This window comes from Coenobita brevimanus, chromosome 92, assembly GCF_032717465.1.
Source record: "Coenobita brevimanus isolate Jiangsu-jjx chromosome 92, ASM3271746v2, whole genome shotgun sequence".
Lineage (NCBI taxonomy): Eukaryota > Metazoa > Arthropoda > Malacostraca > Decapoda > Coenobitidae > Coenobita > Coenobita brevimanus.
In genome coordinates, this window is record NC_137045.1 from 846,144 (window position 1) to 975,338 (window position 129,195).

General features: G+C 39.6%; 3 protein-coding genes and 1 pseudogene across 11 annotated transcripts; 3 read left to right on the top strand and 1 right to left on the bottom strand.

Annotated features, from left to right (window-relative positions):
- Window positions 1-994: 994 nt before the first annotated feature.
- On the top strand, window positions 995-19,004 carry LOC145412274 (innexin inx1-like). Its single transcript, XM_080282230.1, has 7 exons — window positions 995-1,326; window positions 7,942-8,068; window positions 10,071-10,226; window positions 12,388-12,510; window positions 14,246-14,407; window positions 15,998-16,179; window positions 18,363-19,004. The coding sequence occupies exons 1-7, from the start codon at window positions 1,079-1,081 to the stop codon at window positions 18,502-18,504; spliced, it is 1,140 nt and encodes a 379-aa protein (XP_080138356.1). The 5' UTR covers window positions 995-1,078; the 3' UTR covers window positions 18,505-19,004.
- Window positions 19,005-27,105: 8,101 nt separating this feature from the next.
- Window positions 27,106-87,986, top strand: sw (cytoplasmic dynein 1 intermediate chain short wing). Of its 7 annotated transcripts, XM_080282033.1 has the most exons (19): window positions 27,106-27,283; window positions 37,080-37,173; window positions 40,416-40,521; window positions 41,768-41,880; window positions 50,879-50,911; window positions 54,959-54,979; window positions 62,527-62,574; window positions 69,074-69,253; window positions 69,996-70,152; window positions 70,401-70,523; window positions 73,423-73,554; window positions 74,014-74,131; window positions 74,980-75,093; window positions 75,471-75,588; window positions 76,574-76,734; window positions 79,802-79,816; window positions 85,889-86,029; window positions 86,560-86,685; window positions 87,419-87,986. In XM_080282033.1, exons 1-19 carry the CDS (start codon window positions 27,185-27,187, stop codon window positions 87,569-87,571), a joined length of 2,052 nt encoding a protein of 683 aa, XP_080138159.1. In that variant the 5' UTR covers window positions 27,106-27,184; the 3' UTR covers window positions 87,572-87,986. The 7 variants fall into 7 exon arrangements, with proteins under 7 accessions (XP_080138159.1, XP_080138161.1, XP_080138163.1 ...); XM_080282035.1 differs by lacking the exon at window positions 79,802-79,816; XM_080282037.1 differs by lacking the exon at window positions 62,527-62,574 and having other exon boundaries at window positions 69,050-69,253.
- A 5,892-nt stretch (window positions 87,987-93,878) lies between these two features.
- LOC145412249 (uncharacterized) lies at window positions 93,879-119,662 on the top strand. Of its 3 annotated transcripts, none has more exons than XM_080282191.1 (15): window positions 93,879-93,987; window positions 95,880-96,152; window positions 97,249-97,347; window positions 99,380-99,621; window positions 102,478-102,841; window positions 103,182-103,354; window positions 103,567-103,639; window positions 104,626-104,727; window positions 107,123-107,267; window positions 107,555-107,836; window positions 108,356-108,513; window positions 111,006-111,222; window positions 111,755-111,930; window positions 112,623-112,759; window positions 118,508-119,662. In XM_080282191.1, exons 2-14 carry the CDS (start codon window positions 95,883-95,885, stop codon window positions 112,704-112,706), a joined length of 2,385 nt encoding a protein of 794 aa, XP_080138317.1. In that variant the 5' UTR covers window positions 93,879-93,987; window positions 95,880-95,882; the 3' UTR covers window positions 112,707-112,759; window positions 118,508-119,662. The 3 variants fall into 3 exon arrangements, with proteins under 3 accessions (XP_080138317.1, XP_080138318.1, XP_080138319.1); XM_080282192.1 differs by having other exon boundaries at window positions 111,027-111,222; XM_080282193.1 differs by lacking the exon at window positions 112,623-112,759.
- On the bottom strand, window positions 118,251-118,369 carry LOC145412334 (5S ribosomal RNA; annotated as a pseudogene).
- Window positions 119,663-129,195: the final 9,533 nt, after the last annotated feature.

Consider the following 129,195-nt stretch of genomic DNA (forward strand, 5'->3'; position numbering starts at 1 on the left):
GCTGTCTGGAAATTGCAACTCTTTACCCTGCCCTAGGATGGGAAAGGAGGTCTGGATGGTGATGATACACACACACACACACACACACACACACACACACACACACACACACACACACACATTCTCTCTCTCTCTCTCTCTCTCTCTCTCTGTATATATATATATATATATATATATATATATATATATATATATATATATATACAGTATATAATTTCCATGTTTGATTCAAGATCATTAATTTTTGCACTAACTTCCAGTTAGTGCATGCTGATACAATTTTTGGAGAGCTAGCTACCCACAGTGGCACAGACACTCATATTTCTCATGAGAAGGATGATGAAATTCACTTAGTTGAGCCTTCTATCGCCCTCCTTCAATCCATCCCTCATCCAGTCACCCCTCTTTCCTCCTCCCTCCTTCCCTCCTTGGGTCAGTCGCCTCCCAAGCTAGGACCGATACCTGAAAACTGTGGACCTAACTTTGAAGGACTCTTAGACAACATAGATTTCACTGGCCTTCTCAGACTCACTGTATGTTTTTGTATGGCATTGTAAATTGGCTACCGTAGATCAGGTTAGATAAAATTTGAGATATATAGTACACAAAACAGCACATACGTGAGACCCCGAGCGAGAGTAGGATCCTTAATTGACAAAATTCGCAGGGCTACCACGACCAGTGTAAACATGTAAGTTATATTTACGAATCACAAGTTACCTTCATTATCTACACGTCAGGTTATGTGTATGTAAATTTGCCTGAATTGTACATTTGAATGTAATTCTTTTTATATCGAATAATTATTTGCATTCGCGTGAAGATTTCAACGCACCATATGTTGGCAACTCCGGTTGTGGATGATTGGCTCCTCCCACTCCTGAGTCTCGAAGTTCAACCCGGTAGTACGGCGTTGGCCGGGGACGGTTTGTAATTCGGATTGCCTATGTGGAGTGTCCGAAGGACTGAGGGTTGAGGACGCTCTAACGCTTCAGTGTTGACGACCAAGGAGAAGAGGGAATTATACGGTGGGATTCTGAGGATTTCAGTGGCAGTGAAGTCGGAGTAAGCTGCAATCATGTCAGCGATTAAGTATCTTGGAGGACTTAAAGCCTATTTAGCCCGAGGTGAATGTGTAAATGAGAGTTCGGTGTTCAGGCTGCATTACCAGTTCACTGTAGTGGTTTTGATCGGTGCATCAGTGCTACTCACGGCCGCGGAATTCTTCGGAGATCCCATCAACTGCATTACGGGGTTGCAAAACAACGTTGTTAACACGTATTGTTGGATACATTCAACGTTCACTATACAGGACTACTATTTACGGTAAGTTTTAATATTAAGCTGTTGCATGTTGAAAGTAGTGCGTGTATCAGAGCGCTCTTGCCATGGTTTTTAAATTGATGGGCACTTTTTTTTTTTTTTCTTTTTCTTTTACTATCTGGAGAGTAAACGCAATGAGTATTGGTAACAAAGATAGCGAACCGTAATCGTGTAACAGCTATCCAGTGGACTAGTTTCACAATGTTAGCAATTTATCAGTTATAATGGCGGAACATTTTGGACTTTTAGATAACAGAACTTACGGTATATCAGTGTCAGCCACCCAGGCAAGCAGATGTTTAGCACTAAATTTAAATTCTTTAGAAATTTAACCTAGAGCAGCCTGTGGGCTGGGTAATTCAGTAGTGCCACAGGCTGTATGGTTATTTGCTATAAAAATAATAATCGGTAGCCACTTCATATCAGGTTATTTTTTTGTCAAATAGCCTAACGTAGGTAAAAGACGTAAGGCTGGTTTTTGTTTAGAACTTTTCAAAAATCTCAGTGAAGTCCGTGGACCAAGGAAAATATACTGTACAGTAATGTGACTATAATTAGTTGTACTCATCGCACTACAGTGCTTTGGTATTGTGCGGAAATAAAAATGTGGTTAACTAGCTTGGGACATCGTTTATGTTGGTATACCGGACGCTAACAACTACCGACACGTCTTCCTCAGGACATCACTCCCATCCCCCTTCACCAGGGGCGTCGATTGCTGCCAAGGTGTGTAGGGGGACGGGTGGTTGGAAGGATGGTGTCCATATGCTATTATTTGGGGGCGGTGTAAGCTCCCACCGGGATTATAGTTGCTTTTGACCTGTGTTCGAAATGTTGGAGGAGGGGGGGACCTCGGATACAAAGAAAGCCTATGGAAATTACCTCAGGAAGTCCCACCGTGGGTCATATAGACACTTTCAAGTGTGTTCATTATTGTTCCGAGGAATAATATTTCATCAGGCCTGTAGCCAATTGGGGGCTCAAGTTGCTAAGTTTGTAATATCCCCAAACTTTTCACACGATCCATTTTTAGCCGCCCTAACTTATGTTATGGTACAAGCTGTAGTAACACTTCAAATATGCCGACCTTTTAAATGAGTGTTTCATTTAATTTGCAAGATAATTTAGAAATACCCCGGTACCTGGTACTTCCTTAGAGCTCACGATTAATGTAAGACTGAAGATTTTGGGAATATTGTATTAAGAACCTTTGAATAGTGCACTTGTAGGCTATCTGTTAACCACAGCATATGGCCACATATTTGCCTGATTTCAAAAATATTTACCGGTACCTGAGAAAAAGGCTCGCACCGTTCCCCCTCCCAGTTGGATTGTCTCCACTGTTGGTGGTCATACTCCCCAAATAGGCTACCCTTTTCGAACAGTGTTTTTCATTTTTCAATCCCCTTCACCCCGCAACAAAGTTAGGCTAGCATATACCGGCACCTTGTATTAAAAACCATTGCCAGCTACAGCAGATTATTTGCATACCAATATGGCTTCATGGACTTGACCTGAATTTTCAGATAGACCTTCTGAAGGGCTTTCCAGGCACAAATTCAAAGCTAAAAAATAAATCAGTTGATGCAAGGGCTGAAAGGAAATAATTGCTAAGGAACATCAATGCCCAACTAAGGTTATTTGGTAGTACTGCATTGCCACCAAGCAGATGGCTAGTGAAACAGGTTAAATGGGATAGTTTATTTCTTTAAAAAATAATAATAGTAAATGTGGAAGTCTCATACCGTACGGTATTTTTCTGCAGTTTCTGTTGTGGTACACAGTTGCCTTACTGGGTCCACCGTACTGTTATATACGGTACATTATCGTAGCTAGAAAATAGGCAGGTGCCAGTGCTGTTCTGTCCATAGCCTTGGTACCCTTCAAATAATCTTTAAATCCTTCACTACGTGGACGTATTTGCAGTAATATATTCTTGCTCATTTCACGTGATTTTTATTCAGTGTAGGAGAGGCTTTTCGAATTAGAAGGGATAGATAGCACCATCATTAGTCTGCTGATTACAAAAGGTATGTCGTTGCAAGTCGCCATTAGCCAATAAATGAATACAGTAAGTAACCGCTACCGGTAAGCGTGTCATTGAAGTGAAGAAATAATACGGTACCTGGTATAATTTTTTAGTTTTAACGAAAATTTCCAGGATATTTTCTCTGGAAAATCCAATGCCATGTTAACTGAAACTCGATAACATAATTTTTTTATTTCCAGGAATTATTATTCAGTTTAGGATAGTGTATGTACTGGAGGGTTTAAATAAAGACCTCATTAAACCCTTTACTACTAGGTGACTTCATATCTGAATGTACCGTGCGCAAATCTAGTAGCAGCAAAATACTTCATGTATTTGAAGGTACTAATATCCGCCAGATATATTTTTTTTTAACTTAATATAGTCGCCCGTACAATTTGCACACTTGCACTAATCCCCCAGTTAAATGAATAAGAACAGCTAGTAGTGGTTGCAGACATGCTGTGACAAGCAGAAGAGTAGCGACAGGAATCGGTACAAACCTTAGCTACATAGTTGATGTAGGCTGATCTGCGATAAAAATATACTGTAAGCGCAGCAGTTTAGTTAGGTACTGTACAGGCTTATCCTAAATTGTACCGGGAATAATGATTGTAGTCCGTTGCTGTATACTCACAAATTATGACAAAGGGGAAGAATATAAATGTTAGATATTGGGTAAATCATTGATTCAGGTCGTGAAGTCTCTCTCTCTCTCTCTCTCTCTCTCTCTCTCTCTCTCTCTCTCTCTCTCCACACACTGTTAGGGTCGGGATAATGATGATGATGATTTGTGCAAAAGTATGTAGGCAACTGGCAGCATTCGTTTCGTTTCGTTTTTGAAGGCCCCAGTATGCTTGCATGCGTCGGCCTTGGTCACCTAATGGCGGTTCTCCATGATGCTAGTCTCTGGCAGCTTCCCTATTCGGTCCCTTATCCCTGAGGTCACACTGTGACCTCGTCCCAGGTGTTTTCGATCTGATTGTCGCAACCCTACCCCCAGGATTAACACTTCTCACTTTCTGCACCCAGTTATCATCCCCCATCCTTTCATCACAACACTGATACACTCCAGTCCCATCCTACCCCTCAACTCTTCCAACGTAAACCTAGCCCCCCCTCCCCCCCCAGGCCTCACACTCAGGGACATACTGCACATTCACCCAATGAATGTAATTTCTGTACGTTTGAGCCTGCGATTATCCTCTTCCCAGGTCTCACTACCATATAGCATTACACTCCTACCTCACGCCTCATACAAAGATCACAGCACGGAGGGAGAGCATTGATCTTTAAAAATCTTTTAAGAACAGCATTCATTGGGCAGGCTACGCACTGCAGCTACTAATAGGACTTCCCATCTCCGGAAAGCGTCTGAAAAATTGTTGTCGATAGACATGATCTCGCTGAAACTGAGTTAGGCTATAGGCCTACCTGGTAACACTGTAATGGTGTTATACAGTATGGTAGCTGTTGGGATGAATGCACTATTTGGGTGTTCAACTTGACTGCAGTAACTAAATAGCGGTAGGCTATGTAGCTTGGGATGCTGTTGAGAGAACAGACCACAGTGGGGCACAAGTACAAAGTTTGTAGTGTTAGAACGACCATTTAGCCATCATACAGTTTAACATAGACTCGATGGAGTAGTTAGTTATCTTTAGAGAAAAAAATATTACTTTCTGTACCGTAGTTAACATGACTGAAAGAGATTGGGACCGTTAGCTATAAATCGCTTAGTAAGACCCAAATGAAGCCTATACAGTACTTTCTTGAATGTAGCAAGCGCGAATTTCTCTCTATATATGTAAATCTGTTTATCCGGAGACGAAAGGGGGTGTAAGGAACAGCATAGTGGAATGAAGAGGTGAAACAGGCTGTGGCGCAAAAGAAGAAAGCATAGCCTATACCGGTACCAGTATATACAGTAGCTATAGTGAATGGATGAGAAGCGGGCGTGGAGAAGTTAAGAGACCGAAGAAAGAGGTGAAAAGATTAGTAAGAAGGGAGTGGATGAGGAATTTGGAAGGAATTTGAGTGTAAAGTGGAGGGAATATAAGAAAATATCCTGGAAAGAGGTAGCCTGTAGAGAGTCAGACAGGGTTATAAGTAAGTCGGGGAGTGGAAGATAATAATGGTAGATTGCTAGTGGAGCAGGGAGAAAAAGTGAGCAAATGGAGAGAGCACTTGAAAGAATTGTTGAACATAGAGAATGAAAGTAATGCAAGGATAGGCTAAGTGGCTGGAGAATGGCTGGGAGAAGGATGGAGGTGAGAAGAAGAAATCAGTAGGATGGAAGTACCTTAGTGGGAGTAATGAAGAAAATCAAAATGGGGAAAGCCCCAGGAATTGATGGAGTGTGTGGTGAAAATGCTGAAGCATGGGGGAGAGGTAGTACGGTAATAGAGTGGATATGAAAGAACTGCAGATTGGCCTGGGAGGAAGGTAGAGTTGCAAAGGATTGGAAGTCAGGTATAACTGTTCCCCTGTACAAGAGAAAGGGGGAAAAGAAGTGTGTGGTAATCACAGGGGCACTTGTCCTCTTAGTGTAATAGGAAAAGCATATGACAGAATACTTATTAACAAGGTTAGGGAAATAACAGAGGAACTAGTTGGAGAAGAATGAGGAGGGTTTAGGAAGTGAAAAGGTTGCGTTGATCAGATATTCATTCTTAGGTCTTTTATTGGAAAAGTTTCTAGAGAAGGGAAAGAAGTTGTATGTGGCCTTCACGGATTTGGAGAAAGCATATGACAGGGTGGACAGACAAGGAATGTGGAAAGTATCAAGAATATGTGGAGTTAATGGGAAGTTGTTGAATACCATGACGAGTATGTATGAGGGGGCTAAGACTGCAGTGCGTATGGATAGTGAACTGGGTAAATTTTTCTTTGAATGCTGGATTGAAACAGGGATGTTTGTCCCCATGGTTGTTCAGTCTGTACCCCATATGGATGGGGCTTTAAAAGAGGTATACGGTACAAGGTAGGGCAGTGGATGTTGGGGCGACCGTAATGAGAGGGGGCAGTGTTTGGAAGCTCCCTGTAGCTACTGTTGTTTGCAAATGATACTGTATTGTCAAGTGAAGACAAAGGAGAACTGCAAGACTTGGTGAATGAGTTTGGGAGAGTGTGTAAGAAACGGAATCTAAAGGTGAATGTAGGGAAGAGTAAAGTTATGGTCTTTGAGATAAATGAAGTCACTGAGTGTACAGTGAGGCAGGATGAGGAGGAAGTGGAAAATGTAAGTGTGTTTAAGTATACTGGTAATTGGGTAGTGTGATGAGTAAGGATGAAAGTTTAGAGGGTTAAGTGCTTGAAAGGGTAGAACAGGGAAGAAAGGTTGCTGGTTCTTGATAAGGAATAGGGAAGTGAGCTTGGAAATAAAAAAGGCGCTGCATGACAGTATTGTGATAAGGTATGGTATCAACCCAAACGTATGGAAGTGAAGCTTGGACCATGTTAGAAGGACACAAGTCAAAACTGAGATCAGTGGAAATGAGTTCTTTGAGAGGAGCACGTTTAGTTACTTGGAGAGACAGACTGACTAATGACGAAGTGCAGGAGCATTGTGGTGTGGATGTGGATGTGATAGGATAGAGGAAACACACTGAGGTGGCTTGGCCATGTGGAGAGGTTGGAAAGCGAGAGACTGACAGGTTGAGTGTAAATGAGTGAGGTGGAAGGGGGGAGAGGGAAGGGGAGGCTGAGGATGAGATGGAGGAATGGAATGGAATGGAAAGGTATATGAGAGGGGAATGTGAGCTGGGAGCAGGGCAGTGAAATGGCATGGGACAGGGCAACATGGAGTAGATTTGTTTGTGGCCACCCCTTATGGGATTAAGGCATCTGGCAATAAATAGATAGTCAACCGTTCACTGGGGGGGAAGGGAAGGGAGCTGAGGGACATTTGTACAGCCCGCATGGTTAGCCTATGTGCTGCTGCAAGAAAGTAGGCCTATCCCTCTTCAGTACCACTGTACCTTTAAAAATGTTTACAATCAGTAAGAATAAGAAAGTGCACTCACCAAAAGTATTGTAACGCTGTACTGTGCACCATGCATTTTGAATTATATGACTAAACAATCGAAAAACAGCTTTTCTTATGGGTGTCTTTGTCAGTAATGATACCGTACAGTGCCATAGGCTATGCCTGTGCATAATACACCAGTGTAATGACTTTAGAGTGTGTCACTACTCACCCTATAATCAGGCATATCAACCATTCCAAGACGCCAAACTATGTTTAGCTCCTTTTCACATCCATCATATCCAGGTGATTGGGTATTTTTTGGTGAGGGTGTACAATACTAGGGTTCATTGGGGGCTGTCCATAGCTGAATAATGTTGTTTGCCATTAGCCAAAACAAAAGCTGCAGATGTTTCCGTCGTGTTCTTTGGATTGCTGATACATGTTATTGGTACAGTACTGGGACATGTAATCACCGTAATTTTCTCTGTGACTAATAGTAATATCATGTACAGTTGTAACGGTTACTGATAGGGTTCAACATTTTTATGGTGCTGTATCATTTTCTTTACAGTTCTGTATAACTGCCAGTGTTGTGTATTTGTATTGTTGTTTTCCACAGAGAGAGAGGATTGCAAGCCCCCGAACCTGGGGTTGGACCTCCTGATGGTTATGATGAAGATACGATAGAAGCTAAGTGGCGCTTCCACAACTACTATCAGTGGGTTGTGTTCTTCCTTTTCTTCCAGGTACGTTCTCATCAAGTTTACAGTGTATGATCAAGGACCATTTCTTGTAGTAGGGTGCTGAAATTGAAGTACAGTTGGTGTGTAGAGTTAAGTGAAGGGAACTAATGATATAGTACAAGATAATTGTTCATGTAGCTGTTGTTGGACAGCTTAATGCTGTGTTCTGACTGAGCAGACCTCCAGCCTGAACATACAGTATGAAATCAAATGCTACTTAAGCAGACCATACGTCCACCACAATGGATGTATTGAATGTATTTGTTTTTTTAGTTTGCATATGACAATGTAGCTATTATTTTTTTCTTCCAGTCTCCAGACAGCTTTGTTCATTTTAGTGTAGACTTATTGACCGGAAGGGCATAATAAGCTCCCATTATTCCTGTAAATTCTTTCTAGAATAAAATTGTGAAAATAGTAAGAACAGAACAGAAAAAGTTGTTCTTGGATTGAAGGAGTTAAATGGTATGTGACTGGTCAACAAACCTGTTGGCATTACACAATCAGAATACAGGATCTTTGATGCCTCGTAAAAGTTCAAACCATTGCTTATAGCACGTGACTTTAACCCTGACTGGGAAGTTTATTCAGTATGGTAGATTGAGAAGGAAGGGTAATAGGATCCACCATGGTGAGACTAGGACAATAATATTGTACTGAGATTAAAATGATTGTGGAAAAATACCTGCATGAGTTTTCATGCCAGCTGTAAATGAATGAGATGTTGACAGTATTTGTAGAAAATACATAACCTCTTAAGAGTTTCCCATTAAAATAGAGGGGAAAATGAGTGAAGATGCAGATAAAATAAAAGGAAGGAAATAATCATAGTAGTTCCAGAGGAATGTTCAGTACTGGGGTAGTTTGGCTACATGGAGAATGAAAGATTAACGTATTTATGAAATTGGTGACATAATGAGAAGAGGAAAACCAATTAAAAAAAGGTTTAACACTATTGTGGAAGAGTACATTAGGGAAAGGGACTAAATTGGCATGAGGAGTTTAAGCTGTGTGATGATTGAGAAACTTGGGGGCATTTACTTTCTGGCTGCCCTGAATGAATTCTGGGGTTAGAAGTCTGTCATTAGATAATTGATATCAAGAACATTTATTTAGTAGAGAATGTGTTTATCAGTACTGATATTTTCTGTACTGTCAATACACATCCATCATCTAATCCTGTATTGCCTCATGAAGAGCATAGGAGCCCAGGGCTAGGCAAGTTGGTCCTGACATTTAAGATCAGAGTGACTCGCCTCATACATCCTTGAATGGCATTACGTTAGCAATAAATGCCAACCACCTTTTGGATATAAACCTACACAGGCTCAGTCCGGTTGGAGCACCTTAATTACCCATTAAACTGCCAGTTGTCATAGTTTAGTTATATGGTTACCACCCAGCATAGTAACTGGTTTCCTGGTGTACGGGAAACCATTTGGCTTGTCACTCAGTGTAGATTCACCTATAGATGGAAGGAAGAGGAAAGAAAGAAGGAAAGAAAGAGAAGAGGAAGGAAGAGAGGAAAGGGCAGTTACCCGAGTGCAGTAGTACATCGAGTGAGTGGATGGCAAGCACCCCCTTCTACTGTTAATAACTGTTTCATTAAAATCCTATGATAACAGCAAAGTCTGCGGTCTCAACAGCTTTGTACTTTACCAGTACAAAGAGTTATCTTAAGGATTTGGTTAGTTGAATAATTCATATTGAACTACAGGTAACACACACACACACACACACACACACACACACGAGTATATCACAACTAGGTAAATACACGGACATGTGGAATCTGATGTGTGGCTCTGCATGTATGCTTATTGTCAGACATATGGCCTTTCACTAAAATACAGTAGATCCAGAGAATATATGCAATTTAGCTAGACATGGACTTCATGCCAATTGTGTCCTCACTCAGCTTACCACTTGTAATAGAGCTACTATCCTTTAAGTATGATGATAATCTGTATAGTTTACTGAAATACTGTATTCTTTCCTCTTTTAGGCAGCCTTGTGTTATATCCCGAAGTTTATATGGAGTTCCTGCGAGGGTGGTTTAATGAAAACCATCGCTGATGGCCTCAGTCCTGGTCTTCACAAGGAAGACGAAGTCAGCTCTCGGAAGAAAGTTATCATTGACTACATTGTCAAGCATATACGGGTCAGTTATATTACTTGGCAGAATGCATATGGTAGCTGCATTGTGTGGTCTCAGCATGCAGAATAAGTATTAACCCTTTTAGCCTGTCTTGTTTCCTGACAGTTTTCTTCAGTTTAAGCAAGATATTTTGAATTAAAAAGAACTGATTATAGCTTTTCTTAACATTTTCATCATTAGAGATCCTTCATAACTAGAATATTATAATCTGGTGGTAGGCTACGTCTCATGAACAATACAGGACGTACTCCCCCCATGCCACATCTCCCAAATCAGTGCTGGTAAATGGCTGACAGTTCAGATGACCAGTTTCAGTAAAGGGCACCAGTATTAACAGTAAAATAGAAGTTTGAGATTTGTAAGAAACTTAAAATAATTTTGAATGTAATTTTAAATGCCATTTGTTTCAAAGAATACTAATCCAGCACCAAATGAGGAAAAGTGTGTATACAGTGAGACCTTGTTGTAATGGATTAAATGGGGGGAAAAGGCGACTCTTATATCCTATAATTCGTTTATAAAACGACCAGACCCAGGGTCGGTATACCATATATGAACAAGAAGAGACTGTCTTCATAGACCTGCGACAAAAGTATTGCAGCCAATTTTTAAAAGTTCTTCTCTTTGAAACTCAAAGAATATGTGAAATTATTTTATTAAAATGCCTCCTTATGGCCAAAATTAAAACTTGCTAAATAATCAGCTTATGCAACAGCTGACATGTTAAATAAACTGAAAATTTGAAGCTGAGCAACTTTGTATTTTATTAAGTTGCAGAAATGCCTCCTTATAGTCAATATTGAAAATTGCATATTAGTCAGCTGATGCTTCAGCTGGCACAGTAGGTGACATGTTAAACCAACTAAAAATTTCAAGCTGAGAAACTTGGTATGTCATAAGAAAATTGCACAGAGCTCTCCGAGAACAGGTATTTGAACTTTCCTTGAAGGAGAAAACAAAACAGATCCCTCAGATGTACCATTCATAGACCTGTTGGTTTTGCCACAGGTGAAAATGGTTTGGTAGGTATCCACACCTCACGTAGGACAAGTTATAAGATGTCAATAAATCAATATTGTATGGGTTTGGCCGGTGTTACTTGATATGCTAGATCAGTAAGCAGTGCAGGTCTAATGTTAGGCTTTATTTCAATAGGTAATTTTGAAAAGAGGAGGAAATACCTTGCCGCGGTTCAGTATTTAACAAATTTGTCTGGTAGGTTGCCAGATTTGCTCATCATACCAGACCTTGGTTCGGTAGATGACAAAAAGTCTGGTAGGGTCAAGGGGCCCATTATATCTGAAGCTCAGTATACATGGGTCTGTTAAATCAAGATCTTACTGTACAATATGTCATAGTGATTTCAGAAGTGGATATACAGTAATACTGTACTACCTTGTGTTGGGAGTGGGTTTCACATTGTTTACTTTTTCTGTCATGACATTGCATTACTTTACCACAATGCTGTCACTGTAACTGTAGCTCCATGATGGAATGTATGATGGACTACTTTGTCATTCAAAGTGTATAATGCATGTTTTGCAGCCTTTGCAGTTTTCCAGAACAGTAGTAAAGTAGGCACAATGAGTCATTTGAAGGAAACCAAGACTTGGCAACTTGATGCTCAGATGATGTTAAGATGAACTGTAAGTTAAGATATCATTAAGCATTTATGATTTAGACTTTATAGCATATTTCCATTGTATATTTCCCTCTAGCGGTCTGATTGGTGAACCACTTCCTTTTCTGTAACATATTTTTTTGTTTATATGCATAGAATTTCATTCTGCCTATGAGAGGCTTTTTAGACTGGAGGGGTTATACAGCTTTGATTGACCACTTCACTAGAAGACTGAAGCTAAGAACCATCTGGTGGCAACCTAATTAAATTGGAAAAAGACTGCCATTTGTTGATGTTAAGCCAAGTGATTATGACCCATGAGGGTTTAAAAGGGGGTGGGGCGCTGATTAGGGTTTTTAGCTCACATAATGCACCTCGGGGGTTATCAACTGTTCATTCTTGCCCTGAAGGTGTGGAATGCATAGTCAATCCCCTGGCAGTGCAGTAAAGAATTGGGTTTGTCTATCACGTGTTTATACAGTGAATAATTTTGTAATTTTAAAAGTATTTATGATGTGCTGTATTGTTTGTGTTTTGTTCCAGATGCACAATGGCTATGTTTTCAAGTACTGGTTCTGTGAGCTGCTTTGCTTTGTTAACATCGTGGGACAGCTGTTCCTTATCGACAGATTCCTTGGAGGAGAGTTTCTCACCTACGGTCCCAGAGTAAGATCCCCCCCCCCCCTCCCAATTTTACTTTTTCCTTTATGTAATTAGTGTGATTAGATGTATACCAGTATTGTTTCAAGCATTACATTGATATTTCTGTTTGGATACAGAGAAGGTCAGTGAGGTAAAGATAGAAGTACTGTGTTTGTTACATTTTTGTTGTACATAATTTCTGTATTCTGCTTTATTTTTAGAATATCTGTATTGGATTGAATGATGAATAGCTGGATTTGTAGAACTCAGTAACACAAAAGCCCACAGCTAAATATTCTTGTTAAATTAACTGTTTGGGATATACCTCAGGTGAGTACTTTAATACATTTACTGTCATTATTATCAGTGGAACATGTGGAGTTATATGGAGGGACAGACTGACAAATGAGGAAGTGAAGGAGCATTGTGGTGTGGGTGTAGATATGATGGAAAGTGTTAGGAGAAATACACTGAAGTGGTTTGGCCATGTGGAGAGGATGGAGAACGAGAGACTAATGAGGAGTGTATGTGAGTGAGGTGGAGGGGGGAAGAGGGAGGGGGAGGCTGAGGATGAGATGGAGAGATGGAGTGGAGAGGTATATGAAAGATGGGAGGGGTGAGCTGGGGAGAGGGCAGTGAAATGACAGGGTACAGGGCAACGTGGAGGCGATTTGTTTTTGGCCACCCCATACGGGATTGACACATCTGGCAGTAGATAGATAGATAGATTATCATTATCCCAACTTTAATTCCAGCATAAAAGACAGGGTGAGGTAGAATTAACTGTGGAGTTGTGAAAAAAAAATGGGTAAAAGCAGGAAAACTAGCAAACATGACCAGTGCAGTGTGCCACAATCATTTACTATATATATTATAAATATGATTATATATGAGTGTGTTGTCCCAGATGATTGGCTGAAGAGTGTAATTGTAAATGTGTACAAAGGGAAGGTTAATGCCCTGGAAAGAGGAAATTATAAATGTATAAGGCTTTTGGATTGGATAGTGAAGTTAATGGAGAGAGTTCTAGAAGGTATATCTATCTATCTATCTATCTATCTATCTATCTATATATTATATATATATATATATATATATATATATATATATATATATATATATCAGCCAAGTATAAGATACATTATGTGGGAGGCCATCTGATTAATATGTAAAGTGGGATAAGCCCGGCTGGCCCATATTGGGCAACTCCTGTCTAGGGTGTGCCAGGTACAAAAGTAAGGTATGGTCAACAAACAAGTTATGCGCGAACTTCTGAATTTCCAAAGGCTTAAGGACTGTATCTCCCACGAATGTTGAGGAGTTGGTGTATTACTTTGTGATTGAGCTGGCTGGGACTTCTGAAGCAGTAGCTGTTGATCATCAAAAATTGGATGTAGAAGATGTATGACTGGTGGAGCTAGGACTTTTGAAGCATGAGTGTGGTTTGTATCAGTGGGCAGTGTTGTTGTATCTACTTTTATGCTTTTCTTCCCTGTTCATGTATCCCATTCCCCCAACTGATCAGTATGAAATTTGGTTAGAATAATCCTAATATTAAGGTGTTAATGTTGGAGCATTGTGCTTGGTCATTTCGAGCTAAAACTGGCTGTAACACTCAACAGCAATAATGAAGCATATCATTTGTAGAATCATTGAGTTTTAATTATCCATAAGCTAAATGGATGGGTTTATTGAATGAGTTAGAACTATAAATGTATTATTTAGGCTTTCTTAACTCTAATTCTTTATTGCACCTTAGGTAGCAGAATACACGGAGATGGACCAGTCAGAGCGTGTGGATCCAATGATCTACGTCTTCCCCCGAATGACAAAGTGCACCTTCCACAAGTTTGGTCCTTCTGGAACCTTGGAGCGCCATGATGCATTCTGCCTTTTGCCCCTTAACATCCTTAATGAAAAGGTAGAGGAACACAAAACTTTTAGGGTGTATGGCAAAGCCTCGTTATATATTCATTTATTCATTCATCATCTAATCTTGTGTTGCCCCATGACGAGTGTTGGAGCCCGGGGCTAGGCAAGTTGGCCCTGACGTTTAAGATGAGAGTGACCAGCCTCACTCATTCCTGACTGACGTTACGTGAGCAATAAACCCCAACCACCCCTTGGATATAAATCTGCCCCGGCTCGACCCGATTGGGATTCTTTAATTACCCACTAAACCACCAGGTGCCATAATTTGGTTATATGGTTACTCTCCAGCATAGTAAATGGTTTCCTGGTGTACAGGAAACTGTGTGTGCGTGTGTGTGTATATATATATATATATATATATATATATATATATATATACATACAAAATCATCATCATCATCATCATCCGGACCTCTTCTCCCACCCTAGGGCAGGGCGAGGAGTAACACATGTCCAGACAGCCCACATTTGCCCAGTCCATTGGGCCACGCTTCCATTCACTCATCATTCAAGTCCCCGGAATCCTGGCTCTATCGGATGTGACAAAAACATCCACGTTTTGTAGCTTCACATAAACGTATCCGATAGTCAGTCTATAGATGGATAGATTGATAGATCCATGGGGTGGTTGTGGTTTATTGCTAACATAAGCATTTTTATGTTTTTCTCAAGAGTATATGAATTGCCTGTTTTCTTAGCACTTTCACTGCAAGGAGAAGCTCTTGCTGGGTTCTTACACACCATAACTGAATTAGTTTGGAATCACGTGGTTAGAGTTCTGGGATGGAATGAGGAGCGAGAAAAAATGCTTCTAGACACACTGACAGTCAACACAATAGCGAGGCTGAGGCAGGCAGGTATAGGATGCAAGTCATGTGGGAGGGTTTGGGTCACAGAACTCGAGCAGTAACTGATAAAAACACAATGCTCAGGGTATAAACAGACACAACCATCTGGAAAGAGGATGCTTAAAGGCACCCACTTTGTTTCTGTCAGGTTATTGAGTTATATTATCAATATTAAATGATAAAGGGAGAGATTAAATGCTCATGTTATTGTAATCTTCACTCTGTCATAACTTGCATCTTTACTGCACAGCATATAGTGATAACATAGCCCTCTTGGTATGGGACAAGAGTAGTGGTGGTGTGGTTGGGGATAAATGAGAGTATAACACGCCTGATTGTTGAAATGTTAGTTTCTTCTGGTGTACCAAGTACTATATGAGCAGAGGAGTTTGTGCAGCAATGTATATGCTACTTTCAGTTACTAGGTAGAGCCTAAAGAGAGAGAGAGAGAGAGGATGCCCAAGCCTGAATTTAAAAATTTATAATTTTAGCCCATTCAACTGAGCTTGTCTTTTTCATTGTGTTCTTGCCATTTCCTGACACATTTTACAAAGCATGGGACAGATTTTTTGAACTGGAAGGATTAGATATAGCATTTATAAATGAAAGGCCTTTTCAGGGTATAGTAAAATCATCTGGTAGCAGTGAATATAAACTAAAATGGATATCACGTGGATTCAAGGGGTTGAAACATATCACAAAGTTTAGTTTTACCCATCTCTGTTGCACAGGTATTCATCACAATCTGGTTCTGGTTTGTGATCCTGGCTACTCTCCTGGGTATTCTGCTGCTGTACCGTATAGCCCTGTTGGCACTCCCCGGCCTCCGACCCCGTGCTATGCATAAGCACAACAAGGCTGTGCCAATTGAGACTGTTGAGGCAATTACCAACAAGACTTCTATTGGAGACTGGTGAGTAAAGCTACAACATTTCTTATTTAGGATGTGGATTTAGCATTCTCTCTCTCTCTCTCTCTCTCTCTCCATTTATTTATTTATTTATTTTTTTAGTCCATTCTTATCATGCCAGCAGTGGGAAAAAGAGGCAGAATAATGGTGATGTTTCAGGAATGAATGCATAATACACCATCCTTGTCCCAGGATCTAAATTTTCACAAGACAAAGCCTAGCTACACTGAATTTTTTACTTAGATCAGAAATACTGATCCACAGGTATACATGGCTAGTGTTGAGAAGAATGGGTGGTAAACTGAATGAAAGGAAGGCAATGATTGATTATGTGTGTGTGGATGAAAGGATGCAAAGATGTGTAATGGATGCTAGAGCATACAGGGGTTGGGGGAGTGGATTTTCTGACCACCACTTGGTGGTGGTCAGAGTCAAGGTCCAAGTAAAATGGAGAAATAGAAGAAGGGAAGGACGAGAGGAAGGAGTAGATGTAAGGTGAGTGGAAAGGTTATAAGCGGATGAGAAAAAGGCAGAATATAAGAGAGAAGTGGAGGAACGATTGGGTAAATATGAACTGGAGCAGATGGGGGACGTGGAAGGTGTGTGTAAGATATTCACAGAGAAAATATGTTCAGCATGTGAAGTGGTGTGTGGATTGAAGAGAAGACGAAAAGGAGTGCAAGGAACAGCATGGTGGAATGAAGAGGTGAGACAGGCTGTGGCACGAAAGAAGAAAACATATGATGAATGGATGAGAAATGGGGGCGTGGAAAAAGTTGAGAGACGGAAGAGAGAGTTATATGTAGAAAGGAAGAGAGAGGTGAAAAGATTAGTAAGAGAGAGTAAGAAGAGAGTGGATGAGGAATTTGGAAGGAATTTGAGTGTAAAGTAGAGGGACTGTAAGAAAATGTTCTAGAAAGAGGTAAAGAGAGTCAGACAGGGTGGCAATGAAGTTAGTAGGGGAGTGAAAGATAAAAATGGTAGATTACTAGTTGAGAGGGGAGAAAAAGTGAGCAGATAGAGAGAACATTTTAATGAATTGTTGAACATAGAGAATGAAAGTAATGCGAGTATAAGTGGCTGGGGTATGGCTGGGAGAAGGAGGGAGGTGAGAAGACAGGAAGGAATCAGTAGGATGGAAGTTGTGGAAGCACTGAAGAAAGTCAAAATGGGGAAAGCCTCAAGAATTGATGGAGTGTGTGGTGAAATGCTGAAGCATGGGGGAGAGGTAGTAGTATAATGGATGTGGAAGATATGCAGATTGACCTGGGAGGAAGGTAAAGTCCCAGATGATTGGAAGTTCGGTATAATTATTCCCATGTACAAAGGGAAAGGGGAAAAAGAGTGTGGTAATCATAGGGGCATTTTCTTCTTAGTGTAATAGGAGAAGTATACGGTAGGATACTTAATGACAGAGTTAGGGAAATAACCGAGGAATTAGTTGGAGAAGAACAGGGAGGCTTTAGGAAGGGAATTGATTGTGTGGATCAGATATTCATTCTTAGATCTTTAGTGGAAAAGTGTCTAGAGAAGGGAAAGAAGTTGTATGTGGCCTTCATGGATTTGGAGAAAGCATATGACAGGGTGGATAGACACGGATTGTGGAGAGTATTAAGTATATATTGAGTAGATGGGAAGCTGTTGAATGCTGTGAAGAGTATGTATGAGGGTGCTAAGGCTGCAGTGCGTGTGGATAGTGAACTGAGTGAGTTTTTCTATTTGAAGGTTGGGTTGGAAATGAGTTTTTTGAGAGGAGCATGTGGAATCACATGGAGAGACAGACTGACAAATGAGGCTGTGAAGGAGCATTGTGGTGTGGATGTGATTCGAAGCATTAAGAGAAACACACTGAGATGGTTTGGCCATGTGGAGAGGATGGAGAGAGAGAGACTGATGAGGAGAGTGTATGTGAGTGAGGTGGAGGGGAAGAGAGGGAGGAGAAGGCCAAGGATGAGATGGTGGGATGGAGTGGAGAGGTATATGAGAGAGGGGGGTGTGAATTGGGAGCAGGGCAGTGAAATGGCATGGGACAGGGTGACGTGGAGGCAATTTGTTTGTGGCCACCCCGTATAAGGGATTAAGGCGTCTGGCAATAGATAGATTGATAGAAAAACTGCCATTGCATACCCTATTTTTGTTACTGTATGTGCCTCATTAAATGACTTTCTATTCTATGCTCTCAACAGGTGGATTTTGTATGTCCTGTCCACAAACATTGACCCTCTCATCTACCGAGATATCATGACAAAGCTCTCCAAGGAGATTGAAACCGCTAATAGCAACAACCCCTACAGCAGCGCGGGACTGTACTCTTCTTCGTCTGTATGAATGTTAGAGGACATGGACTGAGGACTGTCACCCCCCAGCTGAAGGGCCACAAACCAGGCAGTAACTTGGAAGAGCTTAGGATGATACTTTACCATCCCTGTTTATTGACATTTGGGTTGTGATACATGAATAACTGCCAGATGTCAAGATCAAAGTACTGTACTTTATTTTCATTTCTAACAGCAGGGACGAATTTGTGATTGTACAGTTGATCCTGTTTGGTATGATTACTAATGGTTTGTTATGCTCATATTCAGTATTCATTACATGGTTGAGAATGGACCAATATCAGTCAGCATTTTATAGCATTACAAATCCATTTTGAACAGAGTGGTTATTAAAGTGTTGTTGTTCTGGATATTTCTCACCTAAGTCACTGAATACAGTGCAGATGGAGTCCATATTAAGGAATTTTTATTTTTGCTCCTCATTTGCTTAATTGTTTATTATGGTAGGTTAACAAATACATGAAGTTGATTCAGAAATATCCGTTTCCTGTATGTTAGATTTTTTTTTTTTTTTTTTTTTTTTTTTTTTTTTGAGTGGGCCTTCATGTAGAGCTGTTGATCCAACATAATCATGCTTCTGATGTAAGTTTTAAGAAAGTATTCATAACTACTTATTCTCTGTATGATAATTGATTATTGAAACTACTGATGCTAATGATGACCGATCTCCCTTTTTCCTTCTTCCTTTTTTTTTTTTTTTGTATGTGACTGTAATGCACTGATATGTATTAGTGCCATTCTTTGATTGTTGTGACTGAGAACAGCTTGAATGTGTACAGGAAGTAAATATGTTTTCTATCTACTGGTATGGTACCAGCTTGAATGGTAGCTATTGCACAAGTCAGTATGGGGTAGTTTTCGTTGATCAGATTAAGTAGAAAGCAGTGTGGTCTTATATCTCTTACAATCTGTGGAAACTTAAGCTTCAGTATGAGTAAGTCATAGATGTACGATTTTGTGTCAGCTGTTTAATTTCTTAAGCTTTTGGGGTATATGAGTAAACCATGAACAGATGAAGGCAGTGGACTCAAATGATTGTGCGTTATTTCTACTTAATATACTGTATCAATAGAATTTTAATTACTGTGAAACTATATATATATATATTTTTTTAAGTGCTTTGATCACACTGTTAGTAATACTGTATTAGCAATGTGGAACACACCCCTTCAGCTGATTCAGGCCAACCAGTCTCCCTATTTGGGTTGGCTGTGTGATTCCATTCTCATTATTGTACTGCTTGAGGGTGACAGCCAGCAGTCCTTGTCGTAGATGCTTCATTTCAGTGCAAGGGCAGTGTTCATAGTTGTTTTTTCTTGTAGTGGATATATAAGTCAGCAATGTTTCTTCTTGTGTTCCTTTGTATGTAGCTTTGTTTGCTTCCTGTTGTAGTGTATTTATTCATGATGTGGTGAACTTGTGTTGACAGGATTTGTCCATGACTTATATCATGGTCCTCGGGTCACAAAGGCAGTTGCTGCCAGTCTGAGAGGATCTCTACTGATAAAGCTGTTGCCCCCCAGGCTCAGACATTTACCAGCTGGCTCATTGCTAACACTAACACTATGATTCACAAATTTGTATTCATTTCATTGGCTATTTAGTTATACAGTATTTGCATTTTCAAGTCAGTATATAAATGCCCTTAACATGTAGTTATTTCTGTAATAGATGTGCAACAGATAGGGGTAGATCATCTTGTAGACTTTTCCTGGAGCCATTCTTCCACATTGGAGTTCCGTGAGGTAGTATTATGGCTCAAATAATGTTCAGTTAACCACCACTGTAAAGATCATTGTATTTGCCAGATGCTGTATTGCAGATATTAAGTTTAATTTGGATTACTGATTGTGTTTGTTGCAATTAAGAGTTCATTGTGCAGGTATGCAGTGTTTGCTAATGAGAGTGGTGTACACAAACTCTGCAGTACTGATATTGTTATGAACTGTTAAGAATTGCTCCTTTGATCAGTGAAGTAGAAAGTTCTTTCTGAAGTGGCACACATACATCACAGTGAAAACTTATACTGTAGTGAAGGGATGGAGTGAAAAGGTCTCTTGTTCATGCCCTTTCATTATTCAGTGTATGATGTTTTGAGGGATAGGAGTGTTAGTTGTAGTAGTAGTTGTAGCAGTAGTAGTAATTGATGTAGTCCCAGGTTCATTTAAAATGTGAACCCAGTGAAATTCAGGCTGAAGTTGCCCTTCTCTGGCAGTCCACCAGCCCCATTTCAGGAAATAGGGAGGAGTTGACAGACGTTTATTTATAACTGGGCAGCAGGTGAGGAACATTTGTACAACTGGGCAACAGAGCTGCCTGGCTATATTGGTGCCATTGCATGAAGGCATCCTTCTCCAGCACCAGTGGATGTGTTAAGAGTTAAAAATATTTTGACATGGCTGTCTCGAGTAATGCGAGATTGTATTTAATTTTCCACAGACTACTTTAAAATGTGCCAATGAATGTCAGCATGTTTACATCTTTTTATACAGATTATTGTATAAAGGTAAATGTAGCTGAATATTTTGGTGCAGCATTTCAGTGCCGGAGGTAACTGTAAGATTATTAGTTCTGTAATTTGTATCTACATTAAACGGACATTTTATAAGAAACATTCTTTTTGTGTGTGTGTGTGTGTGTTCTTACCTTACCTGATTGCATCTTTAAAGGAATGAGTCAAGTTCTTCTTGTCCCTTTTTTTGAACCATTTTTATTGTACGTATCGTTGAATTTACGATTAGTTTTGGCACACACTATTTCATTTGGTAGTGCATTCCACTGACCAATTGCTCTGCTTGGAAAGCTGAATTTACCTACGTCTTTATCACCTCCCTTTTTGTACAGATTTTATGGTGTCCTCTTGAATTTGCCTCCCCATAGGTTTATCATCATCATCATCATCATGCGGACCTCCCTTCCCATCCAAGGGCAGAGTGAGGGGTAACAACATCCAGACAGCCAAACTTTACCCAGTTCAATGGGCCATGGTTCCATTCACCTGTCATTCAAGCCCTCGAAATCCTGGCTCTATTAGATAGGCCAAAAAAATTTCACCACATTCTGTAACTTCACATATACCTATCCGATAGAGCCAGTCCGAATGCTGCCACGTTAAAAGGGGTTCCAAATCCCTTTTTATATGCTTATCATCATCAAATTCATCATCATCATCATCATCCGGACCTCCTTTCCCACCCTAGGGCAGGGTGAGGAGTAGCAACATCCAGACAGGCCAAATTTACCCAGTCCAATGGGTCATGCTTCCATTCACTCACCCTTCAGCCCCCCAGAATCCTGGTTCTATCTGATATGCCGAAAACATTCACCATGTTCTGTAGCTTCACGTAAATGTATCCGATAGTCAATCCAGATGCCGTCATGTTAAAAAGGGTGCCAAATCCTTGATCATGTGCTTCTCCTCATGACATTCATCCAGCCACCTCAATCTCTTGTCAGTCCCCTGGCCTCACTGACTTCCAAACCTCTCTTCCTCACACTCATCCACCATATCCCTCCACCTTCTCCTTGGCCTACCTCGCCTCCTCCCTTCAAATTCACTCAGATATACCATTTTCACCACTCTATTGTTATCCATTCTCTCCACATGACCATACCATCTTGGTATACTTTCTTCAATTCTGGTGTCCACAGACTTCCTCACTCCTCATCTTTCCCGAATCACATTACTCCGTATCCAATCCACTCTCTTTACTCCACATACATTCCTTAGCAGTCTCGTCTCCACTGCCAATCTTGACTTTTCATTTTCACGCCACACCATAGTCTCACATCCATGTGTTAAAGGTGGCACTAATACTCCTTCATGTAAGCCTCATGCAGGGGCAGCACTCAAGCCTGTGTTTCTTATCAAGGCCTTCATTGCACCAGCTACTTTCCTTCTTTGTGTCACTCTACTTTCCACTTCTTTTGCACATTTTCCCCTCTTTTCTATCACTGTACTCAGGTATTTGAACTCTCACCAATTCCAGTCTCTATTCACTGTAACAGCACACTGGGAGTCACCTTCTCTCCCATTAACCATCATTTTACTTTTTTCTGCATTTATCCTCAAGGCACAACGCTCACAGACATCAGCAAAACTCTGCATTAGTCTACCAAGTTCTTGTCTGGTATGTGCAAGTAGTACTGCATCATCAGCGTACAACAAATTTGAGATATTCCATCCATCACCATTCATTACCAATTGCATCTCCCTCTCCATTACTCGTGTTTTTTACTTCTCTCATCACCCCATCCATATATATTAACAACCATGGGGACATCACACAACCTTGTTGCACGCCCACACCGATCGTGAACTATTCACTTAGATTCCCATTTACCCTTACACATGCATCACTATCATCATAAAAACTCTTGACGGCACTTAGCAGCATACTATCTACACCGTACATGCACAAAACCTTCCACAATCTTTCTCTGTCTACCTTGTCATATGCTTTTTCCAGGTCCATGAATTCTAAACACCTTATAGTCCTTCTCACAAGCCTTCTCCACTATCTCTTACTGCAAATATTTGATCTACACATCCTTTTCCACTCCTAAAGCCACCCTGTTCATCACTCACTAGGACTTCTGATATCTCTCTTACTTTATTATAATTCTTCCATATACCTTCCGTACCACACTCAATAAACTTATGCCACGATAATTCTTGCACTCATTTCGCTCACTTTTATTCTGGTACAGGGGTACAGTCACAGTCTTTTTCCACTCTGCTGGTACAGTTTCATTCATCCATGCCTTCTTACATATCTCCAAGAAGCACTTCATTCCGCTATCTCCACTAAATCATCTCTGCATACACCCCATCAACCCCAGCTGCTTTCCCATTTTCCTGGCACTGCATTCCTTCTGCACACCCCCCAAACCGATCATGTTTACAGTGGCTCTGCTCTCTCTATTCCCATTAATCAGGCTTTCAAAATATTCTTACCAATTGGTCCATACTTCATCCTTATGGGTTAATAATCGACCACCAACATCCTTCACACCTTCACATTTCTTTCGACTGTCACCTCCACATCTCTTTCCAGAATAACTTTCTATTTTCAGAGTAGGTCTCATTCATTTTTCTTCCTAGATCATCATTTACCACCTCCTTTTTCTTCTTCACCATGCTTCTTGCTCTCAGTATATTCATTTCTTATTTCAACTGAACCCCTGTCCTGTAACCACTCTAGCCACTGCTTCCTCTTTTCCTCCACTGCTCTCTTCTTCATCCCACCATGCTGTACCTTCTTTGTTGTTACTCATGCCACATCACACTCCGCTTTAGCATTCCTAACGAAGCAATCCCTGTATGTATTCCACAGGCTGTCCAGATCCATTTCATTCCAATTCACTGATTCTAACTCCTACCCCACTGTGGTCCTGTATTCATCTATTTCTTTGATCCTCAGCTTCTCAACTTTCAGGCTTTCTCCCTGACTGCTTCTCTCTCTCCCTGACTGCTTCTCTCTCCTAGTCCACCTTAATCCTCTCAGCTTGATTTTCCATACCACAATCATATGATCTGACAGACATCCATATCGTCCTCTCGCTGCCCTCGTATCAGCAACCATTCCCAGCATCGACCTCTCTACGAGCACGTAATCAATCAGGCTCCTTTCAACTTGATCCCCGTTCCGTCTATACCATGTATATTTATGTGCATCTTTGTGTTTGAAATACGTGTTACAAATGCACAACCTCATTTCGTGACGCGTATCCTTCATTTGCATCCCATTATCATTTTCTGGTACCCCATTACAACCCATTATTTTATCCTCATGACCAGTGCTTACGCTTTCATATCGCCCGTTACGATCACTTTATAGCTCCTATAGTAGGACTCGCGCACGTTTGCGGCTGTGGTGTGGTCCGCACCTGTGTACAGTGTTGCCACGTTTTCTATACCGTTATCTCTCTCTCTCCCTCTCTCTGTCTCTCTCTCTCTCTCCTGGCGGAAAATGTGAGCCACCCTGAGTACTTTTGATTCTTTTATAAGTTATTTATAATTGTGCTTTCATCTGTTAATTTGGTTTTGTTATATTTAGTAGTAGATGGAGTGTCAAAGTTACTGTCTGCTGAGAGGTTTGTTACGTTACTGATTCATACACCCCGACGTAGTGGGGTGTGGGTGTAGGTGTGGGTGGGAGTGTGGATGTGGGTTTGTTGGGGTGGTGGTCCAGGGGGGAGGGGAAGTGTGAAGGGGGATTTGACCTGAGACACCCAGGAGGGATTAAGAAGGGAGGGAAGGGGAAGGGGGGGCTGGATTCACCTACCACATGGCGGGAAATGTGAGCCACCCTGAGTACTTTTGATTCTTTTATAAGTTATTTATAATTGTGCTTTCATTTGTTAATTTGGTTTTGTTATATTTAGTGATGCCGACAATGCATTCAATGCATGCCCCTCTCCTGCCTCTCTCTCTCTCTCTCTCTCTCTCTCTCTCTCTGTAGGGAAGCTATCTGTCAGTGCTGCCACTCACAAGAATTATATGAATTATTTCTTTTACTTTGGATATTGGCATATTTCTTCTTTTTTCAGGCTCATTCTATTATATCCATAACTGTAATATTATTAACCACCCTAAAACTACGCTAAAAAACATTAAAAGTGACTGCTATTTCTTTTAGCAACACTGTACAATATGTATGCCATGTTTCTGTGTTACTGTATAAATATTTTATGCATAATTAGATTACTGTTGATTCATCCATCAAAATACACAAGTGTAAGTTTTATTCATCTGAATTTATCGAATTTGTGATGCCTTGTACATAAATAGCTTCCGTTTCACATCGCAAGTTGAGGAAACGTGGCACCATTGTAAACAGGTGCGAGCCACACCACAGGCGCTTACGAGCGCAAGGCCGACTATAGGCATTTTTCCCACTGCTTCATCCAGCCCATCCCAAATTCTCTCTCTCTCTCTCTCTCTCTCTCATCACATGGTGCATACGCTATGATCACAGCCACTTTCACCTTGTCAAACTTGAATTTGACATACATATGGAGCTGACACATTTGTAATCCTTCAGTCCACTCTGCCACACCTCATTCATCAACAAAGCAACTCCTTCCTTGCATCTTCCTCGCCCATTCATGTTCGATCTTACACATTTCACACCCTCCCACTCCACACCCTTTCATCTTTGTTTCACACCATGCCATCATGGCATGTCTCGCACTCTTGAACACATTCACCACATCCACTCTTGTTTTCCTCATTCACACCTCTCGCACTCCACATGGCCATGCGAATCTGCCCATTTGGTTGGGGCCTCGTTGGGCCCTCCGAGGCTCGCTGAAACATTTGCCATGCTTAACTTAGTGATCTTAGTTAGGGGAGTTTGGGGACACAACCCGGTCAAAATTCTCGATTATGTGGTTACCACCCAGCGTAGTTAAAAGTTTCCTGGGTACAGGACACCATTTGGCTTGTCAGCGTAGAGACCATAAGGCATCTTGTTGAGTGAATGGATGATGGGCGTCCCCACCTGCGACAAAATAGGATTATATATGCCTGAAAAATCCTGGAGAACTTGGTACCAAACTCCACACATGGCCAGAAAAGAGAAAGCCCAAATGTAGGAAGGAGGTCTGCAAGAAAAGCACTATACTCAAACAGGCACCTGAGAGAATCAGGACCCTACCAGCTGCCAGCACCATCCACAGTGTTCACTTGTTTTTCAACTGCATACACCTTATCGATAAGGAATTCCCTTCCTTAGCTGAATAACATTGTCTGATAGCAACAATAATTATCCAAGACAAAGAATGAAAGCTAAAGGTTGTGACTGTCTAATCCATAAATGACACTGAAGACTGCACTGCAGGTGCATGTTGACGGAGAGCATGATGATTATGCTATCTTTTCAAGCTCAACCATTGCCCTTGTGTTCAAACTGTCATACTTCCTCTTAAGGAATGCTAATGGAGAGGTTGCAGTTTTTTTTTTTTTTTTATGTAATGGAAGCAAAGCCAAGAGCCAAAACCAGCTAATTATTTTCAATATCTGTATGTAGCCTTAAACTGGTCAGTTTTGAGGTCTGAAATGGGTGACCTATTGTTAGTGAACTTTGTGCATTTTTCGCACTCATGTTTTGACTTTTGAATGACATGTCACATCGTAGAACTCTGTCTTCAAAATTATGGTGTTTTAAAAGGGTAAGAAATTCATATAACAGTGCTAGATATACATGTATAAATATATAGGTTTCGGTCGCAACTGCGTTGTTACATAATACATCTATGACCTTATTATTTTCAGAGTAACTAAGGGAAGTTTCTTCAAGTATTGGAACTATTGACTTCTCTAGAGGTGGCTGGTGTGCAGAGTTGCCAAGTTAGATTTTTTTCGCTAGATCCAAGTATATTCGCCTCGATTCATTGACAATTTTTTAAGTCTCTCGGAAAGGAGGTCAACACTGTTATAGATTTTACGCAGTTTTAGCGATGTTCTTGAGACTTCAGAGTTTATTAGCCTTTTACTAGTTATTTCCTGCAGATATTTTGCTTTTTGCTTCATTCTAGCGAGTTCTGAACTTGGCGATGTTGTCCGGCTGGGGGATGGGCTGGTCGATGAGTCAGTAGACGAAGACTTAGGAGGACTCATAGAATTCTATGTCGTGTATCTAAATAGTGAAATCCTGCCTAATATCACCATGGCAGACAGGAAGGCGGAGTTGGAGCGGAAGAAGGCCAAGTTAATGGCCCTGCGGGAGGAGAAGGAGCGGAGAAAACGACAAAAGGAAGAGAAGGAGGTAGGTTGACATACGAGTCCATGTTATTATGGCAGGGTTAACATAGCGTTAAAAGTGAAGTTTGGCTAGTAGAAAATAAGCATTTTTGTATGTAGGACGTGTCTTTTATGCCTCTCTTCCTCTCCAGTACGAAGATTGTTTAGTAATTAAGTAAATACCACGAGATAGAACCGATGCCATCCTGCAGCATCTCAGCTGTTATGTGGTTTTGTTAGATCAAGCTCCTAAGTTAGTAGCAAAACATTTTCATAATTTTTTGTTGAAAATACATTCCGAGTACTCTACTGAGCATCGTCTAGTTTTAATGACTGTAGATGCCAAAGTACTCCACTCAGAGTTGGCATTTTTTTTTTTTTCCCGAAAGCCTCAAAATACAGTATATTATTTTTTGTTGAAGGTGCATTCAGAGTACTGTGCTTCACATAGTTTTGATAACTGTAGGTGCTGAAGTACCCATCTCAGAGCTGATCCTGTAGTTAAAAAAATGCTAATTTTTTCTTCTAAAATCACAAAAAAAGACAGGATTTTTCAAAAATACTCCCCCAGTACCCCTGCTTGTCGTATGAGGCGACCAAAAGGGTTGGCAGGATATTCACAGAAGAAATATGTGATGTGGTGTGTGGGGTGACGAGAAGACGGAGGGGAGTGCAAGGAACAGCGTGGTGAACTGAAGAGGTGAGACAGGCTGTGGCATGAAAGAAGAAAGCTTACAATGAATGGATGAGAAATAGGGGCTTGGAAGAAGTTGAGAGGCAGAAGAGAGAGTTATATGTAGAAAGGAAGAGAGAGGTGAAAAGATTAGTAAGAGAGAGTAAGAAGAGAGTAGATGAGGAATTTGGAAGGAATTTGAGTGTAAAGTGGAGGGACTAAGAAAATGTTCTGGAAGGAGGTGAAGAGAGTAAGACAGGGTGGCAGTAAAGTTAGCAGGGGAATGAAAGATAAAAATGGTAGATTACTAGTGGAGAAGGGAGAAGTGAGCAGATGGAGAGAACACTTTAAGGAATTGTTGAACATAGAGGATGGAAGTAATGCAAGTATAAGTGGCTGGGAGAAGGAGGGAGGTGAGAAGACAGGAAGAAATCAGTAGGATAGAAGTTGTGGAAACACTGAAGAAAGTCAAATTGGGGAAAGCCCCAGGAATTGATGGAGTGTGTGGTGAAATGCTGAAGCGTGGGGGAGAGATAGTAGTAGAATGGATGTGGAAGATGTGCAGATTGGCCTGGGAGGGAGGTAGAGTCCTGGAGGATTGGAAGTCAGGTATACTTATTCGCTAGTAGAAAGGGAAAAAGGAAAAAGAAGTGTGTGGTAATTATTGGGGCATTTGTCTTCATAGTGTAATAGGAAAAGTGCATGGTAGGATACTTATTGACAGAGTTAGGGAAATAACAGAGGAATTAGGGAGAAGAACAGGGAGGCTTTAGGAAGGGAAGAGAATGTGTAGATCAGATATTCATTCTTAGATCTTTAGTGGAAAAGTGTCTAGAGAAGGGAAAGAAGTTGTATGTGGCTTTCATGGATTTGGAGAAAGCATATGACAGGGTGGATAGACAAGGATTGTGGAAAGTATTAAGAATATATTGAGTAGATGGGAAGTTGTTGAATGCCGTGAAGAGTATGTATGATGGTGCTAAGGCTGCAGTGCGTGTGGATGGTGAACTAAGTGAATTTTTCTCTTTGAAGGTTGGGTTGAAACAGGCATGTGTCATGTCTCCATGGTTGTTCAATCTGTACATGGATGGGGTAATAAAAGAGGTACCGTACAAGGTAGGGCAGTGGATGTTGGAGTGGCCCTGGTGAGAGAGGGTAGTGTTTGGAAACTCCCTGTACTGTTGTTTGCAGATGATACTGTGTTGTTGAGTGAAGACAACAAGGGGAGCTGCAAGGCTTGGTGGATGAGTTTGGGAGTGTGTGTAGGGAACGGAATCTAAAGGTGATTGTAGGGAAGAGTAAAGTGATGGTCTTTGAGAGAGGTGAAGTCAGTGAATGTACAGTGAGGTTGGATGGTGAGGAAATGGAAAATGTGAGTACAGTACATTTAAATACTTGAGGAGTGTGATGAGTAAGGATGGAAGTTTGGAGGGTGAAGTGCTTGAAAGGGTGCTGGTTCCATGAAAGCAGTGATAAGAAACAGGGAAGTGATACCAACTCTGACGTATGGAAGTGAAACTTAGATGTTGTTGGAAGGACACAAGTCAAGAGTGAGAGCAGTGGAAATGAGTTATTTAAGAGGAGCCTGTGGAGTCACATGGAGAGACAGGCTGACAAATGAGGATATAAAGGAGTGTTGTGGTGTGGATATGGATGTGATAGGAAGCGTTAGGAGGAACACACTGTGGTGGTTTGGCCATGTGGAGAGGATGGAGGATGAGAGACTGACGAGGAGAGTGTATGTGAGTGAGGTGGAGGGTGAGAGAGGGAGGGGGAGGCCGAGGATGAGGTGCAGGGATGGAGTGGACGGGGGTGTGAGTTGGGAGCAGGGCAGTGAAATGGCAGGGGACAGGGTGACATGGAGGCAATTTGTTTGTGGCCACCCTGTACGGGATTGAGGCGTCTGGCAATAGATAGATGGATAGATTTTGAAATGTGGTGTTAATTCTTGCACAAAATGTAAAAAACTGCAAAATGTTCACATAATTAACAGATGTACTTATACTCGTTGTTGTCGTTCTTGCCTGTCCGGGCTGCACCTCTACTGCTGTTTGGTGGCGAGTGTCCCGATTGGATGAACGTGTCCCTTCTTTCTAACACTTTCTTCACTGTTTTAACGTGTTCCAAGATCGTTTTTTGGTAGTTCTTTACAGTTTCTTCAGGTTTTATTGTCATTGTTAAATCCATGTAAGCTACTGGTATGCGTTTAAGTAAATGAACAGTATTTTCTCCCTCCTTTCCACACTTTTCACAAATCAAGTTATTATTTTGTTTGTATAATTATGTTTAACGTCAGTCATTCTATACAGTACTTAATCTTACCGGTAAATACTTCTTTTGCCTCCTCGGATTTCAGAGTTTGTATGTATTCAGTGTTATCATTTACTGTATCCACTCTCTTGTTTTGTCTTTATAGTGCCATTTCACATTTATATTTACTTATTTTTTTTTACCTGTAACCTTCAGTATGGATGGTGGGTGTTTGTGCTGTAGTGGTGACATGGGGAGGTGTATGGTATGTAGGAGGGCTACTTGGTCCTTGGAACTGGCTTAGCCTATGCCCAAAGTTGGACATAAAAAAAAAGAAAAAAAAAAGTATAGTGGATGTATTCCATTCCAGTTGTTTGGCCATGGAAAGCAAAGCTGTATTTGCTCCCTAATTTCATATCGCAAAATTTCTTTTATCCTTTACCTGCAATGTGCATACCATACTGTACCAGGTAGTTTGCTTTTAATTTTATCTAATGTAGATTTTACAGTGGTCATGAAAAAAACAAGGGAAGAAGTCTACTGTACCAGGTAGTTTGCTTTTAATTTTATCTAATGTAGATTTTACAATGGTCATGAAAAAAACAAGGGAAGAAGTCTATATATAATGACCTTTATGATTAAAGCTCTGGCTGAGACAAGATAATATACAGTATTGTATTCCATCTTTCAATGAATCATATTACAGTATTTGGTAGACAAACTCACTGCAGGCAAATCTTATAGGTTCAGTAGCACAGGTTGCATTCCAGCACCATCATACATTTTTCTAGATTTGTGAATCTCTTCATCTCAGAGAATTGCAGTTTCTTGAGGGGATTTTCTCTTCATTAATTCTTGCATTGGTCTGTCTATCTATATTTTGCCAGATGCCTTAATCCTGTAAGGGGTTGCTACAAACAAATCTCCTCCATGTTGCCCTGTCCCCCACCATCTCACTGCCCCTCTACCAGCTCACACCCCCCTCCATCATACACCTCTCCATTCCATCCCTCCATCTCATCCTTGGCCCCCTCCTCCACCTCCCTCACATACACTCTCCTTATTAGTCACTCACTCTTCATCCTCTCCACATGGCCATACCACCTCAGTGTATTTCTCCTAACTTTCTATTACATCCACATCCACACCACAACATTCCCTCACTTCCTCATTTGTCAGTCTTTCTCTCCATGTAGCTCCACGTGCTCCTCTCAGATAACTCATTTCCACTGCTCTCACTCTTGACTTGTGACCTTCCAACAAGGTCCAAGCTTCACTTCCATACTTTAGAGTCGGTATCGCAATATTGTCATGGAGCGACTTCTCAACTTCCATGCTCACTTCCCTGTTTCTTATCACTGCATTCAAAGAACCAACAACCTTTCTTCCTTTTTGCACCCACTCAAGCACTTCACCCTCCAAACTTCTTGCATTGGTGTATTTTGATATACCGGGTAAATTTGCTAAAGATCCGATGTGTACAGTTGAAGCACCGTCCTTTAATGTGCAGTAAATTTGATCCCAGTTTAGCTGCCATTCATGGATAAATTTAACTAATTCAGAAGCTGACTGTGAGGCCCTTTCATTGATATACTCCACCCAATCACCAGAGACTACAATATGGTGATGAAAAGTGGGTACATTACATATGTGGAGAGGATGGAGAGCGAGAGACTAACGAGGAGAGTGTACCGTATGTAAGTGAAGGTGGAGGAGGGGGATGGAGGGGGTGGCCAAGGATGGGATGGAGGGATGGAGTGGAGAGGTACTGTACATGTATATGAGAGAGGGGTATATGAGCTGGGGGAGGGTAGCAAAATGGTAAAACGGCAGGGGACAGGATGATATGGAGGTGATCTGCTTGTGGCCACCTCATATGGGATTGAGGCGTCTGACAAGTGATGTGTACAGTATATATATTTTAAGATAAAAAATGAACTTGTGTGTAAGCAAGATGAAGTAAGTATACTAGTTGGAAAAGCAGAGGTAATGAAAAGTAGAAACAGATAATTGAATTATGTATGGAAATGCACCTGCCAAGAATTACACCCATTTCTTGTCAATACAGTTTGTGTAACGGTCTGTCTTGCAGGCATTATGAAGAACATTATTGTGGAACATTTGACTTTTAAAGCAGAGCTTTTCTTTGATAAGGAATTGAACGCATGATGATGAGAATGAACTTGTAGCCCATTCAATGGATACGGTATTTGAATTATTGTTCTCCTTTGCTGTTGGAATAGGTTAAAGGTAAGACATTCCCATGCACCTGTTTGTTTAGATTGTACAGTGAAAGTAGACTAGATACAGTCAACCAGTCAGTCTGCCATTGTAACAGAGTTTTTTTTTTTTTAATGCGAGGAAGAAGGAACCAAAGGCCACATGCCCGCAGTTATTGTTCCTTCCTAGAGAAAAACAAAATACAAGAGAGAGCCAAATTCAAGATCCGATCATTTCGAGATGCCTGGACACACTGCGTTTGGATGACTGGAGATCATAGGAAGCAGGAAATACAGACAGAGGGAGACAGTTCCAGAGTAGACCTGTTGCATAAATGAAGGACTGGGAGTAACGGCTAACTCTGGCATTAGAGAGTTGGACAGAAAAGGGATGAGAGTTTGCTGCTAGACGGGTGCTATGCGCCCGTCGTAGAGGTGGAGAAATTCATCCAGTCAGTTCAGAGGAGCAGTGACCATTGAAGTAGCGATAGAAAAGAGATAAAGATGCAACAGTGTGGTGAAGAGACAGATGTTGAAGGGAGTCAGTAAGAGGAGGAGAGTTAATGAGACGAAAAGCCTTTGACTCCACCCTATTGAGAAGAGCTGTATGTGGGGAGCCTCTCCACACATGAGAGTTGTACTCTACACAGGGGCGGATAAAACCCCTGCATAGAGTCAACTACTGTGCAGGGGTAAAGAAGGAACGGAGTCGGCTTAGCACACCTGATCCCTTGGAAGCAGATTTTACAAGAGATGTAATGTGATCTTTCCAAGATAAGTTTGCTGGTGTTAGTTTCAGTGTTGATGATCATTGATTGGAGGAACTTGCCAAATGTGACTCCAGCATAAGGGCTTTGGAGCATGACTTGAATTTTAAATACAGTAATCCATCAAGCTGTGGTGGCTGATTTGGTAATGTACTTATCTGACTGTGCACATACCTTGTGTCCAGAATTCAGACCTTAGCTGTGGTAGACTCTTGAAGTTGGGTGGTAGTAGTACAGTCTGCCCTTTTACCCTACCGACACCTCTCTCATAATAGCAGTATGTACTGTGGCAGCATGGGGAAGGGTTAATTGCTGCACCGGTGTGGTAGTGAGACCCGGGCAGTAAAGGAAGAGGATATTTGCAGGCTCAGACATACAGAAATGACAGTGATTAGATGGATGTGCAGTGTGTCCTTGCATGTGAGACCTGGGGGGGCTAGGTTTATGATGGAAGAACAAAGTGGAAGGGTGGGACTAGAGTGTATTGATGTTGTGATGAGGAGAGGTAGATTGAGATGGTTTGGGCATGTGGAGAGGATGGTGGATGTCAACTGAGTGCAGAAAATGAGAATTGTGAACATTGGGTTTAGGGTTGCAAGAGGTAGACTGAAAAAGACATGGTACGAGGTCACAGTGTGTGACTTCAGGGATAAGGGACTGAACAGGGAACCTGCCAAAGATCGAGCAGGATAGAGAGCTACCATTAGGTGACCAAGGAATGCAAGCATGCTGGAGTCCTTATAAACCAAATGAACGCTCACTCTCCCTCTGAGGAAACGATCACTCTACCTCTGAGGAAAAGAACGAGTTCTGCAGAGGACCTATGATGGACTGATACAGGTAGGCTACAGACGGAGAATGGAGAGTGGCTTTCAGTAATCAAAAGAGGGGTTAATCCCAGCGCTAGACCTCATCAGATCATATAGCCCTGCTAGGGTTACAGGGGAGCGCTACCCCTCCCAGCACAGCAGCCACCGGGCGGGGCGCGATCTCGCAACCTCGCGATAACGATCCCGACACCCTACCACCGAGCGACCGCGCTCCCGTCAGTAATCTAAAGCAGGTAATGATTCCTTCACAGCAGTGCAAGAACTGGCTCTGAATGTCTAAATTTAAAGGTAAATGTGGGGGAAGATGCCAGGAAGTGCTTATTTCGGTAATTTAGGCCTTTGAGTCTGTGGTGCGTTACTCATGCACTGTCCTGGGATGTTACCACCAACTCACAAGGGATAGATGGATAGTGGATACCAGAGTCGTACCCAGGATTTAAACCTTGACATTTGGGAAGGCAGCATCCCTACCAGCAAACTGTTCATCCACGGCGACCAAATAGGCGATCAAAATACTGCTTATCAAAGGGTAGGAAGGAAGGGAGGGCGTCAGATTTGGTTTTTTGTTTTTCCTGCGTGGTGAGGGGGGAAAAAAATGGACTCGTTTATCTTTGAAGTCATACACCAATCTTAAATAGGGACCAACCTTTGTATTCAAAGGTGATGTCATTGTTTGTTAATATGATTGCCACGCAGTAATGTAACACTATTTGTATGTTTTATGAAGTAGCTTGTTGAACTCCGGAAGCAATTCGCAAATTATGGAGTTAAATTTGAATGTGTGATGCTGCGGATTTTCGTTAAGTTGTGCGGTGATTGTGGCGTCACAGGTGGCCGGTCACGGTGATTGCTTCCTTCCCACCTTCTCCACAATAGTTCTCTCCCAAAATATGATCATTGATACATTGGTTTCGCTGGAAGCAATTTTTTTTTCGCAGGTTCTCTTCCATGAATGTAAGGATATAATTAAAGCGTCGTCGCCCTTTTTTTTTTTTTTTTTTTTTTTTTTTTTTTTGTTATAATATTTGTCCGCTAGCTGATTTTGTATTTTTTCCTTTACAATACAAATAATGCAAGTCATTGTGCCACTGACAACGGCAGGGCCGCGGATTGTCAAAGTTACCAGCAGTTTTTTTCATTGTTTTTACTAAGACCCTGATACTCTGGCATGGGCCATAAGGCTGTATTGTTTAGACACTGAATATGTTTTACAGTACCTTTGTCATCAGAATGTAGTAGCATATATTATTGTTCGGAAAAAACAAAATGACTAACTGGCCACCTCTAGTATATTTTCCCTTGCTCTCAATGCACTGGCTCTGGTAGAGTGACAGTCGTGACTGTGCTGGAGAGGAAATACTTGCAAAGTATTGTCGTGGAAAATGAATAGAACCATGACATAATGTTAAATATTTAGGAGTGTCACGACGCAGTGAATATTTGTGGTGATCTCATTACGTATGAAGTGACATATTGTGCATTTCTGTGACGCGCATACAATAATTTGCCTAGTTACTTGAACAAATGGTAGTGTTTGCGATTTCGACGCAGATACTAGTAATCATTAGAACGAGTCTGGTGGTCAAGGTTGGCTATCGATTATTATCACGTGCCCAGTCATGCACTCTTGCACGCAGCCCTCCCACCGACATGAGTCACGAATCGACATGTGCAACTGTACAAGGTGGCTTGTTCCGCCTATTATTGTACATGACTTTGTTTAAGACTGTACAATTGATAAAAAAAAAAAAGATGTAAATTTTATATACAGCATGTATATATACCGCATATATGTGAGAGATGTAACAGTCTCTGCAAAGGTCTCTCCTTGCCCAGAAGGGCTGTTTGGTCCATTGGCCCATGCCCGTGGGATTCATCACGTTGGCAAACCTCTATGCTGTACATGAAGTAATCAGGGACATTAAAATACGGGCAGTGTTAATTGTTGGTACGGTAAGACTACTCTTATAATGCATGATTAGCACCATGCCCCTTTTCGTGCCTTAAAGGACAACAGGATACCCTAGTTACCTTGAGAGAAGCATATTAGTACTTAACAGACTAACCGTTGTTACTGATTGGTACGCTTTCAAAAATGTCTATAGCAAGATGCCCTAATCCTGAAGGGGATGGCCACAGACAAATTGCCTCTGTCACTGGGTCCTGTGCCATCTGGCTGCCAGCCCTCAAGCTTCCCACATCACCCTAATTCATGTCTGTCAGATGTGATTGTGTAAGTCATCATCCATCCATCATGTCCAAGTATATCTGTCTGTCTAACAGAGCCAGATGCCTTAATCATAGAAAGAGGTGGTAAAGAACTACCATAATTACATGTACTTATAACCACCTGTCCTTTGCTATCAGACTGCCCTCCCTCTAGATTACACACCTATACAGTATTTACTTACCATTGACACTACACATTCATTTTGGAAATTTAATATTTGAAGGATGAGAAAATGCATTTCTTGAAAGAATAAATTAGTGTCATCAGGCTTTGATAAGATAAGCTGGTGATATACAACAATGAATACCCTGAACAATGAAGTAGATGCTTTGGACAGACTTCGTGGTGTGTCATTGAACAGGAAAAGCGCGTGGAAAGAGGAGAAAGAGCGAAAGTTAATTAAGTTGAAGCAGCTGCGTGCGGAGAAGGAGAAACGTCGAAATAACCAACTGGCAAGAGAGGTGCATGTTATCCCTGCTCTTCATTATAAAAAGGCATTTGGGGTGGTGGTAACAAGAGTAGACTAGGCATCAAATTACTAAAGTTGTTAATAAAGTTATGTGTGGTATAATTTGTACTTATTTCACCATGCTTTTGTTTATTGTGGTATAATTCTGATAACTCTTTTGCTCTAACCTGATGAAGATCCTTAGCCCCTCTCAGCTTAGTTGATGGCCAGGTGTAGTGAGACCAGAGGATCAGTTTTACTGGTAACAAACAAGACTCACTCTTATCTTGTATCTCATGCAATCACGACATATTGTAGTACTGTACTGTATATGAGTTGCAGGAGTGGCCCATTTCCATCAGGTGAAAGCAAACTGACTATATTCTTACATTGTGTTTCCTCAGGCCCAGGATGCAGCACTGCGAGCCAGCAATGCCCCTCGAAATGAGCAGGATTTGGACTCTGCACTCATCTCCCTTGGTGTGGCTCCAGTTTCAGGTATGTTGATGATGCTCAGCTTACCCTGTCTTCAGTATCTGTCTATTTATCTGTATTATCAAAATATAGCCAAATGCCTTAATTCCAGAGAGGGTGGCCCTGAGCAGTTTTTTGTGCTGTATACAGTATCTCCCTTCCCCCACCTCCCACCATTCTCATACTTACTCTACCTGTCCACCCTGTCCCTCCATCGCATCTTGGATTTCCCTTTCCCTCCCTCTCCTTCCACTTTACTCACATATACTGTAATCCACTTGTCAGTCTGTCACTGCATTAATTTAAGGTACAGTATGTTGTTGTTCATGCTTTATCCATTGTCAGGCTGAATGTTCTATGCTAATTGTCAGTGTAGTAATATTTCAGACTGTTACATATGTGCAGATGTCTTTTCAGTCTTCTGTATTGTGCTGTATCCAGTAATTACCAGACGTAGTTCATTAGTGTTTAGTTGGAATGTACCTAAACCCTAATTTGTGTTTCACTTTCATCTGCTGAACTGAGATTAGCGGGGAGGGTGTGTAGTGAAAGCCTGTCAGGAACAAAAGCCTTATTCCCAGGCCTGTGTATTGTGATGTTTTTGATGTACAGAAGCTATAATAATGCATTGTGGTTTTCAGTGTGTGTGTGTGTGTTCTCTCTCTCAGAATCTACCATTTGAGTATCTGTCTTTCAGGTGCATATTTTGCTTAGTGTAGCGCAAAATTGTGGCTTAGAATTTGTACACGTTAATGTAGTCCAAGTGTAGTGAATTGTATGCACAGTATGTCTTTTGTAACAATATACAGTATTTTTAATATTCTGTGCAGTTTAATGTAGTCAGAGTACCATATAGTGAACTGTGTATGTGCCTCATTTGTAGTACAGTAGTAAATAAGCTGTACCTTCTTATATAGAGAGGACTTTTACAGACAATCATAGAAGTAGCTCATTTTTAGTAATCAGGTTTATCATCACTTGGGGAATTTGAGTGCAGTACCTTTATGTATTTCATTGCTGCCAAACCCGTTGAATCTATATTTTTATGCTGTAATGAATTGCATGTTTATTGAAATTAGGAAAGCAGTCTGGTGTTTAATTGGTGTTTCCATAATTTTAGCAAAGCTTTTTTTTGGAGCTGATATTTTGCATTGGATTTCCTATTACAGTAACAGGTGAAATAAAAGACAAAACTCTTGATCTTCATGAATGTGCTAAGAGTATTTGTGCAGCACAAATTGATGTAGAACAAAGGACAGCCAGAAATGATCATGACAATGGTACAGTGACAGAGTGTGGTGTGTCTTTACTTGGGGAGTGTGCTTTTTGTGCACAGTACTGTACTGTATTTTGTTAACATTTGCCCTGCTTGGTGTGGATTTATACCTCTCCTTTTGTATGTATAATTCTACTGTGTATATTGTGTCATGTACACTAGTAATAAGAAATTCATAAAGTATTGGTATTGTTTTGATTCTACATTTCTGTGAGTAAGATGTATGAGAGAGTGGCACACAGGAGGACTACTGGACCTCGGGGAATAGGCCTATCAAGTCAGTGCCCTGAGTTGTACACACAGAAAAAATATAATTGTGTCAAAGTAAGGGTTGCAGGTCTCAAACCTGCATAGGTGAGATGAAGTAATATTCCCTAACCTCCTCATTATGGTGACACTTTAAATTTTCTCACGACCAGATGAAGTAGTCCAGCTTAGATACACCTTCGTGTAGCACGGGGAACTACAGTATAGAGTTGGTTTTTAGCCCTGTCACTCAACTTATTTGTTTATTTATCTCTAGCTAAATGCCTTAATTCAAGAGTGGGTGGCCACAAAAAATTACCTCGATGTCTCTGCCATCAGACTGTCCTCTCTCCAGCTCACACCACCCTTATGCATATACCTCTCCATCCCTTTCTTGGTCTCCTCCCCCTCCACCTAATCCTGATACAGTAGTTATCTGGTGTTCAAAATTAGAGCCAGTATTGTAATAAAGGTGTTAGCATGTTGAATGGACTGGCAGTGGATACTAACACACCGTCACTGTACAGTATAAATATTTATCTCTGAGTTGGCCATTGAGAACCGAAAAGCAATTACATCATAACACTGGTCCATTTCCTAGGTGGTATAGGAGGCTTTACTTCTTCCAAAACAGTTTATTGTGCAGATACACCTAAAACTTTTTTGTAAGTTGTATGTATTGCTTTAATATCAGCATAGTTTGCATCAGTAGCATACAAGGGGATTTTGAAGTGTAGTATGCAGAATATGTTGCCATGGAAATGGTGTCACAAAATCCCCCAAACAGTTCTAAATTTGACCCACTGGCTTATGCTCTTGATTGTCTTTATCCTAGCGGCATGTCTACTTACAGATATCTGTGTATGGTTTGCATTGTTTTTTGAAATATTGACCATTCATATAAAGCCCAATATAGTCCTCAACACAAGTAACTAATAAATTTTTTAAAAATTATTATTACCGTCCCTTTTTTTTTTTCAAACTATTGTATACAGTATAAGGTGTCCCAGAAAACTTTGGAGAAACTTCAAGATGGTAGTTTCCAGTAAATACTGTAATGCAATATAATCATGAGTCCAGTGCTCAGCCATTAAGGAACCACAATTTTTAAAAACATGAGGAAAAATGGTCTCCCTCACCATTAATTAACTCATAAGTTTTATCAGTAATTGTAGCTCTGTAATGGTTGAGAATTGGACTGGTGTTGTCAAACCACATGCTCAAAATCAGTCCTTCAGTAACCTCCTGAAGGGTCTCAAAATTTTCATGGGACACCTGGTAGAAATGAAGTGCATTTGCATAAATGTATTTAATAGTGTTTTGGAAAGCCATTTGCACTGTATACATATCATATAATTGGTACATTTTAATGACCAATTTTACATTAATGCAGTTTGGTAAAAAAAAAAAAATAATTTTTTAAATCGTATAATACTCTTAATACAGAAATCATAAGTAGGTTCTTAGAGACATACCCTAAGTGGCTGTAGAGATTTCATAGCACCTCTTCCTTCTTGATGTACTCTGCACATTACACCTCAGAATCCACTTTGTCATTAATGCAGATAATTTTGATATTAAAATGATATAAGAAGCATACAAAGAAGGTCAGGGTTTAATAAGCACAGTGTCAATAAGGAAGTGGTGCTATACAGCTTCTTGTGCCACCAGAATTGCAGACCTGAAACCTACAGGAAATAACAGTTCAAGATACAGTACAGAGTATTTGATATTTTCCTTTCAGTGGTGCTGGATACCATGTCTAGCATGTCATCTGATCCTGGAGATGCATCTGCTTCCCCAGACAAGAGCTTGGAAGGAAATGCTACAGCTTCCCCAAGGACTCCAAGGTGTGTTACCAGGGAAGTGTGTGTAAGGTACTGTACATTGTCACTCATTATAAATAGCTTTCAGCTTGTTTAGTTTCTTCATCCATCCATCATCCAATCCATTATTCCCTGATTTGGAACATAAGGGCTCAGGACTAGGTCACTCAGCCCAGGCATTTAAGGAGAGTGGGCCAGTTGCTTTTAACTTGTGTTTTTCAGGTTTAGGTACGGCAGCAACTTATCGTACATAGCTAAAGTGGGTTTAAGTATGGGGTGATTTTCTAATATTTTTAGTGAGTAGACGTGAGATATTATTATGCAAAAAGTGGAAACTGAGTACCAGTGTTTTAGTCAAGACCAGGACCAAGACCAGACCCTCCGAGACCAAGACCAAGATCAAGACTAGGACCAATACCAGACCCTCCGAAACCAAGACCAAGATCAAGACCAAGACCACATCAAAGTGGTCTCAAGACCAAGACCAGTCTCGAGATCTACAGCATTAGTATCTATAGACAGTACAACGCTGGATGGTGCACTGTGAATCGAATCAGCCATGATTTTTCTCTGTGTATGATCATAACTTCTGACCTTCCCCACACCATGATGCACTTTGTAATGCTGGTCTCGACCTGGTCTCGAGTAAAAACTCCGAGACCAGAAGCTTTGAGACCAAGATTGAGACCAAGACCAAGACCACATCAAACTGGTCTCGAGATAAGACCAGTCTCGAGACCTACAACACTGCTAAGTACAGGATGGAAGCCTGCAGAAGGTTGTTTTTTTAACATTTATAATTATGAGGGAACATTTATTTTTCCAGTGATACTGTTGGATATCAAGATGTATATTTATGAGTGTCATGTATGTGCAGGTTTTTTCAAATTACTATAGGTTGAGATTGTCATGCTGTATTCCTCATCCCATTTCTGAAGTGGGAAATGGGATTGGAATGATGATATAATGTCATAAGACTTACCTTATCACTGAAGCCAGGATTTGAACCAGTATCTTTGCAGCCCACAGTCCTCTTCTTTGTCAGATAAGCTGTTGAATGCAAATTAGATTATCAAGTACATATTTCACTTGCACATTCACCTCAGTTTCATTTTAAAAAAAAAAAAAAAAAAAAAAAAAAAAAAAAAAAGTGTACTAAAGGTAAAATTCAGTACCATAATTGAATTTTTAAAATCATGAATTGAGGGTATTGTTTGTTACTGAGTGAATATTAATGCCCACAGCTGTACATATTCACCTCATATTCCAGTAAAAAACAGCCGCAGTTGTCAGTAGTAAGTGTGCAGGCAACCAACATCCCCCCACGCGAGACGGTGACGTATGCCAAGGGAGTGCAGACATCGGGTTCCGGTGATGGCCACGGTTAGTGCATCGCCCTTGCTAATAGCTAGTACTAGGGAAGTGTAGTCAGCATTCCTTAAATAGCTAGTACTGGGCAATTGTAGTCAGCTTTCAATTTAAGTAGGTCTGAAAGTTTAGCATAGTAAACCCGTATGTCCAGTGAGCCCTCAGGTTAAGGAAGTGTTGAATTTAGGATAGGTTATACCCAAGTTGAACTGTTCATTGATGAGGGTGTGCAGGATATACAGTATTAGTATGTATTCTTTAATTAGCTTTTACCAGTGAACAGTTTATTAACCCTTAGCCGGCAGTGGAATTATATATAGACCGTGCAAAATCTACTGAAAAATTGCTGATAGACTATATATAGATTCTTCCCCCCAAATTGTCCCTTGTAAATCCTAGCAGAGACTATATAGTTGGCAGTGCACAAGGGCCCTAGATCCTCAGATATTCCTAAGTGGCAACATACTTTTGCAGGTGGCTTACCTAACACTGCTGATGCAGTGACCCAGTCAGTCTGTTCCCAGCTCTTAGAGGGGACACAAGCACTCCTTTGTTTCTCCTGTAGACCTTAATTTCTAATTTTCGTTTAATATTTGGATATTGTAGACATAATCATGTCCCACACATGGAGGAACATTGTTAATGATGAGATACAACTTATTCTAGATCAGGATTTTGATGATGATTTCATAGATGATAGTAGTGATTCTGCATCAGATAGTGATGATGATGACACTCATAGTGGTGATGAATCACAACCTGAGACTGCAGAGGAGTCATATGATAATCTGTCAAGTGCAGAAGTTGATGACAATTTTGACAGTGCTTCAGTTGGGTGGTTGGGCCTTTCTTCAGTTAGTAGAGAATGTTTGCCATTTACTGGAGAGACAGGGGTCAAAGTAGTTTTGCAAAATCCTCAGAACCCACTGGAGATTTTTTTGTCTTGTAGACAGGGATATAATTGAACTTATAGTGAGAGAAACAAACAAATATGCTGCCAAGGTCTGTGAAGAAAAGAAAAGGAAGGGGAAGATGATGAGAAAGAGTAGAGATCTGATGTGGAACTAAACTGATGTTGGGGCGATGTATACGGTACATTTTTAGGTTCAGTCATTTTACAAGGCATAGTAAAGATGCCCATAATCTCCTCATACCACTCCACCAACCAGATGCTTGCAACACCGTTTTTGCTATATTAATGAAATACAACAACTGTTCCACATTGCGGTAGAGTCTATATGGGGATTATATTCAACCCTTACATGCGGTAGATTATATTTATAGATCATGTTAAAACGTTACATAATGCAGTGTAACTATATTTATGTTCCAGTCTTGTGGTTGGGGGCATCTTTTTAAAGATTTATTTATTAGGTGTTTGTCAGGAACTGCTGCTGCCGGCAAAGGGTTAAGTATCATTATGAAATAACCTTAGGTCATGGTATAAAATTTTGAAAATTATCATAAAGGCCTGTGAATTATACCCTGGTTTCTGACTACAGTACAATTCCAATTATTGCCTGATAAATTGATACATAATAGAGCTGCTTGGAAGGCCATACAATTTGTTTATATATTGTACAACCAGATATTTAGTTGACCCTATATTAAATTGATTTTTCATTATAAACTGCATCTGTTTTAAACTTTTCATTGGTAAAAAATGTAATTACAGTTGGATGAACCTATTAAAGTTTATAGGCTTCTGTGAAAGAATACTGAAATAAGTATATACAGTATCATAAACATAGATAGTGCCTTAAATGAATTCAGGGTAATTACCATAAATGTAGGAAATAATGATGGAAAGTAGCAGCTTGAATATTTAGCCATTGTTTGCATATATTGTAGGTAAATACTGTAGTGATGGAGAATAGTATTGTATTAGTCAATGAATGGTTTTAGACTAGGTCAGTGTAAGGAAAGTACATTTACTGCTAGGTACAGAATTTGGTGCTGAATGACGTAGACTGATTCATGATTGTTGGTGCATGAGAGGGGAGTGAGTAGGGGATGTGGTGGCCTGGTGCATGAACACTGGTGCAGTTGTGAGCCATAGGAGCAAATTCTGAGTTGCATTGGAGGCTTCGTAGTATCTCTTCCTTAGCTTTTTTTTTTTTTTTTTTTTTTTTCCAGTTCTGTATGCAATTTATGTAGCTTTAATATAGGCAGTTTGCATCAGTATCACGTAAGAGAATATTGAGGTATCGTGCACAATAGGCCGCTAAGGAAGAGGTGTTGCAAAATCCTCAAAACCACTTAGAATATGACCCATACTTTCTGCCAATCCTCTGCCCCAAAGGAAACTGTAGCCAGCTTTTCACCCCAGGCAAAGACCTATGATTGGTAGTGCAGAGCTTTTTTGAATGACATAATAATCAGTGTCATTATGAACTGCTTGTTCAGTCTAGTAGTAGTAGTGGTAGTAGTAGTGGTGGTGGTGGTAGTAATAGTAGTAGCAGTAGTAGCCCAGGTTTGGCTGAAATATGAACTAAGTGGATTACAAATTGAAGTTGTGCTTCCCCTGCCGCCCACTATCTTCCTTTTGGAGGATAAGGAGGGGATTGAGGGACATCTGTATAACCAGGTTGCTCCACCATCTGGGTGCATCAGGGCAATAACAAGAAGGCTTCCCTCACCAGCATTGTTGATTCTAGTAAAGCAGATGGTAGATATTTGCCTGGGTGTGAGGTCCTGGCTATAACAAACCCTCAGCCTCAGTAGGATTGAAGGTGATCAGAAACTATGGCTCACTACTTTACCATATATCATATAGGAAACACTTGCATTGTAAAGTATCAACTTCAGCATTATTCTGATGTGAATGGCTGTTTGAGGAATTACAGTGTACTTTAACTAACAATGGTATTTTCAAGAGGCATGAATTCTTGGTGTATATAAACACTAATGTAGCATGGTACTGCCTCAAAAACTCTCATGCTGTTTATATATTTATATGCAGTATATATTTTTATACTGTACACAGATACATATATGAAAGTGTACCTCTCTTTGTTTTAATATAGGCTATGCAGGAATGAAGCAATGGTTCAATCTCCGCCCAACCTAATTGTTACCAAGTATAGTCCGTGCTACAGCCCAGGAAGCTACAATAAGCTTTATTTTATTTGCACTGTAGCAGTGATATTTTGAAGTACTGTATTGTTTTTTTGTGTGGATGGTCAAGATTGATGAGTGTAGTTAAGATGGAAGATAAAAAGGTAATAGCACATTGGTATTGTGACTCCAGGCTTATCTAAATGTGAACCTGGTGGACTGCAGGACTTAGTTTCCCATTACCTGCGGTCCACCATCCTTCTTGCAGTGGATAGGGAAGGAGTTAAGCTTATGTTGTTCCCAGATGTGTCACTGAATTTCACACTTTCACGTTTCTCAGACATAGGTTGCTACAGTTCACATAAATTGAGGATTCATGATAGAAATTCAGTTTAAATGTATCTGCTAATATGATCTTTATGACTGCTTGTATGTTAAGACAGGTGATATAGTACAGGGCACAGAGGTCATTAGAAATTTTTCACCATCTTGCATTTCCCCTTATGGGATTAAGGCATCTAGCAAGGGATAGATAGATTCCCCCACAAATAAGTTGTTATTCCAAGTGACATATGAGGCTTTGTAGCACCCCTTCCAGTTGTCTTATTTTGCTGTTCTTGAGTATTCTTTTGTATGTTAGTGATCATATATTATGGGCATAGTTTGAATTGGTAGCATACAAAAGGATATTGAGATGCAATGTGTAGAATAATTCAGTAAGGAAGAGGTGTTGCAAAATCCTCAAAGCCACTAGAATACAACATATTGTCAGGGTTAGAACTTAACCTTTTGAGGCTTGGAATTTTTTACTTAAAATATTTATTTCATTTATTTTATTTTATTCTTGCCATATGCTGGTGATATTATTCAGCTTAGGATAGGCTTTTTGAACTGGAGGGGTTAGATATAGTCTTATAAACTCCTTCAGTACAAGAGACCTTTCCAGAATGGAATAAAATCGTATCATATCTGTAAGAATAAATTAAAATGGATGTCACCAAAATGTAGGGGTTCCACAAGAGTTTCTGTTTATATATCTTATCCTCCCTTCCCCCCAATGTATGCTGATATACCCCAGAACATTTACACCTTTCCCATCAACAAAGAGCAGGATATGTGGCTGTCAGTATACAGTATTGGCTGGTGTTAAATTTGTGGATGTTATTTGTTCTCGTTAGATCTAGTCTGTCATTTTTTTTTTCCTTTTAGGTTCTGTTTTATCTTTTGCATGATAATTGTTCACTGGCGCATGTAGCTGTTCTTGCTTTATTTTTAATTTGGTAAATGCAGCATGGCTGATTGCTACTACTCTTTCTTTCAATAAATGACTGTCAGGCTTAACCCACTGAGCCAGGGATGCCTTTTTCAGTGCAGTGCATTCTTGCCATCTCCTGACATTTTTATTCAGCTTAGAATAGACTTTCAACATTGGAGGGGTTATATTGGTCATCATGAACTCCTTCATTGTGAGAGCCCTTTCCTAAGTCGAAAAAACAGCAAGAAGAAACTGAAAAGGACATCACTGGGATTCAGGGGGTTAATGGGTGAAGAGGAAGTGTTGCTAGTACTGTTATCAAGTATCTTTGATGTGGGTCTTAAAGTAGTTTGGCTGAATAATCAGCTTTGATTGTTAGGATAACATATATACTGGTATATATATATATATATATATATATATATATATATATATATATATATATATATATATATATATATATATATATATATATATATATATTACTGTGTTGTAGGTGGTTTAGGAGCCTTTGTAGCACCTCTCCCATACTGATTCTTTTGCATGCTACATCTTGATATTCTCTTGTATGCCATTTATTATCTTTTATATCAATATAGTTTGCGTCAGTAATGTGTTGGTGGATATTAAGGTGTAATGTGCAGAAGAAGTTGCTAAGGAAGAGGTGTTACAGTCTCCAGAGGCACTATAAATGCAACCCTTAGTTGCAAACTAAATGAAATGTTCCATACTGTGAGTAGTGCATTAATGCCTCAGGTAGCCTAGTTAGTTAGATTTTTTTTTTTTCTTTTTTTTTTTCTGATTCATTGGTTTATCCATAAGAGGGTAATGCCAATTCACTGATTTTTTTATTTCTAAAATGTTCTTCTGATTTCTTTACTTATTTATTTAGTGAAGCGTGGCGGTGGTTTTGTAAATTAGCTGAGTCTATCCCATGAGCATCACATAATTGCTGTCTTGCCTTTGATTAATGCCAGCAGCTGTATTTATCATAGAATGCCTTTCAGACAATAACCTTGTGCATTATATGTGAGTGGCAGCCTCAGTTTACAATTGCCTTCAGCTAAACACCTACTGTTCTACAAAATTATCTTGGTTAATAGGTTAATTAGTCACTTCATTCATTCGTTGTGGCCCCAGGTTCATTTGTATGTTAACTCAGCAGACTTATGGACGAAGCTGTCCTTCTCCTACAGTCCACCATCCTCCTCGTGGGGTGTGGGGAGGGAGTTTACAGGTGTTTGTATGTCTAGGCAGCAGAGTTGTCCAATTATTGGTCCCACCTTGGGAAGGTGTCCCTCTCTAGTACCATAGTCCCTTCAGTCATTGAGATAAAGAGATAACTAGTTGGAGATATATAATATAGGTTTGATTACTGACAAGTCATGATGAAAACAGAAATAGCAACCAAGAAATTTTCCTCGTTCATATTAGATGGGGAATACCAGAGAAAAACTCATGATTTCATGGGGGACACAAAATTAGTGAGGGAAGTTAGGCCACAGGTACAGTTTCCCTCACCTCGTCAATTCCTGTACTGTAGGAGGTATGACATTCCTTGCAGTACTGGTGCTTAGTGGTCCGGGCACCACATTAGTATATCAGTTAATAATAATTATGTAATGATGAGGAAGTGTGTTCAACTGGGACTTTGCTCCATATTATATTTATCATGGGAGGCCTCATGGCATCTCTTCCATATTGATACATATTGTATCTTAGCTATCTCATGTTTGCTTTACATAATGTTTTGATATGGACAAAGTTCGCATCAATAGCCAACAAGAAGATATTGAAGTGAGTCATCAAGGAAGAGGTGCTGTGAAGCTTCCAGTGCCACCTAGAATGTGGCCCTTTGTTACCATTAGCAGATGGTGTGCATGTGTGAATGCAGGCCTTCCTCTAATCCACTTCTTTAGTCACTAGTGAAATGCATGGTACAGTACTGCCCACTGCTTCACTGTCTCACTCACCACTACCAACCCAACACCTTTAGCATTCAGTATTAGCCTCTTGAATCCTGCGATGTACTTTTTTATTTTATATTTTGCCATCTCCAGGTGATTTTATTCAGCTTAGGAGAGACTTTTCAAACAGGAGGAACTACAGAGAGTATTCATGAATCTCTTCACCACAAAAAGTCTCCCCGAAGTTAAATATAATTGATTGGATGTAGCAAGATTGAACTAGAAAAAAAGTCATTGGATTGAAAGAGTAAGAAGGTGCTCACTAATTTTCAAGCAAAATTCTGTATAGAAGTTGATTACAATGTTGAACTCTGATGTTACTGTCTGGGTACTATGTTATTGTTTGCGTAGTTGTACTCTGTTTTGTTCAGTTGAAACTATTTTCCAGGTAAGTGTTTGATATGAGGGTTCCAGATTCATAAATACTGTTCTGGAAATATCTAGGAGTGTGTGTTTTCACATCTCCTAATTGTTCATAGTGTCATGTAATTTTTAAAACTGAAGAATAGCTTTCTGGTAAGACCTGGTCTTACATGATGCTGAGAATGTTAATGGTTCAGTGTAAGGCTTGAGAAGCACAGTATCTTCCCCAAAAAACGTTCATTCGTCTACTTATATGGTCTTTTTCAATGCATATGTCTACGACCAAACATCTTAATCTCAGAGGGAGTGGCCACAAATAGATCCATATACCTTTTTGCCTTAAATATTACTGTGCCCAGGACTGACCAACTGATCAACTTCTTTATATGTGTTATGCTGAAGATTAGAGAAGAAAATAGAGAGTGTGACAAATGTAGTTATGTAACTATCTCTGATAAAGGAGAGTTGCATGGTACCATATTGTCATCCATTTGGGGTTACATTTAAAGATGCTTTTCGGTGTCATGTGGGCATGTATATATATAGAGCATGTTTTGGGGGTCTAGTTGTGGGATTATATTTTTAACCTTGTGGGGGACTTAGGGTTGTATTCTAGGTGGCATAGGAGGTTTTGTAGTACCTCATTCTTAGTGATGAATTTAGCATATTACATCTCATCACTCTCTGGTATAGTGTGGACCATTGGTATACAAGAAGGTATTCAGATGTAATGTGCAGAAAAAATACTAAGGAAGAGATGTTATGAAATCCCCAGAGCCACCTAGAAATGACCCTTTGGGTTAAAATTTTTTTGTTCCGACTGGGTCACGTCTTAATGTGCTTAGGTGTAAAGTGAATGTAGAATATAGTCTCCTATTATATATTATCCTTCTGTGTATTTTGTTGAGGAAGATGGCATAATGCTAGTCTGTCTTTACCCCATTAGTCCAGTGATGTATTTTTATATCTTATTCTTGCTATCTCTGGATGATTTTATTCACTTCAGGATAGACTTTGCCGACATAAGGGGATCAGATAGATTTCATCATCCCCCTTAGATGTAAGAGTTCTCGCCAAAGCTGAATAAAATTATCTGGTGGTACAGTCAGTCCTCAGTGTGTTGGATGTGTTTAGGCAAAATACTGCATTACCTGAAAGAACTTTAGCCTTTAATCTGAGGCTTTGTGAATATTGTATGTGCCCCTGATGTGCAAAAACTAGAAATTATTAAAGTTTCTGAAATTGACTTTTTAGTCATGCCAGCTTAGAGAATGGGATGTGGAATGTGTGTGTAAGTTTTAGGTTGATATGTGCCTGGTCAGCCACTGCAGTTTCCTGAAGTGAAGTATTTTTTTGAATGCCGAAAAAAAAAGTTATTTATTAAAAAATTAGTTTGGAGGGTTTTGAAAAGGAAGAGGGCATGTTGGAATATGGTATTGTGAATTTGTAGGTCAGTGTGTACTACAGTTTAGCCATAATCAGCGCCAAAACAAACTGCAAGAACTTAACTTTTCAGCCTAATCACATGGTAAATGCCTTAGCTCTCAGAACAGCTGATAATGTGTCTTAGTTATTGGGTTTAATGAGACATGGTTTTTAACTGGGGAGTAAAAAGCATATAAAACACTCATTTCTCACCTGAAAACAGTTTTATAGCGAATCATGAGTAACTGAACAATAAAACAGCATTCGTTGAGGTAACAGTAAATGAGGACTGACAGTATTATGTTAAAATAAAAAAATAAGTTATTGGAGTGAAGGGGTTAAATTAATCCCAAGTTGGTGAAGATAGCCAAGGCCACTCCTCATGCTGTAGGACCCGCATGACTACGATTATTATCCTGATGGACAGATGGCTCTTTTGTTCATCCTTCCCTTCCATCCCCTCCCATGTACCTCCCTAAGCTCATTTTGCTATCCAAAATTTTCATTTATTTAGAAGTTCATCATCATGTAATAAAACAGAAAATTAGGATAAAGTACTTAGTTTGAACTTCATCTTCAGGTGTAATGTAGGAAAAATTTGGGATAATATACTTTGCACAAAGTAATTCAACGAATTAACTGTTGAATTATTGTGTAGTTGTAAGAGAAAAATGTTTCATCCCTTCACACCCACTGCTTGGTCCAGCTAGAGAGGTTCCCTTTATTATCTAGTGTGTTACCGGAATCAGTTACTCCTCTGCCAACATGACATCACCACTTGCCCTACCCCCCCCCTCCCTTCTTTGGTGTTCTTTATGATCTACTAACTATTATCAGTTACTTATTTTCCCCTATTGTAATCCTTCACAGTACAGTATACTGTATAATAATTTCCATGTGAAGGATATGAGCCACTAACTTGTTCCTCCCCTCCTCCCCACAAAAGGTTACTATGAGGACTGGTGGAGGCCGCGCAAAGGTTGGTTGAGCCCTCGCCTACCTCATTCTATACAGACACAAAGGCCCGTGTTCTCACTGGATTAAGAAGCTTTATAGCTCCTCTTCCTTAGCAGTTTGTTTTTCATATTTCACTTAAAATCCTCTCTGCTGCCTTTTCTATATTTTAACAAAGTTGGAATATATAACATACAGAATTGTATTAAGGCACCAAATACAGAAATGAATTGGTAAGGAAGAGGTGGTAAAGTGCCTCTTTAGCCATAGAGAATTCGACCCAAGGAGTTGGACACCTCGCCCATTTTTGCTTCTTGATGAAACTGAGAAGCTGGGTTATATGCCACTTCTTTTAATATCTATAAGGTAGACTGGGTTGTAGAGGAGCCAGTAACTAGTGATTGTTGAATGAATATCAATCCTATGTACAGTATGACTTGGATTATCAGGATATTCATTGTCTTAATATTATGCAGACAACCTGTCAGAATACCTGTAATATCCCACAAATCACGTGGTAATAGGCTTCATTTGTTAACATGTAAACCAACATTGAACTTGTTATTCAGTTTTTTTGCTCTTATGCAATGTGTACTCCATTTTGTGGTATCATTGATGTCACTAATGATTTATATGTGATTCATATATCTATCTATCTATTGCCAGATGCCTTAATCCCAGTAGATAGTTATGTGAATCACCTATAAATCATCAGTGACATCAATGATGCCACAAAATGGTGTACCGTATACATTGCATAAGAGCACAAAGCTGAATAACAAGTTCAACGTTGGTTTACTAGTTAACAAATGAAGACTTATACCTACAGTATATACAGTATATATATTGTAACCGCCCCCCCTCCAGTTACTGGTGACAATTGAGGTTTCTGTATAGAGAACATGGCATAAGCTTTCCCAGGATTGTGGTGACTTTAGATTCAGAATGATGAGAGTGGTCCAACTTTTTGTTGCCTAGTCTGAGCAGCAGTCTCTCTTGGTTCTCAGCTGTGCACTGTTGTCACTCTGACTTGCACATGCTTTCTTCTTTCACCCAGTTTCGCCTAAAGTAATGGCACATTTAGACACTGCAAGTCCAAATTCTGTCAGTTGTTACCCCAGAATACAGATCCTGTGAACTGATTTTGATACACTGAAGGTCATATTTTTGTCAGCTTTAGGAAGCTTTTTTCACCTCATCCTTGCCAATATATTTTTTTATGTGGAATGTTAATATATTCCTGGATATTTTGCAATATGTCTCAGTATGAAAGAGATAGGAATAACACACAGGGGAAAAACAAGCTGTAATATGCAAAATATATCACTATGGAAAAGGTACTAGAAACCTCCAAAGCTTTTGAGAGTACAGGCGTAAGGGTTTTATTCTCATTCACTTCAGGAGGCTTTCTAGCACATTTTCCTAAGCAGGTGATTTTGCATACTATGCCAGGTGTTCTTTTATTGTACATGGAATTTCATTATTGACATGTAGTGCATAAAAAATATCCAGGAGATTATTTCTGTTCCATATCCAGAAATAAACTGGTAAGGAAAAATGGTGCTTGAAAGCCTCTTAAGCTCAAGAGTACATTGACCTGAACCTGTGTAATGTACTTGCACCGCACCAATGGAGGAGCCTGACAGGGCTGTATGACCCAGAAAAATTCAGTGTTAGTTTTTGTCAGTTGGAAAATTTTCACTTGCCTCGTATTTTAACTGGCATCATAAACATTGTCCCCATACTTTAGTTTGAATTTGCGCCATACCCTGTATGTGTCCTTTGATTATGGTGTTGCTATATACTGTTTGAATACTGTAATCTAATATGTGTTCCTTTGTAGTACAGCTGAATTTAAGTCTCATATTATTCATCATATGCAAAATCCTCATTGCATAGTGCTTAGAGTTATCATCATGCATACCCTTAATGCAGTGGGCCTTATTTAAGGTGGCATAGGAGACTTTGTAGTGCCTCTTCTTTAATTATTTTATTTTAAACATTGTACCTTAACATTCTCGTTACAGAGTTTTGATACCAACATACTTTGTATCAATAACCTACAAGAGGATATTAAGGTGAAATGTACGGTCATAATTGTTAAGGAAGATGTTTTACAAAATCACCAAAGCCACTTAGAAAATGAGCCATTAGGCAGTTTACAGTCACATTTACTGGGTCATATTTCTCAAGAGTTAATTGCTCCTTCCTTGTTGTTCAATTTCTGTTATAATTCCTTCCATTTCTGTACAGTAAGTTTCCAAGTGGCATAATATATCTTTGGCTTCTTTTTCTTTCATCCAGAAACATTATTATTTATTTATTTTTTTTCAATTTTTTAATGAATTACTTTCAAGCTATCACACAAGAACAGGTATAAGTAAAGAAATGCTCCATTTATATTCAGTACAGTATATGGATATAAGTTAATGTATCCTGTATTCTAGTTAATCGTAAAGTTAAAAGAAGCCAATAAATATCACTGCTTTCAACAAGCAAGATGTTATTTGTACTTAATATTTGACCCTAATGATAAAGAATGATACGCTATACTATACTATACTTTACAGTACTATACCATAATGAGTTGCTCAGATATATCAGTGTTAATATTTAATTTGTTCACATGTATAATAAATGAAAGCTGTTTAATGAATACAGTAGATAAAAAAAGATGGAGACACTTAAAGCAGTGGGCAAGAAATGCATTTCATGGTTGTAGTTGTTCTCACTAACAAATACTAACCAGTTATTAATGAAAGAGTAGAGACATAACCTCAGGAGAGTCATGCATGGTGATGGGTTAATAGTTAATAGAGTACACTGTTGGCTATTTCTCATAGGGTATGGGAGCTCTGTACCTCTTCCTTACTAAGTGAATTCTGCATAGGACACATTAATATTGTACTGCCTTATTTAAATTTTGTATTTAAGTATTAACTAGTCAGCATTTATAGCATCTGGCTGTCTGTCCAGAGCCAGACACCTTGATCCTGGCAGGAGAATCAGTAGATGTATGTGCAAGCTAGTCAGTATTAAGTATGAAATATAAAGTACATATATTAACATGGATATACAGAAAAATACACATTAGAAGAGGTGCTGAATGGTCTCCTAGGCTTATGAGAATATGGCTGTTAGTGGGGTTAATTTTCTGCCTGGAGACCTTATAAAGATCAGAGATAGAACAGGGAATGCCATTTTGATGTGCCTGTCGCCCAGTGAATCTTTGGACATATTTAATTCTGACCCTGATTTTTTTTTTTTTTTTTTTTTTTTTTTTTTTTAAATAGATAAACTTGATGAACTGGATGGATTGCCTTGATGAACCCCTGCAGTACAAGATGGATTTCTTAACTTGAGTAGGATAGTTGGGTAACAGTGAGAATAAGCTAGAAATGACGTCATTCAGATCTTGAAGATTGGTTTCTGTGATTAGTGGAATTTTTTATCCCAAACATTACCAGGACAGCCATGTGTCTGAATGAGGTCCTTTGTAGAGTATTCCTGATGCTGCCAAATTATTTTATTCAGTGTAGGAAAATAACATTGAAAAGGTTTATTAGTTCTGTGTATAGTATGTTTAATCCTTCTAGCTCAAAAAAGAGTATCCTGAGACAATTAAAGACAGAGTTGTATTTTCCAACTTCGGAAAACCTCTTGTATTGAAGGGTTTATTAATGCTATATCTAATCTCTCAATTTGAAAAGCAAAATTATATCATCAGAAAATAGCAAGAATAAAATTATAAAGATAGACCAGCCACATAGGTCATGAGGTTTGAGTGTTTGGAATGGATCAGCTTTGCAGTTGGTTAGTGGGTGAGACATCAGAATGGCAGTTTTTCTTTGTCAATTGTAAGGTTTCTTATTTTCCACAAATAGGATAAAAAAAAAAAAATAGTTGAAGTAAGGCTTTGTATATATTATTACAGTACTGTGTTCTCCAGGTATTATAGAAATAGTAGCTTAAAGAGAACAGTTAAGATAAATTATTTTAGTAGTATACTGAAGGTCAGGTGATGTGCCAGAAACATTACTCATTTTTACCCCCATCTTCTCCCTCATCCCAGCCCATGCCTTCGACTATTACGGTAAGTGTTAGTTTTCTACGTGGTGCTTTCCCCCAGACAGTGCAGAACATGATAAATGATAAGAGAAACCTTCCTCATTACCACACAACTTCTCTTCCTTAACCTCAACTGTAGCTTGTTATCTTGTTTGTTTGTTTTTCTAGTTTGGGATGTTAATCAGAATTGTTTTTAGCTTTGACCAGTTTAATTTTTGCTGCATTCTGCATTCCTTTTTTTTTTTTTTTTTTTTCTTTGTATTTTTGCTTTTTAAATTACCACTTGGGCTTGGTGGCACATTAAGAGTTCCACTGTTAGTAAATGTAGCTTTTGGAATGCTGAGTTTGTTCCGAGTATAGTACCAGAGTTGAGTGTTCACCCCGGCAATCTGGTGATGTGTTTTGTTAACCTACTCATGCTACCTCCAGACAGTGTTGTTCACCCGAAAAGATATTTATGTAGTGACAAGGTGAGTGAAGGCAATATCTAACCTCTCCAGTTCATGGGGTTTCTCTAAAGCTGAATGTTATAGTCTGGAGTTTGCAAGTCTAGAATGAAAACACATCCTTAGTTTGAAGGGATTACTCTCGCTCCCACGCTTCTGCTTGGTCATGAAACGTCCCTTCCTGAGTAAGTGTCGTTTATATTTAGATGAAAGTCTTGTGTAGTGAAAGTAATGATCATTCTTGTATTTGTTGATGTTTTATGTGCTTGCTTTCACTTACCAGTTCTTTTTGCTACATGAAGGTCATATTGTAGGTAGCATAGGAGGCTTTGTAGCATGTCTTCCTTAGCAACTTATTTTTGCATTATTACACCTAAGCATTCCGTGTTATGTTATTTCTACTGTATCATTTTATAATCAGCAGTTTGCATCAGAAACATACAAGAGGATATTGTATTGAGGTGTGATATGCTGAATAAAATAACTAAGGAAGAAGTGTTGGGAAATTTTCTAAGCTACTTATAATATGGCCCTTAGTTCCAAGCAGATTATGTACATGAGGGACCCTGTGACCTCATTTGACTACCCATGGGCTTAAACTTTAAATTACAATTCATGGTGAATCTTGAGTCTCAAGCTCCGAACCCAGCGATCCCAGGGATACATTTTTCCATTCATTCTTATCGTGTCCTATTATTTTATTCTGCGTAGGATATATTTTTGGAACTGGAGGAGTTTAGGGATAGCATTAATAATGCCTTTCAGTACAAGAGGCCTTTCCTTAATGAAGTAAAAGCACTAGCAGCAAGAATAAACTCAAAAGGACATTGCCTCAAAGGTTTATGAACATTATCCTCTGTCTCACTAGTACAGTGTGAACTGTATGATGTCATACCTACAGTGTGGCCGTCCTTCTTTCCATGTCACTTGTAAATTAGTAAAAACAATAATCATGATGTGAGAAATTTTAGCATTAGGTGCTGTATATAAACACATTGAAAATAATAAGGAAGAATTTTAGCACTTTTGTTCAGGTGATATTTCTAGTTTATACTTGCTACCATCGGCAGACTTTATTTATCTCAGGGAAGTCCTGTTGTATTGAAGAGGATTCTTTAAGCTTTATCTAACCCCTCTGGTTGAAGGTGTCTTCTAAGTTGAATAAAATAGTCTGGAGGGAGAAGGAATGAAGTGAAAATTATATCACCCAGGTTCATAGGGTTCATAATTATAATGTTACAGTGACTTACGAACAAATGACAGCTGACTTTTACCTCCAGTGGTGAATGCCTTGATTTACAGATAGTGGACCAGTCTTTAACTCTTCAGTCAGTTGACTGATTTTTCTTATTTTCATTCATGTTACTGTCAGATTATATTGACCTTTGACTTTTAGTGCTGGAGATAGGCCTATATCCGTCATAAACTCCACCTGTATTAAGGGACTTGCCTAAATGCGACCTCAGACTTTTCATACCACAAAGCAAGATATAACCTCCATTACCACCTCTTCTTCTAAGAGGGCTCTCTTAAACTGAGCAAATTGTTTGGAGGTAGCAAAAGTGAACTTAAAAAGATGTCGTTGGATTGAAGGCATTAACCAGTCAAGCTCAAGGATTCTCTCTCTCTCTCTCTCTCTCTCTCTCTCTCTCTCTCTCTCTCGCTCTCTCTCTCTCGCTCTCTCTCCCTTGACAGTTTTATTCAGTTTATGATGCACTTTGAACTGGATAGGTTAGATGTAGCCTAAATAGACCCCTTCAGTATGAGGAACCTTTCCCAAATTGATGATGATGATTTAGTACGGTAGCAGCCGGGAAACGAAAAGAAAATTGGATTGAAGGTAACTTCCTCAAGTCTGATGACATGAAGGGTGGTCCGTATATAATGTTCAGTTTATTCATTTCCTAGTAATGTCACAGCCACATCCACACTAGCTGACTGAGCCGTCCCCACTGCACAAAAGATACTGGCCCAAGAGCTTTCTAGTGGAGCACTCTTTATGGCCCACCCTGTACAGTTTTAGATTTTATTTCTGCTGCTGGCAGATGATTTTATTTACTTAGGACAAACCTATAGTAGTGAAGGAATCAATGTAATCTGTACCAAACCCCTTTAATTGAGTCTCACCAAGAGGAATAAATTGGTCTGGAGATAGGAAGAATAAATTAAGAAAAGACAATTGAATTCAAGGGGTCAAACTCTCTCCACCTGTATTAGTAGGTAGGGCCTTAGGAGTATATAAAGTTGGCAGTGAAGCCATAATGGTCCCTGTCCTACGAAGGATCAAGTAGAGGCCAGTTCAGAATGATACACAAACTGTCTTAGGAGCACATTCTTCTCTCAGTGAACATATGTACAATAAACAAGTATATTCCCAAGCTTTTAATGAAATCGAATCAAATGATGTGAGGCTTCCTCTCAAGGAAGGCCATTGTACATCTGATGTTTTATATGACCTGCAAGCTAAGCCTAGGGCTGAAACCAGGTAATTATATCTCAGATGTTTATGGAAACTGTTGGAAAAAAATATTTCTTGGCTGTGTAACAAAGAGTTGTAACACTGTGGGTCTTAGCTTGGACCTACACTGTTATTAACTTGTGCCAGATTCTTCTGTCTAAGAGTGATGATTCTGTGGTGAGTTACCAAGTCTCTTGCCATAAAGTACAGCAGTTCAATTCCAGGTCTTCCTAAGGCAAGACAGAGAGAGAGAGTGAGCCAGTTCATTATGTGATTGGGTATGTTTGATTTTCCATGACAAAAATTTTAAACTAATGAGGACTGCTATCAGGTGAAAGGACATACATTTACTAACATGGGCAATCAGTGATCCCTAAGCATAAATATATAACAGATACAAATTAGTGGTCTTGAAACGTGTATATCCAGCACAAGTTAGTGATCTCGAAACAGATGTACCCTGTATAACAAATTAGTGGTCTTGAAACATAAATGTGTAACTCACAAATTTATTGAGGTAGACTCACTGTTTTGCCACAAGTAATTAAGCGAGGCATGGACCTTGCTAGAGGGGAACAAGTCAAGAGTGAGAACAGTGGAAATGAGAGGAGCATGTGGAGTGACATGGAGGGACAGGTTGATGAACAAGGAAGTGAAGGAACGTTGTGGGGTGGATGTGGATGTGGTTGAGAAGATTAGGAGAAATACACTGGGGTGGTTTGGACATGTGGAGAGAATGGAGAATGAAAGACTGACTAATAGGGTGTACGTAGATGAGGTGGAGGGAGGAAGAGGGAGGGGAAGACTGAGGATGAGGTGGAGGGATGGAGTTGAGAGGTATATGAGGGATTGAGGAGTGAGCTGGGGGGAGAGTAGTCAAATGGTGGATGACAGAGCTACTTTGAGTTGCTTTGTCTGCGGTTACCCTTTGCGGGATTAGGGTGTTGGGCCATAGATGAATAGAATTAACATGACAAAATTGATTATGCATCTCAGAGAGCTTTTCTCCCAATAAGTTTGCAGCAACTGCATGGAAATAATTACCTGGTGTTGCCACTTGGTTTACCTCCCAGTCCATAGAAAATGTCAGCTATGTCATGTTAAACCTCACTACAGGGATTCCTTAGGAAGCAGCATTTGATTAGTTTGAAATTGGGAAGATAGTTTTGCCACACTGTACAGTACATTGGAAAGGAATTGGTCTTCTGTAGAGTGCATTTGCTTCTCAGCTTCTCCTTCCAGCATTCAAAATTACAGATAAGAAAGGAAAGTTCCATCAAAGGCCAAGCCTAAGATGTTCAAATTACTTTTTTCGTACTTCTGTTTTAGCAAAAGAGCAACTATTATAATTAGTTATTATTTTTATTACCGGTATTATGATTACAATTATCATTATGAAGATGAAGATGGAAGGAGAGGCCAGATCAACATGTTTCCTACCCTTGACCAGTTTTGTTACCAAAAGAAAAATGAATTAGAGTGAGGGTCTGTTAATCCCTTCAATCCAGTGACACTTTATATTTTATTCTTTTTATTTCTACATGATTTTCTTTGACTAGGGAGAGATTTTTTAACTGGGGATTAGGTATAACCTAACACCTTCATGACTAGTGATCTTTCCCATGCTGTATAAAATGGTCCACTGATAGCCTGAACCAGGATACACAAATTAACTTTATTATTTCTGTGTCAGTATTCAGGTTTTAAGTTGTAGGAAGGACAGGGAGGCTGTTAAATCTTCCTCTGATTCCTATTCCAACTTCAAAAATAAATAATTTAGTTGTAAGATAAAAATTCCTGCAGGTTGTAACAGTTTTCTGCAGGAAGATTAGCGAGAGAACTGCAAAATTTTCCCATGTTTAAAAACAAGAAATCAGTTATAAATATGTTTCGCAACTCTCATCCCTTATTAACTACTTGAATCTCAGTGGTGTCCATGTCAGTTTGTTTTTGGTATTGCCAGACAGTTTTATTCAGCTTAATAAAGGTCTGTCACATGAAGGGGTTTATTAAGGCTATGTCAAACACCTTTAGTTCAAAAAGCATTTCCTAAGCTGGGAAAAATTATCAGATGACAAGAATAAAAAAAGTGGGGGGGCTTCCTGGAGGTCAGTGGGTTTCAGTGAAAAGGACATTGCTGTACTGAAGGGGTTTAGGTCATATTCTAGGTGGCAAAAGAGACTTCAGCATTCTTCATTCTTATTAGTTTGCATGTTACAGCTTAACGTTCTCTTCTGTGTAATTCATATAGCTTTTAAAGGATGTTTATATTAGTTACACACAAGAGAATATACAGTATAGGTATGACGTGCAGAGGTAGTCATTCAGATAGATGTGTTAAGAAATCTCCAAGACCACTTAGAATATGACCTTAGGGCCTGTGTTTTCATCAGTTTAAGAGATTTCCTAGCATTCTTCCATCATAGGTTTTTCTGCATATGACATGTTAATATCTTCTCTGTGTTATTTGTGCAGTCTGTCTTGATATTACAAAAATAAAATTACATACAAGACAGTAATGGGATGTAATATGCTTTATAAATTGCTTAGGAGGAGGTGCTGAGAAATCTCCAAAACCACTTAGAATACAAACCTGAGACCGACTGCGTATCCTAGGCCAACCCTACATCTCCATAGCCATGTCAGTGTAAACTCATTATGTAGCATTGGATTGCCTGCATACCCTTCAATATTTTGGTTGTTTTATTTGAATCATATTATTTTGCATAATTTTGCTTGAATGTCTTTCCTTTAATTCATATCACAAGTGCAATATTGATGGTTACAGTAAAAGCAACAACAAACTATGAGAGCATTTCCTGCCAAAGGTGAATTTGTTTGCCATCATTTACTTTTTTATATAATTAGGTCCTTTTTATTTTTATTATTTTTTTTTTTTTCAAAATTGGATATCATGCGATTTTGCTCGTATGTTTGCCTCTTGCTTGTCTCTTGCCCTCCCTCCTTATTCCCACTATACTGAGTGTTGCCTCATCGCCATATCAGAGAGCTTACATGTTCCCTTGATCCTTTGCATGTTCTTACATGATGTAGACAGTGTCTGAGAAACCCTAATGAAATCAAAGCCACATGAAGAATTACTAAAAAAGAAAAAAAAAATGGAGTTTGCATGGAAAACACTAGAGTGAGAAAGATAGGAACCCATGGCAAATGTACATACAGTATTCTAGAATCACAGAGTACAGTAGCTGAAAAGTCCTTTGTGTTCTTTTTCAGGACCCAAATTCTGGACACTTATGACAGCAATACACCAGTATGCTAAATGGCCATGAAGTACTCAGAAATGAGGTAGCTACCTCTAACTGTGTAAGATGCTTTTTTTTTTTTTTTCATAATTTGGGCCTATTCCCATACATGTCAGAAAATGCAGTAAAAAGAAAGGAGATTTTTCATCTTACAAGACAACCCACATGAGTTGCATCAAGTTAGATGCTCATAATTTTTCATAATTTGGGCCTGTTCCCTCGTGTGTCAAAAACATGGAAAACCCATAAGATTTTCAGCTAGCAAGAGAGCCTATCTGGAAATCATTATAGTGGATACAGAACCTTTGCTTCTTTCCTGGGTACACCCGCCTCAGGGCCAAGCCTCATAATATGCAGGGTTAGTGGCATGTTGTATCGGATGAAGAGTTGGAGTTAGTAGTCAGGATTTTTTATTTAGGGTTTCAGTCTAAATTTTTCTTTTTTCTTTCCCCCCGTTTCTAGGAGATGGAATCTTAGCTCAAATTCGATCTAAATACCACAATATGCGTAAGTAAGAGTTACTGTTTGTCAGCTACTACTGTTAATAATTCTTCAGTGTATTGCTTAGTTGCTTGGTAACCTATGTTGAGGTAGAAAGGCATTACTACCATGGACATGATGTAGCTTTGGCTGTCAAGGAATGAACACAAATGCTATTCCAAAGTGAAGGTATAAAGAAATTACTTTGTCACACCTGTAGTTTTGTTTATTCTTCATTTGATTATATTCAGTTACACATAATCTTCTGCATTATGATATGGATGTTACAACAGACATTGGTTTTACATTGCTTGTTGCTAAATAACACCTCAGTTTAGTGAGCTGTAGATATTAATTTACCCGTATATTAAGAGGAATTGGAACTTGCTTGTTAAATATCTGCAAATGATACACACTAATCCACAAGGTTCTGTATCCTCATGTCGCTTGAATACTTCCATCATGACTATTGTGCTGTCTCATTACATAAGTGCATGATGATGATGATGATGATGATGATGATGATGATGAGGCATGCAAGGAGATATAACATTATGGCAAGTGTTCACCTGTTTCCATAAGCTTTTTCACAGATCTAAAGGTACTCTCACCTTGCACATTACTCTCATATGCAGATTTGGCCGCGGTCTGTCAGATACATAAATGCCATGTATGTTGATATCGCATTATGAAGGATTTGTAGACTAAAAATTAACATACTTTTTAAGATGCTGTTGTCTTGCTAAATTTTCCATTTTGTAAAGTAATGAATTAACAACATGTTCTTTATCAGTCTGTTTAACATTGTGAAGAATTGTGTTGAACTGATGTGGCTGTGAGGATGTTATGTTGACAGCTCACACCCTGGAGTTAGAGACTGACATGGTCTTTTTTTTCTTTCCCCCCTCTCCTCTGTCCCCAGACGAATATAATCTAAATCCAGCGCTAGAATGGGATGATGAATTCACAGGTAGGTCCCATGCTCTTGGCTGCTTAATGCTGCTCATGTCATTAATTTGTTATTGTTTGTCTTTACTGCTTATGTCATTCATTTATTTATTGTTTACTAATGTTTACCTCGGTCGTCCTGTCCTGTGCTGCTTTAACATTTCTTGCTTATAGTATGTGTTGCACTTTCATTATATAGTTAATTATTTTATTTATTTATTTATTTATTATTTGTTTACTTGATCTTGTAAATTTTGTTTTTAGTCAGTACTTAGAAATGTGGAAAGGTAGTAAATGTTATTCAGTTGTTTGGTGCCCTTAATTGTTAAATGTTTAAATGAAGGACTACTTGAGATTATAATTTTGTTCAAGTCACTGCCTACATATGTGTTTCACTGAGTGGCCAGTCCTTGAGTTAGAGGAAATATTTCATCTCATTTTGCCTGTGATATGTGACTGAGGGCCTTGTTGTAGGTGGCATTGGAAATGTTGTTCCACCTTTTTCCTGCCTTGAGTTCTGCATATTACACCTTTATGCTCTCCTTTTATGCTTTTCGAATACTTCATGTATGAACATAATTTGCCAGAGTAACAAGGGGATAAAGAGATGTAATATGCAAAATAAATCACAGAGAAAGGTGTTACAAAGCCTCCCGCACCACCTAGAATGTGGCTGTTAAAAGTACGATATTATTAGTTGCCTTGTTATTTGACTGCTTTTTTACCTACTTGACCTGACTGACACAGTAAACTGTGGAAGCTAGATTATATATAGTAGCTCGGTGATCATAACCACAGTAAACTGTGGAAGCTAGACTATATATAGTAGCTCGGTGATCATAACCACTGTGCTAGGATTTCTTTGAGGTATGTATTCTCGGTGGCATAGCAGGCTTCTATAGCATCTCTTCTTTGCTGTTTAATTTGCACATTAGACTGTATTTTTATTTTTTTTTCTCTAGTCTGTGTGAGCAACATACAAGAAGATAATGAGGTATAACATGCAGAGTAAATTGCTAAGGAAGAGGTGTTGAGAAATCTCCGGTCACTTGGAATACTGACCTGAACCATAGAGGTGTGCTTGAGATCTAAAATAGCAACATTGGCCCATATGCTGTAGTCTTAAATTCCTGATGTGGAATGCAAACCCCTTATTTTTTATGGTTGTTTATGAAGTGCCTGTTATTAAGTATGGTCATCCTGCATGCAGCATTCCACATTATTGAGTGTAGTCAGCAGCAGTATAGAAAAGCAAAACTATTCAGTCTTTATCATGGGCATGTGGAACATGCATTCCATGTTGCAGTTGAAGATAACTCTTCAGTGATTAAATATATATATAATTTTTGTTTTCAAATCTCTAGATGATTTTATTACTTGATTTTTTTTTTTCCTGGAATAATTAGATGTAGTGTCCATTAATCCTTTCAGTACTAAGGTGCACTGCTGAGTAAAATCATGTGGTGGTTGCAAGAATGAAATACAATATGTCATTGTTGTGAATAAGTTAACATGTAAATCCAGTGACAAATTTTATTCTTGCTAGCCTCAGATGACTTTGCATAGTTCAGGAATGCCACCTTGCATTGCAGAGGATAATGAAGGCTGTATTTAATTTCTTCAGTTCAGAAAGTCTCTCCTGAAGTGGATAAAATCGTGTGGAGATGGTAAGAATAAAATATGAAAGTTTATCACTATGGAATAGACCCACAGATCATAGATCATACTATGGTTGGGAATTCAAAGCTTTGGCAGGAAGGTTGGACTGTGACAACCAGATGTTAAGTTTTGGAAGCTAGATACTAATTCCTTTAATCTGGTGATTTTTTTTTTTTTTTTTCTCACCTTTAGTCAGTTATCTAGCTTCAGATTGATGTGTAACTATGAAGGGGTTATTGAAGGCTATATCTAACCACTACAGTTTGGAGATTCTCCTTGAAATGAGTATAATAGCCTGGCAAGAGCAAGAATAAAATGAAAACTTTGTCCCGGATTGAAAGCATTAACGTGTGCATACTTTTTATAACTTGCTTCTAGTTCGTAATAAATGCCACACTGTTCTGATGGTGAAGAAAGGATAACCATATAGATTGTCCCAGGGAACTATAGATGTACCGATAGCAAAATTTTGACCGATACCGATACCGCAAAATTGGACCGATACCAATACTACTACTGATACCGATATTGATACGTATCAATAAGAAAAAATGATAAAAGCTGTGGAACTGTAACTCACATAGGCAGAAGACTGTGTGTGGATAGTGAGGTAGGATGGTGCTTGCCATCTGAGGGCTGTTGCAGGGCCCTGAACCTTTGATGCGAGGCTACCAACCTGTCTCATACATGTGGCAGATGTGGCTCATTACCAAAGAATGTGCTGTATTACTATGCACCACTTACTCAAAATAATATGATACTAAATAATTTGATATTACCAATAATTTATTTTTCATCCTTGTAAAACATTCAGATTCTGTTTAACAGAATAACTTCCAGTTAGTAATATGTTACTCACTAAATTCCTTTTAAGTATTGGTGGTTTTGGCAGAAAATTGGTCAATACCGATTCCGATGCTGATACTCAAAATGGGCCGATACCAGCGATACCAATACATCGGTACATCTCTACAGGGAACTTTAACTCCATAAATCCAGATGATGTCCTTTTTAGCTTATTATTGCTGGAACCAAATTAGACAGAGCCTTGTGTATTGAAGAGGTTTAATGAGATTGTATCAGACCCAACTAGTTCAGAAAATCTGTCCTGAGTGATAATATACAGTTGTCAGGAGATAGCAAGAACAATATGAAAAAGACTCCTGATCCATTGACAGATTATTTTTTAAAGTTTGCTATCTCCAGACAACTTAGGGGAGACCCGATGAATTGGGGAAGTCAGAGTTAGCCTCCATTAACCGTTTACTACAGAACATCTCCCCAAATTAAATGTGTGGTAGTAACAAAAATACAGTAGAAAAAACATCGTCAGATTGAAGGAGTTAATAATACTAAACTAACAATATGAACCTGTTAGCATGCACCTAATGTGTCAGTGGAGATATTTCGTACCTCAAAGCTAACTCTGGAAGGAACGTACTTCATGGTATCATTGCTTGCCCTTGTGAGTCTGAGGGCTGTATTCTAAGTGGCATAGTGGGCTGCATAGCACCTCTTCCTTAGTGATTTGGTTTGCATAATACGCCTTCAAATTCTCATGCATGTTGTTTATATCATTTTGATATCAGTGTCATTTACATCAATAACACAAGAAGATATTGAGGTGTAATGTGCAGAACAACTTGTTAGGAAAGAGATGTTACAAAATCTTTCAAAACCATTTAAAATGTGATCCTAAGTAACCTAAAATTGCTTAACTGTGTACAGCATGGATGTGTGTATAAATGCTTTTTGTTTACGAGATCATTTTCAGCAGTTATGAGATCCTCCAGCACTGCCCTGTCTACTTCACAGCACCTTTGCCTTATCATAATTCACTTACAGGGTTCAACACACAGCAGATGCAGCACTAATCATTCTTTGCTTTGCTGTACATAAAGTCATTGAAGTATCTTGCCAGGTCATTTCACCTAGACACAGAGCCAATATTGCATCGGGAATGTTATAGTATGTTGTATTTCTGTAACCATTTCACAATTACAAATGCACTTGCATATTTTTTTTCAGGCTAACACTAGACAATATTGTTCAGATGGTGGGAAGTCCGACAATCAATAGGTTAAAATGTTTCCATAAAACTTTTGACTAATACATTCCTCAACTGAGTGTGGGTAGTCTGGTTTAAGCCTCAGGAAAATAACCAAGTGTGTCTGTCAGTGTGAAAGGGTTAACCTTGTAAGAATTTGTGAGAAGCTTCTTTGGTTCATATCAACCTAATTCATGTATGCAGCAAATCATATCCCAACAGTTGCAAGGCCTCTCCCTCCCCCCACCACCACCACCATTTTTCCCCTAGTGAAATGAGAAAACTAATGCTCAAAAAAAAAATAAATAAATAAAAATAATAATAATAATAATAAACTGTGGTAAACAGAAGGGCTACTTAGTAAGTGGCATAGGAGGCTGTATAACATGCCTTCCGCAATGATTTGTTTTGCCTATTAAACCGTGACATTCTTTTGTATATTATTTTAATATGGCAATAGTTTGCCTCGGTAGAATACAAGGGTACTGAGGTGTGATGTGCCAAATAAATTACTAAGGATGAGTGTACGGTTCTACTTAAGATTTATGAATAAAATTCTTTTTCATAGTATTTTTCTGCCTGACATGCCTTCATAGTTCATATTTTTGTGGAACAAATTGCTAAGGATGAGGTGCTTCAGAATCTCTAAAACCCTCTGAGAATACATTTCAGAGTAAGATTTGTAAATAAAATTCTTTTTCATAGTACTTTTTTGCCTGATATATTCCTTCTTGGCTCATGTTTACATTTCTTAATCAAAATATAGTGGCAGTGTGGTACCTAATGTCATGAAAAATTTTCAGAATCTTTATCTTGTGCAGTTATTATATGAGGAGCATCAAGAGGTATGGTATGCAATGTGTGTCTTTTTGCAGTATTGGTATTCATCTACAAATCACAAAATATTTTAGATGCATTGACATGACATACAAAAGTTGTAGAGCATCAGACTGTCGCTAGTTTTGTGTAATTCACCGGGTCGGTCAGGATCACTTGATGGTCGTGATCGTCAGCTTTTTACCCTCCCGGAAGGGAGCTGAGAGCTCATATAGTCCGATCTAAGGGCAAGGCTGTGACCTTCACACACGCACACACCCGTCCCCTTGCTCAAGGGGGACAGTAACCACCCACTTCGTCAGTGAAACTTTTCGCAACCTGAGCGAGGCGCGAACTCCTGGCACTGCAAGAGTTCTCTCAAACTGATTGAAATCTTTTGATGGTAGGAAGGCTTAATTATGGGTGGCATTTTTGGCTTCATAGCATCTCCTCCTGTGCTATTGCAAAGGAAAAGGTGTTACAAAATTGGTAAAGCCACTTAGAATATGGCTCTTTGATGTACGTTTTTGAGCCATAGTTAATGCTTACCATCAGCCCTTACTTCTGGCATGAGGGACATTGTAGCCAGGGTTTTATACTGAACAGACACCTGTTTGTTGTATGCTAAGATGGTAGTTTGAAGTTTGGTGTGATGACACAAAGAATAGTTCATGATAACACTGTTACTTGTGTACTCTAAAAGAACTTTACATTTCCAACAACAGGTCAGCTTTCGGTGTGAAACCCTCCCTGGCTGTGACATAACTTCCTCCCAGGGGTAGGGATGGTGTGAACAGAAAACTGTGGCTCCCAAGTGGTACTACCTGATAAAAATATTCTTCTAGCATTCAGTTTTTATACAAAGTTATTTTAAAAACCAGATTGACATGTTTATAGCTTTTTGCTTATACTTTGAGCATTACATTAATTTGTTAGAACCAATTAAGTTCTGTAATAATGGTGTACTATGCTGATCTGGACTACTGTTTCACAGGCAGATATTTGTTATTTGATCAGTTTCAAGAAGCTTCTCACAAGGTTGATGTTTAAATCACTTCATTTTGTGGCAGGAGCTAGCTTTGTGGGTGTTATCAAGACATTTTTAAGTTTAGCATACCTGGTACATTTACTCAGGAGGTAAGTTTCATTATTAGGTGTGTAGATTTCTTCAGTTATCTTAAAGTTATCACAATTATCTTGATGTTTCTCTTATGGTGTAGTAGGCTTGGTATGCCATCTCCAGCAATTAGTAGTTTCTTCCTGTAACCTTGAGTACTTTAATGTATTTGCACCTTCGTATCATTTAACATAAAGTATTTCTGCATAATTCTTTCCATAACTGTTGTACTTTACTACCATTTAAGATGACAGGAGAATCAGATTAATGCTGTTATCTCACACATGTACAAAGCATGTATAATTTTTGTTGATTTTACCATTTAAGTAATTAAATTAATGGTAACAAGAAGTACAGTTGGGTATGTGCTGTACAGTAATTACATTAATTACAGTACATTCCTTTTGTCATAGGTGTGCAAGTCTTGTACTGTACATAATAGACAAAAGGAAATACAGTTGGTCTTCTGCTTATAAACATAATTGGTTCCAAGAGTTGGTGTTTATAACTTGAAAGTTTACAATTCATAGTTCATTAATACCTGAGGTTAAATTTTTACAAATAATTTGGGAAAACAGATAGAACCTGATATACTGTACTGTTGTTTTTTTAATTACCGTAAGTAAATCTTGTCATTATCATCAATACTGCTGCCATTAAGTCTAAGTAATTACTGTATACAATACTTATGTGATGTCATTGACAGTAACTTGATAAATTTTCTAATAAAATGTTTTGTACCTTTGAAAGTTTGCAAGTAGGGGAGGCATGGTAATATTGAGCTGGTCACTGGATAAGAAAAGTAAATGATATATTAATAGAGATGTGAGTGTGGAGGCAGACTTATTTACCATGTAGTCTTGACTTATGATGACCCGCAAGCGGAGGAGGAGGACAATTCCCTGACGATGCTGGACACCCCGTCAATGTTTGGTGGGAGTCACAACCGCCACTTGCCCCCTGGCATACTCCCCACTGGCATGCCCACCGTGCAAGATGTCAAGCCAGCCCTCGCAACCGAAGCAGAGGCCAGGCCGCAGGAGGAAGAGAAGCCACAACCACGTAAGTATTGGTACAGACAGTCAGTGTTTTATATATTTAGTTATTTTTAGCAGTGTGTAAGAAAGTGTCTGGGCTTAGAAGAAGAGTTAAAGGGGTGAAAGGAACAGCATAGTTGAATGAGGAGGTTAAACATACTTTGGCAGAGGAAGAATTGGGTATAGTACCTGGATAGGAAGTAGACGGAGTGAGGATATGGAGAAACAAAAGAGAGAGCTGTATGTTGAGAGAGAGAGAGAGAGAGAGAGAGAGAGAGAGTTGATGAGGAATTTGGAAGAAGTAAAGTGGAGGGACTGTAAGAAACTGTCTTAGAAGGAAGTCAAGAAAAGAGTGGTAAGGGAGTTTACAGAAAGGTGAAAGATAAAACTGCTAGAATGCCAGTGATGAGGAGAAAGTGATTAAGTGGAGAGAGAGCATTTTTGGGGGGCTGTTGAATATAGAGAACAAAGCAGTGCGAGTGTCAGTGGTTGGGGATATATCTAGGAAAAGAAGGAAGAGATATTAGAATGAAGTGTATGAGGTACTGTAGAAAGTCAGTATAGGTAAAACATTGGCTTGTTTGTGAAGTAAGTGCTAAAGATTGGAAAATTCTCACAGTTTTGCTGTGAAGAGGGCAATATTGTACGGGTTTGGCTGTTTTCAATCACTTTTTTAAATGTTTGTGTGTGTGTGTATATACTGTATATATATATATATATATATATATATATATATATATATATATCTATACACACTTATATTTCAGCTCGTGAGTTGTCAGATGAGGAGAAGCAGATGATGATGATGACTGAAGAATTCCACAGCTTCTTTGACCGTTCCTCTCGTGTAATGGAGAGGGCCCTGGCGGAAGACACCAACATATTTGTAGATTATTCACATGACTATGAAGAGGATGGAGAGGCGTAAGTCATATAAAGTTTGATGTCGGACGTCTAGGTAATTCAGGGATGTTGTAGAATGTTACAGTTTTCTCCATACAACTGGTGTTATAAATTATGGGAAAGCAGCAGAGCAACTTGATAGATAGCATGGAGGTTTGATATATAGTTTTTACTAATTTATAATATGAATTTAGTATGTAAAGAGACAAAGTGGTGACATGGTGACAGCAAATAACTTTTTTTTTTTTTTTTTTTTTTTTTTTTTCAAGGAATGAGACTGGAGGAGTGAAGTTGTCCCTCAACCGGTGGTTTTATGATGAGCGTTGGTCACGCAATCGTTGCATCACCTGTATGGACTGGTCACCTCAGTATCCAGAACTCCTGGTTGCTAGGTGAGATATTAAGTTCTGATAACAAGTGCCTTTTTCTTCTTTCAGTCCTCCTTGTACAGAGTCTGCCGAAAAAGAATTTAGGGATTTCAGTTTAGTGTGAAGACCATAAAACATTCATTGGCTTCTGTTAGTTTTATCACATTCATTCATTCATTCATTCATTCATTGCCAGACGCCATGTATCCCAAACGGGGTGACCAAGTGCTTAGAGTTAATTGTTTTTACAGGGAGGGGCACTAATCCTCCACCAACCCCACTTGACACTTAGGGGTTATGCCAACAGCATCTGGTGTTCCCAGGCGGTCACCCATCCAAGTACTAACCAGACCCAACGTTGCTTAATTCTAGAATATTGAGATTATAAAAATTAAACCAGTTAGTCTAGAATTGTGTTAAAATTGGTGTAAGCCTGAATGATACATTTTATGTCCCCTGCACTGAATTAAAATCCCAACACTGTTTTTGGCAGAGTCTGTACCATTTTTCTACAAGAGTTTTTGTTTGTATCTCTGTTACATTTACATTTGTCAGTGTCTGTGGCTTTCATTGTTTATATCCTAGTCGTATCACATCACTAATTTTGTAACTATCTTGTGCATCTTCCAAAGAATTACCTTTGGAACCCAAGATGCCATTGTTCATGCCACATCTAGAATCAGTCTTTTATGGCAGGGATGCTGTTAATTTAAGAAATACAGCTACATACTGTACGGTAAAACCTCGATATAATGGACTTTAATATATAATGTACCGGAATTCGCTTTTATCAGAATCGAGGAGCTACTGGAGTAAATTTCAGTACATAGGAAAAATTCCAACAAGTCAAGCAGCCATCTGGACAGCCAGACCTCAGTCCGAAGCGACCTTGGCATCACTTATATTTTTTGGTAAAATTCTGCAAAATACGACTTCACTCTGGACCGATGACTCCGGAATTCCCCCTTTTTTAACAGAAAAATTATGATATATCAGAGTATTGTCTGTGAGGTTTATGTGTTCGTGCATCGGTTGGTGGTGGGCTGACGGTGTCACTTTTGTTTCCCCCACGCTCTGCCTCAGTGTGACCCACGCTGCTCTGACCGAATAGCAGAGCAAAAATGGCCATCCACCTCTCTGTCGAATGGTCAAAATTGCCTGGGTAAGAAAAGGGAGAGGACTTTGCACTAGTAATAGGCCTAAACCACCAGCTGATCAAAAATGACTGTGTTACCTCCCTATTGAATGATCAAAATCACCTGGGCAAGAACAGGAAGGGAGTTGTGCACACGTAATAACCCTAACCCCCCAGCTGAGTAAAAATGACCGTGTTACCTCCATACCGTGAGATCAAAGCCACCTGGTCAAAAAGAAGGGGGAGGGAGGGAAGAGAAGGTGTGAGAAACAAAGGGAAAGAAAGAAGAGAGAGGGTGGGAAGAAAAAGAGGAACATGGGGGAGGGAGAAATGGAGAATGTCAGGAGGAGAAAATAAAATAAAGGGGGATAGAGAAGCTAGAGAAGAAGGGAATGAAAGAGAATATGAGAAAGGGAGAGAGGGAAGATAAAGTCTGAGAAGCAGAGGGAGTGAAAAATGACAAAGGGAAGGAAGAAAATGAAAATGGGGGAAGGAGAGAGGGAGAAAATTAAAGGAAGAGAAGAAAACAGAAGAAGAGAGAGAAAATATTTGAAGGGAAGGGAAAAAAAAAAAAAAAAAAAAGATTGAGAAGAAGGAGGGAGGGAGGAGGTGAGAGAAGCAAAGGGAGAGAAAGAGGAAGAAACTGAAGGGAGAGAAGAAAACAGTGGGAGAAACAGAGAAGGGAGAGAGAACTGGGAAGGAGGGTGGGAGGGAAAGAAGAAAAAAACATAAGAAGAGAGTGGGAGGGAGAGAAGATAAAGTGAGAAGCTGAGGGAGGAAAGAAAAAGAAAATGGGGGAGGGAGAAAGAGAGGGGGAGTGAAGAAAACAGGGGGAAAAGGGAGAGAGAGAGAGACTAGGGAGGGAGGGAAGGAGAAAGAGGGTGAAAAGAAGGGGACGGGAGGGAAGATCAGAAGCTGTGAGAAGCAGAGGGAGGGAAGAAAATGACATTGGGGGAGGGAAGGAGGATGCGAGAAACATGAGAAAGAAAGACTAAGTAGGGAGGGAAGATTGGAGAAGAAGGGGAAGAAAAAGAGGGAATGTGTGAAGGATGTACAAGAGGGAGGAAGGGAAGAAACAGAAATGAGACGTAGGAGGATGTGAAAGATGTAGGAGGAGGAAAGGAAACAAGAGTGAAATTCTGACAGAAAGAGGATGTGTGAGAGAGAGAGAGAGAGAGAGGTGGTGGCATCATCTCCCTCATTTATTTTCTCTCCTTCGTTTCTCCTCTCATTTGCTGAGTCAGCACTGCCAGGCGTGTTTCCCTACCCGTCCCGCCAACCCTCCCCCACCCCCGTTAGTGAGCTGCCTGCCTTGCTTCACTCTCACTGTGTCTGTCTGCCTGAATATGTCTCACCACTGCACCATCTGCCACCTTACTTTCCTGCATTACCTTCCTGCATTATGATGATGGTGCAATCTGGACTAATGTCTGGTATTTAGGAAAAAGTCCAGGTTAGCAGGAGGAAGTCTGGATGTCATTTTTATCAGAATGGCTTGGATCCCAGTTAGTCCATTATAGTGAGGTCTTGCTATATTAGGTGTTAACGAATAAATGGTCATTGATTTAGTTCTTCCTGTGGTTACAACAACATTGAGAACTTCTCCCATGACTCTTTACCCTGATTGATTGTGAAGTGTTTGATGGGCATACTGTATGAGTGAAGACAGGTGTGTATACAAGCCATTTTTTACACAGGTGAAGCTTAGGAGAGTTTATATATATGTTCCTTCATGGCATCTGCCCCTTTACTTTTATTTATTTTTTTTATTTCCCCCCACCCCGGCAGCTACAACAACAATGAGGATTCCCCCCATGACCCAGATGGTGTGGCGTTGGTCTGGAACACAAAGTTTAAGAAGGACACACCTGAATACATCTTCCATTGCCAGTCTGCTGTTATGTCTGCTACTTTTGCAAGGTGAGCTTATATCATTTGGTTGTTCTTTTATAAGGGCTTGCATGTGCCAGCCTTCATCACTTAATGGCTCCTCTCCTTTCTTCTCAGTCTCTAGCAGCCTCTTTATTCCTTCTCATATCCCCGAGGTCACACTCTGTAACTTCATCATTTCGTATGAAACTTGTAGGATTGGATGATGGATGGATGGATGTACTGTATATGTAATTATTAAGGATAATTTGTACTAACTTAAAGGTCTGCAATATCTTGCAAAAAATGAGTGTAACTGTTCTTTAGTTTTGTGGAACATTTTGTATAGTAAGGGAAAAATTTTAACATGTACTTTCTTGGTAAATGATTAGGTCATTAAAGGAGCATTGGATGATAATGTTTTACGAAGTGTAATTGATCTGAAGAAATATGTACCAATAGTGTGGCATTTTAAAGTAAGTCTTGCGAGTAACATTTTTCCTTTTACAGGTTCCACCCAAATCTTATCATTGGAGGGACATATTCTGGACAGATTGTTCTGTGGGATAACCGAAGCCAGAAACGAACTCCGGTACAGCGCAGCCCTCTCTCGGCTGCAGCACATACGGTCAGACACCCACTACTTACCATGTACACTCCTGGAAAAAAAAAGTTTGCCTACTAATCCTGTGCCTCTGTGTCTATCCTGATTCATCATAGAGAGAATCATCTATAGTCTGAGAAACATATCAGGCTTCTCTCTTTGTAAGAATATTAGCCAGAAGGTGAAACAGAGAAGTCGAGCAGGTCAAATATGACATTTTACTTTTATTATACCGTCCTTGAATAGTCACTGGTACAGTATATCCTGGGTTGATGTTAGTTCCACATCTGATTTTTTTATGTCATAATTTATAAAGGGTGTAACATGCTTGCTTGTGTTGGCCTTTGTTGCCAAATGACAACTTGCCATGCTGCTTGATCTCTGGCAGCCTCCCCATTCAGTTCTCAGTCTCTGAGGTCACACTATAATTCCTCATCATTTAATATGAAAGTTGAATCATTGCATAAGTGTAGCTTAGTTATTATTAACTAAATTCATTATCTTTAGCTTAACCTGGTATCTCCATGGTTTCATTGAGTGGCAGAGATCCAAAGCAAGGCTCTTTGGCTCAGCGTACAAACAACCAAAAAAAGGTATTAACCCTCTTACTGCACATATAATTCAGAAACATGGATGAAGCATTGTGAGATATGTCGCACCCCATGATTATGAGTGCAGATATTGTCCCTGGTGGTTGTTAGGACTCAAAATCACTAAAGTTTCATAGTGGGCAATGTATTTTTGAGGCACAAGGTTCATAGCTTCATGTGTGTCTGCAAAACTCTCATATTCACATTGGTTGAATGTAAATATCCTTGAATTATAAAGATAACTTTCTCTATTCTGTTAGTGATTATTGTATAACTTTTCAGCATCCAGTGTACTGCATGAAGGTGGTGGGGACTCAGAATGCCCACAACCTAATCAGTGTCAGTACAGATGGCAAAATGTGCTCGTGGTCACTTGACATGCTCTCACAACCTCAGGTAACACTCATCCTCTGTGTGTGGGTGTGGGTGTGTATTTGTGGGTGGGTGTAGTTTGATGATAAACTGAGATGGAATGGTAGTAATGAGATAAGAAAATAGGTTTGATGGGTTTGGTGGTGCACAAAGAATGATTGCTGCTCAGGTATTACTTGCCCTCCACTTTTTACGTAGATAGATAGATATTATAAAGAGACAAAATTACAGTAATGAAATAAGAAAATGGATTTAGTGGTTTTAGTGGTGCACAAAGAGTGATTGAATTAATAATGATGATGATGATGATTATCATCATCGTCTTCATCATCATGATTAGGGTCGTGGTGGTGGTGGTGATTGTGAATGTCCCGATACACTACTGCTTTCTTGTGCGACAGGAATCAATGGAGCTGCAGCACAAACAATCCCGGCCAGTTGCTGTCACTTGCATGGCCTTCCCACATGGAGATGTTAATAACTTTATTGTTGGATCTGAGGAAGGAGCTGTATTCACAGGTCAGTACTTACAAAATACCTTCTGTTGTTATTTAGCTTCAGTGGAGTAGTTGCTTGTAATTTAAGATATAAATTGGTATCTACTGCAGTTTGTCCACCTTAACTGTTGTAGATTTAATCATATTGCATCTTTTCATTGACCCTCAGATGTATTGGACCATGGTAGCTTAGCCTCAGGTTCCTACTCCTTGAAGGGGGTTAGATGGCATCAGATACTACTATAACTACAGGTAGTGGGGTGTTCGTAGGGAACCTCAACTTCAGAAGGAAGAGAACAACGAGCATAGACTTGAACAGCATCTTTATTACAAACGTTTCGACATTTAAAATGTCATCATCGGTAATCTAAAAGGGGAAAAAAAAAAGTCAAAACTAAAAATCACAATATTTTGCAAGTGAAAAAACACACACCGACATACGGTCTAAAACTTTAAAAAAAATGGGGAGGGGGTGGAAAGAGTACTAAAACAGAGTTACACAACATAAAGAGGTACTGCAGACAGAGCTTCTTCATCAAACATTAACTAAAGATCACTAGAATTAATATATATTAAGACCCATAACCCATCTCTAAATTCTAAATAACACTATGTCTGCAGTACCTCTTTGTTACATAACTCTGTTTTAGTACTCTTTCCCCTCCCCCTCCCCCTCCCCCCCTTTTTTTTTCTTTTTAAGTTTTAGACCATGTGTCTGTGTGTGCTTTTTCACTTACACAGTATTATGATTTTTTTTTTTTTAAATTACTGAAGATGACATTTTCAGGGTCAGAACATTTGTAATAAAGATGTTGTTCATGTCTGCACTCGTTGTACTATAACTGTTTTGTAACATATCTTCATGGTGGCAAAGCTCCATGTAATTTTTGGCATGTTGCCTTGGCAGCAAAGCTGGTAGAAATGCTCTTGACTTGGTGCCATTTAAATTTCATCGTGTTGCCATGGTAATAAAGCATGTAGTGATACTGTTACACTTTATTCTTCAGCCTGTCGCCATGGTAGCAAGGCTGGTATAGTCGATGCCTATGAGGGTCATCAGGGCCCAGTTACCGGCATCAGTACTCACTCCACACCTGGCCCCATTGACTTCTCACACCTCTTCCTGACCTCATCCATTGACTGGACTGTCAAACTTTGGTCTGTTAAGGTGAGCTGACACACCAGTTTTTTTTTTTTTTTTACCCATGTGCTGTATGAGGTTATAACTGAACCTGCTTAATGCAGAGCCTCAGTAACTTTTTAACACAGGTCTCAATGTAGGTTTTAGTCTTTTGTGCCACTGAAGATCTCATTTAGTGGGTTTGAAGATGTCATTTAGTGGCATTGAAGATGTCACAACACCTTTCCTTCACCAATTTCTTTTGATTATTACAGCTCAACATTCTCTTGTATCCATCCATCCATCCAATCAATCCTATGTCGCCCCATAGAGGAGCATAGGAACCCAGGACTAGGCAAGTTGGTCCTGACATTTAAGATGAGAGTGACCAGCTTCACTCATCCATGAGTGGCATTATGTGAACAATAAACCCCAACCACCCTTGGATATAAACCTACAGAGGCTTAATCCAATTGGAGCACCTTTATTACCTGCTAAACCACCAGGCACCATAATTTGGTTATGTGATTACTACCCAGCGTAGTAAGTGGTTTCTAGTATTGTATACAGGAAACCATTTGGCTTGTCACTTAGTGTAGAGTCACCCATAGGCAGGAGGAGGAGGAAAGAATGAAGAAAAGAAAGAAGAGGAAGTGTAAAGTCACCCTTAGGCAGAAGAAAGAATGAAGACAGAAGAGGAAGGATGGATGAGGGGTAAGGGCAGACACCCAAAGCAGCACTGCATTGAGTGAGTGGATGGTGAGCACCCCCACCTGCCACCAAAAGTATTTAGTAATAAATGCAATTTTTTTTTCTTATTTTAAGTAATAAATGCATTTTTCCCCATGCTTTGTGGACTCTACCTTACCCCACCTTGAAGTGGGAAAGGTCTGAATGATGATGATGATGCTGTATCAACATGAGTCCATTTCTCAGACACTGCAGATTTTCAGTTACTGATGATCTTATGAGCAAAAATTCTCTCTCTCATAGTTCACCGTAAGGTCATCTGTATTTGAAACTTTGTAATGGCTGAGAATTGGACTTATGTTGATATAGCAATGTTTATTCAAAATAAAGCCAAGAATAACTTCAGATTTCTCACACGTTTCCTGGGATTCATTGTAGAAGGGAAAAATAATTTTGTGAAGAGAGAAGACTGTTTTGTTAATTTAATATACAGTTTTATAACATTCCATAGCATTGACCATTTATGCCCAAAATTCATAGGAACAGAACAGTCAGATGTAACCGATCTGAGCAGAATATTCCCTTGAACATACAGGTTGCATTTTACATAGGTGAATTACACAATCACCATTTATAATCAGATAACATAAAATAGAAAGGCCTAAAATGTCTCAGCTTAAGGTCATTTCCTAAGTGGCTTTGGAGGTTTGGAAACATTTCTTCCATAGCAAATTGTTATTCACATCACACTTAAATATCCGTGTGTGTCATTCATTAATGCTATGTTGGTATTAAAGCGATAGAGGTATAAGGGAATGTGAAAGTATAATATGCGATATAGGTACAAGAGAATGTGAAAATTTAATATGCAAAACAATATGCGATATAAATACTGGAGAAAAAGTATACTGTGCAGAATGAATCACCAAAGAAGAGATGTTATGAAGCCTCCTCTGCCGTGTAGTTATGGTAGTAACACTGATGTTATGGTAATATTTTCCCTCCGATATGTAAGTTTTCCTGTATTGGGTTAGTTTTATTATTATTTTACCAGTTCCCACCCACAAGCATTATCATGCAAGCAGCACTTAGGGAAGTACATTCTACTTGTGTCAAGACAGATTGCAGCAGTGTCCTCATGTAATCCAGTACACAGGTGAATTACATTACAGTAATCCCTTAATTCACGCGAATTTTTTCACGCGATTTCGGTTATCCACAAATTTTTTGTACAATAATAAAAAAAATAAAATTATAGTATTCAAATAAATAATTTTAATATACGAGAGATATAAATAAAATATAAAAATGCCTACCTGCTGCGTGTGTGTGTGTGTGTGGGAGGCTGGTCTACCACGCACCACACAGTCAGTTTGAATCTGACGATCGAACAATGCGTGACTTGCGAATCGTTATTTGTGGCTTATTTTTCAGCCTTCCAGTGATTGCTTGCCTTGTTTGCCAACATGAGACCTAAGCGTAGTGCTAGTGATGCATGTGGTAACACACCGAAACGAACTCGTAAAGTGATATCGCTGACGGAGAAAGTTAGTGTTGGACAAACTTAGAAAAGGAATATCGGCGACAGTTCGCTGTCAGGACGATTCCTCGTCATTTATTTACATACCAGTTTATTTAGCAAGTACAATACACTAGTTATTTACTTATATGATTTATAAAATCCCCCTGAATATTAGTTATTAAACTATTAACTACTCAGTAATAAGCATACTGTATTTATAGAATCACGGAGAATCGTCCAGGGTGCGAATTGTCCTGACGGGAAATCGTCCATGTTTTGACGATGAATTGACAATGGTGAATTGTCTCGGAACCGTATGTTTGGGGTGAATGAGTCAACTGTTCGTACAATGAAGAAGGCAGAACGTAGCATACAGGAGGCAATGAGGGCTAGTGCACCAGACTGTGCTAAAATGTCTCCACCTACGCCTGTGAAAAATTGTCTCAGAACTGTATGTTTGGGGTGAATGAATCAACTGTTCATACAATAAAGAAGGCAGCATGTAGCATACGGGAGGCAGTGAGGGCTAGTACACCAGGCTGCTAAAGTGTCTCACCTACACCTGTGCATGTCAGCTTCCAGTGTTATATTTCTTACACATTTGTTATTTTTCATACTTTATGCTAGTTTATGAGGTGTATGTAGTGCATAAACAGTATTTTTCAGATGTAATACACTTACTACACATGCGTAATTACGTGCATACATGGGCAGGACATATACGCGAATTTACCACACGCGAAGGGTCTGCGAACGTAACCCTCACGTGAATTAAGGGATTACTGTATTAGTGTTTCATTGTGGAATGATATGTGATGAATTCACTTGTAACAGATCATTGTGTTCTTTCTTTATATATAACATATGTTTCTCTCCCCTTTAATTCTGTTTTGGCTGGAAAAGCATTGGTCCATGAAGGTAAGCTAAGGTGCACTATGGCAGGTGACAGTGGCTTAGCACCTCAGTTAATTTTCAGTTATATTCTTGAGTGTTCCGCATGGTTGTTACCTTTACAAGCTTATTGTATATGTTACATATTAACCCTTCCACCTTGCCCTCCCCCCCCATTGTCCCGCATGGGGGTTTTGAGTTAGATTTTTTGAAATAAAATATTCCACCCAAAAAAATAGACCATAATTTTCTGCATTACAAAAAAAAAAAAAAAAAAAAAAAAACTGATGTTGGGGCTCCTCTAGGCCTACTGCCAAATGTATGCCATTCTGTATAATGATAAACTCAGAGCTGTCCTTGTTCCCCCCCTTCCCTCCAGTTTGCACTTTTACTCAACGTAAGCAAAATGTAAGTTTTTTTTACACTTACACAAATCTGAAAAAAGATTCTGTATAAAAACAAAATACAGTACAGTAATACGTTTGTTTTCACTGGCAGCGGAAACATCTCGTACCGCATGCTTCAACATGCTTCTGGTAACTGATGAAAATAAGACAATGATATAGTACTCCCATGATGGCAACACATCATTATTGCCACCTCCTGATATGTGAACCATTTTTGGGCCCCCAGCACTGGCATGCAAATATAAAAACTCTGTAACACGTATACGTGCCACCCGATGGCTATGGACATTTTTTTAGTGGTATGTACGCGTGCCACCCAATGTGAAAGGGTTAAGTATGTGCTTTTTATGTTCATCATATATTATCGCTGCACTAGAACATGATTCATTTTCTAATTGATGTAATGATGGATACATGAATATAATATGGTAACTCAGTCACTCTAGGTGTAACAGAGATTTTAATCAGTAGTTTATACAATAATCTTTACAAACTGTTGCTGCAGAGCACTATATGAATGACTGAATATTGACTTCTATCATGTGAAAAATTAGCTTTTGAGAAATGTTTCCGAAGATTGAGTTTATTGTATTCAGGCAGTAAAAAAAAAAAAAATGATGTATGCATCAATAGGTTTGACATTAGCAAATCACCTTCATCATCACTTTGGGGCCATTTTCGCTGTTCACCTTGCAGATTTCATAATGCCTCTTCGTTTGTAGTTGATTTTGAACATCACACCTTCATGATCCTCTCATCTGTTGCTTATGAAAACTGTGTTGATTTACAAAGGTAAGATGGAAGGTAAGTTGCTGTGGAAGAGACACCATGAAGTCCCCCATGTCACCTAGAATATGGCTAGTATCAGTGATTGCATGTCACAGATCCAGGTGTATGGGGCTGGCATATAAATGTGAATTACTTCATCCAGCAGTTATTTTGGTTTGCCTTAATTAGTTTAAGTTCATGGAATTTACTCCCATTACTCAATTTTTAATGATGGTTCATACTACTCACCATATAGGGTCAGCATTGAGGAAGTGTTACTGTAATGCATGTTTTTTTTTTTGGGCGGGGGGTATTTTCTTACACCTGTCTCACCATTTTTTTTAATCAACTGATTTTTAGGTGCTTATTGAGTCTTTATTCTTTTGATTTAATAGGATTATCCTCGAATATTTTGTGTTTGGTTGACAACAGAAGATTGCAGAAATTTGTGTTGCCGATGCTACAGCTACTGTTAATCAGTTGAATATTAAGAAACTGAACAAGTAGTTGAAAATATCAGCCAAGATTTTTTTTTTTTTTTTTTTTTTTTTTTAAATAAAAAAAGAAAGAAGGAACCACAGGTCAGGAGCCTGCAAGACTGTTCCCTCCAAGGAAAAACAAAAGCAAGGTTACAGTGAGCCAAAGTCAAGATCTGCTCATTTCAAGATGCCTGGACACACTGAATTTGAAGGACTGGAGATCATAGGCAGTAGGAAATACAGAGGGAGGTCGTTGAATAGTCTTGCTTGTGAACATAACAGTTTTATGTCATTATCATGATCAGGTTGTGTAGATCAGATATTCATTCTTAGATCTTTAGTGGAAAAGTTTCTGGAGAAGGGAAAGAAGTTGTATATGGTCTTCATGGATTTGGAGGAAGCATATGATAGGGTGGATAGACAAGGATTGTGGAATATATGGAGTAGATGGGAAGTTGTTGAAGGTCGTGAAGAGTATGTATGAGGGTGCTAAGGCTGCAGTGCATGTGGATTGTGAACTGAGTGAATTTTTCTATTTGAAGGTTGGATTGAAACAAGGATGTGTCATGTCTCCATGGTTGTTCAGTCTGTATATGGATGGGGTAATAAAAGAGATACAAGGTAGGGCATTGGATGTTGGAGTGGCCCTAGTGAGAGAGGGCAGTGTTTGGAAACTCCCTTTACTGTTGTTTTCAGATGATACTGTGTTGTTAAGTGAAGATGAAGAGGAGCTGCAAGGCTTGGTGGATGAGTTTGGGAGTGTGTGTAAGAAATGGAGGCTAACGGTGAATGTAAGGAAGAGTAAAGTTATGGTCTTCGAGAGAGATGAAGTCAGTGAATGTACAGTGAGGTTGGATGAGGAGGAAATGGAAAATGTGAGTACGTTTAAGTACTTGGGTAGTGTGATGAGTAAGGATGGAGATTTGGAAGGTGAAGTACTTGAAAGGGTATAACAAGGAAGAAAAGGTGCTGGATCCTTGAAAGCAGAGATAAGAAATGGAGGTGAGTATGGAAGTGAAAAAGCTACTACATGGCAGTATTGTGATACCAACTCTAACGTATGGAAGTGAAACTTGGACCTTGTTGGAGGGACAGAAGTCAAGATTGAGTACTGTGGAAATGAGTTATTTGAGAGGAGCATGTGGAGTCACATGGAGAGACAAACTGACAAATGAGGAAGTGAAGGAATGTTGTGTGGATGTGGATGTGATAGGAAGCTTTAGGGGAAACACACTGAGGTGGATTGGCCATTTGGAGAGGATAGAGAGTCAGAGTGTATGTGAGTGAGGTGGAAGGGGGGAGAGGGAGGGGAGGCCAACGATGAGATGGAGGGATGGAGTGGAGAGGTATATGAGAGAGGGAGGGAGGGTGAGCTTAGAGCAGGGCAGTGAAATGATGGGGGACAGGGTGACATGGAGGCAATTTGTTTGTAGCCACCCCTTATGGGATTAAGTTGTATAGATAGATTATCACTTAAAAGATTGGCTTTGAGTAATAGATAATACATTTTTGTGCTTGATGACTAAAGTTTGTGTGTGCTTGCTTACATCAGACATTAATTATGACACATGTAGTCTTTACATAAATGTATACTTGTGGCTTACCTACTTAAAACTTGTGTATTGTACCAACAAGGTTTAACTCTCAAACACAAGACAAATTCATGATTTTTTTTATCATCTTGAACTCACTCTCTTTCTTTATGGAGGGGTACTCTAAGAAACCTAAGACCATAGTAAAAAAAACTACTCCCATTCTTCTACAAATAGACACCAAGAACACCTTAGTGTTCATCATCTTGTCATGACAGCACATTGAAATATACCCAGTTGTGACTTTTTCGACCTTTTTGAGCAAAATTTAGCAGTATCGGAGACCTAACAGAAGCAATCCAGGCCACTTTTCATTGTCAGTGGCACAGTCAAGACTGAATGGGATGAAGAGAGCAGGCACATATAACAGAGTTGAAGGAAATCGAAAAGATGAAGGGAAAATGATGTAGGAAGGTGTCCCCCAGGGATTTAAGGATTAAAGTAAATCTTCAGTTTTCACTCATCTCATTGTTGTCATTTGAAAATGATGTAGGAAGGTGTCCCCCAGGGATTTAAGGATTAAAGTAAATCTTCACTTTTCACTCATCTCATTGTTGTCATTTTATTACCTAGCTTATGTTAAAATAGCAAACAAAAATTTTTATATTGATGTACTTTGATTCTACTACTTACAAGGGTAAATGTGTAGAAATAGTATGTAAGATGTACTGAGTTGCATCTAGTTCACAAAATGTTTAGCCTATAATATGCAGGGTGGTACATGAATTTTTCCTTCCTATATTGTGGGTTGTGGGAATGGTTTAGTCTGCTTGTGTGGGGAGTACAGACATTTAACTTGCTTCAGATAATCATTAATCCGCTCTGCAATCAGTAGACATTAAAAAGCATACCCTATAATGGATAAAAAGGTTATGGTGAATATTAATGGTGCAGGGTTGTTATTGTTGGCAGTAGGCTCCTTTGAAATGTGAATGCAGTGGCCTGAGGGACATTTACATAACCAGGTGGCAGAGCCATTTGGTTATAACAGTGCCACCACTTGAAGGCATACCTCTTCAGCAGCGTATACGCTGGTAACACTGACTTCAATCCCCACAACACTCAGAAATTGAGAAGGATAAGTCTTAGACCACCCTTTGCTGTTTTTAGTGCAAGCTTTACATGAGGCTATGTGTATGTGGAGTGCTTCTGATTATTGCTGTGGTTTTGGTTGAGTGCAGTAGTGATTCAGTTGTACTCCATCCTTCAGTCCGATTAAATATTTTAAAATTTTAATTCTGCTATCTGTAGATGCTTTTCTTCACTTTAGAAAAGACTTCAGTTTGGAGGGGTTAACTACTGTATAGTCTTCATTAACCCTTACAGTAATTGAGGTCATTCCTGATTAATAAAGTCATCGAGTGGTAGGCTAAGTAAAATTGATATTGTGTCAGTTTGTTGAGGAGGTTAATCAGAAGCTTATCTTTATCTTGTGTTCAAGCCTTTTAATACCTTCACTACGATCAAGCCTTTCAGATTTTAGTCATGCTGTCACCAGATGGTTTTATTAAGGATTGGAAGGCCTGGGTGATTGAGTGTACCTTTTCATTAAACTGATTAATGTAATCTAGGTGGAACAAGAATAAGGAAAAAAAATGCCATCTTACTGAAGGAGTTAACTCCTTCGCTATAATTAGAGATTGTACATGCAGTATGATATATTTACTGCTAGATGACTTTATGTAATGTTAGGAAGGACCTGTTGGAACTGGTAGAGATGTAACATTTCATTACTAGAGGTTGTTCCTGGGATGATTAGAAATTGTCTGGTGGTAGCACAAATGCAGTTTAAATGTGATTTTGATAGTCAAGGAGTTAATAAGCTAAACAGTGTCAGTGGGTGATGTCCATTTTACGTTTTTCTTGCCAATACTAAATGATTTAACTAAGAAAATGCCTCTTCCATTAAACTTGTTCACTATTGTTTTTTATTTTTTTAATTATTATTATATATAAGCTGAATAAAGTCATCAGTGGATGGCAAGATTAAATTGAAAAGACGTTTCAAGTCTCAGAGGGTTTATGCCGAATTCTGTTTCTAGTTGTGATTAAATATAAATTTAGAGTACATTGCATTGGCTCTGCGTTTCATAATTGTTTTAGTACTGAGACCTGCTGAGGAATATGCTTTGAAATAGCCAAAAACAATGACCTTTGAGTGATAGAGGATTATTCCATCTCCTTTTCTTAGCTCCTATACATAGTTCTGGTATAAGAATATTTGCCCTCCTCATCATTACCTTGATTTTTTATTCTTTCAGCATTGCTATTCATAGCTGTTGTGAATATCTGTAAAATTGGCATATTGTCCAGTGTATATAGTTGCAGGCAAAATGTGGATGATATTGTCTTTAACAAGAGACTAAATTTTTTACTAATTGTGAAGTATTGGAAAGGATGAAGACTCATACACCTTATTTTCTTTTGTAATTTAAGGGGCAGAGACATATTGATATATATATATATATATATACATCCCAACTCTTATTCCCAGCTATAAAGTGGGGCAAAGCAGTATCCAGAAAAAAAAACACACACACAAAATTATAGTCTGTTTAGTTTCATCAGGCAAAGCTGGACCATTCCCATTCCTTGAATACCAAGTAGTGGTCACCTAAGATTTGATGAGCCATAGTTATGAGGTAGGAATGAGTGTCCATAGGTACAAGTCAGATTGACCCTTTAGTCTGATTACACAACACTTGGCTATCAACTGAGCAGAGAGGGATTAAGGATCCTTGCCAGGTTAGAAGAAAAGCTGTGTATCAAATGGCATTCCTAATGAAATGGGCCATACAATCATTGATACATCATCTGCATTTACAAGTGGTAATATCTTTTTTTAATCTACAGGAAACAAAGCCACTGTATTCATTTGAGGACAACGGAGATTATGTATATGAAGTGGCCTGGTCTCCTATTCACCCAGCGCTTTTCACCACTGTGGATGGTTCAGGCAGGATTGATCTGTGGAACCTTAATCAAGATACGGAAGTAAGTTTTTCCTGACCAAGGATTGGATAAGAGAATAGTCATAGATGCTCTGTAGTAGTAGTATAGCTGTTTAGTAGTTGCCACCTCATGTACGCCTAGTTGTGAAGCCAGCATTCTGGCAGGTACTGGCCAATGCAACTGGGAACTCCCAGAGATCATTTGTGAAGGATATGTTGAATAATTGTGTGTATTATGATAGTGAGTTGCATGAGGTAAGTGTTTGTAATGGGGCTGCACTCCAATTTGGGTGTAGTGGTTTGCGAGTTGTGTGTTGGTAGTGACAAAGGAAGAGGTGATTGTTTAATATTGTTTACTGTTGTGTATAGTAGCATGAAAATAATGAATGGTTGTTAAGACAAAGATTTATACAGTAGTGTCTTTTGTTTTAAGTACTATGATGGTGTTTATTTTTATGTACATATTTTTTAGATATTCATGTTACACAAATTACAGTACTTTACACTAAAGTGTTGGAAGTAATCTTGGAGAGAAACATTGGGTTATAGGTACTAGAATAACATTTCTTGCAGGTACCAACTGCTAGCACAGTGGTGGAGGGTAACCCAGCATTGAACAGAGTATCGTGGACAAATTCTGGCCAACAAATTACAGTTGGTGATGACATGGGCAAGATCTGGATATATGATGTTGGAGAGGTAAGAGAGGTTTTGCCATTATTAATACGGTAGTATCAGTATGTCTTTATTTACAAAGAGCTTATTAGAGTTGGAATCAGAAAATGGGCATGTAGAGAGACTTGAAAATAGCTTGAAAAAATCTACTGATGTATATGTGGCTTTGTGGAGGATAGAACACCAAGAGGTACACCAAAGAAGACTTTAGTGAGGTCCTGCTTAATAGCATCAGGGTTAAGGGATTGAACCAGTATGCTGCCAGAGCAGTGGTGTAACCAGAGGGGTGACCAGGGTGGCCCTCACATTTGTCTATGTTCCTCAAACCTGGGCATAGACATAACAGTCCATTCTTTTGGACCCAGCAGTCGTCTAACATGCCACATTCCTTCATGTGTCACAGTTTTTGTGCCAATGCCAACCATCCATATTGTATAGATGCTAGTGTTGTCTCATTCAGGACTGGTGCAGTGGTATTAGCAGTTGTGTTTTATGACATCTTGCTTGGTCTTAAAGATCTGTAATGTCTGTTTTAATGAAATTCAGGTAAATGAACTGTTCCCTGCTTCAGCCTGGGATTGAAATCACTTAATTTAAGAGAGATGCAAGTCTCTCTAACCTCCATAATAATAGTCATTTTAGCAGCTGGCTCTGCCCTGTCGTGGTGATTGGGATGACCTGGTTAGGGATCTTGGTCAGATTAGAACAAAATACGCAGTATAGAAACCTGAGTATGTTAATAATAATATCGTTTCAGCAACTGGCTCTGCCCCGTGCGGACGACTGGGCCCGTCTGGTTCACACAATGGGTGAGCTGAAGAACAACCAGACTGATGATGACCACACCACCAGGCACTACGACTCTGCTTTCTCTTCCCTGTCATCTCTTGCTTCATCTCCACTAAGATAAAGCCAGACAAAAGTATTATACAGTAATTCCTCATTTAACACTTTCTCAACACATTTTTCACTATAGCGGATATTTAACAGGAGAGCATTTTTCTCATAACTTGCCATTGTTCATTAGTAAGCAGTTAGGTTGTGTAGTGAAGGGTTTGTGTTGAAACAGTTTACACTAGTACTTATCTCACAACCAGTGTATCACTTATTTCTTTCAGTTACAAATGGACTTCAATGCAAACATGTACCCCCAATCACATCAGATATATTTTGACACTTGTTTGCATCCATGAACATACTGTAATTTTTTAATATTTGAGAAAATATTTCATGCTGGAACATAATTCACACTTAAAGCAGTTTTCACAATACAGAAGTTTTCAAGAACACATCTACAGTGTTAAGTGTGGAATTACTGTATATCATCATCATATTTTTTTTTTTTTTTTTGAAGATGGGATAAGGTAGGGTCCAGTAAAGAGAGAAGGAGAAAATTATATGGTTAAAGTTTTAAACTGTGGTAGTATTATGTGTTGATGGTTTCATTTATCTATAATTATAATTTATTGGCTCTATTGGATACATTTATGTGAAGCTACAGAACATGGTGAATGTTTTTGGCATATACGATAGAGCCAGGATTCCAGGGGCTTGAATGATGAGTGAATGGAAGTGTGGCCCATTGGATTGGGCAATTTTGGGCTGTCTGGACATTGCTACTCCTCACCCTACCCTTGGGTGGGAAAGGTGGTCTGGATGATGATGATATATGGTTATGCAGTATACTGTATGTAGAAAGGTATGTGAACTTTGCAGTTAACAGTGGCGACATAAGATACCTACAGTAGCGTGTTTGTGGTACTGTTACTGCTGTGTACTTCAGTGTGGTGAGTGAGCCTGGATTAGGTAGATGATTGATTTAGGTATTTCAGTCATTCTTAATTATTTTTAATAGAAATTTCTCCTTTGCTTTGAAAGTTTCACAGTATCAAAAGAAGCAGATTTTATAAGATCAATTGCCAAAGAACTTAAAGAAATTAATGTCATTTCATAAGTTAGAACAAGATTTGAACAAGCATTTAAATTATTTAAAGACCATAAGATATTTCTGTTTCTTCAGCCATAAAAATCTTAGAGCGAGAAGTGTCTTTTTTTTTTTTTTTTTTTTTTACCCAAAAATCATCGCATATAAATGCTCTACAATTTTCTCTCAACAGTCGTTGACAAATTGTTTATACTGTATATCAGTGAGAATTCAGCGCTGAATAAATGAGTGAATGATAAAATATGGTAATTTATTCTCTCTCTCTCTCTCTCTCTCTCTTTTTCTCTTTAATTAGGAAGATCATTTATTCATTTGTAACATGTAGCAATTTCATAATATTAGAGCTATAAATTAGGGCAGGGGAGAAAGTTAAATGGAAACATTTTCCGATGTTGAGTACATCACTGAGTGAGGGGTGTGTGGCACGTAACGTCTGGGCCAGCCTGTGGAGTTCATGCAGTACTCGGAAACGATTCAACGCAGGTTGCGTCAAAAGAGTTTGAGAGGGTTAATGTACGTGTACAGGAGAATTGTTAAGATTGCTGGCTGAAAATGTGAATGATGAGTGTTATGGATTCATCAACAATATGCCACCTTAAATATGGCTCTATATAAAAGAACTAACTGATAAAATATGGAGTAAATGAAAACTTGCTTTATCTGTGCCTTTTACTGACAAATCAGTCCCAGTCTTGGTGGTGGTGTGATAGGAGTGCCCCAGTCATTTTTTTTTTTTTTTCCCAACATGTATTGCCATTAAGGGAAGTAGGCTGGTCATCTGCTCATTAAATTTACTGGACTGTGGTAGCATACCCTCGAGTCCCCACACCTCGAAGGAGGTAATAATGGGTTGACAGTATTGATTTTTACCTAAGTAGGTTGAATATGTGAATTATCACTATGTGCCACTGATAGCTGTAAGTCTGTACATTCCCTTCCATAGTTAGTCATAACATTTATCAACTTGGTTAGATAGTGAGTTGTAGGCAGCTTATGGGGTACAGGTTAACAAAAAATGTTTCAATTTGCCCTTGTAATGGCCTAAAACAACTAACCAAAGCATGGCTATGTTGCCTTATCCCTTGCATATGTGTAGTTGAGGTGCTGGACCAATACTGTATATCCACTTTGAAATTACATAATTACCTGTGTATATATTCTGTCCATGTTGAATTTTCCTAGGATTGCCACCGCTGAGTTTTTAATGCTGAGCTGTAACAAAAGATTAGCACTAAAATATGGTGCTAGTATTATTCTCTCATTAAATTAAGTTTTAAAAAGAACTAAAATCTCTCCCAAGTTAAGGGAGCAAAACTGTATTTGTATTTTTTATTCCCTCAACATTCACAGGTTCTTTGTCATACTGGAGTCAGATGAAAAGAGGATATATCCAAGGTGAACCAAATATCATGAGCTTCTGAGCTATATTCTAGGTGGCATAGGAGACAGTATCACCTTATTCTCAACTATTTATATTGCCTTATATGTCATTTAACCCTCTTGTATGTTATTGTGGCAAACCACTGTATGTTAACACTAGAAATATATAAATATCATCAAAGATAATATCAGGGTGTAATATGCCCAGTACATTGTCCAGAGAAAGGTGCTGTGAAATAACCAATACCACATAGAATACTTTCATTTACTTTGTAACCATGCTAGAAGAGTCCATGATGTCCTAGTAAAAGTTACGTCTAAAAATTGGTATTTCTCACTTGAACTTTGATATTTCTGTAATCTCCTTTCCAAATAACCCCATCATAAGATCTCTGGGATTTTCTGGCAGAAGTGGGTGAATATATGCAGTCCACAAGGTTCATGTCCAGATGAGACAGTCTACAACCACAGCAACAGCTGCAGTAGCAACCACAAAAACAACTGCCTGGTTTTAGTGCTGCCATCAGGTGAAGGCTTCCCCCACTAGCACCTTCATGTCTTCAGATCCTTCATGCTTACCACATTAAACCTCCCCTTAATTGTCATCCATCCATCATCCGATCCTACATTGCCCTATGAGCGTAGGAGCCCTGGGCTAGGCAGTTGGTCCAGACGGGGGAACATCTCTCACTGACATCTCCCCCCATTCCCTGCTCAGACTTATTTATCACATTTTAACTGTGACCCCTATGTTGATTTAGATAAAGAACCCCATGGCTTATGTTTTTAAGGTGAAGCCAAGATTTTAAAGTCAAATGACTGTGTGGCATGCTTCACTTGGTATTGTAGTCTGATGATACACCTAGTTTGATTTTACCTGAATGAACTGGACCATTCCCACAACTTGAATGCTATGTCTTGGTTGGATGAGCCTTTGTTAATGAGGTAGTAATGAGTCTTGCTTGTTACTAGTCATATATATATATATACAGATACTTCATTGTTTTATCAATCATCGTCTAATCCTGTTTTTCCTCATGAGCGTAGGAGCCCGGGCTAGGCAAGTTGGTCCTGACATTTAAGATGAGAGTGACCAGCCTCACTCATCCCTGAGTGGCATTATGTGAGCAATAAACCCCAACCACGCCTTGGATATAAACCTGCACCGGCTCAATCTGACTGGAGCGATTTAATTACCCACTAAACCACCAGGCGCCGTAATTTGGTTACTGTATATGGTTACCACCCAGCGTAGTAAAATGGTTTCCTAGTGAACAGGAAACCATTTGGCTTGTCACTTAGTGTAGAGTCACCCATAGACAGAAGGAAGAGGAATGAATGAAGGAAAGAAAGACAGAAGAGGGAAGATAGGAAGGAAGAGAGGAAAGGGCAGGCACCTGAGAGCAGCACTACATTGAGTGAGTGGATGGTGAGTGCCCCCACCAGCCACACACATACACGTGTATATATATATATATATATATATATATATACACGTGTATGTATATAAGCTGTGATGGCATTGTGTGAAACAAAAATGAAGGGGTGTGAAATGCGTAAGATTCAGCTTGAATGGATGAGGATGCAAGGAAGGAGTTGCATTGTTGATGAATGAGATGTGGCAGAGAGGAATGAGTGATTACAAATATGTGGGCTCAAAATGTATGTACAATATGTCAAGTTCAAGTGTGAGAAGGTGAAAGTGTCAGTGATTGTTGCGTATGCACTGTGTGATGACAGGAATAATAGAGAAAGACAGGTTTTGGAATGAGGTGGATGAAGCAGTGGAAGAAATGCTCAGGAGCCATAAAGTGATCATAATGGGCGGTATGAATGGAAGAGTAGGCACTGGTCCTGAGGATGAGATGAGGAATTGTAATGGAGTATCCGGAGAAAATGATAATGGGAAGCGACTGAAGGATGTGTGTCAGGAGAGGAGGTTGTGCATTTGTAACTCATATTTCAAACACACAGATGCTCGTAAATATACATGGTATAGACGGAACGGGGATCATGTTGAAAGGAGCCTGATTGATTATGTGCTCGTAGAGATGTCGATGCTGGGAATGGTTGCTGATACAAGGACCGTGAGAGGACAATGTGGAGGTCTGTCAGATCGTATGGTTGTGGTATACATGATCAAGCTCAGAGGAGTGAGGTGGACCAGGAGAGAGTGGAGCAGCCAGGGAGAAAAACTGAAAGTCAAGAAGCTGAGGATAAAAGAAATGGCAGATGAATACAGGACCAAAATAGGGGAGGAGTTAGAATCAGTGAATTGGAATGAAATGGATCTGGACAGGTTGTGTGATTCATTTAGGGACTGCTTAGTTAGGAATGCTAAACCGCTGTGTGGTGTGGCAAGAGTAACAACAAAGAAGAAAGGTATGACATGGTGGGATGAAGAGGTTAAGAAAACGGTGGAGAAAAAGAGGAAGAAGTGGCGAGAGTGGTTACAGGACAGGGGTTCAATTCAAATAATTGAATATATTGAGAACAAGAAGCATGTAAAGAGACTAGTGAAGAGGAGGGAGGAGGTAAATGATGATCTAGGAAGAAAAATGAATGCAAATTACACTGAGAAAAGGAAGTTATTCTGGAAAGAGGTGCAGAGATGTAGAAGTGGCAGCAGAAAGAAATGTGGAAGTGTGAAGGATGTAAGTGGTAGTTTAATTATTAACCCATGGGGGTGAAGTAAGTACCAGAAGAAAAGAATAAAAGCCTGATGAATGGGAATAGAGAGAGCAGAGTGGCTGTAAATATGATTGGTTTAGGGGGTTTGCAGAGAAGGAATGCAGTGTCAGGAAACGTGACACTTGCATTGGTGAAGAATGCTGTGAAGCAGCTGAAAAATGGGAAAGCAGCTGGGGTTGATGAGATGTATACAGAGATGATTAAGTGTAGTGGAGAGAGCAGAGTGAAGTGCTTGTTGAAGATATGTAAGACGGTTTGGATGAGTGAAACTGTGCCCTAAGAGTGGAAAAAGGCTGTGACTATACCCCTGTATAAAAATAAAGGTGAGTGAAGTGAGTGCAAGAATTATTGTGGTGTAAGTTATTGATTGTTGTAGGGAAGGTACATGGAAGAATTATTATAAAGATATCAGAAGTTCTGGTGAGTGATGAACAAGGTGGCTTTAAGAGTGGCAGACGATGTGTGGATCAAATATCTGCAGTGAGGCAGATAGTGCAGAAGGCTATAAGTTGTTTATGGCATATGTGGATCTGGAAATCAGTGATGGGGGTACAAAATTATGTGCCGAGGAAAAATTTCATGGCTACTCGGGTGGGGAGATCGTGAAATGGCCTCTATAGTTCTAGTTTGGAATTGTCAGCTGTGTCTAGTGACCATATAGAAAAAGACACATCACAAGCCTTTTTTTTTTTTTTTTTTTTTTTTTATATAGCAAACTAGAAAAAACTGAGTGGAAAAGAAGACTGCCAGGAAAAGTAGAATAGAAGGCAGTGATTGATCATATGTTTGTAAAGGAGTTGATTCATGAGATCTGTAGGTTCGATAAAGATCTCGATAGAGGAACTTGAATGTAATGTAAGACTGCTTTTGCAGTTAGTAAAAAGAAAAATGGAGTTGCGCAAAATGAAGTTTCAAGGAAAAAACTGAATGAACTTTTTACAAAGAAATACAGAAGGTTTATATGCGGCAGTTATGATGTAGATAATGTTGACATTAAAAGCAGTCTCCTCCCTCTGATCTTATAGTAAAAAATATTGGATGACCCAGTATGGGAAGCCATTTTATTTTATTATTTGCTGTTTATGCAATATATACAGTTTACTGTGTTTCGTGTGGAGTTACGATATTTTAGTTGATGTGGTACGATAGTCCACTTCTTAGGCCTTAGCAAATATGGCAACTCTACAGGCGCCATTGCGAGTGGACTGACTCCGGTGCTATTGGCGCAAGAAGATTTATTGTGTACTGCCGTTACGCATTTATTTTATACTACATTTCCGAGAGGTACTTCAGTTCGGGGTAAAACAAAGGTACGATACCAGGTAGTTGACACGGTGGATATTGAGAAGAGAACTGGAAAGGGTAATGCATTGTTATCTGAGGACCTCGGTGGGTTCGTAGCAACATGTATGAATGGGATTGGCCTGGGTGTTTAGGCCGCCAGGCATAGCATTGCGCCATTACTCGTGCCTGACTTACCATGACTCTACATCTATTTTAATGTACCAGTATAACTTAAGTATAACTTTGCGAGGGTTAACCACCGGTACTGGTAGGGATTATTGCTCGTTACAACACCGAGAGCGTCATCAAGCCTTGTTCATTATTCCTTTCGAGTGTGTCATTTAACATCTTTATATAAACAAGTTTACACAAAGTTCGGTCAATTTTCGGTAGTTCACATCATTCGAGCCTGGAAATCTGACACAACCATATAGTAGATCACGTTATTTTGAATCTTTACACTATGAAATTGTTTCCGAATGTGTATATTTAATGTGAAAGTCCTATATTTAATTACCTTGGATCTCCGTCGATGTCTGCCAGTAGTTGGCCATACTTAACGTTGCTAATGCACATTTTTTTAAATATGAAAGCTGGCTGTCAAATGCAAGTTAGGTCAGGTTGGGTTAGGTTTGGTTTGGTTAGGTTAGTTTAGGTTAGGTAATTGTTTCCCATTGCTTTGACACTGGATACACAGATGCATCCTGTTGGAAAGGTGGTTTTGAAACAATGCAGCCAGTCTGTGAATATTGCCACGGGCTACTTGGCCACTTCTTTAACTACCCAACAATAGGTACAGTATTTTTGCCTTGCATAGGCAAAAAACCAGTGGTTTATGAAATAAATGCTGAAATTCATTGAAATCACACAAATCGACCAGAAAAAATATTTCTTGTTTCAAAGTCGTGATGTTACGTACCGAAAATTGACCTCGTTAGGTTAGGTTATGTAGGAAGGCTCTTTCATCGTTTTAGAATTGTCTAAAATGATGTTTATTATTACCTCATAGACATAATACGTCTCTTCATGACCTGCTTGTCCTCTTTGCTGGGAGGTTAAGCCTGTTTGAGGGTGGAAAAAGCTCTTCTTACATGTTAGAGTTTTTCAGTAGTATCCAACTGCGGTATTGCTGAACAAGTTTAGCCTTATTACCAGTACACTCATGTCCATTAAAAAAACACACAAAAAACAAGCTAAATGATTATATTGGTATAATTGTTTGAAAGAAAAACCATGTACAGTATTGTATAGCTAATGCATGAATACATATTACCCAAACCTAACATTATAAATCAGGCACTACTGTTGATTGCAGTGAACCAATTGATATATTGGAAGACTTAGTAGTGGGAGGGGAGGTTGTTGAAAAAAAAAAAAAAAAAATCTCCATTAGGCTATGTTAAGGTTAACTCACGGGGGTGGAATTCTCCATGGGCAGGTCTGTCCAACATTGGGGAGGAGCAGAAATTGTTGGCTTGTCATAATAATCCGTACATTTGATGAGCATAGAAATAAAGCCAATTATTTCTGTTCTCTTAGGTTACATCATTGCAACCTTGTGGGCATGAGTTCAACCATGTGTTATGAAGAACTATTATAGGAAAAGACTGAGGCTGATAAAATTACTAGTCTCTCTTGGAATTGATGGACCTGATAGCTAAGCCTTCTATACCTCATCCATCAGATTGTCAGTGGTGCCTAAAGATTGTGGGTTCCATAGTAGGGACTGTGAGCAACACCAAGGGGTACAGTGGTAGGAACAGCAAGGGGGTCACAGGAGGAGGGCTTGGTTGGGGGGGAGGAGAGATATAACCTTAATAAACCCCTTTTGATATGAGGGGCCTTTCCTAAATAAAATAAAATAATCTCATTCAGTTGATAGCCATGCATTCTAAGTCCTCTATTTCTTCTCCATTAGACTATGTCAATGCGACCTCGAGGTCGGGGCTTTTACCGAGGGGGCTATGACCATCACCGAGGAGGAGGTCAGTGGGGGGGCCAGCGAGGGGGTCACAGGGGTGGGGGGGGACGCATGGACTATCACCACCACCAGATGCATCACGGGGGCAGTCGCTCCCCTCGTTCTGGCCCACCGAGACATTCCGACCCCGAGAAGCTTCTAGCCTCCCTAGGACCTGATGCCCAGCTGGCCCTCACCACAGCACTGATCAATACAGTTCTCAAGACATCTGTGAGTATATTTTTTTTATGAATAGTACAGCATAACTAGATGACTTAATCCAGAGGAGGCATCCTTGAACAAATCATCTCTATGTCACCCTGTACTGTACGGGCTCTGTCCTCTGTCAAGGTGCCTTCCCTCTCACAGTACACTTATTCGTAGACGTCTTTCCTCCTGTCCTTCCATCTCATCTTTGATCTCTCCTGCTTCTCCTCTACCTCATGGACTCTTCTGTAGAATGTTTGTTCTTACCTGATGAACATCCCTAACCCATAATAGCTAAGTTGATGGCCAAGTGTAATCAGATTGGAGATTTAATTTGATTAGTCATTTAGAGAATCTTTCAAATGGTGCTTCATAATCAAGGCTCATTAACTTTCATGTTATGATGACTTACTATGCAAGTTGTGTGAGTAGCTCAGTTCCATCAGATGAAAACAAAACTACTGTATATGGATTTATGTCCTATTTCACTAGATATCTTTGTTGTACATTTTGTTTTCTCATTGCTTTATTCTTCCCACCCTGTATATTAAGTGAAACTCTAAGATGATGAAAATACACTACACTTGTTCTGTATTATATATATATTATATATATAGCTCTTGGAGTCAGTAAAAAAATGGATAGCGGTTTAGAGTATATCATATTTATGGTAATTGGCCTAACCTTATTTTGTATTTAATTTATTTATTTGGTAACTCTCATCTTAAATGTCGGGACCAACTGTCTAGCCTCGGGCTCCTACGCTCCTTATGGGGCAACGTAGGATTGGATGATGGATGGATGGATGGAATATTTTGTATATTTTAATGGGGCTACATTGACATTGTTTACTTTATTTCTGTGTAATGTGAAGTGCACCTGCAGAGAAAAATACCCATTCCCCCCCACCCCACCCCCACAGAAAAAAAAAAAAGAGAAAGGGTGCAAATGGTCATTCTTGTGAGATGGAGTTAAGATTTCAGGGGTTTTAATGATAAGTGAATGAGTATATGGCCCAGTTCACAGGGTGAGGTTCTCCCTCATCCCATCCTTGGGTGGAGAAAAAGACAGACAGATAGACAGACCTGGATAATGATGTACGGTAACTGTTTTTCTTAAGGACAAAGAGGGGCGTGGATCGTTCCGAGAGGGTGGGCGAGAGGGACCATACCGACAGCGTGACCAGCACAGGGAGGGCAGAGGTGGAAACTACTATAGGGTAGGTCTTGGGTATCTATACTTTTCTCCTTGTCATCATCCCTTACTACATCTACCCTCCCAGAAGCTTAACATGTCTCCTTCACCCTCACCTCAGGAGTAGTCATAGGAAACTGTATATTGGGTGACAAAGGAAGCCTTGTAGTACCTTTTCCCTGTCAGTTTACCCACTGGCAGAGTCGCCTCACCTCCTCCACCATCCATCGAGCTCAGCATACCTCCATCACCCTAACCTCTCACATCTCAGTAATGCTCATTGATAAGGGGGCCATATTTGTAATGGAATTTATTATAGGGTACTGATAGGTCATGATATATCCATACTCTCCCCTTGGTATCATGCCTTATATCCTGTACCTCCCCCAGACTTAATACATCTCTCACCTTCACCTGAGAAATATGCACACTTAAGGGTGGCAGAGGGGGCTTGACAGCTCTTCTTTCTCAGTGATTTGAACTCCATGGCTCATCTTTTCATCATTTCCTCTACCTTCCTTCAGATTTAACCACTTTCACGCTCACCATCCCTTATGTACAGTAGATGTCTTAATCCTGGAAGAGGGGATCACAAACAGTTTGCCTCCATGTCACCCTCACTGTCCTCCATCATTGGGCTGCCGTGCCTCCACTTCATCCTCAGTCTCACCCTCTCTTGCCCCAGTAATACTTACTCACAAGGGGTACCGTAGCAGTCTAGATGGCATAAGAGGCTTTGTAGCATTTTTTCCTTAGCAGTTGACTTTGCATATTACACAATACCATTCTCGTGTTTGTTATTTTTATCATTGTACCGTCAGCACACATTGCATCAGCATCATTCAGGAGGATGTTGAAGTGTAATTTACATCTAAATTGCTGAGGGGAAAGGGCTACACAATCTCCAAAGCCACGTAGAATGTGACCTGAGGAGGCTCTCACTCGTGGGTCATGAGGAGGGTTTATTGTATCCCTGCATTATTTTCCCTGTTCTCTGTGTAGTTTTGATTGTGCATTTTGATACCTAGTGCACTATCAAACACTTGATTTTTTTTTTTTTTTTTTTTTTTTTTTTTTTTCTATTTTTGTCAGTTTTGCTTCAAGTGAAAGCCTTTACACATTAAATGGTGATTCTTCCAGTATTCTAGAAGAAAAGTTGAATTATGCTCTATATTAAGAACCTGTATAAAAATATATTACAGGTGGCTGTACTAATACAGTATTACAGTAGCACATTGAAGCTCTGAAGGATGAAGTTATCATTACAGTAGCACATTGAAGCTCAGATGGCTCTACTGTGCTGTACCTCAGTCACCTTAGTCATTGACACAATTCATCCTAAAACCTGAGAGGGAGAGGAAAGAAGAGATTTCCTTTAGATTGATCACTGGTTGATGAGCAAGTACATTTTAGGAAGTATGCATTGGCTAAGTCCATGATGAAGTCAGACTATTTTGAAAGGGACTTATAAAGCTGATACCACCTGTACAGAAATTTTGGAAGACTCATACTGTTGAAAATTTTCAACAAAACAACATCTGGTAAAGAAAAAAAAATTGGCAGGTGAGACAAAGCCCACCTTGCCTGATGACTGGATTTTTTCTTGATTATATACAAGTCTGGAATTTTCTTTATATTATACATATTAGATGACACCAGAAAAAAAAAATCACCTAATTGGAGATTTGGGTAGCCACTCTCAAGACTCAAAATTTGATGATGGCATCCTTTTGAAATATCTGAACACCTCTTAATTTCTATTGGAGGAGGTTTGGGTAGCCATTCTCAGAAAGCAAAATTTGATGATGGCAACATTTTAAATATCTTCAGACCTCTTTATTAAAGTGATGGCAAACTTTTGAAATATCTGCACACATTTATAATTTGTATTCCATATTACCATACCCACCAAACATTGTCAGACCAAAGTTAATCACACTTCTGCATGCCAGGATCTGGTAATCCAATCAGTCAGTCAGTCTGTCACAGTTCTGCGTGGAGGTTGTTTGCCAGCAGCTGGCCTCCACCATAAGCCGTGAGTCTTGTTTACACCCCAGGAGGAGATGCGGCCGCGCAGGCAATTCACGCAGACAGAGGGCCCTCACGGCAGATTCGAAAGCCGCTGGTCGGAAGATGGCGGAAGGAGGGGGAGAGGTCACCAGCAACACGGCTTTGACAGAGAGAATTTCCCCCACCGCCAGCCTCATCGCCATGGCAACAGATATCAACAACACCCTGGCCATGGCAAGAGGAGGCCTTCATCCCCACATGCCCATCTGGGTGCAAATAAGCGCCAGAGGTAAACAACCTGGGTTCAGATAATGGGCAGAGGTAAAAAGCCCAGTGGGAGAGAGGAGATAGAGAAGGAGATTGTTTCACAGGTTTAAGATATATATGAGTTTCTGATATTTTAAAGCAGAATGAAGACATGCCCATATGGGTTGAACTAAGCAACAGAGGTTAACAGCCCAGTGGGGGAGAGGAGGATGGATTAGAGAGAGAAGAAGCTGTGTGTTGCAGGTTTATCTAAGATCTTTTCGAGTTTTTGATGATAAAGCAAAATGAAGCCATAATGAGGGAAAGATTAGATGCCGAGTTTGATTATAAATTTATGAGTTGAAGCTGGAAGATTGAATGAAAGGAAGGACACTCAAAGGATTTTGAGAAGATGGACACCAAAAATACCATTGAAAGAAAATTCAGCCACTCAGACAATTGCTCAGCTTCAGTGATATTGAGAAAACTTCGCATCTTTTTGTCTGTTGTTATCAATATGTGTGTTACATGGATATATATATATATATATATACATATATATATATATATATATATTTATATACATACATATATATAGTTTACACGAGTATTTAAAAAAAAAAAAAAAATGTTGAGTCGAGAACACAAAAGGACTGGTATTAAATAGAGGACACTTGCTGCTGTGAAGACTACAGAAGCAGAGATGAGACGCACAGGAAGACTGATGATTGAGTCACCAGAACATCTGGATGGAGGTACTGTATACACCACATGACTTCGTCCTGCCAAGGACCCACACAAAGCTTAAGTTACTGGATATGATAAGTAATTGTAAAATAATCTGCCCCTTTATGTTTAACTCTTATGTTCATATTGTGGGTGGCATAGGAGGCTTTGTAACAACTGTTCCTTGGCAGTGGGATTTGCATTTTACATCCTAACAATCTCTTGTATTCCATTTGTATATCTAAAATATCAACTTTGCATCAGTAACATGTAAGAGGATACTGAGGTGTAATATGCCAAATAATTTGGTAAGAAACAAGTGTTATGAAGTTTCCAGTGTCACGTGGAATACAGCCCTTAATTTTAACACTGTGTTCAGTGCTGTATATTTGTATTATTTATGTATAAATGAGTCTTGTGACAGGTAGGGTTATATCAGTGCCACCACTTGGAGGCATCCCCCTTCCTTTGTGTACATAGGAAATGGTTAAGATTCTCATGGTATGTTTTTGTTCCCAAGACCCATACGATTGGCTTAGGATCAACCAAGCTAATTCAGCCTTGTTGGAGTTGCATTGCCAGTTTTGAGATTTTGCAGCACCTCTTCGTTAGCAATTTATTCTACTCACAAACCTGCAGTATCTTCACATGTTATTGATGCAAACTCTGTCGCCATTAAAATATTACAACGTACAAGAGAATGTCAGTGTAATATGCAAAATATACTACAGCACTAAGAAAGAGAGCTACAGAGCCTCCTGTGCCACATACAATATGGTTCATATTTTCCTGTACAGGTAAGAGAGTCAGAATAATAATGAATTGAGCTAATAGACTGAACTTAGTAATAGCAACATCGTCTAAAGATAACAGTAGTGTGTTTAGTAAATATTGTTATCAGATATCCATAGTCACTTCAGAGGAATGGGGTGGTGTATTATAGGGTAATATTCTGGGTGGGATGGGAGACTTAAGCACCTTCTCCTTATTAATTTTTCAGACATCCTAATGTTCTTTTGTATATCATTTTAATATGAACATAGTATGCATCATTAACATCAAAGAGGACGTTGGGATGTGATACGGAAAATAGGTTGCTAAGAAGTAAGTGTGACGAATCTGCAAAGCCACTTGGAATATGATCTTTTACAATAGCTACTGGTTTCCTACTGTAAGCGTTTTTCCTTATATCACACGATGAAAAGTGCAGACCTTTAGCAAAAAACTCAATATATGTATATTGTTCTGAACCCTAGTTTATTCAAGGTTAGAACTGCACTGTGCCACAGCTCATACCTGTCCACATGTGGCCTTACTTCTTCACTCGTACCTCCATCATCTGTAACTATAGTTTTGATTTGGAATGGTTGGTAGTTGCAGAGGATGGAGGGAGAGAAACTGGACAGGTGTGAAAGGCTGTAAACCATGGCCAAACATAAATGTAGCTCTGATTGGACTATGAGTGACAGGTTTGCTGTAGTGTTTTATGCCATATTCGTGTACCATTGTTACATAGTTTGACAGTTATTCAGGTGACGTTTAGATGTCCTGAAAGTCTTAATTTTTAACTGGAAAAGATAGAGCGACTAAGCAGCTTTTTTTAACTCCTGGAATTTGGATACTGTCTTTTTTAGTTTACTCTTGGTGCTGAAGGACAGTTTTTTAAACTTAAGAATGGATTCATGTATTGAAGAGGTTTACTAAGGTTATGTCTTAACCCCTGCAGTTCAAAAGGTCAATCTAAACCCGAAGAAAGTTAAAAGATAACAAGAATGAAGTGATGCAGATATCCCTAGATTTAATATGTTAATATAGTAGCCTGTGGCTTTTTAGATATAGACAGGTGTTTTTTATAAAAAAAATTCTGAATATTGATAAGCCCTTATAGCCCTAAAGTATAGTAATTGCTTCATTACGCTGTTATAAAAGACACAGTACTACAGTACATAATTTCTTGGTTAGTAGGTGGGAAAAAGAGGTTAGGGTGATGAATATTAAATTTGACTGTAGTGTCAAATAACACTTATTGAAGGCAATGTAGTCATTTAATTTGTTGGTCCTCAGGTAGGAAAAAGAGTTTAGGATGATTGATGATGATGAATATACATTTGAGCATCTATTGCCACAAGCATGGGAATAACAAATCAGTTTGGTGGCTTCCCCCATCATGCAGGATGGAGTCTGGTGAGGGAGGGAGAGAGTCCCACCACCACCATAATGATGATTACCATGGGGAAGGGGAAGGAGGTGGAGGAAAGAGAGGAGGGGATGGTGGTGAAAAGTGGCCCTGGGAGAGAGATGGAGAGAGGAAATTCAAAATGGAGGAGGAGAGGGGCCCCAGGGAGCGATCGAGGAGGAGCGAGAGCGAGGCCAAGGAGGGAGGCAAAGACGGAGACAGCGGAGGGATGCAGGTGACCATACGAGCAGATGGAGAGAGGGCAGTAAACAGCGACGGCCATGTGCGGAGGGTAGCTGGCAGGCTCTTTGTTGACTTGCGTTGTCCCCACTGCCCCAGTCAGAAGTCTATCACATTCAAGGTTAGTGAAGGCAGCCGTTATAATACATAATGTACATATATACATACACCCTTTCAGTATATTCATTGCCCTCCCTGTCCCAATCATCACATTCAGGTTCAGTAAAACTGGACATTATAATACTGCATTCAACAATACTCTCCTGAACCATAATACAGTATGCTTATGCAGCATCTATACATGCAGGGTATGAGATCTCTGTATGTTTGAGTGTGGCTGATTTCACTAGGCATGATAATAGTTCTGTCACCCTTGTACTTTCTCCGTCCTCGTGTGTGGACCCTGCCTTACCCGTCTTTTAGATGAGAAGTTAGGAAGATGATGATGGTGTTATTTGCAGGAGTACAAAATTCACCTCACAAGTGAACACCACAAGTCCCAGTTGAACAAATTAGCTCGGAAACACACAGTCGTTCTCCGCAAGATTCGGCAGCAGCAGAGGCAGGAGCAGAAGGAGATTGAGGACAAATGGAGGGAGGACAATGAGGAGGAATTCAAAACTGCTGTCTCTAGGTAATTTGAAGTGCATCTGCTTAGATAATTTTGAAAAGAAAAATATGTGTGGATGGTCATGCCTCCATGGTGGTTTGGATTCTGGGTACTTGAATAGTAGAACTGCATATAAAAAGTTGTAATATTTTTCAGCTGCAGCCTGATTTATTATGAAGGTTGCCAGTACTATGAATTTGACTGAACACATAGTAATGATCTTTCTTCACTGTTAGGTTCTGCAACACATGTAAGTTAGCCTACAAGTCCATTGGTGTTGGGACCCACAACAGGACCAAGCTGCATAGGGTAAGTCACATAGCACTCCTTGTTGTTGTTATGGCTGGAGACTTATATGAATGTGAACCTGATGAACTGCAGGCTGAAGTTGCCCTGTTCAACAGTTCACCTACCTCCTTTGGGGAGATAGGGAGGGAGTTAAGGGACATTTGTATAACCGAGCAGCTCATGTAGTACAACTGTGGGAAGGCATCCCTCTGCAGCATCATTTAAGCTGTAAAAAAAAAATGGGGGAGGGGTCACTTATGTAAATGTGAGATTTGAGATGTAGTTGTGTCTGGAAACTGTTGCATTTTTAGTGAGAAGGAAGGTTAGTAGTATGATGATACATTTAACAGTGATGATATATATACAGTCACTACTCGTTTTACATTGATTCAGTATACAATAATTCGCTACAACGATAATAGAAAAGTTCCATCCCAAAATCCGATTTACGATAAATTTCCCACTATAACGATATTGCCATCGGAAAATTTCGTACAAAGCACCAGGCACACGCAAGGTGACCGTTGCTTGTCTCAGGCAAGATGGTGGCCCCAGCGTGCAGAGCATTGTTTTGGTTCAGTTGCAGTCCCGCCACCCGTTCAAAGCCCTGTCCTTTCCACTCGTTCACTTGTGCCCCCTAGCTATCATCACCTCTCAGCCAAGCATCGTGGTACTGTAGGCTTATACATCGTGTAGCACCAGGCCAACGTTAAGCAAGTGTGTTTGTTGTGTTGTTGCAATGATTTACTGTACATGAGTAATGCTGCCTGTATTGGTGTGATAGTGTTTGTTTTGGTCTTGGAGACAACTGGGAACAACGTTTCAGTCTTTAGGTGACTTTGGGAAGTTGAGTTGACGTAACCCCCCTTTTACAATGTGTTTCAGTCTCCTGATTTATGATAAAATCATTATACATTAAGGTATGACCTGATGTAACCCCATCATAAAACGAGCAGTGACTGTATATATACATATACAGTATATATATATATATTTTTTTATGACAGATGCAGCGTCACTATCTACACCCTCGTTGTGGTCTATGTCGCATCACATTCCCAAGCCGCATGGTGTATGAGCATCACATTGCCTCAATTAACCACCTCAGGGTAGGTGCCTGCTTCCGACATCACTTCTTTACTGGCTAAACTCGTTACTGCATATGATTTAATAGATTATTGCTTCATTCTTTATTGTATCAATTATCCATTTATGTTTGCATTTTCAGCTTATGTTCCCTTATCCTTTTATGTTTATCTTTCTTTTTTCTTTTCACTTTTTCCCCTCTTTCTTAGTGTTTCAAGTACAGTACGTTGAGATTATGTAACAGTAACTTAAAACATTGACAACTTCTAGCTGTATCCGTAATACCTTGTAAAACGATAATAATAATTTGTTCATTCATTCATTCATCATCCAATCCTATGTTGCCCCATGAGGAGCATAGTAGCCAGGGGCTAGGCAAGTTGGTCCTGACATTTAAGATGAGAGTGACCAGCCTCACTCATCCCTGAGCAGCATTTTGTGAGCATTAAACCCCAACCATCCCTTGGATATAAACCTTCACCGGCTCAATCCGATTGGAGTCCCATAATTACCCACTAAACCAACAGGCGCCAAAATTTGGTTATATGGTTACCACGCAGCGTAGTAAATGGTTTAATAGTAATAATATTCATCATTCATTCATCTAATCCAGTGTTACCCCTTGAGGAGCATAGGAGCCTGGGGCTAGGCAAGGTGGTCCTGACATTTAAGATGAGAGTGACCAGCCTCACTCATCCGTGCGTGGCATTACATGAGCAATAAACCCAACCATTCCTTGGATATAAGCCTGCACCATCTCAGTCCGATTGGAGCACTTTAATTGCTCACCAAACCACCAGGTGCGATAATTTGGTCATATGGTTACCACCCAGCATAGTAAATGGTTTCTTTGTGTACAGGAAGCCATTTGGCTTGTCACTAAATGTAGAGTCACCTGTAGACAGGAGGAAGAGAAAAGAATGAAGGAAAGAAAGACAGAAGAGGAAGAATGGAAAGAAGGAAAGAAGAGAGGAAAAGGCAGGTTAATCCATCCAACCATCCATCATCCTATATTGGTGCCCCATGAGAAGCGTAAAAGCGTGGTGCTAGGCAAGTTGGACCTGACATTTAAGATGAGAGTGACCTGTCTCACTCATCCCTGAGTGACATTATGTGAGCAGTAAACCTCAACCACCCCTTGGATATAAACCTGCACCAGCTGAATCTGATTGGAGCACCATAATTACTCACTAAGCCACCAGGCGCCATAATTTGGTTATGTGGTTACCACCGAGAGTAGTAAATGGTTTCCTGGTGTACAGGATACCATTTGGCTTGTCACTTAGTGTAGAGTCACCCATAGGCAGAAGGAAGAGGAAAGAATGAAAGATAAAAAGATAGAAGAGGGATTGTAAAGTCACCCATAGGCAGAAGGAAGAGGAAAGAATGGAGAAAAGAAAGACAGAAGAGGAATGAAGGAAGAGAGGAAAGGGCAGACACCCAAAGCAGCACTATATTGAGTGAGTGGATGGTGAGTGCCCCCACCAAATAATCATCATCATCATCATTATCTAATCCTGTGTTGCCCCATGAAGAGTGTAGGTGCCTGGGGCTGGGCAAGTTGGACCTGACATTTAAGCTGAAAGTGACCAGCCTCACTCATCCCTGAGTGGCATTGCATGAGCAATAAACTGCCTTGAATATAAACCTGCCCAGGCTCGATCCAATTAGAGCACCTTAATTACCTACTAAACCACCAGGCAGTAAATGGTTTCCTGGTGTACAGGGAACTATTTGGCTTGTCACTCAGTGTAGAGTTGCCCATAGACAGAAGGAAGTGGAAGGAATGAAGGAAAGAAAGACAGAAGAGGAAGGAGGGAAAAGGGGAAAGGATAGTCATCCAAGAGCAGCACTACATTTATAATACTGTAATAATAATATGGGAATAATAATTTATAATTGATTTGTACACTTCTGATGGGATAATAAGATACAGTAAAACCTTGATATAGTGGTCTTCAATAGTCCGGAATTCGCTTTTATAGGAGTTGAGGAGCTACCGGACTAAATTCTTATAGCTTATGTCGGAAGAAGTCCGATAAAGCCAGAAGCAGTCCACACTGCCTGACCACTTCAGGCAGTATGGACTGCTGAAGTGGTCAGGCATGATTATCAGTGTACAGTACAGTGTCATTATATATATTACCATATACCATTTGATTATTGTAGTGAATGTATAATACAGTACAGTACTGCAGTAGTAGTGAAAACAGTTTAAAAACCACTGGAGTGATCCAAACTAATGTCTGATCTATCGGAAAAAGTCTGGGTTAGCAGGGGGAAGGCCAGATATTGCTTTTATCAGAATTTTGCTTTTTCGGAATGGCTTGGGCCCCAATTAGTCCGTAATAGTGAGGTTTTACTCAACAGTATTGTTTGATGGATAGGTGGCTACAATTACTGCCTTTCTCACCTCAGGTACGAACAGCAACCTTAGACAACCAGGGTGGTGGCGATGGAGGTGAGCGATCCCAGCAGGCCGACAAGCGAGCCAAGGATGAGGACTCCACTGACGACCTAGACCTTGCCAACTTTATGACAGTTGACTCAGTGGGAGACGATGGTGGGTTGTGGTTTTATTTGCCTTCATATGTAGAGACTGTTGATGTTGCTGTAGTTGGCTTGAGTGGGCCACTCCCACAGGTTGAATGTAAAGTTATGGTTGCTTGAAATTTGATAAGATTTAGTTATGAGGTAAAAAAATTTCCTTGCTTATTGTAACCCTCCAGTTAGAGCACACCTCCATCATGTTTTTATCTTCTTTGCAAACCTTTCCTCTCCATCTTGGGGTGATATAACAAGATTGGGATGATTATGATTTATTCCTTGCCTCCACACCCACTGGCACAGATGAAGAGGTTGGATCAGAGCATGAGGAAATCACGGGAGGGCTGGATGCAGTGGAGGCGGCAGAGGAAGAGGCTGGTGAAGAATTGGAGTCTGATGTGGAGATGGAAGATAAGAGAAGAGAGAGAGGGAAACGCCATCACACCAAGGCTGTACGGAAGAGGAAGGGTAAAGACAAGGAAGAGGAGGAGGAGGAGGAGGAAGGTGAAATCCCTTTGGACGAGGTGGAGTGGGAGAAAGACCAGCCTGAAGAAGAGGAGGACAAGAGTGGATGCAAGGCTTTAGGTATGGCATGACTCGGTTAACCACGCTGATACTTAAAATATATATATACAGGATACATATTTGTTGTTTGAATATCATTATAATGGCATGAGTGTCCTTTTGCTTTATGAACCTTTTTGTAAATAGCATCCAGATTATTTAATAAGTGACCCATACTTATAAAGCATTCTGTCCGGGTGGAGTCATTGAAGAAAGAACACAAAGCTTTTCTCAAAAACTTACGATCCTCTTGATGGTACGAATATGGATGACTTTACTGTAGGGTTTTAGTAGGAGCCAGTGGTCTGATGCAAGACGTCTGATGTCATGTTGTCATTTTGAGGTTTCAAGCACTGGTGAATCCTTTTGAAAACTCATGCTTTTGAAAAACAAAATATCAACCATTATTATTATTATTATTATTATTACTTTAGCTACATGTGGTCGTAGCTGTTATGTAATGTACTAGGTGAACTATTAGAATGAAGTAGCTACCATATCAGAAGAAAAGAATCTGATAATATGTGTTATCTTTATCAGGAACTGAGTATGTGCGTCGTATGGAGGCATATTATTGCAACCTGTGCCGGGTGATGATCCGTACTGACTCATCCCTGGGCTCACGTGTGGTACAGCGCCACTGCCGCTCAGATGCACACCTCTCACACTACTGGGACCAACACCCACCACACAATCAGGTCTGTTTATCTGTCCATATGTCTATCTGTCTTTCTCTGCAAGCATAATTTGGGGGGAGGGAGGTGGCCATGAACAAATCGCCTCAACAATGCACACCATGGATATACATACAGACAGTCACTGCTGTACTTACCTTTTGTCACGTGATTGGTTAATCAGCTGACTGTGTCTGCCTTATAAACTAAACCTTGTTTAGTATTTGAGGAAATTGTTGAGGTGGCTCAGAGAGTTCATTAAATTGAGGTTTGTTATAAAGAGGGTTTAATTTGCATTTTTTTTTTTATTAGTTCCATTGCCACCTCTCAAGGTTAATTACCAGTTTCCTTCTTATATATATATAGTACCAAGTGCATGTTAAAGTTGTTGTGATGTAATGGGGTATATAAAAGCCCGCGTTTCCTAGAGGCAAAGCGGGGATCTTCTCTTTGGCTCAGTGGTAACGTGTGCACCTGTGAAGTGCAAGGGCCTGAGTTGAAATCCCAGCCAGACCAATGATTAATTTTTTAAGTTTCAGTTTGGAAATTACATTACTTGGCAGCAGTGTGGGATGTGAGGCGAGGCTTTGAGGGCAGTGATGTTGTTGTTGACAGCGTCTTTTCTTAGTCCTGACACCCAAAGGGCGAGCTGTCTGGTGTGGTTTGCAACACCCCAAGTGGTGGCCTCCAATGTGCTACATTACCACATGTGTCCGAAACTGACTAAATTAATTACCAAGGGGAGAAAAGAGTGATGTAATGGGGTATATAAAAGCCCGTGTTGCTTAGAGGCAAAGTGGGGATCCTCTCTTTAGCTCAGTGGTAACATGTACGCCTATGAAGCACGAGGCCTGAGTTCAGATCCCGGCCTGACCAGTGGCTAATTTATAAAGTTTTAGTTCTTTCATTACAGTGATACACCTACAAATGTACATACAGAAAGTCTGTTAAATGTTGCCCATTTTTTACTTTTCTGTTAACGGTATGCATGCTTTACGGTACAGGAAAATTGTCATTTTAAATTCCATGCTACCTTCTGGCTGGTACAAAAGCTGATATCATACATCATTCCTTATTTATTGCCCCAGTGAACTGTACTTTTTGCTATTATTCATTTTAATATCTGAAAAATTGGCTGTTAAAGGTTTGTTGCTAACTGTAAAGCTGATTTACCAGCTGTCCCAGAGTATACAAGGTGCTATCTAAAATTTTCCATAGTGGGATCGTGACTTCTAAACGGGTTGTAGTAATGCGATGCGCCTCTAGGTGACAATACTAACATACATTGAGAGTCACTGTTCCATGTGGCACGGAGCTAGTCGGACATTGGGGGATAAGTGACGTTCGTTTGTTTGCTCTTGTGCGTGTGTCGTCTGGCAATTTTTGAGATGGATATATAAAAGGAACATGAAATTTTCATCGGATTTTGTGTGAGTCTCGGGAAGAATGGAACAGAGACGCTGAAAGTGATTCAACAAGTGTTTGGTGTGCAATCTCTTGGTCAGACAGCCTCACCAAGACTCAAAAAGGCCAGGCAGGTGAAACGCGTTGTTGAGGGCATGCTGATAGTTTTCTTTGACATCAAGGCGATTGTGCTCAAAGAATTTGTCCCAGCCAGCTAGACTGTCAATTCCAACTTCTGCTGTGATGTTTTGCGGCAACTGCTTGAAGATGTGAGAAGACGATGCCCCGACCTTTGGCGAGACAGCAACTGGTTGCTTCACCATGACAACACCCCAACTCACAGTGCGCTCAACACCCAGCATTTTTTTTTCCAAGAACGACATAGTTATCATTCCCCCGCCCTCCTCACCCACTGAATTTGGCCCACTGTGACTTCTTTCAGTTCCCAGAAATGAAGATCAGGCTGAAAGGGCATCATTTTTATGCCACTAAGAACATCCAGAAGGAATAGCCGGCAGTACTTGACAACACTCGTTGAAAAGGACTTCCAGGGAGCATTCCAGCAATGGAGGAAGTGCTGGGACTGGTTTATCAATGCGTGAGGAAACTACTTCATGGCTAATGGCAACCAATAGGACATATGGTGAGTTGTCAGTTTTATATAGCATTAGTCTGGAAAGTTTTGGGTATCACCTTGTACGGTACATTACCAATTGCATGTAAATACATGGTACTCCTTCAAATGTAAACACAGTATTTGGGCGGAGCGGCAGGGAGGACAGAAAAATTGCCTGTTTCATTGCTGCCTATGAAGGCTACCCTTACTGCTCACTAACTCAGCCAACAAAGAGAGAGATGACAGAGAAGCCATGGTATATAGCCAGACTGAAGAAAGTAGGAGAAATGTATGCATGTCTGAGGATATTCCTTGGGCTGCAAGGGTGAACCCCTCTGGAGGCAGTTACTCGCCTAGGTATAGTGCTTTTTTCAGGCTACAGCCAGACTTTTATTGTACTGTAATAAGGAAAGTCCATACCTGCTACTTATTAAGAGGAAAAAAGGTATAGTTTTTATTTAAATATTTTTAACAATATGATAACTTCCTGTGGCAGGAAGGGGAGGAGGATGAGGAGGAGGAGGAAGAAGAGGGAGAGGAGGAGGAAGAGGAGGAACAGGGACATGAAGCAGAACAAGAACATGAGCATGAAGAGGATGATGAAGTAGACAGTGTGGATGTGGATGATGATGGGAGCGACCTTGGACTGGAGGCTGATCAAGAGCAGGACAAGCTTTGGGAAGAGGTGCATAAGGACCTCAGTGAGCTCAGAGGTGAGTGTAAATTGAGGTGGCTGTAAATGGAAGAGGGTATAGGTAAAGGGTGTAATTATAGGCTGTAGAGCTCAGCGGTGGGTGTAGATAGAGATAGTGTAGATTAAAGGTGGTTGGAATGTGAGGTTTTATATTTTCACTTTAACTGCTTAAAATTACCATCTGTCCATAAGCATTGCTGAGGCTCCCCTCTCTTCAGCTGACACCACCCTCATTCATATATCTCCATTCCATCCCTCTACCTCATCTTCAGTCTCCCCATCCACCTCACTTACATGCACTCTCCTGTCAGTCTTTCTTCCCTCAGTCTCTCCACATGGCCAAATAGTCTCATGGCACTGTACAGCATTTTGTCTGAAATTTTCTAGAACATCCACATCAGCACCACAATGCTCCATAAATGATGCTCTCTCTCTCTCTCTCTCTCTCTCTCTCTCTCTCTCTCTCTCTCTCTCTCTCACACACACACACACACACACACACACACACACACGACCCCTGATATACCAGTATACCCAGTATGTTTTTCCAGGGGAGATATTGACTGAAATAGAAGGTGAGAGCACCAAAGAGAATGGGATGGAGGAAGCAGAGAATGAGAAGGGTGACGAGGATCATGACGACAGAGATGAGGAGAGGAGTAAGAAGAGTGGAGACGATGATGACAATGACCAAGAAGGAGAGAAAGTGTATGACAATGATACTGAGGTTAGTAGTTAGTAGCAGCAGTAGTAGTAGTAGTAGTAGTAACAGTAACAATAGCAGTAGTAGTAATAGCAATACCGGTAGTGGTAGTAGTAGTTACAGAATACAGAATTTGTTTTAACCAGATCTCTGGCCAAAACTAGTAGCTTTCAGCTCGGTTGACTCAGAATGGAGAGCAATTTGGCCAGCAACAAAAGTGACTCATTTGATCTAACCTGATTAAGGTAGCAAACTCCGAGCAGCTCAGTTGATGGCTAGGTGAAGTCATATAAGGAGACTCATTCCCTGCATAAGTAAGGCTCATTGAATTTTGTGGAACCACAATTTAGCATCCAAGTTCTGAGTGTGGCCCAGTTCCTTCAGGTGAAAGCAAAACTTAACCACGGAAAATCACTCCTCTCTCATAGCTAAGACTTGTCTAAGTTCATGCAGCCATGACTTAGTGTTCAGGCTGTGGGGTGACCCAGTTATGTCTGGTGACAACAAAGTAGCTGTAGTAATCATGAGAGCACAGATGACCTCAGGGAATATTGTCTCACATTTACCTGTTCATCTAGGTGACAATTTGCATGTTATTCATGTTCTGTTTGGACAGCGACAGAGAGTGCATGCATGTGCATTTGTATGTACATTCATGCACATTAGATGATAGGGGTTACTAAACACTTCTAAATCATACTTTACACACTCTACAGCCGGAAGAAGGTGATGGGAAAGAGACCACCAGCACCACAGACAAGACAGAGTGGGAAGAAGTTGGCGAAGACTTCACAGAGTAGACCAATTGAACTTTAATGGCTTGTCCTGGGATACCAATACCTCCCCTTCTGTGGTAATATTGAGGGTCATTGTCTAGGTGGTGTAGGAGGCTTCATAGCACCCCTTATCAATTTATTTTGCATATTATGTCTAAAGTCTTTGTTATTGACAGTACATTATTTGTGTTAATAATAACAATAATAATAATCTGGTCTTTTGTTTCTCAAAAGCACCAGCTCTTCCATTGGGAATTCACTAGCACTCAGCACTTACAAACAGTACAATAAAACCTCACTATAACGGACCAATTGGGGCCCAAGCCATTCAGAAAAAAGCAATAGTCCGATAAAAGTGACATCTGTACTTCTTCCTGCTAACCCGGACTTTTTCCGATAAATTAGACAGTAGTCCAGATCGCACCAATGGTTTTTCGCCGTGGTGTCACCAACTTTTCTCAGTACCATTGCAGAACTGTACTGTGTTACACATTCACTACAGTAATCAAATGGTATAAAATATATACCTTAATAATACTGTACTGTACACTGATAAACATGTCATTTATTTACCTTATTGTGGTGAACATAGCTAATGTGGTCAGGCTGTCCAGACCGCTTCTGGCTTTATTGGGCTTTTTCCGATATATAAGAATTTAGTCCGGTTGGCTCCTCGATTCCGATAAAAGAGAATTATGGTACAGTATATGGCAATCCCTTGTATTGAGGTTTTAGTGTACATTATTTTTACAATTACAAGAATTGTGACATCTCTCGTATACAATACAAACTCCATTTAAAAAAGAAAAGAAAAAAATGAAAGTGGCAATAATTAAACCTTAAAATCATCTTTATAGTACTGTACCTCTTTCCAGATTGTAGCATTTTGAAAAGAGAAAGGCATTTAGCTGTCTTAAAAGATTCAGCAGGAGAGAGTTGTCTCATGGACAACAGCAATCTATTATATAACCTAGGGGCTCTATACACAAAGAATAATCAGAGAAAGATGACTGGCGAATTGCTCCAGGCTCGTCAATATGCCAGGAATCATCTTCACTGTGTAACATCACACCTGGGCATGTTGATGGGAATTTTAACAGTTCAGCAAGATACTTCGGTTCACCAAACTTATGAACCTTGAATGTAATAAGACAGTTTAATTTCAGTTCTAGCCTTTACTGGTAACCAATGCAGCTCAGTTAGGAATGAGGTAGTTGAGGTTCTCGGGGGCAGACCAAAGATAAGCCCTGCTACCCTGTTCAACACAGGCTGAACTTTTATTAGTACAGTACAGTATATTATTTGGAAGACCAATCCACAATGAGTTACAATAATTTACACAAGACAAGACTACTGCATGGACCAATGTTAAGATATGTTTGTTTAGGAATTTTCTCAGAGTACAGATTTCTGATATGCAAGTTATACCTTGTGACAACTTCATTTTAATTTAACTTCCTTGCAATTTAACTTTGACATAAAATAAACACCCATATTTCAAACAGAACTGGCTGGATGAGCTGTACACACCAGTTTTCAAAGTCAGGGCATTATCAGTGTCGTCACCCCTTCTGTTTCCCTGGAAGGTGATGAGCTCAGTTTTACCATCATTCAGCCCAAGTTTGCTCCTTGCCATCCAAATCATAATAGCAGACATTAAAGTATTGAAGCTTAGTCTTGGTATCGTTAATATTTGACTATCAGACATTAGAGATTCAAGCATGGTCTTGGTATTGCTAATATCTGGCATCTAAACATAGAGCTGTGTCTCATCAGCATAAAAATGATAGGATATGTTGTGAGAATCAAGTAAAGACAATAAACTCCTTGTGTAGATTGTTAGTAGATTTGGTCCGAAAACTGATCCTGAGGGACTCTGAACGGAAAAGGAGCAGAATCTGAGCTAGCGTAATCAACAACTACTCTCTCAGATCTGTCTGGCAGATACAACTTACTGAGCAAAAGAGCACTATCTTGAATGCCTTAAAAATACAGATCATCCACCAATAGTTTATGATCCGTGCCAAAAGCTGCAGACAGATTCAACAGAACTAAGAGAGAGGACATCCCAGTACAGGTGTTTGCCACCAAGTCACGAAGAATCCTTGTTAATGCAGTTTAAGCTGAGTGATATATTCTTTATGCTGATTGAATGACGAGAGCAATTCTGTTATGTCCCAGCATTGGTAAGAATTGGTCAAGTATGGCTCACTCAGTGATAAGAAGACAGGTTAGAGAGGATGATAATTTGTCATGCTCTCGACATCGTGGCAGGGTTTCTTGAGTAGTGGCTTAAGCAAGGCATATGTCTCAGACAGCACAGAATACTGTACTTCCCTGTAGTTTGTATCAATAGCTTGCATGAGAGTATTGAGGGATAAGGTACAGAATGAATTGTGATGAAAGAGGTGTTACAGTGTCTGCAACATCTCACTGTGGTGTTGTTAACCCTTTGAATCTAGATGATGTACTTTATTATTGTCTGTCTCTCTGTCTATCTATTGCCAAACTCCTCAGTCCTGTAAGGGATGGTCACAAACAAATCGCCTCCATGTCGTCCTGTCCAACTCCATTTCACTGCCTGCTTCCAGCTAACCCCCCACCCTCCCCATATACCTCTCCACTCCATCCCTCCATCTCATCCTCAGTCTCCCCCTTTCTCTCCTGCCCCCACTTCACTTGCATACCCTCTCCTCGTCAGTCTCTCGCTGTCCATCTTTTCCACATGCCCAAACCACCTCACTGTATTTCTAATGCATTTTATCACATCCATTTCCACACTGCAGTGCTCTCTCACTTCCTTATCTGTCAGTCTGTCTCTCAACATAACACCACATGCTCCTCTCAGATAACTCATTTCCACTGCTTTCATTCTTGACTTGTGTCCTTCGAACAAAGTCCAAGCTTCACTTCTATGGGTTAGGGTTGGTATCACAGTACTGTCATGCAGTGATTTTTTTTTTTTTTTTTTTTTTTTTTTAAGCAGTGATAAGAAACTGGGAAGTGGGCATGGAAGTTAAAAAAAAAAAAAAAAAAAAAAAACATCATCATCATCATCATCATCCAGACCTCCTTTCCCACCCAAGGGCAGGGTGAGGAGTAGCAACGTCCAGACAGCACAAACTTGCCTAGTCAGATAGGCCACACTTCCATTCACTCATCATTCAAGCCCCCGGAATCCTGGCTTTTCCAGATACGCCAAAAACATTCACCACATTCTGCATCTTCACACAAACGTATCCAACTGAATCAATCCGGATGCTGCCATGCTCACATGGGGGGCCAAAATCCCTGATCATGCACTTCTCACAACATTCATCCAACCAGCTCAATCTCTTGTCAGTTCCTTAGCCTTACTGACTTCCATACCTCTCTTCCTCAAACACTCATCCACCATATCTCTCCACCGTCTCCTTGGCCTGCCTCGCCTCCTCCCTCCTTCAAATTCGCTCAGGCATACCTTTTTCACCACTCTATTGTTATCCATTCTTTCCACATGACCATACCATCTCGGGACACACTCTTCGATTCTGGTGTCCACCGACTTCCTCACTCCACACCTTTCACAAATCACATTATTTCGTATCCTATCCACCCTCTGTACTCCACATACATTCCTCAGCAGTCCCATCTCCACTGCTCTTACTCTTGACTTTTCATTTTCATGCCACACCACAGTCTCGCACCCAACTATAACATAGTTGAGGGCACGGTGGCTCAGAGGTAGAGCGTTAAGCTCGTGGCTGGGAGGCTGTGAGTTCGAGCCTCGCCTGAGACTGCCGTGCCGGGAGTGGTAGTACGCTTCTGTAACCCTGAGGGGCTATATGGCCTTAGTTGCCTAGCTCGGGGATTAAATCCTCATGTAATGCCACCATGGGAAGTAGGCTGGTCATCTACTCATAAATGTAGGATACTAGACAACGGTAGCCTACCTTGGACCCCTACACCTCAGTGATGGTAAGGTACAGTAGGTTTGGCTGTACCAGTACCAAATGGTTTTACCATATACTGTATTTAAGATCAGATGATGAATGAACTCTTTAACTTTAAGCAGCTGCTTGGGTTTGAAAAATTGTATGCATATTGAGCAGCTTTCAGTTCACAGTTGCTTCCAAGTGTATGAACTTAATTGGGACTGAGAGTTGGTTTGTAACTGAAGAAGTTTGAAATTGAAATCTCTTCCATACTTTTATATAGTTTTAAGAAATGAAAGATAGTACTGAAATTATATCTTTGCTATTATGAAGTCTTTCAAAGGGAACCAAATAGTAAAGAAAGTAAGATTCTGGCTGTCTGAATATACTTATAAAACTGATGTTTGTACCTTTTTTATTTACAGTAAGTTTTAGGGACGACAGTACTTCATAGATGCTGTATATTTTACTGATGACTTGTCAGCTTCATGATTTTGGGTGATGTCCTTACAATTTGATTATTGCTGACATCAAACAATTTTATACATCTTAGGAAAGTCCTTTTTATTAAATGGGTTTATTAAAGCCATATCTAACTCCTCCAGTTAGAAGATTTTCTCCCTTACTGAATAAAATCATCAGGAAATGGCAAGAATTAAATGAAAAAGGCAACCCAAGCACAGTGAGTTACTGTAAGCACAGTGCAGTGTACTGCGGTACTTTTTTAAAGTATCCTCTCACAACTGCACGGGTGTGTACAGTATTAGAGCAATTCTGACAGTATTCATCGGTCCTAATACAGTACATTGTTCGTTAAAAGATCTTATTGGGCCCATATTCTGAGTGGCATAGCAGGCTTTGATGTTGATATATTTTGCGTAATGCTGTACACCCCAACCTTCTCATATTTGTCACATGTATCTTTTAATGCCAACATAGATTATATCAATAACATACAAGAGGATGCTGAGGTGTAATGTGGAGAATAAATTGGTAAAAAAGATGTGAAATCTCCAAAACCACTTAGAATTTGATCCTTAGTGTTATGATGATGGCAAGAGTTACTGATAAGTTTATTTTATATTGTATTCAGTATACATCGCTGATATATATATATATATATATATATATATCCATCCATCCATCATCCAATCCTACATTGCCCCATGAGGAGCGTAGGAGCCCGGGGCTAGGCAGTTGGTCCCGACATTTAAGATGAGAGTGACCAGCCTCACTCATCCCTGAGTGGCATCACTTGAGCAATCAACCCCAACCACCCCATGGATATAAACCTTCACTGGCTCAAACCGATTGGAGCACAATAATTACCCACTAAACCACCAGGCGGCAAAATTTGGTTATATGGTTACCACCCAGCGTAGTAAATGGTTTCCTGGTGCACAGGAAACCATTTGGCTTGTCACTCAGTGTAGAGTCACTCACAGGCTGAAGGAAGTGGAAAGAATGAAGGAACGAAAGACAGAAGAGGGAGTGTAAAGTCACCCGTAGGCAGAAGGACAAGGAAAGAATGAAGGAAAGAAAGACAGAAGAGAATGGAAGGAAAGAAGGATGGAGAGGAAAGGGCAGACACCCGAGAGCAGCACTATATCGAGTGAGTGGATGGTGAGTGCCCCCACCTACCACAAAAACATTATGTCAGCAGCATCTGGTGTTCCCATGAGGTCACCCATCCGAGTACTAACCAGATCCAACGTTGCTTAACTTCACTGATCGGACAAGAAACGGTGCACTCAACGTGGTATGGCTGTTGGCTTATATATATATATATTAATGCACTGCAGGTACTCAACCTAGTATTTGTATGTGGTTGCTTTAGTAGTTTAAGTACATCTGATCAAGTTTTCTGAAGAATTTAGTGTTCAGTCATTATTTGAATAATCTTCCCTTTAGGGATGAGGTCCTGTGTGGAGACCTTGAGGCTAGGGGATGGAGCTGGAAAGTGACTCAAGATTTTCGCACATGGAGAGCTGCCATCAAGTGAAAAGACATACATGATAGCTTACTGTAGTCAGTAGTTTCTAATTGTAAATCTAAATGTACTCTAGATGTTTCTTTATTTCGTTATTTGACGAAATGGAGAATTTGTTGTCATTCTGTCACCTTACGTATTCTATTTGGTAAGTCCTTCAGCTTCCTCACTCATTAGGAGTGTGATGAGTTATGTTAATTAGTAGGAAGTACTTAACATATGTAATATACCAGTGATTCTCAACCTTTCCTCTGTCATTTACCTTCTTGGCTTGATATAATAGCTATTTACCCCTTACCCCATGCAAAAAATGCATAGCTGGCATTAAAAAAAAAAAAAAGAGAGAGAGAGAGAGAGATACAGAAACACCTTTAATAATAAGGTTTTGCATGATATAAAGTTTCGTAAAGGAAGAAACAAACACTATAAAACAAAAATACCAGAAGCAATATCAGTAGGAACACTGGTGATTCATTTTCCGATATGAAATATTTATCCCCTGCCACTTAATTTTTTATCCCTGGTTGAGAATCACTGTAATACTGTATACTGTAGTACCTCTTTGTCCTGTTTTAGCGTATTAGCAGTTTCCTTCACTTTTGAACCGAGTCTTACAGTCTGCAAAATGAAAAATGATAAGTGTTTGCACATGATTTTATCTTTTTGTTTCCTTTATTGTTCATCATCAGTTCATTAGCCCTTTGAGTCTGGGTGATGTCTTTCTCTCTTTGCCCTTGCCATTTCCTGATTATTTTATTCAGCTGAGGACAGACCAGTGGGGTTAGGTATGGCATTATTTAACTTTCAGTGTGAGAAGTCTTTCTGTAGGTGATTAAAATCATCTGGTACCATCAATTACGTACCCCAAAGGACATCATCAAGTTTCAAAGAGTTAGTAGGAGTAGGAGGCTCCTCTAAGCTAAACTCAATTGTCTGGCACCAGAAAGCGTTAAAAAAAAAAAAGTGATTGCATAAGCAGAACCGTAAGTATTGGCATTACAGGTATTTTGGTACATTGTATAGTGATGCTGTCCTTTCTTGTATTTTTAGTTTAGCTGATAAGTAATAAATTCATATAGTGTAAATTACTTGTATTAGTCCATCCATTCATGATTCCTTCCATCTGTTTGGCTGTCATCCACATGTTTGTTGCCTCATATGGAACTAGGTGCCTGGGATAGGGTACTCGGTCCTCACATACAAGGGGAGATTGACCAGTTATTAACTCCTTAGCAGTATTACATGAGCAATAAATCCTGACCACTTAGATATTAAGCCTTCATACTTGGTCAGTTTGGCGTCTGGCAATAAATAGATAGATAGCTTGGTCACTACAAAGCACATAATGTTTGGCTCATTTAGCCTCAAGAAATCATCTGTTACTAGCCTAGCTGAGATTAGCCCATCTGCTGTACAGTAGCATATGCCATTTTCAAAATTTCTGCATTGTTTTTTATTCTGTCCTCTCTCCTGTGGTACCACTTCCTCAATTTCTGATCCGTAACTCTCCAATAGAACTCTGTCTTCTCTCTCTCTCTCTCTCTCTCTCTCTCTCTCTTTTTTTTTTTTTTTTTTCATAACATGTTCCTTTATTTTAGGTCTCTCTTCCTCATTTGCATCTCACCTTATCCAGATATTTTTGAATCCCTCCTTATATGCTAGTTTTCAAGTCTTGTTGATTATTTCATTTACCATCACCTGAGATTGAAAATTTTACTTTAAATGGCCTTGCCCCTCTCCACATATTTTCTCAGCCTAAACACTTCTTTGGCCCCCTTTTGGGCTTCATAATTTCCTTCCATAACTATTGACACCATTCCCTTCGCCCTTCTCAGTTCTTCCTTTTGTTTTTCTGACCTCACTGACATTGGTTTTTCTTTCAAATTAGAGATAATCATGCATTTTTTCTTGTCTGCTACATGTGTGTGTGTGTGTGTGTGTGTGTGTGTGTGCATGCCATGACATTCTGGTGTTTGTGGTGATTCATTCAGATTAGATCATTAGTTATGAATTATCAATTTCTGAGTTACCCAACTTGACCTGACCTATAATTCATCCACCTTAACTTGGCTTAGGTTTTTGTCCTTTTGGTGTTTATTTCCCATATCTCGGTGGCAGAATCAGACAGGAGTGTAGCTCTATATCCTTGACATAGAACATCCCATATTTTAGCATTAATCCTTTGTCTTAACGTTCAGGGGGAATAGTTGGCAATTATAAGACAATTTAGCATGAAAAGTGAATATCAAGGGTATGGACAGATGTTGGGGTGGGGCAGGGGGCAGTGGGAGAGGAGGCAGGGATTGTCATGAAGCAAGTGCAGAGGTAAAGGGCATTGGTGGTGCGGCAGGGGCAGTTATGGGGGTAGAAAAGAAATAGATGAGTGGGGAGTGACATGGGTGGGGATGGATGCTGAGACTGGGACTGGGATGGGATAGGTAAGGAGGCAGGAGTAGGGCAGGGGCATTGGCAGTGGTGAAATGAGGTACTGTAGCTTGAAGAGGAAAGGTTGGGACAAGAACTAGGGAAAAGGCAGTAGTGTATACAAAAGTAGAGGCAGGAGTGCATACAAAAGCAGACCTGAGGGCAAGAGCAGATGCAGAGGCAGGAACATAGGTGCGGTAGAGGCAGGGGTAGGTGCAAGGACAGTGGAAGGGGCAAATGCAGAGGTGGGGTAGGGGTCAGAGAAGAGGACCGGACATAACAGACATGAGTAGGGGCAGAAAGGTAGAGATGAAGTCACAGGAAGGGGGGAACTGACAGGGGAATGGGTGGGTCCAGAACCAGCCTTATGTCTATTTGGCAGGTTTAGAGGTGAGGGCAGAAGCACAGGTAGCCAAGTGGAGTAAAGGCGGGGAGGCAAGGTCTAGGGTGGAGGTAGGCTCATGAACTTTCATTATTCAGAATTACTTGCTGTGTTCATTCGCACATCCGGTAATATATAACTTTCCATATATATTATATACATTGAAAGTTTTCATTGCGCATCTTGCCTATCGTTTGTTATATCATGAACTGTGTAAACAACTTTGCGTTGGGAGTAGTGGAGACCATCGGACCAACACAGAAGTCTTTATAGCTACTAGAGGAGGATGACAAATTACGGCTGCTTAAACAGAGGTAATCAATTTATATTCTGACCAACACTATGCTATATTAATTATGAATCCTTCTTCAGACGGAGTGTTCCCACTCATCCCCCACGCCGCCCAGGAAAACGCTGAATATATATACATACATATATTTTTTCTTTTTCCCCCTCCCCGCCACCTACAGCTAATCGGCAAGTTAGTATGTGACTTCCTACGGCAGCCTGGGAAGCCGTCATGAAACTGACGGAAGGGCCTTTAATTAAAACTCTGGCAGATCTAGTCCTTTGTTGAGGTACAATGGTATCCTTTTCAAGTATGTTAATATGTGTTACGATTTTTACTCAAACGGCCAGAAATTGCCATAACTGATCATTAATGCTGAAATGTAGCGAGAGATATTGTGATGCTTGTCATGAAGTGCAGTGGAAAGGATTCAGCTTACCATTACCATAAGCAAGAGCCTTAAGCATTTATGTTATTCATTGAGCTATCTGAAAAAAGAAAAAAAAAAATGCCAGGCTTAGGTGGAAAAAATCAAAGTTCTGTAGACTCAGGGTGTCCTAAATAGAGTACTCTTTAATATTGTGAATGATATCTGACCTATGGTAGGTAGTGTCCTGTAAGTTGGGCTATTTTGTTTCAAGTTGCTCTTAATAGCATATTTTACATTGCCAGCCCACAGATGTGGGGCTTGATGGTGCTGCCCCAAAATGTTATACCTCAGATTTAGTTCAGGATAGGGTTGAATGCAAGGGTCAAGGTTAGGTTCAGTGTGGTCTGGGTAGGCTAATGCCAAAAATGGCTCATCATTTTTCAATTTTTACATGATATGACATAGTGCTATTTTACAGATTTTATTTACAGCAAAACTCAGCATCAGTATCCAAATCACCCCAGAACCCCGTGTCCACTCTATTGAGATAGATGGATGAATCTTAGCAAACAAACACACCAGAATGATTTAAAGAATATAAAAAATAGGCATCATATCCAAAACCATTAAGGATAACTTAGAAATTTACCTGTTGTCCAGGCATATTTTTGCTCTGAAGACATTTGATCACCTTTTATTTTTATTTATGTATATAATTTGTTTTTGTTTATATTATTTATTTATTTTTACAATGGGCATCATCCTAAGGAGCTTGTTGATATATGGTATATTTGCTCACCTATTTTTCCACCTCATAAAGTACCAATACAAGTAATGTGTGTGGAAATGAAATGCAACAGGTAGGGCAACCAAAAAGCAGTGGCTTGCCAGTCCCCAAACAGGAAGTATTTAAAAACGATAATATATGAAGGGTTGCAGAATCCTCTCTGCCATTAATTGCTAAAAGGAACATTTGCAAACAAAATCATAGAGAAAACTCCCCCATAGTCTCTCCAGGTACTCTTTGTAGGCTGGTCTCCTAGCCCTAAGTATCATGGACATCAGCCACTCCTTAGGCATCTATGCTCATAAGGGAGTACGGTAATAGCTATGGTACTGGCTGGTGCTGTTAGGGTATGTGGTCTGGTGGTGAGAGTGCACCAGTCTGAGTTTTGGTTAAAGCCAAGGTTTGGGGAGCATTTTTAGTATTGCATTACCTTTACTCAAAAATTTATTTGAGGAAAATGAAATTACCCCCAGACTTCAAAGTAAACAAAAACAAGTCATTTCTGTGTACACATCTGTCAGTTGTATGACAGCTAAGCAACAGATATCATGGTACATGGTTTTACATCTTGTTTGCAAAAACTAACATCATTTATGTGAAAAATCAGTAATATACCACACACATTACCTCATACCACATGTACTATGCCCCAGATTTTTAGATTTACTCCAATTGGGGTAATTTACCCCTGTTCCCCGACCCCTGGTTAGGCATTTGGATGGTGGTAGGTGTGATCACCAAAAGGTAACTGATGGTTTATCAGTCAAATAATGGCACCAAGAGATGTAGGCTAGTCATCTACCCTTAAATGTACTATAGTAGCATAGCCTTTGGTCTCTACATCTCAAAAGAAGTAGTATGGGTTTGGCAGAGACTATTACTGTAGATAAAAAAACTGCCTAATTAAGTCAGCTGTGCCCACTTTATTATATACTGTAGTTTGGGGTGTCGGCATAATGCAATAGTAATATAGCTGTTGTACTTGTGCTCTTTAAGCTTTACCCTTAGCATTCTGAATAATAACAATAATAATAGTGATAATAAATAATAATAATAATAATGATAATAATAATAATAATAGTGATAATAAATAATAATAATAATAATACCATAATAATAAAAATAATAATAATGTTGCAGGTTTGCAGGTGGAGAAAGCTTGCAAGGCTGATCACAACTTGAATCATATTGCGGGTTTGCAGTTGGAGGAAGCTAGCAATTTGAAACACCTGATACTTTAAAGAAGAGAAGTTCTGCTCTGTGTTGTATGGTAAGAATTCAAGTGTTTGTGGATGGGCCATATTCTGGGTGGAATAGGAGGCTTCGTAACCTCATATCAATTTATTTTGCTTATTACAGTACATTGTCTTGTATGTTATTACTTAGTTAGTAGATATATTGCTACCATCAACCTTGGGTGATACTGCCTTGATAGTGAAATTGTTGCTACAAGCTTCGTAACTGGTCACACAATCATCACTCAAGCAGGAAAGATTCAGTTATACAGGGTCTTAGTCAAGTTGAGACTCTCACATATCATAGTGCACATTTCATATTTCTATCCAATAATCCCTTCAACTTTTGGGAAGTAATTAGCTGGATTTGGCATTTTGTTAACTTCCAGTCCAAAGAGAACATTAGTTGTGCCTTATCAAACCTTGGTACAGGGTATTGGGATTCCCTAGGAGGAAGCTTTGCATCATTTTTATTTTTGTATGTAATATTGACTAAGCTTTCATTACGAAAAGAAGGATATTGAGGTATAATGAGAAGAATAAATAGCTAAAGATGAGGTGTTATGAAACCACCAAAGCCATTCATAATACCGTCTGACATCATTAAAAATTATTATACTAAAGGCCTTTAAAATATAATTTGATTTTATGTGTGTGTGTGTGTGTGTGTGTGTGTGTGTGTGTCAGTTATGATGGTGATGAGCAGTCAGGTCTTTCATATTAAATCTGAGAATACAAAGGTGTGGACAGGTCTCCATTTTTTATTATAAATTATATTTTGTTAAAGCATGTGATGCTGATAACACATCTGATCTTTTTGTATTGTTGCTGAATATATACTAATGTTGGATGCAGGCTAATTTAGTAACAGTTATAGGTGCTCCGTAGTTGATTGTCAGATGTTAGGGGCATTCTTACACCTTTCTACACTAGTAAAGCATTAAAAAAAAAAAAAAAAAAAAAAAAAAAAGCTAGTGATAGTGGTTTGGCCTGTGGGATAGTCAAAATTCTGGGGACTTGAATAATTTTTGGATGACTGTCTGGCCTGCCCATTTCACTGGACATGCTGTTGATTAGTTTTCCATCTACTGATACCATATACTCTCTTTCCATGCTTCCTGAACTGTACATCAGTGTATACTTGGGTAGGAGAAAAGAGGTCTGTTTAGTGATGGTGACATATGGTGACATATCATTAATAACCATAAACATTTCTCTCTCAATAGTTACTGTATTAATATAGCCATCATTTTATTGGTGCAGTTTTTATTGTGCGTCAAACTTGTATAGTTTCATCGAACAAATGTTCTTAGGAAAAGGGGTTGGTACTGCATGATGATGATGGATGAAATGGTGACTGAAGTCTGAATTGTCTAATGTTTGTGGCCCATATCTTTGTTATATGATGGTATGCAGTTGCATATAACTTGATGGAAAGAAAGTAGATACTGTAGATGGATAGATAAATAGATACCTGTACTGTACATTAATAAAACAGTAATAATATTGGATGATCATTTGTTTCTCAGAAACTGAGTTTGTTAGCACTCAAAACCTCATAATAACAGCATTATAGCAATTATAGCAATTACAGTAGCTCATAAGTATTACTGCATCAGAACAGTAAAAACTGTTCATCATCATCATCATTATCTGCACCTCCTTTCCCACCCTAGAACAGGGTGAGGAGTATCAACTTCCAGACTGGCAAACTTTGCCCAGTTCAATGGGCCGTACTTCTAATCACACATCATTCAAGCCTTTGGAATCCTGGTTTCATCAGATAGCCCAAAAAAAGTTAATCACATTCTGTAGCTTCACTTATACCTATCTGATAGAGCCAATCCAAATGCTGTCATGATAAAAAGATGTGTCAAATCCCTGATCATGCACTTCTCACAAAATTCATCCAGCTAGCTTGATCTCTTGTCAGTCCCTTAGCCCCACCAACTTCCATACCTCCCATCCTCACACACTCATCCACCATGTCCCTCTGCCTTCTTCTTGGTCTACCTTGGCTCCTCCCTCCTTCAGATTCACTCAGATATACCTTTTTCACCACTCTGTTGTCATTCATTCTCTCCACATGTCCATACCATCTCATTACACTCTCTTTGATTCTAGTGTCCATAGCATTCCTCCTGGAGGAGTGGAAGTTAGGTATGATTATTCCTCTGTACAAAAGAAAAGGAGAAAAAGAAGTGTGTGGTAATCATAGGGGCATTTGCCTTCTTAGTGTAATAGGAAAAGTATATGGTAGATACTTGTTGACCGAGTTAGGGAAAAATTAGTAGAATTAGTTGAAGAGGAACAGGGAGGTTTTAGGAAGGAAAGAGGTTGTGTAGATCAGATATTCATTCTTAGGTCTTTAGTGGAAAAGTTTCTAGAGAAGGGAAAGAAGTCTTGTGTGACCTTCATGAATTTGGAGAAAGCATATGACAGGGTGGATAGACAAGGAATGTGGAAAATACCGGTATTAAGAATATACGGAGTAAATGGAAAGTTGTTGAATGCCATGAAGTGTTTGTATGAGGGGGCTGAGGCTGCAGTGTCTGTGGATAGTGAACTGAATTAATTTTTCTATTTGAAGGTTTGATTGAAACAAGGATGTGTCATGTCCCCATGGTTGTTCAATCTGTTCAGTATATGGATGGAGTTATTAAAGAGGTACAAGGTAGGGCAGTGGATGTTGGAGTGACCCAAATGAGAGAGGGCAGTGTTTGAAAACTCCCTGTACTGTTGTTTGCAGATGATACTGTATTGTTAAGTTAAAACAACGGGAACCACAAGGCTTGGTGAATGAGTTTGTGAGTGTGTAAGAAACAGAATCTAAGAGTGAATGTAGGGAAGAGTAAAGTTATGGCCTTCGTGAGAAATGAAGTCACTGAATGTACAGTGAGACTGGATGAGGAGGAAATGGAAAATGTGAGTGCATTTAAGTACTGGTACTTGGGTAGTGTTATGAGTAAGGATAGAAGTTCAGAGGGTGAAGTGCTTGAAAGTGTACAACAAGGAAGAATGGTTGCTGGTTCTTTGAAAGCAGTGATAAGGAAAAGGGAAGTGAGCCTGGAAGTAAAAAAATTGTTGCATGACGGTACTGTATTGTGATACCAACCATGACGTACGGAAGTGAAACTTGGGCCTTGTTGGAAGGACACAAGTTAAGAGTGAGAGCATTGGAAATGAGTTATAGTAGAGGAGCCTGTGGAGTTATATGGAGAGACAGACTGACAAATGAGGAAGTGAAGGAGTATTGTGGTGTGGATGTGGATGTGGTAGAAAGCATTAGGAGAAATAGATTGAGGTGGTTTGACCATGTGGAGAGGATGAAGAGTGAGATACTAATGAGGAGAGTGTTAGTGAGGTGTAGGGAGGAAAAGGGAGGGGGAGGCTGATGATGAGATGGAGGGATGGAGTGGAGAGGTTTATGAGAGAGGTGGGTGTGAGCTGGGAGCAGGGCAGTGAAATGGCATTGAACTAGGCAACATGGAGGTGATTTGTTTGTGGCCACCCCTTACGGAATTGAGGCGGTTACATTGAGGTGATTCGTTTGTGGCCACCCTTTACGGAATTGAGGCATCAGGCAGTAGATAGATAGACAAACTGGAAAGATGTAGAGCCATAGTATTGTCATATTCTGCTACTGAATAAGCTGCTAAAGGATGTAAATCTCTTCCAGGTTAAGGTAGGTGAACTGTAACACTTTTTCTGCTTTCCAGAGTGTGTGTCTTCCTGTTGCTGTGAATCTCAGGGGACAAACACAGTACTGTACTGGTATTAAAATACCTTGTGTGGTGACATCTCAGCGATTTGTTACAAGCTTGAAACTGGAATAACAGGACCTCATGTTCAGTCTTATTTTAAATAATTGTATTACAAAGCACAGTGAGGATATCTACCACATGACTGCACTCTGTTTAAATTGTTTTTAGCATTTCATTCATGTACTGTCTGCTGTATGCAGAAATTCTTTCTGGTGAGATTGTGTAAATATTAGAAGTATTTCTGTTGTGTAATACAGAGCTCTTAAGTTCTTAATGTCAGTACACCTATGGTAATATTTTCAATATGCTCATTGTAATGACATTTGTAATGAGGCAAATGGAATCTTACATAGAAAAAACAATTACAGCAGTTTCATCTGTGTAAGAGAGAACTGTATGCGATAATTGTATGCATTGTACATTAACAAAAGGGTGTGTAGGAAAAGAAAATGGAAAATGCAAGTGAAAAGACAGGATCAGGTTGTTCATCTTCACCTTCCATTCATGAAAAAGAGCAGAATGTTATCTTTGGTGATAGTGATAGTTGCAAAAGTAAAAGAGAAGTGGACTATGCAAGTGAAGAGACAGAATCAGCTTACTCAGCCTCTCCTGAACTTTTTGAAAAAGAGCTGCATTTGGGTTTAAGCAGTGGTAACAGCAGTGGAAGTGAAGAGGCTGAGTCCATCTGTGGTGAGGATAATTATGGAAAGGACAGCAGCACAAATGAGTGTACTAGTACTGTTAAAGTGATCCGGGTTGAAACATCCAAGAGAGAAACTTGGGAGATGGAAGTGAGTGATCAAGTGGATCGATTAAAAGAGAAGAGAGGGGTTTTGGATTCATTGAAAGAGCAGGGAGGAGTGGACCCATTAAAGGATGAGAAAGAAGTTATGGATCTACCAAAAGATAGTAATGAGAAACTGGATTCATTTCAAGATAAAAGTGAGGAAGTGGTTCCCTTAACAGACAAGAGAGAAGTTGTGGACTCATTAGAAGACAAAGGAAGAGTGTCTCCTTTAGAACACAAGACACAGGAAGCCATTCCCTCTTGTAAACGAAAGATGACAGATGTAGCCTGGAAAGGAGAAGGCAAAGATGCAGGTCCATCATCTTCCAATAGAGAAGTAGGAGAACCATTCTGTAAAAGGAGGTATGTAAATCAGGAGGCTAGCAAGGAGGATTCAGTTCTACATAGGTTGCATAGAGGAGAGGGTGAGGTAAATTTAATGGTTAATACTAATCAAACAGAGGAAATTTCTAATAAAACACAAAAGTCTGGGGTGAATTTTGTGAGGACAATGAAAGGTCTAACAGAGGAACATAATGATGAAGAAGAGGGAAAATGTATGGATGTCGAT

Coding starts and splice junctions, on each gene's coding strand:
- sw (XM_080282033.1), top strand. CDS start 27,185: ATGGCAGACAGGAAGGCGGAGTTGGAGCGGAAGAAGGCCAAGTTAATG. Junction 69,254..69,995: donor GGAAGAGAAGCCACAACCAC/GTAAGTATTGGT, acceptor CTTATATTTCAG/CTCGTGAGTTGTCAGATGAG. Junction 70,524..73,422: donor CCAGAACTCCTGGTTGCTAG/GTGAGATATTAA, acceptor CCACCCCGGCAG/CTACAACAACAATGAGGATT.
- LOC145412249 (XM_080282191.1), top strand. CDS start 95,883: ATGTCAATGCGACCTCGAGGTCGGGGCTTTTACCGAGGGGGCTATGAC. Junction 103,640..104,625: donor ACAGGACCAAGCTGCATAGG/GTAAGTCACATA, acceptor TTTTTATGACAG/ATGCAGCGTCACTATCTACA. Junction 107,837..108,355: donor GAGTGGATGCAAGGCTTTAG/GTATGGCATGAC, acceptor TATCTTTATCAG/GAACTGAGTATGTGCGTCGT.
- LOC145412274 (XM_080282230.1), top strand. CDS start 1,079: ATGTCAGCGATTAAGTATCTTGGAGGACTTAAAGCCTATTTAGCCCGA. Junction 10,227..12,387: donor ACATTGTCAAGCATATACGG/GTCAGTTATATT, acceptor GTTTTGTTCCAG/ATGCACAATGGCTATGTTTT. Junction 12,511..14,245: donor TTCTCACCTACGGTCCCAGA/GTAAGATCCCCC, acceptor ATTGCACCTTAG/GTAGCAGAATACACGGAGAT.